Source organism: Micropterus salmoides, unplaced genomic scaffold (assembly GCF_014851395.1).
Source record: "Micropterus salmoides isolate LMB-PRFRI ecotype aquatic unplaced genomic scaffold, ASM1485139v1 Ms_hic_scaffold_16, whole genome shotgun sequence".
NCBI lineage: Eukaryota > Metazoa > Chordata > Actinopteri > Centrarchiformes > Centrarchidae > Micropterus > Micropterus salmoides.
In genome coordinates this window covers 10,686,810-10,830,988 of record NW_024040707.1, presented here as the reverse complement: position 1 = coordinate 10,830,988, position 144,179 = coordinate 10,686,810, and the positions used below count along the sequence as shown (strand labels likewise).

General features: G+C 39.3%; 7 protein-coding genes and 1 long non-coding RNA gene across 14 annotated transcripts in view; 5 read left to right on the top strand and 3 right to left on the bottom strand.

The window, feature by feature from the left end:
• Window positions 1–22,362, bottom strand: part of LOC119906062 (microphthalmia-associated transcription factor-like) — a 53,628-nt gene extending 31,266 nt beyond the window's left edge. For 2 of the 3 annotated variants that reach the window (XM_038723561.1, XM_038723562.1), the window contains exon 1: window positions 21,271–21,508. In XM_038723561.1, the coding sequence (XP_038579489.1) occupies window positions 21,271–21,374 (104 nt within the window). In that variant the 5' untranslated portion in view covers window positions 21,375–21,508. Of the gene's footprint in view, window positions 1–21,270; window positions 21,509–22,298 lie in introns of those variants that run through there. The other variant, XM_038723563.1, reaches the window with a different exon arrangement.
• A 5,628-nt stretch (window positions 22,363–27,990) lies between these two features.
• Window positions 27,991–52,157, top strand: frmd4bb (FERM domain containing 4Bb). Of its 2 annotated transcripts, XM_038723625.1 has the most exons (24): window positions 27,991–28,167; window positions 36,099–36,164; window positions 37,053–37,147; window positions 37,271–37,363; window positions 37,575–37,659; window positions 37,993–38,049; window positions 38,149–38,171; window positions 39,785–39,868; window positions 42,852–42,917; window positions 43,226–43,283; window positions 43,370–43,456; window positions 45,045–45,121; window positions 45,292–45,430; window positions 45,523–45,664; window positions 45,933–46,066; window positions 46,272–46,388; window positions 47,199–47,427; window positions 47,515–47,568; window positions 47,688–47,835; window positions 48,031–48,198; window positions 48,373–49,157; window positions 49,860–49,998; window positions 50,386–50,505; window positions 51,238–52,157. In XM_038723625.1, the coding sequence occupies exons 2-23, from the start codon at window positions 36,099–36,101 to the stop codon at window positions 50,501–50,503; spliced, it is 2,964 nt and encodes a 987-aa protein (XP_038579553.1). In that variant the 5' UTR covers window positions 27,991–28,167; the 3' UTR covers window positions 50,504–50,505; window positions 51,238–52,157. The 2 variants fall into 2 exon arrangements, with proteins under 2 accessions (XP_038579553.1, XP_038579554.1); XM_038723626.1 differs by lacking the exon at window positions 50,386–50,505.
• A 1,225-nt stretch (window positions 52,158–53,382) lies between these two features.
• On the top strand, window positions 53,383–56,429 carry lmod3 (leiomodin 3 (fetal)). The gene is made up of 3 exons (XM_038723215.1): window positions 53,383–53,962; window positions 54,130–55,743; window positions 55,961–56,429. Exons 1-3 carry the CDS (start codon window positions 53,675–53,677, stop codon window positions 56,006–56,008), a joined length of 1,950 nt encoding a protein of 649 aa, XP_038579143.1. The 5' UTR covers window positions 53,383–53,674; the 3' UTR covers window positions 56,009–56,429.
• Window positions 56,430–56,882: 453 nt separating this feature from the next.
• LOC119905862 (PRA1 family protein 3-like) lies at window positions 56,883–61,567 on the bottom strand. The gene is made up of 3 exons (XM_038723216.1): window positions 61,316–61,567; window positions 60,194–60,411; window positions 56,883–58,344 (listed from the first exon to the last, which is right to left on the bottom strand). The coding sequence occupies exons 1-3, from the start codon at window positions 61,495–61,497 to the stop codon at window positions 58,169–58,171; spliced, it is 576 nt and encodes a 191-aa protein (XP_038579144.1). The 5' UTR covers window positions 61,498–61,567; the 3' UTR covers window positions 56,883–58,168.
• A 659-nt stretch (window positions 61,568–62,226) lies between these two features.
• LOC119906123 (NEDD8-activating enzyme E1 catalytic subunit-like) lies at window positions 62,227–68,222 on the top strand. Of its 2 annotated transcripts, XM_038723648.1 has the most exons (18): window positions 62,227–62,299; window positions 62,402–62,440; window positions 63,522–63,645; window positions 63,789–63,869; window positions 63,994–64,076; window positions 64,352–64,432; window positions 64,536–64,579; window positions 64,662–64,726; window positions 64,856–65,011; window positions 65,477–65,579; window positions 65,691–65,801; window positions 65,945–65,998; window positions 67,023–67,059; window positions 67,154–67,235; window positions 67,314–67,414; window positions 67,492–67,555; window positions 67,641–67,695; window positions 67,807–68,222. In XM_038723648.1, exons 1-18 carry the CDS (start codon window positions 62,280–62,282, stop codon window positions 67,893–67,895), a joined length of 1,389 nt encoding a protein of 462 aa, XP_038579576.1. In that variant the 5' UTR covers window positions 62,227–62,279; the 3' UTR covers window positions 67,896–68,222. The 2 variants fall into 2 exon arrangements, with proteins under 2 accessions (XP_038579576.1, XP_038579577.1); XM_038723649.1 differs by lacking the exons at window positions 62,227–62,299; window positions 62,402–62,440 and adding an exon at window positions 62,446–62,464.
• A 3,763-nt stretch (window positions 68,223–71,985) lies between these two features.
• Window positions 71,986–83,699, top strand: LOC119905100 (chemokine-like protein TAFA-4). The gene is made up of 6 exons (XM_038721827.1): window positions 71,986–72,097; window positions 73,657–73,812; window positions 74,048–74,172; window positions 81,935–81,991; window positions 83,346–83,460; window positions 83,632–83,699. Exons 1-6 carry the CDS (start codon window positions 71,986–71,988, stop codon window positions 83,697–83,699), a joined length of 633 nt encoding a protein of 210 aa, XP_038577755.1.
• Window positions 83,700–86,165: 2,466 nt separating this feature from the next.
• LOC119906212 (chemokine-like protein TAFA-1) lies at window positions 86,166–124,417 on the bottom strand. Of its 3 annotated transcripts, none has more exons than XR_005444943.1 (6): window positions 123,978–124,408; window positions 122,598–122,739; window positions 91,641–91,781; window positions 87,487–87,611; window positions 87,207–87,293; window positions 86,166–87,049 (listed from the first exon to the last, which is right to left on the bottom strand). XR_005444943.1 is itself a non-coding variant. In XM_038723771.1 (6 exons), the coding sequence occupies exons 2-6, from the start codon at window positions 122,737–122,739 to the stop codon at window positions 86,998–87,000; spliced, it is 570 nt and encodes a 189-aa protein (XP_038579699.1). In that variant the 5' UTR covers window positions 122,740–122,742; window positions 123,978–124,417; the 3' UTR covers window positions 86,166–86,997. The 3 variants fall into 3 exon arrangements, 2 of the variants coding, with proteins under 2 accessions (XP_038579699.1, XP_038579698.1); XM_038723771.1 differs by having other exon boundaries at window positions 87,207–87,316; window positions 122,598–122,742; window positions 123,978–124,417; XM_038723770.1 differs by having other exon boundaries at window positions 87,207–87,316; window positions 123,978–124,415.
• LOC119906214 lies at window positions 93,644–94,961 on the top strand. The gene is made up of 3 exons (XR_005444944.1): window positions 93,644–93,731; window positions 94,021–94,203; window positions 94,574–94,961. It is a non-coding gene; the product is annotated as an uncharacterized LOC119906214 (long non-coding RNA).
• Window positions 124,418–144,179: the final 19,762 nt, after the last annotated feature.

The following is a 144,179-nucleotide window of genomic DNA, read 5'->3' as shown; positions in this document are numbered from 1 at the left end:
GTTTAACTTAAAAAAAGAGAAAGCTTTGTGGATCGCTGGTGTGTGTGTGTGTCTCTGGGTACTATCTGCAATGGAAAACGGAGCAGGGCCGAGTAGAGTAGAGTTGCCGATATGAGTTTGCGCTATGGTAGCAATTTTTCATAAGAACACCGGCAACAGTTCAACATTTAGTCCTAAAAGACGATGCTACTACGACTCTGTTTGGGCCTGGAAATTCACAATCACAACCTGTAAGTATGCTTTATTGGTTGTGAATTAAATTTAAAATAAACACGGCAATGTAACTTCACAGACAAGTGCGGAGTTGTTGTAAACGTTGGCTAACACAGCTAAAGTTATAACTATATTGCTACACCCGGTGTGAAAGCTACTGAGCAAATGTTCAAATTGTTTGGCCAATTTTTATCTAAAATTGAGTTGAAATATGGTGATTTTTGTAGTGGTTTATGGTAAGATGTGGAACAATGATGTTGTGTGGTTGTGGACTTGTGAGTAACTTATACCATCTGCTAGGTTACGCTCGCAGTCTGATGCGGCTTTGATTTGGATCACACTACCTTGTTTCTTACGACCCGCGTCTCTGCTTCTGATTGACTAGTAAAACCTTACCTGGGAACTGCTCATGTGCAACTCCCAACAAAGATTTTGTACAAGCAAGATGCTTCACTCTGTAGCTCAAGAGCGGAGCGAACAACACACAGGGTGAAAAGAGGAGCTGCAGCAATGTGCAGTATGAGAAAAATATGGTGTTTTTTGAAAATTAAACCATGTAAAATTGTTCTGGTACAACCCCTAATTAAGAATACTCCGTTTTGCATATATGTTAATAGAAAGTAAAAAAATGAAAGGTTGATGTTATATAATGTTTTATTTTAACACTTCTTTAAGAGACAAATGTGACATTGACTGAGAAGTTACTCTGTTGTGAAAAACAAAGAATTATCTGCACACTGAATAGTTTTGAAGCCCTGTACGAGGTGTCATTTATTGCGACCTCTTAGAAGGTCTTATGTTGTTTACATTGTATAGATGCACATATTTACTACATGTGCATTCAATCAGCTCTGAGACCTCAGAGTTTGCAACGTCACAATTAATACCACCTAGTGTGATTCATAATTAATCTGTGCAGATCATTCTTTGTTTCAGCACTTACCCACAGGATGGTTTGGATGTGCACACATTATTCTGTGTTTAAACTAGTACATCAGAGCAGCAAACAAGGCACAGGAACTTCAGGCTCTGTTACTGGGTGTATGGCTCCTTACAGAAATACACTGCATAATTACTTTTTTTAACATTTCATGTGAAAAATGTTCTGGAGTATTTTCATTTTTCAACTTTATTATGTGTCAATATATGTCAAATTGAACAAGGGAGACAGTTTAAATGTTTTTGTGTTGTCCTTTTAAGACAATTTGGTGTCAAATGTCCAGTAGCCAAGACTAGTAACATTATTTTAGACTCAAAGTTTAAGCTTTGAGTAGCAGACATGGAGGCATCAGAACCTCAACAAGAATCTTGTGACAAAAAAGTACCTTTCTCCCTCATGTGTCCTATTCCAGACAATAATCCCACACAGCCCTGCCGACAGCAGCAACATTACTCAAAATAGCGTGTGGGAAATTAATTAACATTAATGTGATAACAGCCATGGCTAATGTTTTACAAGTTATAACGTTATAGCTTCCATCATGTAACTACGGACTCTACCGCTAGCTTAACTGTTATGTTTATTACAAGTAACATACTGAGGTGACGTCCAAATAAACGACTCGTAACTACCATTATGTAAAAGGGTTAATTGATTTGCTTCAAATTGTTTGTTTGAGATGTAACGTTAAATAAACGTTAACATAATTAATAAATGATTCATAGTTAACTGTTAACAGTGGATTCATCAAAATCTAACATTAGTGTTGCAAAACACATTACCACATTTATATATTACAAAGTGTTTAAAACCATGTTAAGTATAATGTCAATAACAGATATGCGACTTATTTTAATATTTTCCGGTGTCTTACCTTGACTGTGAGCTAGTAACGACCATAAACTGGTAACAACATGGCCACAGGTTCCAACCTCCACCATACAGCGCCGGGGGTGAAGAAGCTACCTCTGCTAACGCAGAGTAGCATGTAGCATTAGCTCCTTAGCCTGAGCTAACTCGATCACGTCGAGCTAGGCGGGAGTGGTTTCAGCAACACGTCACCTCAGCTCCACCCATGACCCGCCTCTTTGCCCATTTTTGGTTATCCGGGAGTGATGCGCATTGACACGCTGCCAAGATAGCGCTGGCCAGCTCCGCCAATTTTGAGCTTCAAAACGGCTTTTCAGAAACCAACGGGTGACGTCACGGATGCTACATCCATTTTTATATAAACTCTATGTTCTTTCCCTAAAAATGAATAATAAAATAAAAATTACGTATATGTACCATGTATACATGGTGATATCAAAGTATAAAGTTACTGCTATAAAAACAACCTGAACACAATGTGTGGACACTGTTATTGATTCAAATATCTTCAAATTAAGTTAAGAAACAACCACTCAATCCATACATAAAACGTCATTTAAGTCTCCAACCAGGGGCTGCTCTTTAATCTCTATGCTCTCTATGCTGCAGTTTCTCTGACTTATAATTCTACCATTGCTTATTTGGAAAAAAAAGGGAGAAAATCACAATGAGCATATTGCATAGCAATAAAGGAAGCGCAGTGCAAGAAAAGGGAGAAGGGATAATATGTATGATACCATCTCCTTTTGTTTGTCTCTACCAGACTATAGCCTGACCGATAAATCGTCATGCAGATATCACTGGCTACTTGCAGATAAATCCGTATCGGTATTTATAACATTTGAAAAAAATGGCAGTTAACAAAGAAACGGAGAGACGGATCCTACAATCATGTTATGAATGTTGTTGTAGCATAGTTGTCCACCAAAGGGCAATCTGCATCTCCCCTGCTGGCTATCCACCACAAAGCAATCGGCTGACATAATCAGCTGTACTATTCAAAGTACTATTTATAATATGTTTATTTATAATGTTATCTTGGTAAAGTCTCATAATTACACATAACAAATGTTAGGGATAAAATTATGTGTTTCTGAGAAGAAGAAGGAAAAAAGAATATGGTTAAATATTGTTTTTTAAAATCCTCAAATATCAAAATCCGTATCGGTCTGACTCTATACCAGATTGCAGGTGCCTCATTCACAGAGTAGAACAGGCCCTTATGGCAAACTACACGACCTCTCAGCTGGAATACAGCTCCGTGATTATGACTCCACATGACAGTACATTGATCCACTCGGACCCCCCTGCTGATCACAACACCCCAGTGTGCTGCAGCTGGCACCAGACCCAAGAGACAGTTAATAGCAAGCAAATCAGTGATAATGGAAAGCATCTGAATGCAAGTCTAGACCATTCATTATGTAGGCTTTTCACCCGTGTTTCAAACACATTGTGAAACAGATTTTATTTTAAAAGAGGCAAGAAAGAGAGGTAGAGAGAGAAAAAAACAACTTCCACTTGGTAAATAATTGAACTGAGTAAAGTACTCTGGGTAGAAACTCTGTATTTTATTTGGTGTGACTAGTTAAATACACAGCTTCTGCACATTACATCCTAGACAGGGGTGTCAAACTCAATTTCATCCCAGGCCACATCAGCATTATGGTTGCCTTCAAAGGACCAGTTGTAAATGCAAGACTATACAAATGTATCTACTTGTTATCATGTCAAATAACTGCCTCTGCATTTAATTTGTTTTAATAATAACTTGATAATTAAAAACTACCTCTAGGGAAAATTATATTAATATATTATTACATATTTTTAATGTAACATAGACCTATATTGTGTTTTTGTTGTTTTTATTCCTCTTTCTTTAGTTTTATTAATTTAATTTCATTGTTTATTAATTATAATTTTTTTATTGTTTATATGTGAATTTGTGCTCTGGCAACATTGCAACCTTAACAACCTAAACATTCATGGCAACAGGCCTGAGAGAAAGAGAGAGAGAGAAATCTCATCTCATGGAAACAAGTTTCTGCCACTACATATCAAAGTTTCCTCCTCACTAGAGGAAGAGGTGGTCATGCCGGACCTTGATGCTTCTCACAAGAGGTGTGTGGACGGTACAGCGCTACTCGGACAATAAAAGAGCTTCGCTACTGAAAAGCTATTTGATCCAGAAAACAGCGACGCTACCACCACGCTACTAAGAAATGTAGTTAAAGGTTCAGTGTGTAATATTTCTGAGGATTCATTGACAGAAATGCAATATAATATCTATAACTATGTTTTCAGTGGTGTGTAAAGACCTTACATAATGAACCATTATGTTTTATTACCTTAGAATGAGCCATTTTTATCTACATAACCGCGGGCACCCCTTCCTATGGATGTCGCAGTATTTTCTCGTCATGTTTCTACAATAGCTACAGAGCGCATTTCGTTGTCACTGTGTTCTTCTCTGCTTGTATAATTCCGGCAGTGTAGACGCGGTCACTAGATTAAATGCGTCCATAGAAGAAGAAGAGGAAATAATAATAATAATAATAAACAGTCTCTGAGTAGTCCTCTGGTTTATTATAAGTAAGAAGAGAAGTGACTTTTGGACAAATGAAGAGCACACACGTGTTATTTAGCACAAGAGCCAACAGACTGTGGATCTTTATACCATGAAGCCAGAGGAGTCGGGACAGATGCAGACAGCTGACGGCAAAAAATCACAGACATAATCGGTGTAAATTTTCCCAGATGGAAGGCTTTGATGTGAGACAGATGTTTTCAAAGCGGAGCTGAAGTTGTCTGTTTTCTGCTGGACAGGTAATTAAGTTAGTCCGACTTTAGCAATGCAAATGAAAGCTGTTGTTTGATAGCTTTCACTAGAAGCTGGCCATAATCACGAGAGCCGTTGTGTGTTTCTCCTGTCAGTGTCTTATCTTGTTGGATTAATTTCATGTGGCCTTGTTGTTCGCCAGCGCTGTGGTCTCTCAGATCTGGCCACTAAATTTTTACTGTCCTGGCAGAAAAAACATGTTGCTGGATCGTAATTTAATGTAGTTATTCTACAGCGCTCTGTTATGGCTTTGCTACGTGGACAGAAATGTGCCCTTACCTTCCTGAGACAAATCGCTGATGAATATTATTGGCAATGAAACGGTAACAGCAGGGAAGCTCAGATCAGCAGCTAAACTGAATACTGCCCTGGTGGAAAACATGTATTTATTTTACTGCTAATAGTGACACATAACAAGACGTCTGTCAAGTGACCAATAATGAATACATAAAAAAAACGTTTTTTTTGCTTCGCCACTGTGCACACAATTATGTAATTTGTACTTTCACATGCTAAATGCCCATTAAAAACGTTGCACCGTTTTACCACAAGCTTAAATTATGGCTGTAAGTTCTGCTTTGTGTTTCTGTTGTATTTTAAAAAATTTAAAGGGGCTATATGTAAGTTTTTGATTTTAATAAATCAAATTTTCATTTCCTTATTGTCAATGGGCTCAAAACTCACTTAGAAATGAAGCACACGCCTGTTTTCTCCGTTGCTTGCATCAGCCACTATTCTGCTTTTAATGTGAGGACTCCGGTTCGGATTCCGCCCTGTGCGCGCTCCCGAGCCTCTCTCAAGACTACAGTGACGACACGGCAGCTAACGACATGCAGTCCACTGCAACACCATAAACAGGGCTCTACGGTGCGACCATTTCACTCGCATATGCCCCTAAAAATCAATACGTGCAAACCAGAAAAATTATTTATGAGCACAATGTGCGAGTAACTACAACCTATCATATACCCCCCACACCACCGCACCGCTAATCATTGAAAACACCCTGCACCAAGTAGCGAGCAGGATTTGTCGCAAAGCTTGTGTCAGTCATTTGAGAGTTGTTGAAACTCCAGCAAAAAAAGCCGCACGAGCAGCTTGTTACAAAAACAAAGACAGAGATGTCAGCAGCTGGAGCAGTGAGACAGAAGACAGCAGGGAGAAGATAAGGAGGTTGTTGGTTTAGCTAGCTGGCTATTTAGCTATATTTGTGTTGAAACATGTTCAACAACATAAAATCGATGTGCAATCAATTTCACTATTCGTCAACTGGCCAATCACAGCCTGGATGGGGCGGGACATAAAAATGGTTTGACGTGCTACAGTAAACTTTCAAATGTTAAACCCCTCCTGAATGAATGGTTCTGATCATTAATGAGATAGTATCATTAACAAATTAAGTAGGCCAATGTAATTGAAAACAACTCACAAACATGAAACTGCTGTTTTGTACAATTAGAGTTAATATTATACTAGTGGTGGGCTGTACAGTAAACTATTACATAAAATGACAATAGTCTACATATAGCAAAATTAAATAATTTATATATTAACATACCAACAGTAAACTATTAGATTAAAATATAACTTTTTATCTAATGTTAAATTACACTAATACGCTCATTAAAACTAGTTTCTCCTCCATGTTGTAGAAAGAGCCTCTGCAGTGGAAAGATGCAGATTTCCACTGCCTGTGTGCTCCTTTTAGCCTCCTCCTGAGAGCAACACATTCCCCTGGTTCTGTTTTACTGAAGTTACTGTAATACTGTTCAGTAATCTTGTTTACATTAGGTGTGGGTTGTGTGGGTGCTGCTGGTAAACAGTAAAGTTGTGATGAGTGAAAGCAAATTTTCAAAACATCTGTTTCAATATTTTAAAAAGCTCTGACACATTTGTAGTGTGTGTAGTGTAGAGTGTACCTATCCAAGGGTCTTCACTTCCATAGTCCTCTAATGGTTTCACAGTTATAAATATATATAAATATAAATATCCATCCATCCATTGTCAACCGATTATCCTGTGTACAGGGTCGCGGCATCGGGTGAAAGGCGGAGCACACCCTGCACAGGTCGCCGGTCCATCGCAGGACCACACGTAGACAAACAACCAGTCACACTCACATCCACACTGAATGACAATCTTGGAGACACCAATTAACCTGTCTTTGGATGGTGGAAGGAGAGGTGCAAACTCCGAACAGAAAGGCCGGGGCAACCGTGGTTTGAACCCACGACCTTGCTGTGAGGCGACAGTGCTAACCACCGCGCCGCCCTAGTATAAATATGTGTATAATAAATAGTATTTTTCACTATGCTAATTTTTTTCATTTAGGAGCACATGTGCTCATTGGGAAAAAGGTTAGCGTAGAGCCCTGCATAAAACAACCGGCTCGCTTTCCACATTGCTTCACCAACTAACGAGACCCATGTTACTATCCTGTGTACCACCGATATTATGTCGAAGTGTCAAAGCCTTCAAGAAATGATGTAACTGTAAAAAGAAAATGTGGAGCGATTTGTTTACTATTTTATAGTGATGCAGCAAGGAGCAGCCAGCTAACTCTACATTAGAGGAAGAGCCATCCACTAACACTACAGTAAATTTACTTACTGCAGTATAACTGTTATAGTTAGACACAATCGCGTTATAATATTAAGTCCAGCTCACTACCCGTTTCGTTATCATCCAATACATTTAGCTGTGCTGACATTGCTGAGCCTCCGGTGAAAGATACAGAGATAGTAAAGTTAGTTACTGAAAGCAGCAGAGCTAACGTTAACGCTGTAGCACGTTGGCTAAATGCAGTAAATGTACCATGATCATGTAACGAGCATGGATTAGTTCAACCTGCAGCTGATAAACTCTCACCACTAGATGCCACTAAAAGCGACACTACTGCCCAACAACGCTCGTATGGTGGGCATGTTGAAGCAGGCTCGGTGGCAGTAGGGCGCTGAGACGATGACTGCACCGGCTCTGTCTTCTTGCAGTCGAAGACGGAGCAACATTCTGCTCTTAAGTTTATTCCATGCACAGTCAAGGGCTTCACCAGGTTTGTCGTGTTTTGCCGGTCTTTTATCTTACTTACTGCATACTGCATCAAGCCTGGTGCAATGTAGCCATACTTTTGATCTTCTCCAGGTCTTTTACATCGACGAGCCACGTCTCTGTGCATAACTGGCGTGAACTAGTGTTTACATCACCGTAGCAAATTACAATCACTTTTAGATTTGGGCACATCAAGCTTGCTGCATGCTTATTGGTTCATTGACGTTAACAAGAACCTTTAGCTATCGAAATTTGGTACTGAAAGACAAGACATTTTTTGATATTCGATGGTATTGAGGCAATTTAGTCGGTGCCTAAAAAGTATTGAACTCGATACCCAGCCCTAATCTTAAATGTAAACATTTTCTGGTTTCATTACTCTTTTATGACAAAAGTGAATACTGAACTGTTTTATTCCGTTTGAGGATGTCTTCTTGTGAAAGCACATGCTGGAGAGTGTGTGTCCATGGCGACTGGTCCACATCCATCAACCTATGGATGCTTATTTTGATTTCCCCAGCAATTGCCCAGAAATTCACGCGCTTCTCATTCAGGGGAATTCAATCTCACGTTTCCTGACAGCTATTTCAGAGGTGTGTTAAGCATGTCACAGACTCTTTTGAATGTCTTCCAGAACTTAGTAAGTAAAAGCTCTTAATTCAACTCTAAATAAAGCATTGCTGCAAAAAACTTTTATTTTGTAGGCACAATCACTGATGAAAGTGATTATGTGACTAACTGTACCGCTATCAAAGTATATATTTATAACAATATTTCTGGCGACCTGTGCAGGGTGGGTGAAACCAATGTGAGACACACATTTTGAACAAAATGGAGTACATTGCCTGTGTGAACTAGTTTTATACAAACAATTAAGAATATAATCTGCAGATTAATCAATGACATTCCGTGAAATAATGAAATTGTAAGTTGCAGCCATACTTGCATAACACGGTCCTGTGCAATGTACTGTACAGTACATGTGGTATCAAAATCATATATGAACATATCTATATTTAGAGCTGATAACACACTCTATGTATGAAGTGTGCAAAGGATACAGATACACAGATATAATACAAGTGAGAAACGCACAACAAACTTCATTGGTTAACACATCTAAATGTAGATATGTGTTGTGAACAGTGTGGATTTGTGTATTTTATATCAAATAAATTTGGACTACCCCGAATTCTTTCTCTCTCCCTGGAAGAAAGAAAAGGAGGGGGTAAGATATCAACCCTCAACAGACAGCTGAAGCGACCCAAAGGAAGAGGTGAAAGGTTGCTTTTCCTAAGTGCTGTTTCTGAGCAGTTCGATCATAAAACTTGCCACCTCTGATGCCGCAGCCAGATAACGCTTGGTGGCTGACTGTTAAAATGACAAAGAAACACTAAACAGAGATTAGCTTCTCCTGAACAGCCCCTCTTCTTAAGAGAGAGCAGGAAACCCTAAACTGCCCACCCACTCACATAACCATGGCAACTGACCTCCCTCTTTGTTTAATTACCTCACATCAAAAGATATTCTCCTTTCACAGCCAGATGTAAATTTGTGAGGAACTCCAGGACACCAGAAGACACTGCCCTGAACTCTTTGTGTAAACAAAGAGTACTGTCTCCACAAAACTCAAAGCATTACCTTGTTTAATTAAATAATCTTTAAGTTACTTAATTAGGTCTCTCCACTCCATTTGAGTAGTTATGTTACCATGTTGGTGTTATTTTTTGTTGAAAAGAATCTAAACAAGTTAATTTTGCAGTGTTTAATTATCAGCAAGGATCCCTGACTTTATTCATTTTATGTTATCAATGCTTTGTTCCCAACACTTTCTGACATTTCCTTTAGAAAGGATATGATAAAGAAATGTCATCCTATACTCTATTAATTTTCCAGCTTGAATTTAAGGTTAAAGAGCTAAATTCCCCCGCTCCTGAGCAAAGATTGTTTTAGGGTTAATCAAAGCTATCCCCATGTAATCCGAGCTCCCCCAAGTGGACAAAATAAGTATTACATGTTCCTGTTCTCTGCAACTGCACTTCGGCACGCGCCCAGCGTGCTCCCTCTCCAGGCAATGCCCTAAGAAGTTCGACCCGGCACAGCGAAGGCGCTTTGTTCGTTTTCAAGCCACACACGCGAAGTGCCGCAACCTCGATTTTTCCCTCTTTTCCAGCAACTTTACTTGCGTTTTATTTTCTTTGGTTTCGTTTTGTTAGTAGTTATCAGCCCGTTAAGTTACACTAGTTTAATTGAAGAACGACCAAGTTCTTTTTAAGCTTTGTTCGTCGAGCTAATCCCACCGACGGCGGACCCAGCCACGTGGCCCGCCAGCAGTAACCCAAGCACATCCAAACAGAACAGCCTCATTGTGAGGACCGAGGACGGTCAACACTTGAGGGTTGTTCATCATTCAAGACACGGAGAAAATTCCCTAGCAGAAAGCCAGGAATCGGGCAGCTAGCGTGGGGACCCGTGCAACCGGCCAAGGCAGGCCGCCGACCCACAGTAAGGCAAAACAAGGCATTCTGTGATCAGTGATGTCCCACAGTTGTTAATAGATTATCTTTAACTCTTAATACTCATAGCTTGCGTTCATTAGCTTCCTGTATGAGTGAAATGCTCCCCACAATAGAACCCCACATTCTCATTGTTTAGCCATTGTTTATTTCTTTGATGTATATGTAACCGCATTTATAGTCACTTTAGTTCACTGTAATCAAAGGAATTGTGTGTGTGTTGCCTAACTCCAAATCCCTGTCATGAGAATTTACCCCTTCAATATGAGACTGACTGATTGATTTAAGATAATTGAGCGATTATTAACTAACTGATCACTAGTGAATAATTGTATAATTATTAACCATACCTAGGGAATCCCGAGACCCTGGGCGAACGGAATCTCCGGTGGTGCCCCGTGAGAGATTTATGAATTAATATTAATATTTAATAATTTGGTATTAATTCTCATAAGTTTATTAAAACACAAGTAGTCATGCTACATATGTCTCTATCTGTCTGATAGCATGTCTACTGTTGTACATCACACTACACCAAAGTGTGTGAATTCTAAATGGTGTAAATGATATTTCTGTAAAAACAAAACAGGGTAAGCTGTTAAAGCATCCAGAGGAGATCAGGTTCATTGCATGGTATTTCCAGGAAGCCGGGACCGGTTGGGATAACTTGAACTTGCCGGGTCTTATTGCTGTAATTAGGTTCTGTGCCCTTCATAATTCCCTTCACTTTTCTTTCAGCAGGAAGGCCTGCTCTAGCTCCTGCTCTCTCTCCTCCCTCTGTGCTTACACAAGGAGAAAACCAGACCATCCAAGGGCAGTCAGGAGAAGAATTTCCTACACTTTCCAACAGCATGAGTCCTTAAGGTTTCCAAGTTCATGTAAACAAGGATGTTGTACAAACACAACAAAGCAGATTTTTCTTTTTCAATGGAGTTTTCTTACATTGTAAGCCTTAGTACTGATTCATAGCTGACTCAAGCCTATTTTTTTTTACAGACAATAGCCATGAACAAGACTATGTAACTGAGTATACACCTGAAAGGGTTTTATAGAGTTGCTGGCCAATATCTTTATTTTTCAAATGCTGAACAGTGGAGCATGCGCAATGTGTCTTTTCACACAGAAAGTAATGATCCATTTGCTCATGCAGCCACAATATTTTAGAGCTGAAACAATTAGTTCAGTCATTTCTCAAGCAAAAATGACAAAAATCTACTGGTCTCAGCTTCTCAAATGTGAGGATTTGCTGCTTTTGTCCGTCTTATGTAAAAGTAAAGAGTGTTTTGAAGGTTCAAAACAAAGCAATATGAAGAGGTCATATTGGGCTCTAGTATATTTTGCTGGTCATTTTTCACTATTTCACAGTAGCGACACTGTCCGCTTGGAGTTAAGTGAAAAGTAGCAGCGCCTTCAAGACCTAAAACCTCATCCAAAAGTTTGTGAACTGCAACATTTGCAAAGCTGACCCTTCCTGGCAGTAATGATCTGCATCTGAAGAGGAGGCACATTCGCTCCCTGTATGATGACAACTTATCTAGGTAAGCTAGCTTAATGTTAAAGCCATGTTTCTTCAGGTAATGAGCTATAATGTTTTCAATACATTTTCTCTTGATCAGTGTAGCAAATAATTATTATACACAATGATAATGTTCACATTCAGAATGTGCCCTGACTTTACATTGATAAATGCGGCATTGTTCACAACAGAGCCCACATTTATAGCTGGAGAATGTGTTGCTGCAGAGTGCACAAGTTTAGAGAACAACAATTTCATACTTTCTAAATTGCAAACAATTCTCCTGTCTATGCGTGTGTGCCCAGTTTGGGTTGCTTTAAGTTGAAAATGACAAGCCCCATCACCATTTATTGTGAAACTGCGTATTAAAATGTGATCTGTAAGCAGATACATTACCCAGATATTCACGATCCGATCTTGCCTTTGTGTTTACACCCTTACACCTGTTATTTTTAATGTGTTCTTGTTATCCTCTAACTCTTAACGATTAATCAATTAGTTGTCAACAATTAAATTAATCACCAACTATTTGGATAATCGATTCATCGGTTTGAGTCAGTTTTTAAGAAAAATTATTTGATTCCAGCTTCTTAAATGTGAAGTTCTAGTTTCTTTACTCCTCCATGACAGTAAACTGAAAATCTTTGGGTTATCAAAAACACAAGACATCTTAGGACGTCATCTTAGGCTATGGGCAACATGATCAACATTTTCCACTATTTTCTGACATTTTATAAACCAAACAACTAATTGAGAAAATAATTGACAGATAATCGTTAGTTGTAGCCCTGTTATCGACACTGAGATCGGATCTAATGATGACTTTTCTTACTTGTCCTTTACCTCTGGCTCATTTAAATCTAATAAAATCATGCCTTTTCATGTGTTTCATGCTATAGGTGATCTAAAGCACAACAGTGCTGGTTCTGATGGGCTTGAGGCTAGGTTTATTAAACTTGCTGCTCATGTAATTGATATTTCCACTTGCCGACCTATTTAATCTGTCTTTGACTACTTGCACTTTTCTTGCTACATGGAAATGCGCGAAAGTTACCCCTTTCTTCAAAGCAGGTGATGCCTCTAATATGAATAACTATCGGCCTATTTTATCTGCACCACTGCCAAAATATTAAATAATTATTATAAACTATAACAATTCATTATTCGGACATCTTATCCCAATATCAATCTGGCTTTAGGCCACATTTTCCTACCACCACAGCTTTATTGAAGTTCACCAATAATGTTCGATAAGGGACAGCTAACTGGTGCTATTTTTATCGACCTTTCCAAAGCTTTTGATATGGTGGATCGTTATATTCTACTTGATAAGATTTTTGCAATTGTTTTGAATCAAAGTGCACTGTTATGGTTTAATTCGTATCTTCACAATAGACGGCAGTGTGTTGCTCTTCAAGGTTCACTGTCTGATTATTTATTGGTTGATAAGGGGGTTCCTCAAGGTTCCACTCTAGGACCCTTTTTGTTCCCAATGTTCATTAATGATTTATCACGCATTTGTTTCATCTCTAAGGTTCATCTTTAAGGTTCATGCTGATGACTGTCATTTACACTGCTGACTCTGACATTCACTGTATCCAGAACAGATTATAAGCCGACTTTATTATGATGCAAAAATGGCTTCACAATAACAAATTATTGTTGAATATGAAAAAGTCCTGTTGTATGTTGTTTGGGACGAGGCACAGACGACCTTGCGCTCTTAATTTGAATCTTTATTTTGAAGATGGGTCTTCCATGGTGAAATTGGATACATTTAATACCTTGGACTGTGGATTGAGCCTAAGCTTACCTTTAAACCAAACATTGATTACATCACAAAAAGAACATATCGCTGTCTCAGTTCACTCTATAGATCTGTTGATTGTTTCACATTTGAAGTCAGGAAAAGGTTAATGTGTTATTGCCTATTATTGACTATGCTGATATCATCTACATGAACACTGTTCTTAAGCCACTTAATGTGGTGTTTAACTCTCTATGTAGATTTGTTCTGAGGTCTCCTTTTTTTACTCATCATTGTGTAAAGTATGACTCACTAAATTGGTATCAGCTTAATTCAAGAAGAGGCTTCCATTGGTTTCAGTTTATTTTCAAATGTATCTATTTCGATTGTCCTCTATATCTGAAAGAACTCTTGGTTTCTTGTAGTTCTGCATATCCACTTAGAGATATGCAATATCTTGTCTTTACTGTACCAAGAATCTTCTCAGCTGCTGGACTTAAAGCTTTTCATTACAAGGCTACTTGTGATTGGAACAATCTCCCTCCTTCCTTGAGATCCATCTCATCTTTTCGCAGATTTAGGTTATCTACATTTCACTGTCTTAACAGCGTCTGGACTCAACAGTATTGTTGTAATTTGTTTTCATGTAATCTACTAATTGATTTGACATCTACCTTTCTTTTTGTGGTACTTTTTTGCACTAAATCTCAAATGTTTTACATGTCCTGATTGTGTAATGAAGTGTTTTGACTTGTGTATCTCAACTAAATGTGATGTACTTGTTTGAACCATGATGTGTCTTTTGTTTTTGTATTTTGCTTCTACAAGTTCATTGAAAATGTTATCCAATGAAGGTTGAGGTCAAAGGCAACTGGACTTTGTAGTAGAAAAACTAGAAGACCTTTCGTCCCTCATCCAAGAGACTTCTTCAGTTCTGACTGGTAGGGAAACTCAGCTATTTAGCCTCTGTGGGATCGTTAGCTAGGATTGTCGATACCGCTGGTTCATTAGTGCTCCTGGCTGTGGTAACGGCAGTCATCGTGGTCATTAGAGCCTCCCGTGGCCAAGTCTGAACGACCATCGTTGGTATCTTCACCTGAGGCCAAGTGGAAATGCTTCTTCAGTTTCCTGGGAAGTGATTAAAGGACAGCATTATAAGTGGGGGATAAGTGGTGGTGTAGACCCCCTCCTCTGTTCAGCAACAGCTTCTCAACCAGTGTAAATGGCTTCCTTGACACCTCATTCAAACCATCCATCTTCTCTGTCTAAAATGTGCACCTGGTGATCCTCAAACGAGTGTCCTCTGTCCTTCAGATGTAAGTAAACTGCTGAGTTTTGACCTGAGGAGTTGGCCCTTCTGTGTTGAGCCATGCGTTTGTGTAGTGGTTGTTTAGTTTCCCCAATGTACAGGTCTGTGCATTCCTCACTGCATTGGATCGCATACATTAGATTGCTTTTCTTGTGTTTGGGTGTGCGGTCTTTGGGGTGTACCAGTATCTATCTTAAAAAACACAGGGATGTGGTGTTTGTTGAAAATCCTCCGGAGTTTCTCTGATACTCCAGACACGTATGGAATCACAATGTTGTTGCGTTTGATCTTCTTTTCCTCATCCCCTGTAGTGTTAGTCTTCTTCCTGGATTTTGTGGCTGTTTTCAAAAAGGTCCATTTAGGGTATCCACAGGCTGTAAGTGCCCCCTTCAGGTGGTTCTGTTCCTTCTCTCTGGCTTCTGCACTTGTTGGTATGTTTTCCGCTCTGTGATGCAGGGTTCTGATGACCCCTAGCTTGTGTTCCAGTGGGTGGTGGGAATCAAAAATTAAGTATTGGTCCGGTGTGTGGGTTTCCTGTAAACCCCAATTTGCAGGCTCCTGTCATCTTCAATGTGTACAGCAGTCTAGACGCCAAACTGTTGTAGTGGACATCTTCTTGTGTGAACTTGATGTTACTGCCCACGGAGTTGATATTTTCTGTGAAGGCTTGCACTTCTTGGGTTTTTATTTTGACCCAAGTGTCATCCACATACCTGTACCAGTTGAGTTGAGGGCTTTTTCCTCCACTTCTTCCATGTAGATGTTAGCCACAATGGGTGACACAGGTGAGCCCATGGCACGGCCATGCTTTTGTCTGTACAATACTCCGTTGTACTGGAAATAGGTAGTGTTTACACAGAGGTCAAATAATTTACAGATCTGGTCAGGGCTGAGGCTAGTTCTGTTGTCCAGGGTGTTGTCTTGTAGTAGCGTTTTCCTTACGGATTTTACTGCCTCCATAGTGGGGATGCAGGTGAACAAAGAGGTCACATCATAGGACGCCATGGTTTCATCTGGGTCCAGTTTCAGTCTGTGAACTTTGTTTACAAAGTCAATGGAGTTTTGGATGTGGGGTGTGTTACCAACCAAAGGGGCTAAGATAGTAGATATGTATTTGGCAATGTTGTAGGTGACAGAGTTGATGCTGCTGATAATAGGCCTAAGTGGCTCCTTCTTTGTGTATTTTGGGGAGTCCGTATATGCAAGGAATGGCTTCTTCAGGATACAAACGGTACTACTGGTCCTGGGTGATGGAGTTATCTTTCTGAAGTTGTTGTAGACATTCTATGGCCTTCTTCTTGTACCCGCTGGTTGGGTCCTGCTTCAGTGTCTCATATGTGTTAGTGTCCATTAGTAGCGTGTTGACTTTGTCCTGGTAGTCCACTGTGTTAAGGACTACCGTGCATCTTCCTTTGTCCGCCGGTAGGATGGTGATGTTTTGATCCTTGCTCAGTGATGTCACAGCTCTCCTTTCTTGGATGATGAGGTTGGAAGGGGGTGCCTTCACATTAGAAAGGGCTGCTGATACCTTTAGCTTTAGCTGTTCTGCTTCTGTTAAATTTGCTTTTCCTAATTGCTGATTCTGTAGCTGTGAGGTCCACTATGGGTAGCTGCTGTGGTGTGATGGCAAAGTTTAGTCCTTTGGCCAAAAAGTCTTGTTCTGGTTGGGTGAGTTCCCTATCTGACAGATTTTTCACCCGTCTGTTTCCCGTGTTGTGGGATTGTCGTCCTTACTCCTCCAAGACAATTCTCCTGTTTTGGTTGCGTTGCTGGCTCTTGTCTGTAGGTTTTGGAATTTTCGGGTCTGTCTTTCTTTGCTCTTGTTGTGTTGGGATCGCCGTGCTTTCTTGGTGAAATCCATGACCTTTTCCAGTACTGTACTGTGCAGATGTGTTTCCAGTTTTTGGTGTAAGTTGTCCGATTCCTTATTCAGAGCTTCAGTGGTGAACTGGATCTATCTCACTCTCTCATTTAGTAGCTGGTGTTGTGCTTTCTCAAATATTATACCGGCTCTGTGTCCTTTCACTTTGGAGTGTAAGTGTAGGCTGGTGGGTATGATTTTGTGTTGTCGGCATCTCAGGTGAAATCTTAGCTGGTTTCTGTAGTTTTTCCTGGCTATCCTTTCATACTCCTGTACCAGTCTGAGGGTGTTCATCCCAAAATGATTAGCAAGATATCCTATGATGTCCTATGACCTGTTTTGTCTATGACAGGATTTCCTGTTGCTACAGCAGAAAAGTTCATTAAAACAAGTATTTTTGAATGCAGTATTCATTTTATTGTCCTTATTGTTAATGCCTAAAACAACCTAAAGCTACATTTAAAAGCTGGGAGCTATATGGGAGGCATTGAGTAATTTTGCTATTCATAATCTGAATAGTCAATTATTCGTTTGCGGCCCTAATCAAGTCAATCTCAGACAACACTATACATCTGAGGATGTGACCTGTAGGAAGTGCTGTTTTCAGCGTTGTTGTAGTTCCTTCTGGTCGCCAACAGAGGCTGACAAAGATCACATATTACTATTAATAATACTCATGAAGCAAAACAAATATAAACTAAATTTGTGAGGATTTTCCAATGTAGAAATTAAAAGCACACATGCTTAAAAAAGCCACAGAAGAGGTCACAATGCAGCAAAACGATCATGAAGGCAGAACTAGTCGTCCTGTCTCTTACTCAGCAGCCACAACACCTGTCTCTGTCATTGAGCTGTCCGGTCTGTCTTAACATCATTCTATGGCCTCTCAGGCATCTCTGTCTGGGACTCCCCATGGGAACAAGCTGTTCCCAACACCAACTTTCATAACCCTCAACCTCTGACTCAGCTTTCTGTCACATGTAGATTGTGTTGCCTTTCTTTTGATATATTAAACACTCTTTTGTATTTGTATTTGTATTTATATTCCATTCCCATTTCATAAACACAAATCTTGACACAAGTTTATAGCAAGGAAACAATCGGTACAATTGCAGTACATTGTAATATGTTCAAAAAAAGTCTGATACCAATACCAAGATGACTTCCTGACTTATATCAGAATTTGATCATTTCAAACTTTGGGTTTATACGGTTATTGTACATAGAGAAGTTTATATTCAGCAAAGTAAAAAGTGTCATTTTGATGCGCATACAAAATCCATACACATCCATTCATACCTAAGAAATATATGGATTTATATGAAGAGTTTTGAAAAATATCTAGCTTTTGTCAAATTGTTCCCTCTTGCATTAGAAAGCCCAACTTAGATTTCAAAGACTTTCAGCCTCACTTTGACTGCTGCATAAATATTTGCAGTTGATTTGCATACCAAGTCCGCCAGCAAAAGTTTCAGATATAACACATCCCCTGCTAAATTTATACAGCTTATTTACACTGCATAGACGACTAGTTTCAACGCCTGTCTCACATCTATATTAGGCACAAAAAGTCTGGCACGTTGTCTGCAGCCGTCTGAGCACTCTGTCAAACTGATACAGAGACAGCAAAAAAGATCTGAGAAAGCTAAACTGACATTGACATTGACAACTGACAGAAACAGTAGGGATAGCCATGGAAAGACATAAGTCAAAAATCAATAACAACAAATTATGTCCACTTTGCGCAACAATGTCTCACAACACAGTCAGCGTGACTATTATTATGCTGGATCATCCTCATGTGATGGGAAGAGGAAGTGGGATACCTTCAATCGAAACAACTGTTCAGACAACTTCACATATTCCAAAGGAAATTACATGATATGAAATAATCTGTGATTCTTCAGAAGTAGCACTGCTACTTCACTTAAATACTGAGACTGACTGCCACTCCTGCCCAGCCAGCAACAACACAACACAGCTCAGATTCAGCCCATGTATGTGTAATAGTGTAATGTCATTTCACTAATGAAGAAATTAGTTTAAAACATGCAGAAGTGGGTTAAAGGTGAGGACTGTGCATGATGACAGTTTTTCTCCCCAAAATGGTGGTTTTAGCTGAATTTGGAGAAAAGGAGATAACCTACAAAATGTGCAAGAAAATGTCAAGAGCTGGAGGGGGAAGAAAATAACAGGAGTCTACTAAACGTCTGCAATAAGAGCTCTGTCTGAACACAGTGGTGTACTGTCCTCTGTATGTCTCACCCTGACAATGAAGCCATGTATTACTACCGCTTAACAGAGACTTGTAGACACAAAATAGAAAACACGGATAATCAGACAACATTCTGTTAATAGATGTATTATCGTCATCATCGTCGTCACCAGCATCACAGAGGCAAAGTGGTGAGTTTCACAACTTCTCAGTTGTATCACAGATGAAAAGTGTTTCATAATGTATTAAAAATCACCCAGGTGGTTATATTTTGTTAGTCAATAGAGAGACCAAAAAATTCTGTTTTTATCTACGGTTAGCATGTATTTTGTAACTGAAGTCAAAACACATCCATTAAGTTTTGAGATTGTTTAATACAGGTCGCTGTGTTTCTTTTCCTTAAAGGAATACTTTGACAGTTTGGGAAATATTTTACTTCACTTTCTTGCCAAGAGTTAGCTGAGATGATCGATACTACTCCTATGTTTGTCCATTGAATATGAAGCTACAGCGAACAGATGGTTAGTTTATCTTAGCATTAAGACTGGAACATTGAAACATCTAGCCTGGCTCTGTCCAAAGGTAAAAAAGACCCAACCTTGCTAAATTCGTACAAAAACTCAAATGTGAAAATGACAAGTTGTGGTTTCTATGGGAGTCTTGTCATCACTGTGAGGTGCTGGAAGGTGGATTTTGTTACCTGTGAACAGAGCCAGACCAGGTGTTGTGCTAAGCTAAGCTAATTGATCCTTCGCAAAGCCACACCCCCCTTAGTTACATGCTGAGACTTGTAGGACTCAGCATGGCGCTGTCACTGTCCATAACTGCACTCCCTGGAGAAATATTGTCTAATTTTGGGAAATACGAAAATGCGATCTCAGGGAAGGAGACAGAAAGGTTTGCATTATGCATTTGAAGGTTGTATTCAGGCTATCAAACTGAAAAAGCAAAAGCAGTTGGGTTATGTAACAATCCACAGCCTACATTTTTTTGGATTTGTTTAAAGTTTTGGAAAGGGAATAAATCGTATTTCTGCTTTCAATCTGTCTGGGTAGCGATTGTAATTATTACAAGTGCCCCAGGAACAGTGTTTGACCATATCTTGGAAAAATACATGACGCCTTTTGCATACGAGTCAATGGAGCGCAGCCATGAAAGTGTCGGACCTCAGTTAGAGCGTGTCCTATACTGCGCTGTGATTGGCCAGCTTGCGTATTTAGGATGTGGCTTAGCGAAGAATTAATTGTCTCTTGGTTCCAATGTCATATTTAACAGGCAGACATGAGAGTGGTATTGATCTTCTCATGTAACTCTCAGCAACAAAGCAAATAAGCATACTTCAATGAATTCCTCAGCTCCCTGAACGGATAATTAGTAATTTGACAGCACTAATAACATCTGAATATGACATTATAAACAGACTCCTCAGACAGCACACTTAATGTAGTGTGCAGCACTTCCAAAGAAAAGGTGAAAGGTCAAATCAGACCACATAGACCTGACTCAACTCAATATTGATTATTTGGAGAGGCCTCAATGTGCCAAAGCTGATAAGCCACAAGTGCAGAGTGTTTCTGTTTATGTCCTGAGATGCCATAGGAACTTTTAATTTTTGCAACATTTGTTCTCTGAACAAGGTTTGCTTTATCAGGATTTAGAACATTTTCGCCAACAATTACATGCAGACTTTATTTGCCAGATTTTTGTCTGTTTACACTACTAGAGCTCAAGACAGCTTTTAAGTAATTAATATTACATAAACATATATATATATATATATATATGTGTGTGTATATATATGAAAAACCGGTCATTGTTATCGTGTAAAAATAAATATCTGGAGTTTTTTTTTAGGAAAATCCATAATTATCAGCTTTAGCAGAGCATCAACCCAAGTAAAGCTGAGCAGCATCTCGTCAAAGTGACCTATCTGCTCTTCTACGAGCTAATATTTGAAGTTGATGTTGACAAGACAACACCCAAGTGTTGCATAACTTCATGCCAGCAGGATAACCATAAGGAATGAGAGGCAAGTTGAATCCCAGTCCAGAGCTCGGCGCCGGGAACCATCTCCAGCCACATCACTGGTGAAGCTTCATAAATGAACAACACTCACAAAGTCTGCAGTCCAATTATCACCTAAACACAAAAACCGCTGCAGCGTGGGAAATAACTGTCCCCAGCTAAAGAACTGACCTGTTTTTCAAGGGTTGACTCTTCAATTCGTAATACGTTTTAGGTTCCTCTTGAAACTCCTCTCCAACCTCGAAGTCGGGAACTATTCCCGATTCGGACTGCATACTTGCAGATGTCAACTTTTGAAAACCCTAAACCCTTAAAAAACAGACCGACGATATTTATGCCGCCGTACTTCGCACAGTAACAACCGCTGTCAATGCAAGCCGCCTCTGTCCAGGATCCAACGCGCTGTAGTCCTCCACAGCAGCGAACACAGCGCCGCTGACAGGCTGCAAGCGACCAAGGAACTGCAGCTACCAACATGCACCTCGGCTGTCAATGTCAGCATGGTTTTCATTGGCTACAACATCCGAAGGGATTTCACACAGCCTTATTTGCTCACACAGTGAAAGTCAAATGTCATAAAGGTTAATTTCCTTCAATAATAATTATTAATCAGTGTAAACAGCTGTTTATCGTTACACTATTTCTTTAAGTGTAAACGCTGAGTTACAAAAAGGCTAATAATCTGCGACCTGCAGTATTCTAATGCTTTACCTTTAGAGACAATAACCACACATGATTGTAGCACAATACTGACTCTGATAGAATCTGTTTCAGTTTGGGAAAGCACAGTTGTAGTTGAATGAAAGGGCCAAAATGAATAAATGGTCAATTATTTTCTATTATGCTCAGGGGAGAAACTGTTTACAGCGACCTTGAAAAAAAAAAAAACATGCTGAAGTATGAATCAGCCACTGTCAGATTCAATCACTAAATGATTTCCATTAAAATATGTTGCATCTCTTTTAAGGATTTTGCTTCATCATCTAGATGATCGTGTCACCACTGCATCTACTCTTTGATCAAAAAAGCAACAAGAAATGTCCACTTATGCACCACAATCAGTCACAAAATCACACCTGTGCAGCACTCACTACATTGTTAATAATTCATAGCCTAAATCTGTATTTCTCTTATGGTCTCAGCAGTTCAATCTGTAATTTGTGAAATCATACAGGTATTGCACCCAAATTATAACAAACCTGGAGACTGTGTCGACCCTCATGTCTCCGTTTCCCTCCGTTTCCTGTGCAGAGAGACTGAGCTGACTTTGCTGCTTGTCTCCTCCTCTCCTCCTTAGCCCCACACACACCAAATTTGGTCACCTCAGTGACTATCCACCACTTGGGGGCACTACATAACTAGGGAAACCAGTGTTGTTAGACCACCGCTGGCAATTTCTATTGCAAAATGGAAATTCAAGTTCAATATTTGCATTAGCCTCATCCTGCTGAACTGGATTAACTCTGCATTTTACCAATGCAAATACCATGCAAATGTGTTTATCCTGGAAAGCACAGACTTAAAAACTAAAACTAAAAACCTTAAATGACATGAGTGAAGACAGACACAACAAGAAAACAGAATCAGGATGTTCCTAGAAGTTGTACAAGACATTTTATTTGACACAAAAGAGAATTACGTAAACCCAGTTAGTCAGAATAGGAGACATGATGTGGGACGTGCAGGGTTTTACATTAGGTCAAAGAGGACAGAGCCAGACACACAATAGACTAGACAACACATATTATTCTGGGTGTTGTTGTGAGGTGAATAGCGGCACTGATTACCCAGGGCCTCCAGCTAAGTGGGGCCCCCAGAATTTGTAGACTACAATGCCCTTTGTAATTCCTCAAGTGAGTGTAGTATATATATTTAATAGGCCTACTTCAGTTCAAATTGTTCTGTCTTTGAAACATGAATTGGCTGAAACCTAGAAGAACATCATCCTGACTCTACAAACTGTAACAGCATAAACAAGCTAATATGTTGTTATTTTGTGAAACAAAATGAAACAACTGGAAATAGATTTGGATACACACAAAATCAGTGAGTCAGTATAACACACACCCAATACATGATTTAACTAAAACCATTGGGCAGCTTTTCAAACCCAAGACATTGTTTTTTGATCCAATGTTATTCTATACAGATATTTAGCCAAACTTAAATATGGCATGGTTGCGACCTGTTATTATCTACTCTAGCTTTTTTAAGCTTACATGTCACTTTTTTTTGCTGCAGATTCTTAATAGAAAATGTGTTTCCTTTGCAGTTTCGAGTATGATATGTATCATTGTTTTGCAAAACTAACAATAGATTTATGACAGTTGTAACGTAAAATTTGAGCTCATTGTGTCTAATACTGGGTCAAAAATAACCATATTGTAATTTTGGTAAATAACAAAACAGTACTATAACAAAAAAAATTGCATCAACACTAACACTGGATCAAAACAACCTATTTTCTTGGGTTTGATTGGTGACCCTGTGGATTTTTGTCCATGAGTAAAGTTAACCCAGCATTGTGTCAGTCCTACATTAACCCATTTGGTTCAATTTTGACCCAATTTGGGTCAAAGTTTTTGTGACCTTCTTGTGCAAGTCATAGATTATTGCATTACAAACCTTCCCAATAGACATATTATGAACAGATTACAGACTACTTATTTAAACATGCACCTGTGACAGCCAAAACATGCAACCAGGGCAATGTCAAACTCCAAAAATTCATCAGGTTATACATGTGATAACTGATCAGTCCCCTGATACGCACAGGGCCAATCATTAACTCCCCCCCCCCCCCCCCCCCAGCTGCTTACATATCCAGCATTCTGCCATCACAAAGGCTGTAGCACACAAATGCACTGATGACAGCCGTGTGCCATGAGATAACACGTGGACATAATTACAAAGGCTGATACATCATCGTTTACACAGTGTTGGGCACATTTAATAAGCAGTGACAGCCAATGCAAAGATTACTGGTTAATAACACAGAGTGTGGGTAACAGCGGCAGATGAATATTTCTGCTTAGGTGTGAATAGATAGTCGCCTTTTTTTTCTCTTATGGCTCTTTCAAGAGAGATAACCGTCAGCCAATCATCAGGGACTTGCAGCCGTTTGCCACACTGTACTTCCTGTATGCTGGAGTCAAAACAAGATCCTGAAACATGAGCCAAAGGTGTCCAGGTGTTTTTACATTAGTGAAGTTTCATGTTGACTGTCATCTACTGAAAGTGGTCAATAAGCATAACCAGTGGTCAAGACTTGTAACAAATTATGAATTATCATAATATAAAATGAATTGTTCCATACTGCTTGAAGTGACCTGCTGTGTAAGTTAAAGTAATGATGCTTTTGTGTATTGTTAGGGGAAATGTGTTAAACCAGAAATTCTAAATAAAGTCCTTACATTTGCAACATTTCCAACATTTCCAAAACCACACACAGTCGTGAGTCATTTCTTTGTTTCTATTTCATAATGTTATGTACAAGTGGAGTTTTTGACCCTGTGACACTGTGTTTGCTTTTAGGGACTTGCCCATGTTTCCAAAACTTTCTGATCAGGCACATGAGATAGTTTTTCCATTTATTGCTCAAAGATGTTTTGGGAATCTGTGTACACATTTGCAGCACTCTTTTTTAATATATTTCTGTATGAGACCAAAGATAAAGCTATTGCTAGTTTACGTTGTTTAATTTCTTCAGCTTCTATTGTTGTGTGGTATGGGTGGAGTGGGTTTGTTTGCTCAGAGCATCTGCCAAGCAACATTTCACTATGCTTAAATGGAGACTGAAAAGTACACAGTCAGTCAAGCGTAAAAATGCATCCTTGCATGCTATAGTAATTAAGTGGATATTGCTTTTTATTATGTTTAAAACAAGGATGACTTGGAGAGGACTTTCTGTGTTTTCATTTTCCTCTGTAACGACTGTGGATCTATTAGTTGCAAAATTGTTTATAACAGTATTCTTCTGATACAAAATACAATTCCATTCAAAAGGAAATCAAACATACAACGTTACATTTACATGCATTCTACACTTTAAGCTTCTATTATAAAAAGGTACAGTGCGTGTTTAAATTGCTGGATCTATGGTAAGAGTTTTACAGGGCAGTAATTACAAAACAAAGCACTGTCTTAGATGTATCCCAGTTCCCTGGATGTATTAAACCACTTGCCATTGAAGATAGAATTCAATTCCTAATGAGGGTAACGAGGATAATGAGGGAATCCTACTCTTTTGTTTACTAGAGCATCTTCATATAAAGAGGAGACTCACTGGACAGATGGTTTTGGGGGATATTAATGAGATCCTTATTCATGTCTGATGTCAGAAATCCAAGAGCAATGGGGTGGGGAAGCCTCGCTCCACTGACAGGCTACAGCATTTACTGTAGACTGTGAGGACATACAGCAGAAGCACTGGCGTTCCTTAATTTATCAGTCATCTTAATTGCAAAATGCAGTTTGTCAGTCCATGATTATCTCAACATTTATTTGTGTGACAGAATTGAATGTTGTTTTGAGGGCTTTAACAATGCTGCTGTGTCGGTTTCTTTGGAAAATTACCAGCTGAGTAAGAGTAAAGACAGTGATGAATATTTCAGAGGGTCCGTCACTGCTGAGCTGAGATGAATATCACGTGTGAAACACACACTAATAACCTGGTTCGACAGCATTGTGACACAATTGCACACATCAAAGATGTTAACTGATATGTAAAGTGACATAAACTTAGTAATTGGCTTGGTCACGTAATAGCAGCCACCAAACTGGTATTTATATCTGCTCAGCATATATCTTATGCACAACATGAGGCCAATGGGGACATTTAAAAACGAACAACTCATAGAGTCAGTTTTTGCTAACTTTTTTCTGTGAATAGTGCTGAATGCTGACTTTGACCCACATAATCAACTACAGGTTAAGCTGTAGCCTTTTAAATACAGTGATGGTTTTTTGGCTATTAATGTGCTAAAAACAAACATTAGAGTCCAAGTGTCAGTGTTCTTCAGTAAATAGTCATTTGTTGCAGCTGGTCATTGTGATAAAATGAATGCTTACCATTTCTGGTGTTTTCTCAGTTGCCCCACATGCTAAATAAGTTCTCCTCAGCAGCCCATGTTTTTCATCAGTTAGATCTTGTTTATTGCCACAGGTCAATATACGTGAGAAAAAGATCCTTTGTGCAAATACAGTGCATCCAAGCAGACTAAAGCATACACCAAAAACCTGGATTGTTAACTGGATTGTCAGGAATCCACATCAGTCCTACTGACCTGACAGCAATGTCATGATAAATATTTAAAAGAATGGTGATAAAATACTGCAGGGATACAGTCAAACATACTAGGTGTATTATTTTCTGGAAGTACCAACAATTATTGCACAAGGCAGGTGAGAAGAGGTCACATTATGCCACCACAACCAAGACTAATGCAATGAAAAACATGATATGTAGACAGTCATATAGTGTGCAATACTTTATATTTAAACTAAAATTGGTTATTGTTGAAGACATGTTTACAACATATATAAGCAAAAAGTATTATGTAACTGACTATGTAAATATTTTGTACATCAGGGCACCTAGTAAATACTTGCTTTGTACCTGTTGGTACAAGTGAATAAATGCAGAAAACACAGTGGTACATTTGTGTTTAGGGGGGGCTAGAACAAAATTACACTGTGCAGGCCTAAGTTTTTTTTTATTACAGGGTACCAGCAGGCTTAACGTAGATGTCATTTCACAACATGACAAACAAATATGTCCTGACAAGCAGCCAAACTACATGTGGCAATTTAACACCATAATTACAGTGAAAATAGGATGAACAAGGGTAAACTTTATTTTACAGTATTAAATCATCTTCAAAACACAAACATAATCTAAAAAAAATGAAATTTTACATGCAATTTTCCAAAGTCCAAAGTATACAAAGTATATTGTAAATATATCATTATTTTGAAAAGAAATTCCATGAATAATTTTATTTCAGTACCAACACTGTGACCACATTTTTCCTGCCCTGTACTGCTGTGCCCTGAAATTATAAAATTACTCAGATATTACAGTCTAATTTATGTATAGGTTCCTCTTAAACACATCATAGCCCCTCATTCCCTATCTTTCATCTGCTTTTCTTGTACTTACAGCACTACAGGTACCCAATAAGTAGCCTACTTGATTAGACAAAGTAATTACACTATGACTTGTGGGCTGTTATCTAAAGCATTAGGTTACCTGATTTATTGTTAATGCTACATGTTTTTATTTGTTTGCATGTCATATGTTTGATTATGGTGCTGTTATATTGGTTGGGTTTAATGGAGATATTTTTACACTGTAAAAAATATTTTAGTGTAAACATTTGTTGTATATTTTTAAAATGGACACCTGGAAGAGGAGCTGTTGTCATGGTAACAACTAACAGGCAACACACTAGTAGCCTAATAAACGAATGTCAGCCTAGATGATAAAATAAGGGCTCAGTGAACCTACAATATTGAGCACAATGGCCATAGTGCGCACATAATGTCAGTATTATTAAAAACACAATTTTCGTGATAACACAGAAAGAAAAGCCACTTAGCGTGATGAGGTCACTATTGATCAGAAGAACATATTCTTCTTTAAGGTAGGCTATCTCATATGACACATAGGAATTGTTATATGAAATAGGTTAATGTTTAGCCTATAATATTAGCCTATACCTAAAGGGATGCAGCACACACACAGTCTTCAGGCTAACACATTTCATTTAATGGGGATTCAGTGTGAGGCAGGCCGGCCGGCAGCTGCTGGATGAGAGGGAGGGAGCGAGGGAGGGAGGGGATGCGGGGCTTGTTCACATAATAGCCGGCGGGTGAAGGCGTGGTGAGTGTGTCTCAATGCGAGGCGAGTGTGCGCTACAGTAGTACCGTAGGATGAACATGGACAGCGGCTGCACGGCGGCTCCCCAACCCGGCAAAAGCAGCCGGGGAGAAAGCTGAACAGGGTGATCAACATGCAGGATAAGCTCTACCTTTTCAATACCTAAGCGGGATATAAGGGATGCAAAGGTAAGGCACGTATATGATGTGATGGAGCAGATTCAACCCGCCCTCAGTGAGCTGTGAGGGAACAAAGTAGACCGAGCCGTGGGCGCGTGCGATCCGGGGAGAGGGCATCAATGAAAATTACAACTGCATGGGTTTGGCTCTCTGCAGGGGCTGGTATGTTTCCTCAGTCCAACAAGGAGGAGTGTTGTTTTATTTGACACATCTGTCTTGTCATGGGGCTCAGGTGGAAACCACCCATGTACAGTAGCTAACAGTAGCTCATTCATTGTTCTCACTGCACAGTGGAAACTGGCCCTGAGGTGGGCTAGGAGACTGTGAGCAATACTGCTGATTATGAGATGGTATTACTAGATGTGTTTAAGTTAAAAAAAGGTAGTTTATAAGCAGTTTGATTGGACCAATTGAATCTGATATGAAGAAGCCGGTTGTTTAATAGCCTACATTGATGTAGGGAGTGTGACTTGGTAAATATTTAAAATGCTGAATGAATAATAATTTAACCTGTTTTCAGCGCTGTTAATCATACCTGTGCAAAACATTATTTTATTAATGGACATTTTTTATGTTTTATGTGCATAATTAGCATTTTCTATTTTGAAGTGTATGTGATAGGTATGTGACTATGGCAACAATTAGTGACCCAAACCAAGCGTTTTTAGTTTCATGTTCAGTTGTAATAGTTTTGGCGCAGGTAGGCCAAGCTTTCCCTTTTGTCAGCTCATGATGTTCTTTTCTTCTTTTAAATGTATTGTTCTGGCAGGTGCTGGATCTCTATTTTTACTCCACTGGTAAAAACAAGGATGAGCGCTGCAAAGGTTGACAGTGACCTGCTGAAGATGTTATCTTAGACTTCAAGGAAGAGAGGCATGTCTGGGTATATTTAAAGCGTGTAAACAGGAATCGTTGTGGGATGGTTGTGACACACGTGTCCAGCGTGAAACTTTGTCACTCTTCCTATTTGTTGGAGAGGATGTCCTGTGTCATTTATCATACCAGTCACTTTTATGGGAGCATTTCTGACAAACTCTTTTAAAGGGCAAAAGGTCACTAAAGGCATATTCTGGAGGACTGTTTCAATACATGAGTTAAAACTCAGCACACAATTCTATATTTTTTTTCATGAACATCCTCACTTGTTTGTGAGTTTAAGCGCCTGAAGAGGCAGAGATGCTCCTCTGTCTGTTTGATGCTGCTGAGAAATGTCTCAGCACTCAGTTGGCAACCTTCCATTTAGGAATCAAAGCCTCTGGAGACTTCCTGAGAAATATGCTAAAGACAGAGAGGGAGAAATCTATTTTAGGATAGGCAAGTAATCTTGTATTCATACACTTACCACAGAGGGAATAAATCTGATATATATAATAAGGTGAAAGTCGAGAAGCATCACTGATGCGAAACAGTTTGGCAGGTGAGGATGTAGGGTTAGAACTTAGTTTGAACTCATGTGCAGCTGTCTTGAATCCAGTTTCAACATATCAGCTGATCCTTGACACATGCTTTGTGTTTAAGATAGAGACAATAAATATAACTTGATTACATCCCAATCAAAATCAATATTGCTATGATATGATAATTTTACTGGGCTGCAGACACTGTGGTTCTTTGTCCAGATAATGTAATTTGGTCATGTTCCATTTTCTCCACCCATTCACGTCTGTACCTCGGTGCCTCGTCCCTGAGCTCTGCAGAAAGCCACTGCAGTTCTCTGTAATGGAACTCTGCAGTTTGTGATATCAGGGCTGCCAATGGGGACAGCTGTGAATGAGGGCAATTGGTGCAAGCTGTCGTAATTGCAAGAGCTCAATGCTTTCAGACTAGTCTGTGTGTTTCGAATCAATCCTATGTCCTAATGTGTGCTTTTAAGGTGTTGACATTCTGCACTGAGAAGCTGCATTAATACTTTTTGGGGCTTTTGAAATATCCGTAACCTGAGTTGATCTGTAAGAAAAATTTACCTCAGGATCAATCTGTCCATGTGGATAGATCCAAAAACAAATGTATCTTGTACAAGATGGTGAGATCTGATTGTCTGTACATCCAACACTTTGGTGAGAAAGACATCTCAACAAATACTGTCCAGATTGCCATGAAACACTGTATACATATTCAGTCATGATTCCAAATTATTTTATCTTCTGACCTGTATTCTAGTATAGCTATGAGGTCAAAATCCCACTTCTTAACTACACTACTTTCTACTTATTTAGTTACACATGAAATATAAAACTATAAAAGGTGTGTGGGTAAGAAATGTATTGAGTGAGCTCATTCATGTACCCCAGATGATGAACCCATTGAACTCCTGAGCGCTTTAGCACCACTCTCAGACAAGTGTTAGATTTTGAATACTGTAAGTACTGTAAGTTGCTTTGGACAAACATGTCTGCCAAAATATAGATGTAACATAATGTATACATGTAATGTGAAGCCTTTCCTCTAAGGACAGACGTTTACAGTTGTAGCCCCACTAAAGCTCTAACAGTTGCCAAATCATCAGTATTGTGTTCATCATTGCATTATTGGGAGCAAATGGTAACATAATATCTAGGTGTCTTAATGAAATTTGCTTTTGTAACTTGGGTGATTAATTAACTTTTACTCTTATAGCAGTATAATCTTGTCAAATTTTTAGCTGTACTATGTGTTTAATGCTAACTAGCAGATGTTGACATGCTAACTTGCTAAACTAAGGTGGTCAACACAGAACATATTATACCTGCTAAACAAGAGTATGTTAGCATTGTCACTGTGAGCATGTTAGCATTCTGACATTAGCATTTAGTTTAACGCACTGCTGAGTACACTGCTGTAGCCAGCCTCACAGACCATTAGCATGGCTGTAGACTCTTAGTCTTGTGTATTAGAGAACCTCTAAAAAACCCTTTGTTTTAGTGTTTGATCTGGGTCAAATGATCATTTTGCTTTTCTCTGCAAACACTATTTTGTTTGCAACACAGGTTTGTTGGCATCTGACAGACACTGAGCATTGTTTAATATATTCATATGATAGCCTTACAGCACAAATGAAAATGCAAACACTATCTCTTTCTTCGATCATGTAGCTTTTCTGTATTATAACACAGTCACAATCACTCAAGGTCAGTTCTTACGACAGTAGCTGAATTCAAGCACTATGCAGCTCTGGAGAAATCACATGATAATGGAACCTTAAGTTGAAGTAATATGAAATTGATGATATAACTAATTATCACAAATGCTCACTTGAATATGTGTACCTATTTTGCGTTTCTACTGATAACATTACAATCCTACAGAGACTGGTGGAAACAGATCTGACCACTACTATCACTGTGGCTGCTAATAATAATTGTGGTCCTTGCTGCTACTCACAGTTGTAGGACAGCCATGAGAAAGTACATCACAATGTCATGTTGCCTCTGTAGAAATCCTTTTCGCTATGGGAATAGAAACTTATACTGCATGATGACATCATTCACATGAATCAGTCCTTGCTGGCACCTCGCTCTTGTTGTATCATGGAAGTATTGTGTTATAAAAACAAATTTAATATTTTCTCTGGGTTAATTTATAACATAATGCTAATTTCTGCATACTATTCTGGGCCTCATTGTGTTCACAAATTTCCCTGATATTGCAAAAAGCCAGACTGGTTCTCTTTGGGAGATGATGCGAGACTGATACCTTTTGACCGCTGACAACATGAGTCATGATGAGATTTCAGATGAGGTTTGAGATAATTCTGTGCTGTATTCTTTAACCCACAGTCTCTGTAACCAGGGCCTCTTGCTGTGTAATTCACGCTGTTCTGAGTAGTTTTGCCTTTGGTGTTTTATTTATTATTTTTAGCAGTGCCAAAGCACACAGGCCGATTAATTAAGAATCCTGCCAGTGGGATTTCTTTAGGAGAGCTAAGACCAAAAACATATTATTGATGATATATGATTATTACAAAAAAACCCCGACCTATTTGAATCCATGATATGAAGTCATCATTAATCAGGCGTCTTTGTCATTACCAGTCAGGGTCAGAGGTCAGTCACATCAGCGACAGTTACAGGAAAGCCTCTGTTCATTGCACAATGTCATAACGTTACAGAGGAACTGTAAAATCTCATGTATTCAAAGCAAAGAACTTAGTGTGTTTCCATTTACCACCAGTGTATTGCATGTCACATCATGTTAGAGAGTCTATTGGTAGCCATCACAGAAAGATTTTATTTTTATTTCCTTGGGCTTCATCTATATGGTGCAAATCCAATCACTAGAATGCTAAGTTTATCATTTGGTCTTATTGATTTTAAATGTTTTCTCACAAACTAAAATAGTTTGGGAATGTATAAATTATGATAATTTCCGGCTGTGTCTGATTGCCGTGGGTGTCTTCAGAAGAAGATGTAAGCACCGAGAGCAGACGCTGTCTTGTGTGTGATACCGGCCTTCATCAATAATGCATGAAAACGGGAAACTGAGATAAGACAGGCTGCAGTCTGGACATGACATTTAACCAGCGTGATGTATTAAACACTGACAGCCAGTTTACTCAGGAGACAGAGACATTCTCTTGTTAGCTTATTGTACAACTTTCAAGCTTGATATGGTGTTACATTTCGCTGTTAACATTTTAAAATGAAAATTAAGATACATTTTTCATCCTTTTTCGTTTACCTCTACATCTCTTTGTTTCTTTGTATAGGAGGCCACATCTGCAAGTCTCCACTGGGATATGTCACTGTAGCACACTATAACAAGCTGTCTATATGCCAACCTCAGGCTCCACACTAGAGTCAAGCCCGCACCCTGGGGCGCAGTACTCAACCAGCGCCTGTCCAGTCTCTGGAGAGACAAACACAAAAACTGATGGTTCTTTTTTTTACTTGAAGGTTCAGTACTTGTCTTAACCCCACAGGGTCCAAGGCCGGCCTTTTATTGAGGTTGAATAGGTTGTGTTTGGTTGACTAAGCAGCGCTGTCTGCTGCACTGAGATGAATAGAAGTACATCATCGGATGACAAATGGAGGTTTAAATTATTAGCAGTTGTTGGTAGAGCTGCAAAAATATGTCAATTCGTCTATCAATAGAAAATAAATCTGCAACTATTTTGATAATCAGTTAATTGTTTAGGTCACTTTTCAAGCACAAATATAAAATATTTGTTGGTTTCAGCTTTTAAAATGTGAGGATTAGACTTTTTTTGGTCTTATGTCAGTGTAAACCAGATGTCTTTGGGTTGTGAACTGGTGGACGGACAAAACAAGCTATTTGAGGATGTCAAGTTCAGTTTCAAGCATGTTGTGATGAGCATTTTTCACTATATTTTGACATTTAATTTATGATGAAAATAAGTTGCAATTCCTAGTTGTTAGTGTACACTGGTAATTGCACAGCATTTACTGACCTGTGTTCACGTGGAAAATGTAATATTTCCCCTTTTGTCTATTGTGCGTGATAGTGTATCTTCTTTGTGTTGTGACACAGAAATTGATGGGTTCGTCAGGGTTGCTGGGCTGCTTTATCAGATATTAAAAGCTGTTCGTGTAGTCATTGTAGCTCTCATATGATCAATGGTGTAGATTCCTAAAAATCACAGCGCCTCCTCCCACTCACGTCATCTATATTGCATAAGTACGAGTTGCCAAGCTGAATTGGACTCTCGTCTGCTGCGCTAATAACTGCTTATGAAAATTCCTTAGTGGTGAATGCTTGTTTAAGAGGCCATTTTCTAGCATATAAACTTCTTTACGTAGAAAAATTATAATCCCTGCACCATCTAGTGGCCAGTGCCTTTATTGTACATGCCAGTCTGGAGTAATTTCATGCTTATGACTGAGAGAAATTGTGTGACCCCACCATGATGCAGTCATGACTAATCAAGCTCATATCAGTGTAATAATAATACTAGTGATCGTCATGAGCAGCCACACTCCAAATGAATTGGATTTATTGAATGTGCACTTTTAATTTACAGCAGGAAAGAGAATTTATGGCTTTGACGATAAGAAAGATACATTATTCAGAGGTTGTAATTGACAAAGTGCTCATTAAAACAATACAGATGGTGTCCACACACACATACACACACACACACACACACACACACACACACACACACACACACACACACACACACACACACACACACACACACACACACACACACACACACACACACACACACACACACTCAGGAATCAGGGCAATTTGTTTAATAACAAATTAGTGCAAGGTGAGACATAAGATATAAAGTTGTATGTGTTTTGTGAAGCCTCTTTGAGTTATTTCAGCCACTTTAGTGGGAATCTCTTCTGCCTCAATTATCAAATATCACTGAAAATGTACAGGAAAAGGAAGTAAGTGAAATCTGATATCCATATTCAAACCCATTCAGCCACAGAACAGCACACAAGTGGAATAAGTATCTAAAATGTCAGACAATATAGACAAGCTTAACCACCTTTTATTGACCACTAATGTTTCTTGTCTGACCCCTATTGTTCCTACTAAGAAGCAGTAAACCCCAAAGGGTGGTCAGAAGTCTGACCCAGCCTGCCTTCATTCAGTCAGCTGTTGATTTCTCGTAAACTGGCTACACTGTATAAGTCGCCACTGCACACAACTCAGTCAGTAACCTGGATAGAACAAGTTGCTGGTTAATCCTGATCGTCTGTTGCTGCTCAGTCAGAGTTACCAAATTCATGGTCTGGATCCAAGAGGGGACTCTTACATTAAAGGATGAGGTCTGGTCAGGGATGCATCCACACCTGCACTGTCCCTGGAGAGGTTTACCAGGTACAGCAGCTGCTCGGTTAACTACAAGTGTTAGAAATTGTGATCAGCCTCATTCTGTCAGAAGAGGAGGCCCTGAGAAGTGTGTTTTCTTTAAGTTTGTAAGCTGGTTTTGTTGTGAAACTGGTCAACCTCAATCTGTCATTTTTACCAGCTATATGATTTATCGAGCATACAGTGCTTTCAGTGTCTCTTAGTAGGTCAACCTGATTCTGGGATGAGAAGCATTGTTTAAAGGCTGTTGTGGTCAGAATGATCTTGCACAACCAAACATGATTTCCTTCTTATCGTGTGGGTACAAGTACGAGAGAAGGGGATTTAATGGATGCAGAGTTTATACAGAAAATGTTTAGAGTGATGACGATATTGTCATCACTCTAAACTCTTGTCAGTGGTGGAAGACATATTCAGAGGTTTTTCTTAAAAAAGTAGCAATGTAACAGTGTAAAATACTCCATTAGACGCATAGGTCCTGTTTTTAATATCTTACTATATAAAAGTGATTAAGTATTGGTATAATATAATTAAAGTATTTAAAGTAAAATGTCCTCATTATGTTGAAAATTGTGAATGTTATATTACTACATATTATATTATTTAATTACTATTATGGTTGAGTTCATGTCTGAAAAGCATTTTAATGTTTTTAATTAATAATTTTAACTAAATTATATTGTTGGGTAGTTCGATCTATAGAAATTCATCAAATTTTATAACCTGATAATTAATGGTAAAATATAAGTACCTTTTTTGGTCTTTTAGTAAATGTATTTAGTTACATTCCACCACCAGCTATTTCTTTACTCAAATGCTGCAAAGGCTGAGCGACTGAAAGAGTAAAAGTTAAATGTGAAAGTTTCAAAATGGAACTTCAAATCCTTCTTTTGGCTGCTATGGAAACAAATCCTTGACACAATGGGTTTGTTGTCATTAACAACGTCAGCGTTTTTTTTCCTGTGTTTACCACCAAGGCCTTTGGCTGAAAGTAAATATAGTAACTTTGTCTCAAATCTGTAGATATTTTATCTAGCCTTATGTATACTGTACTGCCATAGTTGTAAAAAGATTACCAACACACAAGACCTGATGTCACTGTGCCTTGTGATGTTGAATGGCTTGCAATCTGTGTCACAAGCCTTGAACTTCCTATTTTCTTTTCCCTGCAGATGACTGAGGGCAGACTGTGCCAAGTGCAGCTGCTGGATGACAGGAAGCTAGAGCTGCTGGTTCAGGTATGAATGCACCTGACTTAAAGGCAATAATCAATATTTTTTTTATAATAACAATAGATCAACTGACTATTTGTAATGCGAAAGGGATGGCTGGTAAAAAATAATAAACACACAAAGAATTATCACTTGACTCTGCATGTCCCCTCAACTTGAATGAGGGGACATGCTACTTTCAGTTGGCGACTAGCTGGTGAACATAGTGGAGCATTTGGCAGCTAAAGAGAGAGATATTTCCCTCAAAAGTTGGTGGTACCCAAGCTAGAAATAAAAGGAGAGAATTGAACTTTATTCATCAGGTGGCCAGAAACCACGACTACAAATACACGCTTATGTTGCTCCGTATATGCTGGGCATGCAAATAAGTATCTGTTTTGATTATGTCAGTGTTCACATCCTGTTTCCTCTTCCCTTAAGTACCAGAAAAAAGGTTGTTGCAGGTTTAAAAACAATAGTTTCATAGAGATGTTTCTAATGTAATGTATGTGGCATGTTTTCAGTGGGAAAGTATTACATCATTTGTAAAAAGGGTTGAAAGGGAGGTATGTTTCCTCCATCACATTACCCTAAAATATATGTTTAATGACAGCAGGTTAACACAGTGAGTAGGATGCCCACCCTTCAGCAGCATGACCTGAATGAAATCCCTGAGTATTTGCACTGTTGTGTCCTGAGCGCACTAAAACACAAAACCTTCACGCCAATAGTCTTTTCTCTAGTTGACCTCTCAGTCTTACAAGTCTTACTAGGGAAGCAACAGAAAAAAACATTTCCTCAAGTATCTATGACACATTTATCAAGGAAATAGTTATTTTATTTTAGTAGGGATGTTTGGTTACCTATCAATATTTTGAAGTAGGTTTCCTTCTCAATCAAAATCTTCTTCTGCAGCCTAAGCTGCTGTCGTACGAACTCCTTGACTTGGTTTCCTCCCACTTCAACCTCAAAGAGAAGGAATTCTTTGGACTCGCATTTTTTGATGACAAGTATGTAAATTGTTAAGTTATTTTTCTTCAGTGGTCTTAATATTTACAGATACCATACAATTGTGTGTGTGTGTGTGCATGTGTATACTGCTTTCTGATGCGTCACTCTGTTTGCTTTTGCAGTGGTCAGCGTAAGTGGTTACAGATGGATCGCAGAGTTCTTGAACATGACTTTTCGAAGAAGCCCGGGCCCATTGCCCTCAACTTCCTGGTCAGGTAATAATTCATTTTTCTCATGCAAATCACAAGTTCTCCAGCAGGGAGCACTACTTTGTTGACACAAAGTGTAACTGTCAACAAAAGGTCCAGGGTAGTTAGTTCTGTGACAGAACATACCTATCCTGATTGTTGCAACAATAACACTGTGACAAGATGCCTCAGTCTAATGCCTAATTGCTGTGTATGCATCTGCTTTTGTCCTTCGTAGGTTTTATGTAGAAAACATAACACAGCTTAAGGACATCATAACGGTGGAGTTATTCTTCCTAAATGCAAAATCTGCTGTCTACAATGTAAGTGTTTTTCTGTTTTTGTTGAAACAATGAAAAATGATTCTGCTAGTTGTCTTTTTTTTCTTAGCAGCTCCCTGATGATTCACTGTCTCTAGGCCCTTGCAGCACCTCAGCTAAACAGACAGTGGCTGCAGGGCACATTTTTCTCACTCTGCTGGCTGGAATGTAAAGTAGACAGCCTAAGAAAGTAGAAAAACACAAGGGTTCATTTTGAGAAGAAGCTGAGGTTATTGTAGGGCAGATTTTTATGTTTGGATCAGGAAAGCTTTCTCCACATGGACCACATGTTCTGGATCCTATTTATTTTTCCTGTTGATCTTTTATGTCTTTCAGGAGATTATTGAAGTGGAAAGTGAGAATGTCTTCAAATTGGCTGCAAATGCTTTGCAGGTTAGTGCTTTTAATAGCCTCACATACATACATTAATCGCTGCATCTAAAATGTTTTTAAAGCATGTGATCTGATAAGATGTAATTTTGTAATCTCTAGGAGGCAAAGGGGGACTACACAAGGTAAGTGCATATAATCAGTTGGGTAAGAAGTATTTAATAGCAGCAGGACAAGTTAATAGTGTGTTTTTAGTGAAGACATTCAATAGGTCACTTGTTTCCCTGTAGTGCAGACAACAAAAATCAATAGCAGTGTTATGTGAGGCTTACCACAGTGTGTTGAGAAGCTTGCACCAGGCAGCTAATGAATCTCATAGTGCTGGTAGAAGCCATGTATTGCAAAGCAGAGACACTTTTACATAGCAGAGAGCAACTGTCATCTGTGTAGTGTTAACAGGGTACTGCACGTCTTGATGCAGGTCGCCACCTGGCTTTGACCAGCTGATGAAGTAAGATGGTTTAGGAATACAGACATCTTTGTTAATTTGAGCAAATGCAGGGCTGTAACTATCATTGAGGACACTGACCTTTGAATTTTTCTGGATTTCTGTGTGGATTTAAGCTACATTGGGGGAGTTTATAATCTATTAATAAAACCTTACCTCGGCATAGTTGAATAAGAAGAGTTCAATAAATGGAATTGAGATACCGTGAGCCTCTATCACCATTGCTTCCTCCTTCATATGTAAATCTTGCTCATGTAAAAGAATGCTTACAAGTGCAAGGAGTGATGTAACATCTGGGCTCATTAATATTTACGGCCGCAAAATGTATTTACACCAGCCCACGTTCCAGAGAATCTTTCATTCCATAGAGCCAGAGCAGGAGATTGTTCAGTATGTCTCACAGAAAGTGCTTTTATGGTTATGAAGGAAAGGTAAATATTTTCTGGTTTTCCCTCTGATGTCATCTGGCTGCTCTGCCTCAACTCTGTGATTTATGAAGTTTCCTGATGCACAGATAGCTTTACTTGTTTCTAACGCTACAGTAAATGCTAGTTTCTGCAAAACAGTAGCTAAAATTTCACTACTTGTGTGCCAAGAAAAAAAAGGATTCTGTATTTACCATAGGTATTTCCCCACTAGAATTTTACTCCTGGTAGAAGGCTTTGAAACAGCATTGACATACTCATGCTGCAAAATAAAATTTACACACAATGTAATTGACAGTGCTGGGGGAATTATTCAGCTCCTTTACTTAAATAAAAGTGGTAATATTGCAGTGTAAAAATACAAGTAAAGGTCTTACTTAAGTAAGGCATTTAAGTATTATCATCAAAATCTACTTAAAGTGTCAAAAAGCAAGTACTCCTTATGCAGAGTGGGCCCTTTAGTGTTATATTTTATTACACATTTTGTTATTAGATTAATTTCACGCCTACTAATTTATCGTATCTTATAAACTATTCATATGTTTTGCTTCTAAAATCTTGATCTTCAGATTAACTACAGCTGTCAGATAAATGCACTGAAATCAAAAGTCCAAAATGTGCTTTTGAAATGTAGTGGAGTAGACGTATAAAGTACAAGTACCTCAAGGTAGGGCAATTTGGATTCATGACTTCAGTATTTGTAAAATTCTGACCATGAACCTGGTGGTTTTTGCACCTTTGCCTCTGGCCAAACTGAAGATGTGATGATTTACACATATGTATAATCAGAACTGTAATACTTGAAGACAAGAAGCTCGGAGATAAATTATTACATTCGTTTTAATATTTTTCTTTTCTGTTTCAGTGATGAAAACACTAGAGCTGACTTGAAGAAACTACCAACTCTTCCCACCAAAGTACTCAAGGAACACCCATCACTTGCTTACTGGTACGCTCACAAGAAATGCTAATTTCAAAACTTGATTACACTGATAACTGTAATGCAGGCCTTTAGACCCGACCTATTTATTTTATGGTTTTTTTCAACATGCAGCAGCACTACAAAACTGACAAAATGTATTAAAATGTTATCAGAGAAGTCAACAATATGACTGGATGCAACAACAAATAATACTGTTAAAAACAAAAAAGGTGCGTAAAAAGAAACTGTAAAGCTGTATAGTTATCCTTTACCACCAATCAGTTGATAAAATTCACTAAAAGTTTACGTTGGGGATGGCACCATTGGAGAAACAGTAAAAGACTAGATTTTGAACTATAAAAATCCCACTCCCTCCCTTCAGAACTCCCTCCAAAACACATTTTCATAATTTTTTTGCACAATGAGTGCACTAGCAGAGTACACGCAGGTAGAGAATGAAATCATTGTCCGTGCTATTAGTGCTTATGACAGTCCTGTGAAAGCCAAAGACGGATTTTTTTCATTTTTGAATCAGAGCATTTGATTTATTTATTGCTGTTGGGATGTAAAGACAGTTACAACACTTTAGCTTTAAACAATTTCACTCTTTTGTATATCAAATTTTATTTTTCAACTCCTTTATTTTATTATTTTTTTGGGCTAGGCACACATTTAATAATTTATCTTTTCCTTTTTTTCCGAAGCAACATTACCCTTTGTTCTCATGCTTGTATATTAATGAGATGGGTGTGTCTATGCACCATGAATAGCCAGGGTGTCTGTCTGAGTGTTAGATGGCTAAATTATTTTAAAGATTTTGATTTTGACATTATGACAATAGAGAAATTAAATCACACACATCTACTAAATGTCAAGGATGACAAAATAAAGTCCAGATAGTTTAAATTGTTTGCCTTTATGAAGACAACAGAGACAGGCTTGAAGATGAATGTTATAGAAGCGTAGTGTCTGTGAATGTTATAGTAGTATTAGTTTTCTGGCTAAATGCTTAAGCTACTGTTTATTGAGTTTGTAGTGATGCTAAAGCAAGATACTGTGGAAGATTAACTTTGCACATGCAGTGGCTAAGAAAGTTAGCTTCAACTAGGTAGCTAGCTGAAAACACTGGTGCTCAGTATGTTTAGTGACCAGCGTTTTCAGTTAAGCTAGCTAGCTGAACAGTCCTCTCTTACTCCAGTTATGTTGACTTTACGCACACAATTAGTGTGTGCAAAGACCAAAAAATAAGAAAATGAAGGAGTTTAAAAATAAGCAAGTGAAAGATAAATAGAAGAGTAAAATAAATGTTTTAGGTTTTAATTTATTTTTTCAACTGATTGCCAGTGAAGAAAAACATTAAAGAGTTGCTATTATGCTAATTTTCAGGTTCAAAATCTTAATTAGGGGTTGTACCAGAACAGGTTTACATGGTTTAATTTTCTTAAAATTTAACACCATATTTTTCTCATACTGCACATTGCTGCAGCTCCTCTTTTCACCCTATGTGTTGTACGGTCTGCTCTTGAGCTACAGAGTGATGCATCTTATTTGTACAAAATCTTTGTTGGGAGTTGCACGTGCGCAGTTCCCAGGTAAGTACTTGCCAATCAGAAGCAGAGAAGGGTGGGTCGTAAGAAACAAGGTAGTGTAATCTGGTGTGATCTGGTGTGATCCAAACCAAAGTCGCTTCAGGCTGCGACCGTAATCTAGCAGATGGTATAAGTTACTCTTAAGTCCACAACATCAATGTTCCACATCTTACCATCAGGACTAAATACTGAACTGTTGCCAGTGTTCTGACGATCTATGCTGCCTTGCCGAAAAATGCTACCATAGCGCAAATCAATAGACTCGACTCTACTCGGCCCTGCTCGGTTTTCCGTCGCAGATAGTACCCAGAGATAGTATGTAGCAGGTCGTCATAGCGACGCTACACACAACTGCCGCGATGTAATGTTCAATGCGACACACACACCAGCGATCCACACAGCTTTCTCTTTTTTAAGTTAAAACGTTTCAACATTCCTCAGAATGTAAAGACAGATAAGCGGTATGAAAACCTTCCAGCTGTGTTTTCCTCTGCCGTTGTTGCTGCAGCGGTCTGTGTGACGGCGGGAGCAGAGGGCTCTGTGAGCGGGCGGCTGGCCGGCCTCACACGCTCCTCCCAGGCACAGGCTTCCCCCGCAGCCACTTGCGGAGCTCCTCAACTCCAAAAATATTCAAGCACATTTTTGTTCCGCCATCACTTCTCGTAAAACTGTCAATATTCGAAATCTACACAGCTGATTTCTCACTTCAAATCTTCTCAGAAGTGGATTTAGTGATGAAATTCCATATGAAAACTGTCTCTGTCTGGTGCAGCAATGATGATGCAGTGAATAGTGAATATTCTCTCTGACCAATCAGCAGTCTGTCATGTTTTCATGTTACATTTTAGTATCCCTCAGCTCGCTTAGAACCTGGAAGCAGGTACAGGTACAACATTTCTACAATGGAAACCCAAACAAAGGCGAGTCGAACCAAAGGGTCTCCACTCAGACTAGCTTGGTTTGAGGGCGTGCCTGACCTGCGCAAGCTGCTTGGCAAGCTTTATGACGCGTTTTCATTGTGACAGAAGTAAAGGAAGTGAAGGGCTGGACTACAAACGAGCTGTTTTCAAGCGGTTCAGAGCAGTGCTTTCTGTGGGAGATGGGAACTCCTTTTGGGCTGGACTTTTTCACTTTGCAAACCTGTTACATGCACAAAAAAGATATATAACTCAATAAAGGAGAGGGAAAAAGCCAAAAAGCATAATACCACCTCATTTTTATAACAAACTGGAGGTTAAAGACAGAAGTGCAATGCTTTTTTCTTTTTACACTCCATTTTCTTTAACTACCAACATAATTTGAACATAGCCAGTTATATTTCTGATAACCCTTTACAACCTTTTGTCTGTTTTTTTGTCACCATACAGAATGGCTTGATAATAGAAAAGTAACAAGGCCGTGTTATTTATTTGCTATTGCAGTGAGGATCGAGTGATTGAATATTATAAACAGCTGAAAGGAGTCTCCCGAGGACAGGCCATTGTGCAGTAAGTATTGGGGGAAAAAAATTCTGCCAGTGGTTCAACACTAGTAATTAGACAATTAATGTTAGTCAGCTTTAAGTTCATTAATCTTCCTCTCACCTCTATTAGCCCTCCCTTCTCTCTGTCTCGCTCGGGCACTCCTTTTCTCATCATCTGATTGAAATCAATAGCTCCTATTCAGTTGCAGTCCAGTGAATCACGCTGACAGAGATCAGTTTCACAGTTCTGTCTTTTCACATTTCCAAAGGTAAACCACATGCAGATGTTAAAAAAACAGCTGGTGGTTTCAATAAAAATTGTTTTATTTCTAGGTATCTGACGTTAGTGGAATCGTTGCCCACATATGGCGTCCATTATTATGAAGTTAAGGTAGGTCTTCTGCTGTGATTAATGGGAAATGACGGGTGTTGCACCTGAAACTGAGTCAACCATCACGCTGTGTTCTTGCCTCACAGGATAAACAAGGGATCCCTTGGTGGCTCGGAATCAGCTATAAGGGCATTGGCCAGTATGACCTGCAGGATAAATTAAAACCTCGGAAGGTAAACATTTCTTGCGTCTCTGTCTCAGAAATGGCTGCTGCTATTGCTCTACTTCACAAATCTGCATGTGGACATGATAGCACAGGGCATGGGTAAGGATTGCTGCTGTTGCACATAGCGTGGTGATTCACCAGCCTTAATTCATGCATCATCAGTTTGACTCCAAGAAAAGCTGGTTTTCAGCTGCAGCAGACGAGAGCAGACTTGAAAAAAATGTGATCTCAGTGTAGAGAGCTCTGGCAGTTTGCTTTAATGAGGCTAGTGAGTTTTGTATAAAGTTGTTGAGAATGCAGTATGAAGCTGCTTTTCTTGTTCCATTGGTGGTGTTTGTGCTTGTGAGATGATAGAAGTAACACCCATGTGAGTGATCTGTTAGGTATGTTGTCCAGTCTGTGACTCCAGTATGTGTCTATGCAGCTGGATGCAGACTGTGCGTTGCAGTGCTGTGATAGAAGTGGTGGATAGTTTGAAACAATGCACATCATCATTTTCTGGCACTGTCTCCCTGTTCAAGCCTGAATTGCTCGACATGGTGCAATCCATCTTTGTCTGCTGCTGTCCAAAATTGTGCAAGAGGCCGGCTGTGTGCACACAGCAGGCAGCGGTGTGTTTTGGATATGAGAAGAGGGAGTGAGCTGGTGATGTCAAAGGAAAAGGGGCTGGATTTGGGCGCAATTAAGCATGTTCTGAGAATACCTGAGGAGGCAAGTCAAGAGCTGACAGGAGAAGGAAAAATGTATGTGTTTGTGTTGAGTGAAAATCCTGGGAGGACTTAATAACTTAAGAGGACTTGTGAACATCCATTATACTGGTAAGACTGGATACTATGCTTCTTTGTCTGGTCAACATTAGTAGTGGCTTTGCTTCTTCAAACAACATTTACTGATTTGTATGTTGATTTAAAATATTGAACAAACTATCGATCTTTTCATTTATATTTTTTATAGTAAAACTGGATGGATGTTTCCCTCTCCATACTTGTTACTGAATGTTAACCATGTCGCAGCGTTGTGATACAAAATACTCCCCAAAGCATCAATGTGGAATATAATTTTCTGTGCTGTCTGTTTGAGATTGTGTCCTCAGATCTTGTCCAGACATACAGTGAGTCACTGACCAAAATAGATTGTTCATATCTGGCTGTTGTCAGTGAGCACCTGGGTGATATGGGAATAGACGTGATGAGCCACGGAAAGTGTGGTATACTGCGATGAGTCTTTTTGGCATTTTTTTGCTCTGCAAACACCTGCATTATTGCACACTTGGCATGCCAGGCGGCCCAGACTGTAATGACAGTTCACGTTACAGACTGGCTTTTTTATAATGACTGTGGTTGAAACAGGCTAGCTAAAGTACCTGAACTTCTATTATTTCTACTTCAATTATGTTTCCTAACAGTTTAAGAGATGTTAGTCATAGTGATCATGGCCATCATACTGTAAATACATGAAGATTCACCTGTGTTCAAGACACAAATGGACAAAAAAAAGCAATTATTCCTGGCCTTACACTCATCTCTCTACATTTTCAGCTGTAAACATACAGAGCATAATATCCTTTTCCTTAATCAGATTCTGTTTTGTTTTAGCTTTACCAGTGGAAGCAGCTGGAAAACTTGTACTTTCGGGAGAAGAAATTTGCTGTAGAAGTTAATGATCCACACAGGTGAGCAGGTCCTTTGTTCTTAGGCTAACAGTTGCTTAACCGCTAGCTGAGTCTTTCTCTACAGCATTTATCAAAAGAGATAATTTAAATCACTGTAGCTTTTATGTGAATTGTGATGAAAAATGTTATCTCAACATCTGATTTCTTTTGTGGTGTGTTTCTTGTTTCAGGAGAGCAGTAACTAAGCGCACATTTGGGCAGACGGGCCTACTCATCCACACGTGGTATGCCGCCCATTCTTTGATTAAAACCATTTGGGTCATGGCTATTAGCCAGCACCAGTTCTACTTGGACAGAAAACAAAGCAAAGTAAGTGTCAGTTATCAGTCACTACACATTACTTTTAATATGGAGTTATCCTCCCACTAATTTTTATTATTCATTCTCTTCTTAATTTTAAGGCTAAATTAGGAACAGCAAGAAGTTTGGAGGAAATTGCCATGGATCTTACAGAGCACGGAGGAGCAAAAATAAACAGACTGGGAGACGCAAGTCTGAAGAATAACTTAATTACAGCCAGCAATGGGAGCCTGGTGTCTACAGGTTGGTTATAATTATTTGAGTTCATGAAGCAAGCGTCTATTAAGTTCATGTTTTTATAACAAAAGATTATATTTGCACTCCATGGTGTCTCTGACTAAGCTATGAAGGATAAACACTGAGCTCTTTGTGAATTAAAACGTAAAGATGACAAGTTGAAGAGTCAGCGCATGATGATATTGCATACAGTCTCATAACACGGATGTAATTTTTAGTTATAAGGGTATTGTATGCTGTGTTGGCAAGAATAGTAAGAATATTGTTTTCACAGGTTCAGCAGACTCTGAAATGAGTGAAGAACTGAAGAAAGAGAAACTCACTGAGCTGCGAAAAAAAGAGCAGGAGATCAAAGATATTTTGGCCAAGAAAACTAAAGAACTGAAGAAGATTTGCTTGAGAGAGGCGGTGAGAAGTCATTTTGTATTACACTTTTTCTGCACTGGAACTATATCTTGCAAGGCACATACAAAAATTTTGTCTAAACAGCCAAATTCAGTCAGCTGAACTCCCAGCATTAATCTGTACTGCTGTGCGGCAAGTATATTGATATTTCTTTCTGTTAGGTTCAGTTCATCACTTGTTTAGGGGCCTTGTTGTTTTGTGTTTTCAGGAGCTTACGGGCAAGCTGCCAAAAGAGTATCCCCTCTCTTCAGGTGAAAGACCGCCACACGTCAGAAGGCGAGTTGGCACTGCTTTCAAGTTAGATGACCTTTTCCCTTACAATGAGGTCTGTATTAAACTGGTGTGCTTTAATCAAATGCAGCAGTAATTAATGTTTTAAATTTTAGCGTGTACCACAGTTTGTCTGTATCATGTATGCTTAAGTCCATAAATGTCACTTATTTAATTTAAAGGACACGGCTGGTGGTATTTTATTTTAATTTGTTTGTGAACAAATTCCATAGAAAGATCACAGCCAACAATGAACTGATCCTACTCACAAGTAGTGCCTGTATTGACAAAGCCTGATATTCCTCGGTGCCATGGAGCTCCACTGATGTCCAGAAACTATTAAAACTGCATCAATAAGCTACACTGTTGCACTGGGTGAAATGTTCCTTCATTACAATGAACATGGACACTAGTTTATTTTGTGTCAATCCCACGTGCATTGTTCTAAAGCTGCAAATACTCCCCAATAAAGGCAGTTGTTACTCCTGTTTGAGTTACATTTGCTAAAAAGTACAGTGGCCAGCTGTTTTAGGAAATTATCTACCCTTTAAAAAAAAAAAAAATTAACTATATATTCTTGATTAAGATTCTCAAAAGATTTACGACTTTAGTAGAAACCAACTGGCTTAAGGCTGAATGCCACAGAGTAGGGAAGTTGGAAAGTAGTGGGAGAGGAACTTTCATTGCAGATTTTGATCTTTTCATGGAATCAACAACCTTGTACTTCACAGTAAATGCTCTAAGCTACTTATTTGCAGGACATGACAGCATTGCATCTGCAGCATATGTAAAAATATTATTGTGTGTAGCAGAATTCTTCCTACATATTGTTATCTCTGGGGTGTGGGGCTTGTATTTTGTGTAGGATCCCTTCCTCAGGAACCTGGAGAGCAGATTTGCCCTGCAGCAAAAGATTGTGGAGGCAGCCAAGAAGCTCGCAAATGAGCCAGAACTGTGCAAAACAGTCAAGAAGAAGAGGAGGAGAAACTGTCTGGATGCCATGCACAAACTCCAACAGATAGAGGATGAGATGAACCAGTACAGAATCAAGAAGGGAAAAAAGCCCACTCAGCGGGCCTCAGTTATCATTGCAGGTAAGATGCAGATTGACTGGATTGTGTGACTGGATTGTCATTTAGCAATATTTACAGTAAACATGGAGTACTTTCCTCTTTCTCCAGATGAACTCATCCGTTCAGACTGCAGCTCTCTGTCTAGTCTCCCACTGGATGAAGGTGAGTGAGACAACACATATTCTGGTGCATTAAAATCATTTGACCTAAAATTCATTATTATGACTATTTTAAAAAGGGGGAGTGTCAGTATTGATAGTGTGGGTTACCTTTGTATTCAGATGACTCAGACAGTGTCAGTCAGAGGCCACGGTCACGGTCGGTCCAAGGTTCCCCTCAGCTCAGTCCGATGCGATCGCTAGGAGCAGAATACGATGTGGAAAGACAGGGATGTCCAAGGGAAAATCACCATAACAAGAACCACAGCAGGTGGGGAAACTTGTTTAACAACTTAAAAAAAAAGAAAGCTGAATTGTTCTTCGAATGAAACAATGATATGTTTTTGTTTTGAGTCCATAATACTTACTGTGTCATGTTTGCAGCCTCATTCCTTTCTGCACATCTCATCCCTATTTTCCCACTCACCCTTTTTTTTGATCCTCTCCTAATACCACACCCTTTTAGACTAGCTTTTGAAGGCCAGGAGGCTTCCCCCTACTACCAGAATCCAAGAGATGTCTCCTCCACCCACAGTAGTCCCTATAAAACAGTTCCCAGACCACCTAGAGATCAACGCAGCATGCCTCCCACCCCAGTGATGACCCGCAATGCCTACAGCAGTAGCCAGCTCAGGTGTGATCTCTGCTCCCCTGCACTGAAACCCCAAATCTTTTTTCTACTTAACAATAATTTCAACCAAATACCCTTTTCTCTCCAACACCCTAACCTCAAACCAAATCCATAACATTTATTTTAAGTACTAAATCCAGAAATAATATCCCGTTAAACATTGTGTCCCATCCCCAGGTCAGAGGGGTCTCCTCATTGCTTCAGGCATCGCAGCGGAAGTCTGGAGTCACAGTCCCGGCTGCAAAAAGACACAGACTCAGAGAAGCCCGTCTTTATCTTGTCACCAGCCCACCGCAGCAACAGCACGGAGGTGTTAGAGGACTGTTCGTCTTACACCAGCCAATCCAGTCTGGACTACTGCGGGGCGGCCAACTCCCACTACAGTACGCTGGACTCCCGAACCTCAACCATGCATCGTCTCCACAGGAAGGTGGAAGTGTATGGAAATACTGGGAGTATGCCAAACTTGGTCCAGCACCATTCTGGTTGTGGTTATTCATGTGAGACCTCAACACACTATGCACCCAGTGCCTACTATGTCGCCGGCTATCCCTGCCCAGACATGGAGCCTTACGCTAACGGTGCCTATGTGTACGAGAATGAAGTAGAAGGTCACTACAACGTCAATCCTTCTTACCAAATAAATGGGTATCATGGACATGACAGATTCAGGCATTACAGCAGTGACCGAGCAGATGGTCTTTCCCAGAATCCCTACGCAACGGTGAGGCCACCACGGAGCAGAGAGGGGCCCAGAAATGAGCTGTTGGCTAAGAACATGCAGAAGGCCCTAGTGGCGGAGCATCTGAAAGGCTGGTACCATCGAAGCAGGACTCCCAGGGACGGAGGGAGGGGGATGCTGGCTGGATATGACTTCGACAGCGGCTCTCAGCTCAGCCTTGGCTACCAGACCATGCCAGCGGCCTTCAGCCACTCGAGCAGAACCACCTCCTTTTCATCAGGTGAGATGATATCCTTGAGCAATTTGAAAAAGTCAAATTTAATGGTATAGGAAGCAAAAAAATCTCCCAAGAAAATATGATTTATTAAAATCTATTTTTGTCTTATTCTGAATTAGGGATAGATGTATTTACATACATATCTGCTCTTGGTTGTTTATTACATAGTAGATAGATCAGCCAGGGGTCATCCTGCAAGGGATGCGATTTTATTTCCATATCTAATTCTCCCTCACTCTGAATTCCGTCACTTTAAAGAGCTGCTAACTCACCCAAGACTATTTTGTTTATGTGGGTTTCAGTGTTGAGTTTCACTTGCTGTGTTCAAAGATTTCTAAGAGGACATTAGCCCCAGTTTGTGCCTCTAATGTACAAACTATTACATTCACACAGTCACAGAGCAAAACATTTTTGTTTTCTGAAAGATGAGTACTTGGCATTCTTAAAAAACAGTCAACTGGCAATTTATTAAAATGGCATTCAATTTATAATTACATTTAAGAAATCGGTCCAAAACAAAAATTATGAAGTGGCCGTAATGGTACAGTAATAACATATAACATATTGCCATATCATGTGAAGGGTAATTGTTTGTTTCACAATAGTGACATTATGCTGGACTTAAGCGTGTTTTCAATAACAACAATTACTAGTGAGTTACACACCAACATTAGCTGAGTGTTTTTGCTTTTGTCTTGTTTGCAGTGTCCTCAGTGGAAAGCACAGGTAACTGGCGCAACCAGTTGGCAGTCGGCCTGACAGAGTATGATACACCCGACACACCTCAGTACCCACACCCTGGTGCTCCTGCCTCTCCGTACAACCGCAGTCCCACACACAGCAGGTGAGTGCTACAGTTCACCACACTTGTGGATTTAAGAGGAAGTGAGTCAACCACAGACAGTTGGGGGTTGTTCTTTCAGCTGTATTATTAGTGTAATTTTAGATAAAATGCTGGTTTTGTACAATAATTAACCTGCTAATGTCAGTAATGCCTCTCCTGTTTCCTTTTATCCATGTCTGTTGCAGTTTAAAGAATTTGCTTTGTGTGCTACTCTGCCTCTTGATAAAACATCACATTGTATTTCTTTGCATTTGTAAGAAAGAGGTTCTGTCTTGTATTCCACTTGTGTGACCTGAAACTAACAAATTTAACCACAAGGACCTTCTCTCTTTCTTCCTGCCTTTCCTCCTTCCTTTCTTGACTTACGATTAATGCCCATGTGTGCAGATGTTCTCCAGAAAACAAAGTATCTGACACAATGCCTAAAAAATCTGAGTCAGTTGAGGTGGTTGGCTCTGAGGCCACTAGTACAGATGAACCATCAGACAACCATTCTAGCACTTAAGGGTGAGACCAAACACAGCGGGCTGCTTTCTGTCGTGTTGCCAGTCATCTCCATTTTGACATCCCATCTTCATTTGTGTTACTCTTGTACAGCTTATTTAATGATATTGTGGTCTAGTGATTTTTTCTTTAGGCATAGTATTGCTTTTGTGTTTGCTCAAAAATGTTTCACTTATGATTTTGATGATCTTGCACCTGACATCCATCAAGGCAAGGAGGGACGTACCGAGAATTGTTTATCACATGATAATAAAGTAACTACAGTCTACAGCCGTGCTAGTGGCTCTGTGAGGCTGTACAGTGAGGTAAATGCTTAAGCATCAGCATGCTAACACATTTTTACAATGATAATGTAACATGCTGATGCTTAGCGGATATACACTTTACTGTGGTCTCTATCCTTGGTTAGCATTTTAGCATGCTAACATTTGTTAATTAACACAGTACAGCTGAGGCTGATGGGACTGTCATTAGTTTTGCAAGTATAAGAAAAAATAATAATTCAACCTTAGGGGAACAGGAATGTCCACATTTTATGGCAATTCATCCAATATTTTAAAACTGACATTTTGAACCTCATTAGGAAAACTCAGGGGCTCACCAAATTCCGAAAGCCTTACACTTATTTGTATTGCATTTCCATTTCCATTACCCATTTTTTTCACAAGGTCCAACCATGTGTTCCTTGTTCTCAAGCAGTAGATTTGACATATTCTTGTGTCACTGCCTGTACAGATTTCACCTGGATGGAAGCTACATGAGCATCCGCTGAAGAGGACCAAAGCAAACTTTGGCACAAATAAAGCCATGGCCAGCAGCACATGAAGGGGATGCAGTTGAAACATGGGCTGTATACAAACGTTTTTTGCTGCCATAACTGTGTCTTTGGAGATGTTCAATCTGTTTTTGGTTTTGGCAGAGTCTATGTGTACACTGTCCTCATGTTAAAGTAACCTCTGAACACAGTGTTGACACTTGAATGACTTTCCCATGTGCCTTGGATTGGATGAATTGTACAGGCAGATGAGAATGTGTCAAGGAACGTGTTGTTGATGTTGCACAACCACACTGGATTCAAACCCTACTGTGTTTTAAAGATGAAAAATGAGGCAACGTGTTTTTACCGAAATCCAACTTCATGTATTTTAACAGGAACTAACTACTGCCTTATACAAAACAGTAGGTTATAGAATAAAAATTATTTTAACCACAATAATTTTAGTTAAGTATGATAAAATAGTCTCAAAAATAACATTCAAATTGAAAAAAAAAAGCTTGAACATGTTCACAATGTGTCATGACACGAACTGAATTGATCATTCATTAGAGCAGACTGTGTATTCAATTAATTTCCATTTCTATCTTTCTTGAAACTTTGGATCAGAATGTATTATGTCAATATTGTTTATAGAACCATTTGTCTTTGTTGGTGGCGTAATGTGTTTAAAAATGCATGGTAAGAATATTGATTTTTTGATAAGAACTTCTTTTTATATTAACAGAAGACCACTGCCGTAAAAAACATATTCATGTCTTGTTGTTTGTTTTCTCACACATTTGTACAGTCAGTGTGTAGTTATCTGTTGCTAGATGTTGTCATAAAATATTTTCCACTGGGAACAAGTATGTGAATAAATACATGTGTGACACATAAACGGCTGTTGTCACTTTCTTTGAGAGGTCCATGTGGCTTGTAAACAAGCAGTTCAGGTTCTGTTATGGAGTAATTGAGTAAATCTTAAAGGAATAGTTTGACATTTTTGGAAATATTCTCACAGGTATTTGCTTTCTTGCTTAAAGTTAGATGAGAAGGTTATATCGGTCCATTAAATAGCCATAGCCAGCAGTCGTTAGCTTAGCTTAGCATAAAGACAGGAAAAGGGGATCGCTTATAGGTTTTGTCTCTGTCCAAAGGTAAAAATATGCCTACTAACACCTCTAAAGTGCTGTTATTAACATATAAAATCTTGTTGTTTTAAAAATGTATTTACAAGAGGTTATGTGCCAGACTGTTTCTTGGCCAAGCATTATGGCTTCCTGCTGGTTGCCTACCAACCTCACAGCATCAACAAGACTTAAGGAAGTTACTGCACTTTGCCAAGAAATAGTCCCACTCATAACCCCTTGAAAAAAAAAAAAAATCAATTTTACACTTTTTTGTACTGATTAAACAGATGAGATATAATGTGTTAATTAAACTTTGAAGGTGCTGTTCGGCCGAGGTTGGATAGAGCCCCGTTTCCAGTCTTTATACTAAGCTAAGCTAACTGGCTGCACCTTAATATATGATAGACAATTAGAAGTGTGGTATCAATCTTCTTATCTAACTCTTAGCAAAAAAGCAAATATAAATATTTCTCAAAATGGCTATTCAGGTCAGATCAATTTTATTTACAGTATATAGACTAAAATCTCAAATCATAGTTTGCCTCACGGGGCTTTACAATCTTTACAGCATACAAAACCCTCTGTCCTTAGACCCTAGATTCGAATGAGGAAAAACACCCCCAAAAAACACTTAACAGAGGGAAAAAATGTAGAAACCTCAAGATTAGATTCCTGTAAAGTTATTTTTTTCTTATATAAATAAAATGTGAATTTTCTGGGCGTCCAGGAAATCCTGCTAGCTATGTATCGGACTGTGCTTTGAGTAACGAAAAACACTCAGACAAAAGAAATGTCTCCTCTTCAAATGTTGGTATCTATTCCTCTAATGACCTCTTCTGGCTCGATCTCATGTTTTTGTTGTTGTGCAGCACTTCAGAGGTTATGTCTTCTGGAAAGCTCTGGGAGACTGGGAGGAGCTCTGTGTGCAGCAGAGACTTTACCACCACCCCCCACCCTTCAACAGCCCTGTGAAAATGGTCCACCTGCTGCTGTCAGTCCTACACTTTCCTTGCCTGAAGCAACTGTCATCCCAAAAGATCCTGATAGCCAGGCCAGCTGGAAGCAGGGACTAAAAGAAGAATGTTAGCATGTCTTTCCCCCGCTTGTACCTTAAATATCTTCCATGCAGTTCACAGGGTGTAATTTTAGACTCCACATGAGGCAGGAGCAAACAGTTTGTAGCTGAAGTCAAAGTCAGAAGCAGTTGGCTCTGTCCTGAGTCATAGATTAGACAGACTTACCCTTCCTTTTGATATTAGTAGAAAGAAGCTCACCAGGCCAAAACATGTCAAACAGTAGAGACGTGGAAGACCTCAATGAAGAAGACATTGATGAGGATGAAATCCTTGCTATGCTTTCACCCGAGGAGCTTAAGGAGCTCCAGAGTGAGATGGATGTAATTATTGCCCCCGATGAGAGTGTACCGGTTGGGCAGAGACAGAAGGACCAGACGGAGAAGCCCCCGACAGGCACGTTCGACCACAGATCCCTGGTTGATTACCTCTACTGGGAGAAAGAGTCCAAACGTATGCTTGAGGAAGAAAGAGTGCCTGCTACTCTGCTGCCCAGTGAGGTAAGAGGTGAAACTCTCAAAAGTTAATTTACAGATTAATTTAGTTAAATTTATTTTATTTTATTTAAATAATAGCATTCAATTAGAAACTAGAAACCTTGTGAAATGGCAGAATAAAAAAGATAATGTTTGGAAAATAACTTGGTCTGATGTGCTGTTTTCATCAGAAAACTTTGAGGGAGGAAGCTGAAAAGAAAGAAAAAGAAGAAAACACAGAAAATGGGAAATATGAAGTCTATGAAGTGATAGAGGAAGTAATTGAGGAGCACACTGTAGATGGTATTGATGGAGAGGAAATTATAGAGGAGATCATTGAGGAAATCGTGGAAGAGGTTGATGAGATGGATGAAAAAGACGTGGAGGTGGATATAAAAGGTGAGAAAGAGGTGAAGTCACCTGTGAACACAGACAGACATGAAACTATAGACAATCATGTAGAGCCTCAAGACAACAACACAGAAAAAGTACCAGAAAACAACACAGATGACAATAGGCCTTTTTCAGACACAAAGGAGAAGAGTGAGAGCGCAGCCCCAGAGCACAGCATGTCACAAGTTGAAGAGAAAGAGGAAATTACTACAGACTCTTTGCTCCCCAAAGAGGCACCAGAGGAGCCACAGATAAATGAAACCAATGATAAGCTCCCACAGAAAGAAGAGAGAAAAATTAACAAATTAAAAATTCCAAAGCTGGCACTCAATAATGTAAAAATGACATCAAGACCTTCAGGAAATGAGACAAATTTGGATTCAACACTTGACAAAATACGCAAAAATAACCCCTCTGTCACTGAGGTAAACCTCAACAACATAGAAAACATTCCCAAAGAGATGCTCTTGGACTATGTCAATGCCTTGAAGAAGAACAAATATGTGAAAACCTTCAGCATAGCCAATACCGGTGTGGATGAAAACATAGCTTTCAACCTGGCCAACATGTTACGAGAGAATCGCAGCATTACAACTTTAAATATCGAGTCCAACTTCATAACCGGAAAGGGCATCGTTGCCATCATCCGCTGCCTCCAATTCAATGAGACTCTCTCAGAGCTGCGTTTTCATAACCAGAGGCATATGCTGGGTCACCACGCGGAGATGGAGATCTCACGCCTGCTCAAAGCCAACAACACCCTCCTGAAGATGGGCTACCATTTTGAGCTGCCAGGGCCCAGGATGGTGGTCACCAACATTTTGACCAGGAATCTCGACCGCCAGAGGCAGCTGAGGAAGGAGGACCAAAGGCAGCAGCAAATGAAGGAGCAAAAGGAGCTGATGCAGATGTATGAGAGCAGTCTGAACCTGCCTCCTGGTTTACTTGAGATGCTAGGGTACATACCGCCTCTAGAACTCCTGCGGGAGCATGGGCTTATCCCACCCATGTCAGAAGTGAGCGCTGTATCTCAAACACACCAACAAGCAGAACAACCACAGCCTCAGAAGCAGCCCAAGCACAACAGCGCTCTCAAACAACCCAGTGCCGAACCAGCAAACCCACTAAGGGACGTCCAGCTGAAGAGGACTCCCAAGAAACGTGATCCTTTCCTGGATCTAAACCCAAGGGATGACAGGAGACCCGAGAGGGCAACCTTCCAGCTGAGGAAAACTCCCAAAGTAAAGGATGTAGGCAGCGAAGGGATGATAGATGAAAGAGCAAACCTGACTGATGTGATTAAGACTTTGAAGCCCGTCCCTCGCAGACGAGTCCCACCAAAGGTTGAGCTCACACCCCGTGATCAACTACTAAGTGAGATCAAACAGAGCAACGTGGCCTATCTTAAATCTGTGAGTATCCAAGAATTAGTACTGTGATATCATATAGTTGGGATCCTGTGTTCAGGGGCATGCATAACATCTGACATGTTAGGGTTTTTTAATCGATAAACAGGGTTACTGCTTTCATATTCATATGTGAATGTGTTCTAGTATTATCTATAATGATTTTCTGCTGTCCAAGAAATTCAAGTCATCTTTTTATTCTTTCCTTTGTCACTGCTTACAGGTGCCACTCCCAAAAGTCCTGGAATCAAGTGAAACAAGTCTCCTCTGAGGCTGCATTTTCAGCTGTTTTTCTTCACCATACTGTTTATCTTACACATATTTGGTATTAGTCACTCTAAAACTACTCAAATGAACTGGGAAAAATAAGAGTGAACTATACTTTCATTACACATAAAAAATATTGTCTGGTTGTTGTTCCACTCTTGTGTTGCTCACTGAATGCTGTTGAAAGTCATGCCAATGAAAGTACAAGAATTTCAAAGAAAGTTCATCGCCAAAACATCTCCTATTCAATTGTAATTCAAATGTTCCACCTCTTTCATGATTTGCTATCTCTAAAACACAGAACATGGTGAACATATTGTTTGTTGACATAAGACTTTCGTATATTGTCCAAATATATGACAAATTTAGCTACAAAAATATTTTTAGTGTAGGTTTGTTTGATTAAATGTTAGAGGATCCAATTGGGAGCAAAGCTCTTGCATTTTGCTTCCAACTTTTTATTTTTTATTAAAATTGGATATCACTGTTGCAGTGCTTTCTATGTCAAATTAAATGGATCCCCAGTGAATCATTGCACTTGCTCCCCAGTAGCTTTTTGCTATTGCTTACAGGCGCAGATATGAAAAAAGACAAATTACTCCCTTGTTTTTTTAAAGGCGAGGTATTTGCGGAAAGGGTGGTGAGTCAGAATCCTGAAAAGCTGGTGCCATGTAGATAATTATTTAAACTGAATCGAGTGACAAGGTGTACAATCCTGGAAGGGATATTCATTAGTTCACTATTCAGTAGTGTTATAAATAGGCTTTCATTTTGTTTCAGTACTAGCCTGCAATTCACCACTTCGATTTATCCCAAATAACAAGGACTTAAGTTTGTGATTAATAAATGCATCCATATACTCACAAACTGAGACTCAGTTGGGAAAAGACTGCAACACAAATCCTGTTATCTTTATTTTAATAGATGCCATGTTAACTTCAAGTTCAGTGATTTTATCATCACTTTTCAAGAATGAAAAAGTCACATAAAACAAAGATAACATATAATATAGCATCCACATAACAAAGAATCTCTCTGAACTTACACTTGTGAAGGTAGGATCCACAAACTGCAGTCAATGTGCATGTGTGAAACAACTGCCAGGAGTGTAAGTATAAAATGAACGCTTAACATCACAGATGATTAATTTAGTTCTTCTTTTTTACAAGAAAAAGGGATTTGATCCCAACAGAGAATAGGAATGTAGCATGGGATGTCTCTTCATCTCTAGTCCAGTATTTACTAATTAAGAGAGAACAGTGATAAATTAAAGTTCATTCATTTAAACTCTGTTTTCTTGCAGCCGTTTTATACATTTCTGCATGCTATATTGTGAATGTAAAGACACATTAGAAATAACAACAAACTTATACATACCATGACATAATATTCAAACAATAAAGCTGCACTTGCCATTCATTTTTCAATATTGCATAGCTGTGATCAAAAGGGATACAGTCAGGCCAGCCTGTATGGTCAGAAACTGTAAGCACAAATCTTTTGATAAAAGGAATATTTAAACTCCATGATTATCAGTCAGGCCATACAACCATGTCTCCACCAGAAGCACACTGGTCTCAGATCAGTATTCCTACATTGGCAAGATGGGAGTTATTGCTGTTTAATAAGCAGTTAATCCACTGGGTGTTGGGTCTGTATCTTGGTAATGCGGGTTTACTCAGTGAGAAGAAAATTAAACATGCTTGTTTTGAGGTAGCAAACTGAAAGGATCCATATTGTTGTTGTTTTTTAAAGAACAAATATAATTGGTTATGAATGTCTGCATTAGATATTCAGTTCAGACTGCTTTATTTGGATGAAATACTCGTCGTCGTGTCAAACAAAGTGCGTTGTCAACAGGGGAAAATTAGTTGTTATTGGGTATATTTTTGACACAGGAGTGCTCAAACTTTGGTAACCTTAAGTGCCCATTACCTTTCAACATCCAATACACGCTGTGATTGTGCAAATCATGTTATAATGTTATTATCCATCTATGCACTTTAGACAGGGTAAACAAACAAACATATAAGAGAAAAAAGTCAAACAAAAACAGAAAAACAGTATGGGAATGCAAACATCAGTAACTTTACATGTATAAAGGGGATAAATGCTATCGAAGTTTTAATCCGGGCTGCATGACTTCCCTTGGCACACTTTTGCCTTATTCCTTCAGTTTGCTTTCAATGAAATCCTGAATCTTGTTAATTTTCTCCTCCTGCTGATCCAGGAGGTCCATGATGATACCCATGGGGGTCTTCTTTAGCCCAACACCCTCAATCTTGTTCTCCAGTCTGTTTTTCATGTTGCGCAGTCTCAGAGAGGCATGGATCAGTATTACTGCAGGAAAGGCAACAGCAAGTCATTTCTACTTTTTTTCCAATTTGAAAATAAGAAACATAAATTACAGTCTCTCAGACTTAATAGATGATATTATATGGAATCTTGGAAAACAAGAAAACAAAATGTGATACTGTTGCAACTCCGACTATAAGCAGGTGTAAGGATTGGCGTGCCTTTTATTCCCCTGTCAGGCAGATACTGAATGCATGACATCAGCCAGTAAATGCAGTTCTGTCCAAATCAACAACCCATAGCAACCCGTCAACACAGCCAGCCGTGGGCAGGGCTCCTGGGATCAAACTGTCTCATCTATCCGCCATGATGTTAGAGCTGCTACATTTGGGTCCAACCCATCAATTATCTAAACCACTCTGCCGACCGTCTGACTCTAAATGTATTTAGAGAGCTGTAGCAGAATCCAAAACTATACCTCTAAAGTACATTATAGCTTGCTCTGATGTACTGCTACTTTATTTTCCAATCTGCGTCATGAATGAATGCATGTCAGTAATGCAGCACACACTGTTCATCCCTACAGTGAGTCAGAATGAGAGAGTGTTTGGAAAAGCTTGTTCACCCCCAGGAAAACCTCAGCTATGCATCCCTGCGTGACTCAACATCCCCCAATAACAGTTTTCATGGTGTTACATTAGACAACAAGTTTTTGGCATATAAGTTAAGTTGAAATTAAAAATAGAGTAGGCCAAGCACTAAAAGAGACTAAATATCTTCATCACATCTGTTAAAATAAGATTTGAGAGGCTAATTACCAGGGAACTGGTTAGATGCCTCAAAGTTAGTTTTTTGTGTCAAACTCACAGTGTTGCAGAAAATACAGAATGAGAGAGAGGAATGTGTGTGATTCCTCATAACTAACTAACCATCAAATTTTACAAGGCTCATGCCCTTAAATTGCAAGTGGGAGAGTTGTTGCAATCAAGAAGAAACTATTAAAAATGACATAAAGCTCAATTTTTCCATTTTCTATATGCGTTTTTAGGGCAACACTGGCAAATCTTTTTAAATATTTAAAAAATTAAGCTTGAATGTTCATTATTGATCTTGGGCACAGCAGTTTAACTAAATAAAATTCTTGTCATCACGTGACCAAAATTCAATATTCATGTGCTAATACCATTTCCGTGACAACTGAGCACACTCCACCCTCTAATAGCTCTAGCTTAAAAAGCTCTGGAAATTTTGCACTACATGAGTGGACCTTCAGTTAAGAATTCTTTTGTCAAAAATAATAAAAGTCAGATTACTGAGTAAAGTCAATAATTCTGGATTTTAAATCTCAGAATTCCCACAAGATTAATCTCAGTGTATTTCTGTGTTGCTCAATTAAATCTCTCACATAGCCCTAATCCTCTTCAGTAACAGAACCTGATCATACCTTGCCTAAATCAAGGATGTGTCTGAAAACACTCCCTTGTACACTGATTTACTACTCCCTATCTAATTAGACACTTAATAGTTAACTCTTTTGTGTGCAGTAAATTGAGATTTTGGACCCTTATAAATCATCATTTTGCATCATCGCTGATAGCTGTAAGTCGCAAGACTGTGAATTTTCTTATCTATAAACTGTGATACACTGCACTGAGATTGTTAGCAGAAAGTGGCACACATGCCACGGACACTGCTTTAGGACACTATATAGTGAATATACATTTCACACTTAAAAATTCAGACAGTGAAGTAAAAAGGGGGACAGTAAATGTAATGCATTATATGGTATGTAGGGAGTGATTTCTGACAGCCTGAATATAATTTTATAACTGAATTCTCCATTCCCTTGTTTTAAAAGTAAACAGAAAACAGTGTGGAATCCGCTGAAACTTACACAGCAAAGGGAAAGTGATTCCAAAGATGAAGACCATGACACCACCGCACAACGACAGCACAAAGTAACTGGTGGCCATGACCCCGATGACAAACAGCGTGGGGTTCTTCTTTTTGAAGTTCTTGACGATGGCCTTGTTTTCTCCTGCCCACACTGAACCAATGAAGACCAGAGTCACCACAGCTCCGCCCAGAAACATGCCCAATGGGTTCAGGAACCTGAATATTGGAACATGATGAAATGACATACAGATGGGGGACAAATGAATGGAAAAACCAACATGAAGTGTCTCAGTCAGGCCAACACGAGCCTCCAGAACTGCTTCAGTGCTCCTTGCCAAGTCTGTGTTTTGTAGGGATGAACACGGTGTTCCTCCACAAGATATTCCCTCATTTATAGATAAACAACGTTTATTTAATCAGGTAATGTCATTGAAATCAAGATGATCAAGAAATGAGATCTGGGGACTGTAAAGGCTTTAGCATATTATTCACGTCATTTTCAAACTCACCAAACCATTTGTGAGCCCTGGTGCATGGAACCATCTGCATTTGATATGTATGTTTTTCCTTTAATGCCCCGGTCTGTCAGTTGGTGTAACCCACAAGAGGGCAGATGCCTGCAGTAAGGCCACTGTCTATGAGTAAGGCCTACATCCTCATGAATTCCACTTATCCTTTATTCAAAGGACTGAACCAGCTTCATATTATGCTAAATCACGGCATTGATATGTGGTGGAATGTAGCATCATTGAATGTCATAAACACTCAACATCCCAATACGTAGCTTTAATTTTAAAATAAAGAGGATTAAGTTATGGTGGACCGCTTATGAAGCACTTTTAAGCTAGCTAACGTAGCAGTATTCTTAGTGAAAGTTCCTGTTACTGAATACACATATATTTAGAAAGAAAATGTGTAACTGCTACAGGCCAAGCAAGGTAACTGTCGAAAACGCAGAGGCGACAAACAAGTTACGGCGCTTCAAATGTTGGCACAATAGTAGCAAATGTTACATGAATAGCCTGCGTTGTCACGATGGGTGTGTATAGATAGGACTGCTGGGTGTGCAGGCTAATTAAACACAGAGCTAGAGATGCGTTAGGATGCTACCAGGACTTACCCTACAATGAGGAAAACCACCAGAGCCACGGCGAAATAATTCGTCTGGTAGTACAGTAAATTACTGATCACTCGGTTGTTCCACTTTGTTAAATCTCCGAACTCAGGTTTGGCGAACCGGTCCGCTCCGGGGAAGAAATCATCCCACGGTCTGAGCGGGGCAAGCTCCATCTTGGCTGCCATGTCTTCGACTTGTAGTTGAGCAACACACAAACACAAACAAACCCACACACGCTGCGTAATATTTTGACAGGTCAGCTGATCACAGCGTGGAAGAGGGTCGTCGCAAGTGGCCGCACTCTGGTTCAAAATATCGCGAGATTCACATTCTGGAAGGTGTTTGGAGTTTAAGACTTGCGTCCTAGATTGCGCAGCAGCAACGCAGAAGATTTAAATGATTAGAAAAAAGTAAAAACAACCATTTAAAAACATCTAAAAAAGTTACAGTTATTTGAACTTGCAATATAATTGGTGTTTGACAAATTTTTCAATATTTGCAAGGTAAAATTGTTTATCTTTAACTGTGTGTAAATAAGTAAATCTAAACAGCCCATTATTGGTAATACAGACCATATTTTGAATTACTACCAATACAACAATATCTTACCAAAATTGTCTTGTGAGAAAAAAAACTATAAAAATAAATGTAGCAGTGTTTCAGTAAACTTTCTGTCATTTAAAGCTTAACAGGGTAACATATAATCTAACATGGCACTTCTATTTCATTCATGGTCAATTTTCTTTGGGGGAGCGGGGGACGTATTATTCTACAGTATAACTATTCTATAAAGATATTATAATATACAGTACGGTTTGGTGAGGGAACAACATCTCTGATGGGTCTGTAATTATTTCTGAAGCAGGAGAAAATGTATTTCCCCTGTATGGGTACTTGGAGCTGCTGTGTGCAGCTTTGACACTCGGAAACACAACAGTCACAATCGAGGACATGGGACCGTGAAAGTATGGCGGATGCCGAGGAGCCGTAAGTGTCAATGGACTGAAAATATAATTATATCGCTATTAATCTTTCGCCTTTTGTCGTTAACCCGGCATGCTTGAACCCTGTTTTACTTTTTTCTTTTAGGGAGAAGAAAAGAAGGCGAATAGAGGACCTTACTGAGAAGTTAGTGACGAATGCTAAATAAAGGTCTCTGCCTGGCAGCAGGTTTGCGTTGCACTCTGAGCAGCGACTGCTGAGCCGGGAGACATGAAAATAAACATTTTTAGCAAGGAACAGCTTTAAAACCCCACTTATCTGTTTGTACAATTCATCCATTTGCACAATGTATCCATGCACAGTGTCAAACACAATGCAATGCTCTGCACCAGTTCTGCATCCTCCTTGCAAGACAAATCCGGAATGATCAGAACATTATAGCTGTGTACCAACTCCATAGCACATCCTAATCCTGGGAAGGTTTTGACTATGTGATGTGTTCATTGACTGTAAATGTGACAACCAAGTGAACAAGAAACAAATCAGTAATCCATTCAAAGGAACACTTGACTTATGAGTGTGCTGTACACTTATGTGCCACAATGCAATGCACAAAGTAAAAATGGAGGAGCTACATACAGCTGAAAAAAACAATGGCGGTGAAAAATTTGCAGTTTGATGTATGACGGGGCATGTATTGTATAATTGCCTGTTGTATGTAATTGTAAATTGATTTCTTGTATTCTAACAGCAAAAACAGTATACTGTAAAGCTTAGTATACTGTATACAATTATTATGGGATTGGGACACAGTCTATTTATGGATATTCTTCTGCCGTGTTTGTTATAAATCTGGTTTCCTGATTCCAGGACTCCAAGATCTATCCATTTCAAGAGATAGAGATGCAACATTTTTAACTAAATAAATAAGACTTCACTGCAAGTCTAGTTGATGGTAACTCATATGACTAACTTAGAGTGTTTTTTCAGATTACTGGGTATTCATAAATCAGTGATTGAAAGCAATTTAAGTGTAGCTTGTTTTTTCTCAGTACATTCCTTTCATCTATTTTTATGTATTTATTAATCCCCATGACTGTTATTAATACTGCAATTAGCACTGCTTTCTTTCACTGCCTTTTTCACACAACTCTCAGGAAACGTCGCCCTTGGAAAAATAAAAATGCATGTAATAAATATTACATGGAGAAATGTACTAATTTAAGGTATAATACCATATCAGTATATCTTGGTGTTGTGTGTCCAGAATGGCTGTAGATGGGGGACACAGGGACGGTGGTTGTGACTGGGATGGCCGGTGGAATCATGTGAGGAAGTTTTTGGAGAGACCTGGCCCGTTCACCCACCCTGACTTTGAGCCAAGCACTGAGGTGACATAGAAATGGAATCGGAAATCATTCAGTTCATATGAATCAGTCTAGTGTTATAACGCTTCACACTGTCCAGTGACAGTGATATTTTAAATCACAGTACATTTTTATTCTTTAAAATGGTGGTGTTTCTTTCATCTCAGTCTCTACAGTTCTTGTTGGAGACATGCAAGATTTTGGTCATTGGTGCAGGAGGACTTGGATGTGAACTCCTCAAAAATCTGGTAGGAAATAGCATTCATTTATGTAATATTAATGTACTTACCTAAGTGTAAGCTGAGCAAACACAAACTGCATTTACTGGTTGCATCTTTATATAAGTTCTTACAAAGTCTTGTTGTGCTTTAGGCCCTGTCTGGGTTTCGCATTATTCATGTGGTTGACATGGACACAATTGATGTTTCCAACCTCAACAGGCAGTTTCTTTTCAGGTAAGTTTCACCATATATATATATATATAGTGAGAGAGAGAGAGAGAGATACTCATCTTCATTTTTATAATATTTCTTTTAATTATTTGCACAATGCATAGTATGATGTAATAGTCTTATAGCCCTCAGTTGAAAATAGGAATAGCATGTAACTGTAACTGACTGACATGAATGTTCCTCTAGATGACTATAGTACCGTAACAGTTCTTGTGTGATCAGATCTTCTTACATTCAGCATGTCATATGTCCTATGATTAACTGTTAATATACATTAGGCCCAAAGATGTTGGAAGGCCAAAGGCAGAAGTGGCTGCCGACTTTATCAACAGTCGTATCCCTGGATGTAAAGTTGTCCCGTATCCTTTTCAGAAACAATTTTTACAGTTGAAAAACAATGCAGGTTTTGTTCACATTGCATAAAACAACATGATTTTTTTATTCCTTATTAATAACACACAGTCACTTTAAAAAGATCCAAGACTTTGATGACTCGTTCTACAGGCGTAAGTGTTTTTCTGTGCATTAGCAGAGCTTACCAAGGAAGCACCTCAGAGGTTTTAAACGCTTTTTTAAATCTTTTTGCAGAGTTCCACATCATCGTCTGTGGACTGGACTCCATCATTGCCAGACGCTGGATGAACGGGATGCTGGTAGGAAAGAGGAATGATTGATTTTCTTTATTGCATTTCAATGTTATTGTCTCCTCATATGACTTCGCATTTCAGAAGCATATATATGTGTAATCTATGGTGACGTATGATTGACATTGCCTTCTCTAGATATCCCTCCTGAGCTATGAAGATGGAGTCCTGGACCCCAGCTCCATCATTCCCCTCATTGATGGAGGAACGGAGGGCTTTAAAGGAAACGCTCGTGTCATTCTCCCTGGCATGACTGCATGCATCGACTGCACTTTGGAGCTGTACCCGCCACAGGTCACTTTTCTTGTAGTTTCAGTTTAAAGATTCATAAATACACTAAAGGATAGCAATATATTACCTTTTTACAAACGCTTTCAGCTTGTCTTTTGGTTGGGAGAAAGCATCTGTGATGTACTGGAGGTGATGTTTCACATCGACATCTAACAGACTGAACAGAAAAAGAAATAGCGCCTCAAGATTACAGAAAAAGTGTGTGAAGTGCAAAAGCAGCACAGCAGTGACAATTTTGTACCAAAGTTCTTGCTAAAACACACAGAAGAGAAAGTATAAAAAAAGAATACAGTTTGATGAGTTTGATGATTTAACTTTTTCATTAACAGTTTCAAGGAGTTATTTTATACTTTTGATATTATAGCTGTCAGAGTCTTTTTCCAATTTCACTATGCTGAACAGAAAAAAATAACGGCCTGTACTGCTCTTTTAATGCATTTATGCTTGAACTTAATTTAATATCCACAGATTAATTTCCCCATGTGCACCATTGCGTCAATGCCGAGGCTACCGGAACATTGCATTGAATATGCCAGAATCTTACAGTGGCCCAAAGAAAATCCATTTGGAGGTAAGCTACAATATTTACATTTTCCTTTTGTTTTATATTAACAATATTTAACCTGCTGCCTTCTACATTATATCAATAAAGGCTAACAACAGTGGTTTCCTTTTCAACTAGATACCAGTTTAGATGGAGACAATCCAGACCACATCCAATGGGTGTTTGAAAGAGCCCGAGAAAGAGCTGCAGAGTTTAACATTACAGGAGTGACGTACAGACTCACTCAAGGTGAACCTATGAATGAAAACTGTATTCAGCTCTGATGTCATACATTAGCCAGACTTAGTTTGGTGGAACTGATAGATTTCTCATTGAATGCTGTCTCGTAATAATGTGCTGGAATTAAATTCATGACTGTTTTTCTGCAACAGGAGTTGTGAAGAGGATCATTCCTGCAGTGGCATCAACTAATGCTGTTATTGCTGGTATGAAACTCAAAAGATTTTGAGGCAGTAGCTTTTGCTGTTAATAAATGTTGACAGACACTTAAAACAATTGGTGCGATATTTTTGTAATGTATTTGGTGAAATATCCAAAGAAATAGACACTTGGCTAATCCCCTGTAGTTGCTGTTGCTACGTCTATCAAGTTAACAATGATAACTGTGGCAGACTTACCCCTCAAAAATGTAATGTCATTTTTTTGTTATAGGTCTTTGATGGGTTTGTTTATTTCATGCAGAAGCAAATAAAGCAGGCTACTTATTTCTGTCAGCTAAACTGACTGGCTTCAGCAGACTTTATCAGCTACAGCGTGCTAGCTACTTAATGCTAATTCCTTAAAACCGGTGGAAACCTCCAGTTGAGATCTCTTTTGAAAACAATAACCATTTAAACAAGTCTTATTTTTGCACACGATGGCTTCATACATGATAGAATGCTAACACAGTGAGGCTAAAGCTACATGTCCTTACCCAAATCCAATACAGCACAGCACAGCACAGAGGCACTATTGTCACTCTAAACTCTGATATGGTAGCATCTTGGCTCTTATGTAGTTGATGTGTTTGTCCTAAGTGGTAATTTTTCCAACACAAACGGTAATCCATAAATATAGCTAGCTCATTTCTCTAGTTAGCTAATGATATGCTCCTTGGTCTTGGAAGATAGCTTGATTGCTACTGTAGGTAGGATGTAAGTTTGTTAGCTGGGGATGCTAATGTTTGTGCTTATGTTAGAGCAGACAGATACACTGTTTTATCTATGCCTTACTGTTTTGTTCTTGTGTTCTAACCCTTGTGTTTGGAAAGGCAAAAACAAACAAAAAGAAAAATCACTCGTCTATTCAGACCGACTTGGCATGTGGAGAAATCCAAAGCTTGACCAAAGTTGTGATTGGACAATTGCTGTTTGGAGGAGGAGTTTAGTGAACCATTAATTATGAGTTTTTGTACTTAAATAAATGTACAATTCACATAACTATACTTAATTTTGTCTTTGTTCTCCATAGCTGCCTGTGCCACGGAGGTTTTTAAAATTGCTACAAGGTTAGGTGCAGAAAAAAAACATCTTTACTCCTCATCCAAGTTATTTGCTGATTTGTCAAATGAACATTACTTAACATTAGATTTTGTTTTGCAGTGCATATATTCCTTTAAATAATTACCTGGTCTTTAATGACGTGGATGGACTGTACACCTACACTTTTGAAGCTGAACGAAAGGTTTGTTGTGCCCTAATTGTCAGTGTAATGTAAATTTCTTTGTACAGAGTATAATCACTTGACTCTGGTTATCTGCAGGAAAATTGTTCGGCCTGCAGCCAGGTACCTCAGGATCTCCAATTCTCTCCTTCTGCCAAATTACAGGAGGTTTTAGAGTACCTAACAGAGAACTCCTCTCTGTGAGTATTCACAAAAAAAAACATTTAGTGATGCTTCTTTAACAATTAGGTTAAAATTTTGTATAAATGTTTTCCAGACAAATGAAATCCCCGGCTATCACCACAACTCTTGAAGGGAAGAATAAGACACTGTATTTGCAGGTAATATACAGTATACATTTTTGAGAATGCTGCATGCTTTTTCATTATAAACGATGATTAAACTATGATTACAATTTTATTCCAGTCTGTGAAATCCATCGAGGAACGAACCAGACCAAACCTCTGCAAGACTTTGAAAGGTAATAAGAAGCAGCACTCCCCCTCATTATTCCCAGTCTGTCCAAAGTGACCTGTAGCTGACATTCATGATAACATCCGTGTAATACTACATGATTTTTCCTCTGATGCAGAGCTGGGCCTGTCGGATGGACAGGAACTAGCTGTGGCCGACGTCACCACGCCCCAGACGGTTCTCTTCAAGCTCAATTTCACCACCTGAACATTCATTACAGCACTTATGTCAGATTGACTGCATCTGAATGGGAACTGGGTCTTGTATCACAAGGTTACTGTGATGTTACAGCAGCACATTTGATGTAATAATGTAAATAAGATGAGTAAGGTCCCACTTTTGGGATAAAATTGGTTGTCATATGAATATAGAATCATTTAACAGCATTGTTTTTTTTCTAATAATAACATTGTGTACTTCTTTGTGTGTTTGTCCTGTGCTGACTTATCTTGTAGCTATTTCCCTGTCAATCAAATGAGAATAATGATGTGCACTATGCTCTAATAAAGCTTTATTATCATGGTTGTGGAGGAATCTTTTCCCCCATGTCATCTTTCTTCACTTGGAAGCAATAGGGCAGCTGCGCTGATCATCTCGAAGAACTTTAAAATCCCCGATATACTTGCTTTTTAACAATGCGTAGGTATAAACAGGTGTCAGCGTCGCAAACGGCATTGTTCACATGCTTTCTTGCGTACTTTGCGTGTACCTAGACGATTAAACGTGAATCCACTAGGGGCAGATCAGGGCTTGATCATCCCTCGCTGACACCGGATTATCTTGACAACCTCCGAATATGCACATCGTTAACAAAGCAAACAGCGACACTCGAGGAGGGTATGATTTTAATGAGACATCATAACGATCTTGGTAATTGCAGACTAGCTCCAAGTGTTTTATTGTAAACATCCCGCAATAAATGTCCTTTTTTAAGTCTGCTGATGACCACCTTCTTTTACGTTTAATGGCTGTTGGGTAACCAACTGCCCCATGTTCATGTGCTGAATTGCATCTTGCGGACAAGTAACGTTAATTTCTGGAGACATGCACAACCTACACTTCAAAGGAACGCAGGGTACGCGTGGCAGCCATCTTGCCGATGCGAATGCGTAGTTAAAAGCAAGTGTGTCCAGGGCTTAAGTGTGTTAAATTAAACATTAAACATATTTAAATAGGAAGTCATATACATATATTGCTTTTGTTTTTATTAAAATAACAAATGATTTATGTGACAATTTTAAAGGAATAGTGCCAACATTTTTAAATATTAAGCCACTGCCAGCCCAGCCTGCAGCTGGTTAGCTTAGCTTAGCATAAAGACTAGAAGCAGCTAGCTTGATGCTGTCCAAAAATAATCTGCTGCTTAGCACCCCTGAAGCTTGCTAGTGTGGTACATAACCACGTTATTTGAACACATTGCTTTTTTGTACAGATTAATCAATTAAAATCATTAACCAGTGAAATTTTAGAGTACTATTAGGCACATTTTGTTTCCTTTAGAGTCCAGTCTTTATGCTAAGCTAAGCTAACTGGCAGCTAATTAGTAATGGTCTCAGTCTTCGCATCTATAGCAAACTTTTTGGTTAATGAGCATATTTCCCAATTATTTCTTGAATAAGAATCCCTGAGCAATTATAAATATTTTATTGATTTTGGGAAATAATATTGCACTTTTCTGGTGAGGCCTAATTGAATATTTAAATCTCAGTTTTACATGTTACTTTGAGTAATGTTACGTACTTAATTAATGCATTGCAAATTCTATTTTTAATTTCAGGAACTTATGGAGCAAACTATCAGGTGTGAAATCTCACCTTTGCTGCTTGGCAGAGTGCAGCATAAATAAGTAAATAGGATGTTTTTAGATATGACCTTAAAGAAAACTTGAGAAATAAAATATTACGTGAGAACAGAATAAACCACATGACTAGACTTTTAGATGCAGATGTGTGTGACAGGCAGTGGTGGAAGAATTCTTCAGATCTTTTACTTTTATGTAGCAATACTACAGTGTCAAAACACTCATAAGTAAAATCCATGCATTCAAAATCTTACAGTAAGTAAAAGTAGCATCAAAATATACTGAGTTGCAGAATGACCCATTTTACTGGATTATAATTGCTGATGCACTAATGTGAACATCACTTTAATGGTGCACCTACATGTCATGCACTCAACATTTTACTTGAGTAAGATGAACAAAACAAATCTGAAATGTAATGGAGAACGTAAAGTAACACAAAATTTAAATCATAAAGGAAAGCACAAGTAGGCCTACCTCAGCACTCTAATTTACTTTTGGTGCAGTAGGCTACTGGAGTAAACATACTTAGTTTCCACAACTGTCAGACTATTGACTTTAGTAAAAGCACCAATACCTCAAAGTAAAAGTACCCAGTTAAGTAAAAATCCTACATTTAAGGGTACATTTGCTGATGATAGCCTCAGCAGTGCACCTGCAAAATACTTTATTTCTGTATATTATTTTATATACTTTTTTGTATAAATTGTTTGCTTACTACAAACTGCATCTCATTGTACGACCCTGTTGTAATATGACAAATAAATGTACCTTGTAAAAGTAACTATTATCAGCAAGATGTACTAATAAATAATAATTAATTAATAATAATTTCTAAGGGGTATTTTGTACCTGATGTAGGCTAAATGGAGTTAGGCCTAAATGTAATGTAGTTTAGTGGAAAGTAGCTTAGTTGAGTAGTATGAAGTAGCATAAAACGGAAAGAAAAATACAAGTAGCTCCAAGTTCAATACTTGAATAAATGTAGCCTACTTAGTTCCGTTCCACAACTGGTGACAGGATGTCAGCAGTCTCTATAAGCTTCTTATGGCGCTAATGAAAGTGGCCGCATAGGCCTATCGTCCGGGAGACAGATGGTTTCTGTCTTGATTAAGTTTTAATTTTCCTGACGCGAAAAGCTGGCAGGCTTTGCTCGCCGGAGTGATCCAACAGACAGTCACAGACCAACACGTCTCTCAGATGACATCCTGCCGGAAAGGTAGGCTACAAAAACTCCAGGGAGAAGAGCTGATGTGTGAATCTGCAGCTTTTTATTGAGCAGCTGGGTCGTTATTCACCAGAAGACGGGCCGATTGTTTTTCTCGCTCACACTAATTGAGGCAGAAAATTTGAGAAACTGGAGGATTACAACTAACTTTTGCATCCTTATCATTATATGGTACACATGATGTTAATCCAGACACTGATGGGGATTTCAGCGGTGGCTTATCATGTATATCAGTAACCTGAGCAGAGGTAAAAATGTTAATTTCAGTCACTGTCAAAAGTCTGTTTTTAACTGTGGCTAACTCATTATTGAGCAAACTTATATGTATTTTATTTTTATATAGTCTCTTGTGTATTCTGTAAATAAATTTATTTATTTATTTATTTATTTATTATCATGGTATACAACATGGTACAGTATGTGTGTATGTCATACAGTAGCTTTACTGGCATATGGCAGACATATTCTGAGACTGATTAATGACAAATTATGTCTTTATCATTGAATATTAATGTGCAATACTTGTAAAAACATTTTTTTTAAATGATGAATTGATCGCGTACTAATTTGCTGATGATTAATCATAATTTTTCAGATGAAAATTACCAGACATTTGCTGGCTCCAGCTACTTAAATGTAAGGATTTGCTTTTTTCCCCTCTGTTTTATGTGATTTTAAGTTAAATATCTTAAAGTTGTGGACTCAAAACAAAGCAATTTGAAGCTTAGACTTTGGGAAATTGTGAAGGATTCGTAATTGTTTAAATAATCTGCAGATTAATTAATACTGGAAATGATAAACATAAATGAGCTGTGAGTGGAAGAAAACGGCTCAAGAAAACTAGTGAATTAAGTGATGTTTTGCTTTATGTCATCTTTGTTTTGCAGTAGTTATTGCTGTGGTATGACTTAAAAGTCCATGTCCCAGTTTTTCTGTGACTCATGGAATATAACTTGTTGTGGAGGAAGAGTTGAGCTTTGAATGCAGAGATGTTTACAGCCGAAAGGATAATAAGAGTCGGAAAAGAGTGCAAGGACCCACTCTTATCTGCCTCAAAGTTGCCTCTGGCTTTTATTGGCATTTCTTTGATTTGCCTTGGCTTAGCTTAGTGATGTGAAAGTCATAAACAAGCAAATATCAGATGCAGAAATTATAAACCACATATCACAAGTCAGGGGGTATCAGAAACTTTATGGTCTTACGCAAACATATAGGCTACACATATTTCTGTTCAAATGTGCATGAACCTCTTTGTCTGCACAGGCAAGATGAAGCTGAACATAATGGCTCGACCATTACACTGGGGCCTCCTGCTTCTTTGTGTAGGCTTCTGTAGCCAGCTAGTGTCCACTGGCAACCAAAGCTCCCGAGGACAGACAGGTAGGTTCAGACTCAACCAGACCAGTCTCACACCCCTAAGGGACTCATTATGGCTCCTGGTCAACAGCCTGGTCGCTCGTTAGAGAGTTAATTTTAAGCAACAAGGACCTGAAACTCACAGTGCTTCTCATTATAAACAGAAATGATTATGGAGGTGTACTCAAAACCTTGTGGTAAAACAATTAATCCACAGACTAGAATATTAATGTTAAGATGCTGTGAAAGGGATTTGATTAGCCATGCACTGATTGACTGTTGCCAATCAATTAACTGAATGTAATTATATCTAGTATAATGTTATTGTATATGACATATGGCATACACACTACAACATTTCAAAAATAAATACTTTTAATATTTTCTATCAGTACCTTCCTTCCTTTAATAAAAATACCAATAAAAATAATTTGAAAGTACTCCATTACAAATTAAAATAATTTAATTTCCTTTATCAGTAAGTGTTCAAAGTATCATTATCAAAATTGACTTAAAGAATCACAAGTAAAAGTACTGGTTCCACAAAAAAATGTCTCCTGTGACTGATATATTATTATACATTACATTAAATTGTTTATCTTGATGAATCAATGCATGCACAACATTTTGAGCCCTTTATATAGCTTTAGATTGTTTAATTCAGTGGTTCCCAGCCTAGAGATCAGCCCCGCCTCATAGGAGCGATTGAAGAAAAAACTGCTACCAAATTCATATTCAAAACATACAATATTTCCAACTGAAATGTATTAGAGTAGAAGTATAAAATAGCATTAAATGGAAACATACAAGTAGTTCCTCGGAGAAAAATCAAGCCGTTTAAAATACATTTTCCCTTACACTTCTTAGTTACCTCGTATGGATAACTAATTAATAAAATTGAATCTGAGATTTGTCTTTGTTTTGAATAATTACGTTTCATTTTAGAGTTCTGCTTTGACTGATTTAAAACCCTACTTTAACTATGAATTCATCAACATCAAAGTCCTGCAGGTGTTCATGCAGGCAGACAGACACCTCAGTTCTAAATTAGCAATATCCATACACATGTTTGTCTCTTATGTTCTTACTTCTGCTTTCTTACACCCGTTCAACTGGAAGTTTAGTTTAAGCTTATCTGTATGAATCATTAATGGTGTAATAACAACCAAAAAGTAACATCCAATTCCTTTTATTTGTGTTTCTGTGAAATGATACTGATGCAAATGTGGAAAATAAATTTCTGCTCCTGCTGTTTATTCTGATCATTTTGGATAATACACAATCTGAAACATTAAATTAGGTGGCTGAACATGCCGATTGATTTGACATTCTAATGTTTTTTTCCTCGACAATGACAGATGTGCTGATGCTTTCGATCCACTTGGTGGTGCTGTAGCTTCAAAAACATCAAAATCAGGGCTGAAGTATTGCATTGCAGTGCTTACATGCCTGGTCAATTGAAAGAGTGTAATACAAAGACAACGGGATTTATTTAATTTAAAGTTAAGAAATCATTGCCATTTTACTATAATACTTCCATATGTAAATGCTGAATGCCTTTTCCTCTAAATTCCTTTCCTCAGGGTCATCGCAGGAGAGGACAGGGACTTGTGAAGTGGTTGCTGCTCATCGTTGCTGCAATAAGAACAAAATTGAAGAACGCTCTCAAACAGTCAAGTGCTCCTGCTTCCCAGGACAGGTGGCGGGGACAACAAGGGCTCTACCCTCTTGTGTTGAAGGTAATTTTACTAGGACCCTCTTCTACTTCTCTAAACTGGAAATATTCTGATATTACATGAATATATTACTCAAAGTAGAGTCAGATTAGTCAGTTTCACCAGAATCTACTGATACACAGGCATTCAAGAACCAGAGAGTGTGACTTCTGATTGAGTTTTTTTCCCAAACAAGTCTTTTTTGAAGTCCTCGTTTCTAAATAGTGACCTTCTGCTGTGGTGTGTTTTTTCTCTCCAGCTTCCATTGTGCGACAGAAGTGGTGGTGTAAAATGAAGCCGTGTCTGGAGGGGGAGGAGTGCCGAGTTCTCCCTGACCTCACTGGCTGGTCGTGCATCTCTGGGAACAAAGTAAAGACCACAAAGGTGAGGAGAAGGCCTGCATTAGTCTGAGTCACAGCGGCACCAACACTGTGCAAAAGACCTAACACAAAATGGCTGTAATTTAAGACATGGTATTTATAAACACTTAAATGCAGAGATATGGTAAATCTGCTCCTGTTTTATTGCGTTACTTTTATGAAAATCAGTGGCTGACAGACTTGTGAGCGCTCATCACAAAGCTTTATTTTTATAAGCTCTCCTTTGATGCTGAAGGATTCCAAAATCAAGCATAATCACTGCTCCCATTGGCCATATCAACCCTCTTGCTCTCCACCAGGCACAGTGGGCTTAGAAAAACTAATTCTATAATCTGGTCAATGATGGGGCCAAGAGGACAAACATGAAATAAGCTGTAAACTACTGAACACTAAAACCCATGTAATTAAATCTGACGGCCAAAGGAAACCGCACTGCATTTAGAAATGCACTTTCTCATCAGTTGCTGTTTTATTCAGTATGTATGATTCCTGGGGGAAACATTTTACAGTGAAACAGGGCCAAGTTAGCACTGCCAGCACACAGCCACTGATCAAAAGATATCCGGTAGTCATGTGGTCCATCAGATTATACTACTGAACAATAGAATAAAACAGAAGAGAGCAGTGGAGGAATAAGTACTTAAGCAAAAGTAGCAATACCACAGTGTAGAAAAACACGTAAAATTGATCAAATAAAAGTACTGGAGTAGAAGTATAATGTCTCCATCTGACTTTATAATGTTTCTAGCTGACTTGTTTTAAAGGAACTCTGTAAAAAGGTTCTTAATGTACATGATAGCTACATACAGTACATAACATAATGCTAAAAAGCTGAGGCTTAAACTAATGTTACATTTCCCATTCAAATAGTCAGTATGTAGAACATGAAAATCAAGGAGCAGCATTGTTAATCTACTGAAGGAAACAGCTAGCTTTTGCTTTTTTTGTCTCAAAAATAAAATGTTTCATTCTGTAATAACCTTTGGATAGTCAATTTGAAAACTTACTATAGAAAAACATACTTGGACGAGCAACACAGCGGTAAGATTTATGCTTTAATGTTTGAATTTATAAACTGTATGCTTCACTTTTGCAGTTAGTTTGGAAAATCTAACACAATCAAATGGCCTATTTTCTCTCTCACTAAGAGTCCTACACATTGATAACACTGTGATAGAGACCTCCTCTGTGTGCGCTGTATGAGTAAGGCTTTCCTTGTTCTATTTCCATAGCAGTCATGTCAGTCGTCCTTATGTCTTCAACCGCAACCTCCTACAGCCAATTAAAGTCATCACACGCTTATAGTAAAAAAAAAAGACGTATATTTAGTGCATGTAAACCTCTTACAGCTTATTGAGCTATGAAAGGCCCTCAGATGTGAAATGGAGATATATTGATTGGAAACACATTGAAAATAAGTTTTAAAGTATTATGCTGCAAGTTAAAGAGATCTTTTTGATCCGTGGCTCTGCAGAAGCTTCTCAAGATGTGATTTTTTTTCACTTATCAACATGTCAGTCAGATAAACCTTCAGACAGTCTTATCACATAACTGTTCATAGGCAAACAAACAAACAAAAAAACTCAATGTCCAGACTGTATCCACTTGTTTGGAAGCTCCACACTCTGGCAGCAGGTGAAGAGGCTGAATTCCAAAGGTTCAGTCTGGTTCCTCTGACCTCTATTGGCCAGATGTTCCCATCTCTCTGAAGACACAAGATTTGAGGTGATACCAGGACAGAAAATGCACTGACAACTGAAATTATTAACTGATACAAATCTCTTTCTCACCCCACATCACAGAGAGGTTTGGAGTGTGTTTATTCACCACATTACCACGGATCTGAGGGCTGGACTTGCTTGCTGATATATACCACATAAAAAGTTTAACACTCAGATCATCTGTTGATTACACATTTGAATGCATTGTGAAATGGTGTTTGGTCTTAAGGACAGCCTGACAGATGAGGAAGTGTTGTAGTACAAAGATGCAGAACCTCGCCTGTGTCTTCAGTCTGTGACTGCGCATCTACTCACTTCCAGTGTCTGAAGGTTTAGTTCAAGAGATGTCTGTTCATTAGGGAGACTGCTGAGTTACACACATCACTGATGCAACACAAACAAGTTGTGGCCTTACAGGGAGTTACTGTATGTACTGTAACAATATCTTGACCTGTTGCATTGACTCCCTGGAATCTTGTCATCAGCTAACAGCTAACATTACTCTAAACACTGAAGTAGCATCCTGGCTTACATACCAGATCTTCCAGTGCTGAACAGATCTTTTTGAAACCTCACAATAATGCATTTAGTTACTACTGTAGGTTGTTAGCTAGGCATGCTAACAATCATATCTTACGTAAAAGCAGATGATCACACACATTTATTCATACACTTTTGTAATTGTGTTTTTAATTTTGTAAAGACTCAATCCCCCTAAACTCTTGAGATGCAGAGTATTGGTTTTAGCCCCATGCACACTGTTTTGCCATGTGGGGAAATCCAAAGCTTACCTATGGTTGTTAGTCGCTAAGCTATATGATTGGACAATTGTTATTCAAGGACTGGGCTTAGCAAGTGGTCGGACTGAAAACGAGCAAAATACGATAAAATGTTAGCCCTCAGCTTATTGAATGTAAATTATGTTGAAACAAATTAACAAAATCCAGAGTTGTGAAATGTTGTACCTTCATATGTTTCTGTTTTCAGGTGGCACGGTAGCAAGTCAGAAGCTCCATCTCATCAGTACAAGCCCGTCCTGGCCTGCAGCAGTAACCTTAACTAACACTGCACTCTGAGGACAGTGACCACCCCATCAGATAGAGCAAAGAACAAAATAGATTTAATTAGATATCTCCTGCCTGAGCTTTAAACTGCAGGAACTCATTATTTTAATTTTGTTTGGCTTGAACACAGTTATATGGGTTAATCCCATGGACTGGACAATTTAATAGCAATTAACTTAAGATAAAATGACGTAGCACCTTTTCCCAGTCCAAAGAGGCAGCTACTGCAAGTGATCATTGTTTCAGTGCTTGATATGCTGAGCACATTGTGATGCACTCAATCAAAGTTTGGATGAGCTTGCTGGCAGACACTTAAAAAGAGATTTTGTGGATTTTCAGGAGGCAGAATGTGAATCCAGTCAGTGGCTTGTGACTCTCTCCGCCGATCAAAGCAGAAGACCACAAATACTGAGAAATTTATGATTGTGTAGCATTTGTAGAAAATGCTGTCCCATAGACTTAACTCTGAGCTTTGTAAAGAGGTCAGATCCCTTTGGACTTCTCCTTACCATGAAGAGGCACTCTGACAAACACACACAGACCCCCCCCCCCCCCCCCCCCCCCCCAATCACACACACACAAAGGCTGCTTTTCAACTTCACTGGTTGGACAGACCACCACCTGCAAGGCTGTGATGGCATGCACGCAAGCATGACGCTCTGATGCAAAACAAGGACTGTTTGAAATGCTAATCATGGGGAGAAGGGGGAGACAGAAGAGAAGAGCAGCTTTTTCACTGTTGAGAGTATTTACATCATGCTTTTGTTTGTCTCTCTAAACTGAGTGCTCCTGTGGAGGGAACTGTGCTTATAGTAATGATGGGAAACATTGGAGAGTCTCTGCCTTGAAGGAATTCATAGCCACAAAACACAATGTTAATTACCACTTCATCAGTTTTCCTTTTTATATGAATAATATTCCTTCTGAACACCTTTTTATAATAACACAAATACAGTGACTGCAAATCATCCCATCTGAGGCATCAGACTTGTATGAATGCCACATGCTGTGCTATTTGCAAGCAGCTGAATTGTAAGCAGCTTGCTCAACATTTACTTAACACAATTATGCATTATGATTGTTTTGGTAGTGACTTGATTTGACTCTGAGGGCAATTTATGCATCGCTTTACAAAGATTCAAGTCTTAATTATTATTTAATGTTAGCAGTGTTATGAATGTCGTCAGCATGATAAAATTTAATTTTAAGATTCACTTAATGATAATAATGATAAGGATATTAGTATTTATTGTTTTGAAAATTTTTAGAAAATCAGTGATACCGTCCACTTGTAATATGCTTTTGGTTATGAATGAAACCTCTTTTGTAGATTCACTGAAAGGTTGTCACATTACAAATTGTGAGTCTCTTGATGGGCTTTGTACACAGCAGCGTCTCATAATGAATGTGTCATATGGTAGCTACTTTTATAAATCCACCAGCAGCTTGTGAAACAGCTGACTACAGTATTATAAACATGATCTGACACAGTTCAACTGTTTACAGAAGACCTCAGGGGTACAGTGCTACGATAACTTGCACTTAAACAGTTATTCAGTATTATTTCAGAACATTCTTAATAGATGAATAACATAACTCCACCTTTTAACTATTTAAACATTGTAAGCAAAAATGCAATAGATAATATTTCTCTGTTGATCTTTAGACCAAACAATTAATCAAGATAATCAATAATGAGAATAATTGTTACATGCAACCCTAATGTTTTTAGTAACATGTCACTTTTGATTTTGTTCAGTTTTGGCAACTTAAGCTTTGCTTGAATACAGGAAATATTTTGTTAATGACGTATACCAAGTGGATTTAGATACTTTTCAGTCACTGATTTAAATTCTCAGGCTTGGATTGAAAATTAAGTTTGATTAGTTAGGTTCAACATATTATTGCATATTAAATTCGGGAGTCGGTTAGGCTTCTCTAGATGTCCAACAGTAGTTTTATCCCCGAGTCTTGCTCGCTGAACCACTCCCCAACTTAAATTTATGTATTCATATTATACCGAAATGCAAAGCTCATTGAAAATAAAGTTCCCAAGATTCCCTGACTGTTCTTAAAATCTGAGTAGACCTGGACAAGAAAGCTTTGGGAAGATCAGGAACTGATGGAGCTACATTTTCTCACAGACTCTACAGAAGCTGCAAATAAAATCCACTGGGGATTGAGCTGAATAAGTTGATGTGTGACTTCCGTATTATCACCATTCTTAAACTCTCTGTTAACTTTTTCACAGAAATATTTTGATTTAAACTTTTTATTCCTGTGTACTGTACACAATATTGTACTGTCATAGTTGTATATTGTCTGTAACATAATGTGCTGCCACCTTTATGGCCATACTTTGTCAAGTAAGAGATTTTGTTTTTCAAATTCTGAACAAGAACTAACTTTTTGGAATAAAAGTTTGAAATAAGGTAAAATCTATAACACCCCAGTGTGGTTTATGTCAGCAATGACAGCACACATCCTCAAATGTGTGCCTGTATTCCTAAAATACCAGCTGCACTCACAACTTTCTTTCTTCGATTAATTTTCAAAGGAGCTGCTGTGACATTCATTAGGTGACTTTCAGATGTGTCGCTGTGATTTATACGCACTCACGCAGGTTCTTAGAAAAATTTAAGAAAGCTGTGCAGTGATGCTTGATTACCTTTTATCTGCAAAATAACCTTAAAGCCTGTGAAAAGAGCTTTATCTCTGTTCTTCAGTACAAATTGAGAAGAAACCCTCTGAGAACCTGTCATAATACATGGCAAAAACAAAAATCATATCCTAAACTCAAAATTAAAGTAGCCAAAACAAGGTAATTAAGACGAGAGTTAAAAGATCCTTATTCTTAGCTGGAACATGTAGAACACAAGAAAGGGGCAGAAATATGGCGCACCACAACAGATGAATAAATTTACAATTTTCTACATTTGATCTACAAAATGAGACAGAAATAACCTCATTTAGAGCTATTCTTTACAAAGGTTGGAACATGTCTTTAGACTCGATTCTCATAAGTCAAACCAGTCACAAATAACACATTTCTGGCAGCTTATTTGATATCAGTTTGCAGGTGATATGTGTCAGGGAACCTTTCCTCTCTTGTGACTGTCTACTGGGGACAGTAGTTCATGTTCACTAATAGAAAATAAACTATCCTGGGGCACATGAAAAACATAATGGAAATGCTGTTCTATTCCCTTTTAACAACTTTTTCCTCATCTGGAGTTGACACTTGTAATAAAAAATGTAAACACAATTCTCCCTATCGCTCTCTCTTTGTGTATATACTGTGTGTGTGTGTGTGTGTGTGTGTGTGTGTTTGTGTGTCTGAACTAAATTAGCCTTCTTTTACTGCCATATAGGCGACTCAGAGAAATACACTGAAAGTAGTTTGGTTATAGCTGAGAGGTTTCATCTGTTTGCTTGACATTATGCATACATGCTATCTGGAATTGAGATTACTTGTTTGCTTAATTAAAACAGAACTGAACAATTACACTTTAATGAACAAACATTAATTGGACAATATTAATGTTCTCTGCTGTGATGTATTCATATGTAATTCATACCTCATGGCTGCATTGTACATTAATGAAACTTACATGGTTATGTACCCTGAGTGAGACACTGCCTATTTATACACAATTTGTGGTTTTATGGGGGTTAAAGTGCAGGACTATTTCTATTTCTATTGATGTTTTATGGTTGCTGTGAGGTTTCCAGGCAACCAGCAAAGACTCCAGGAAGTCACTGCACCTGGCCAAGAAATTAGCTGTTTCTCAATCTGCGTTCTTGTCTGTACTTGTGTTCTTGTGGACTTGTGGACCAAAATACTGTTCCAATTCAAAAGTCCGCATCTAGCTGAGTTCAGTCAAATACCCATATGTGTTCTAAGCTCCGCCCACTGAGCATGCATTGGGTGGTGACTTGTGTGGACTTAGCCGTGTATCCCAGAATGCATTTCGCACCAACAACCAGCAATGGTGGAGGAGAAGAACCACAACTGTAAGTTATAATACTGCTGTTGTGGTGTCACGGAATGCAGGTTTTTATGTGAGAATATACTGTAGTTGTTTAAACTTAAAATCTGTGGTTGATTTCTCAAGACAGAGCTAATTTGAAAATTTGCTACAACATTTTTGGAGATTTTTGATCCCACCCACTAACTGGAGCAACATATTTTTCCTGCTTAAAATGCCTTGAAAACTCATACTTCTCTGCCGAATGTTTCACATGTTTTAGGGACAAATAAAATAAGGACAAAGGTGTAAATGCATGACTAGAGCCCTATTCTCTTAAGGGTTTCAACTTTCATATGATGTGCCCTCATAGGACGTTGTACAACGCGGGCCATGTGTTCATGTTTGCAGCCTTCAGATTAAGGCAGCCTAATTTCCTAAACTATTTTTAAAGTGTCTTGTATGGGTAATTGTGATTTACTGTCAGTCTCCATTAGAGTCATGCATAAGGGTGAGGCCAGAGTGGTGAGGAAGAAAATAACCTACAGCAAGACACCACAGTGAGGGAGATGGATTGGACACGAGTCGGCCGCTGCTCATTTCACGTCCTTCGCCTCAACAGATGACGCTCCCATTATGTCATTGTCTGCCATGAAACAAACAAAAAAAATACAAATATCAGACAGACAGTTTCTTGGTGATAAACACAAGAGTATCCCTATCTAAAAATGTGTAAGGACAGACATGGTGAATGGGTGGATCTTACTCATTTCTGTGTTAACATTGACAAGTTGTATTAGTCCTTGAGTTAAAGTCACAAATCTTTTTATTTTCATACATCAGAAACAAAACTACCAGCCTGGATAAAGTTGTTAGGATTCATTAGCAGCACAACTTCCACTAATTTTCAGGTTTTTCAGAGACAAGATTTTCAGCCTGCAATTTCAATATACGAATAATAAGAGCACATAGCCCTCTCATGCAGCCTGGAGGCACATCCATGTCATGGTAAGTCTGTTCAGCTTCTCCACAAAGCTGAACTATTATACCAAACCTCTTTTTGCATACCTGTAGTTATTGTGTACTATATGCTGTGTTGTTCACAATAGCTTGACAAAAGGCAGTGGGAGCTCATCTTTAATTCAAGGCAGGCTCACAGAGAGATAAATCCTCTTCCCACTTATGGAGTGCTGGGGGTAGGGTGGGGTGGGGAGTGGTAGCCTCCAAGTATTCATTTCTCTATTCAGAATTTTTTTAGCGTACCTGTATCATCTGCAATTTCAGAAAAGGATTCAATTTCATATTTCAGTTAGGTATTTAGGTACTTACCCAGAGCGACACTGAGTTGCTTCAACTGATCCTTTTCCACATCACCAGAGCTCTAGCCCACAACATATGGCTGACACACACTTGTCACATTCATTTCCAAACAATCATGTCAGGTTCGCTGCAGGTCTCATTCAAATTACCACACCTGGAAACTTAGCATTTTGTTCATGATGCAGCGTGATTCAATTAGAAAACCATTTTTAGCCTTCTGATTTAATTTACTCTTCCACATTTGTCAGCATGAATGTTTGGAAAAACATCCCTGCAAAAACACAAATGTCAGCTGAGTGCCTCAGCATCAGTCTGACATAACTTTATATAACCCAGTGCAACAGACACTGTGCCGGTGTCATTGTAAATCTGTCTATGTTTGCATTGTGTGATCAAGTTGTTATTCCTTTGTGAGGACCTAACGGCATGAAAGGCCTGGTGTTCTCTGCATGAATCATTTAGATGAAAGCTTGAAGAGGAGGGGGAAAGGAGCATGAGGCACCTGATGTCAACTTTAATTAGAATCCAGTTTAGTCCACGTTACCTTGACTTTGAAATCCCAGAATCCTGCAGGGGCAGTGGAGACCGTTCTCTGTACAGGATGTGATTAGACTGGGTAATCTTGGTGATTGCTTGATGCCCCAGAAAATAACTGAAAAAAGGAGTTAGTAACATTCTTTAATATTTTTTTACTGCATATGTGTGCCTTGCAGTTTCTCATATGTGAAGTTTAGCATCCAGCATTAACAGACAAGCAATTAATTTTATAAGCTACTAATAAAAAGGCATCTCAAGCATTGAGCTTCTCTCAAGCATTTAATTATTGGTGTGCAGGGATTTTATCTTGATAGGAGTTCTTTCACACTTAACACCTTATCATCATATCCTGTTGCTTTAAGTTGCACCTTGATATTCATGGAAAAAGAGCAGCGACTTCCAAGTGCAGAGGATGAAGCATGACTAGACTGTCTGAGTGTTTTGAATGAATTGTATCTTCAGAACAAACCCATGGGAGCCTCAATTCCCAGGACGTCCCTGGTGCATCATAAAAAGAAGTCAGGGCACATCATCATCACTTGTGTCTTATTTCTCACTGTTCTGCAGCTTGATGTGAGACATCAGAGCCTACAGCAGCAGCCCAGAGAGCCACTCCGAAGACTGACAGAAAATGAGATGCTTCTTGCTGCCGTCACATATTATGCCCATATAGCAAACCCATGTTGGATAGGAAACATTATTTCAAATGCTAGATCAAATTGCGATTGCCTGAAGCAAATAAACCTAAACATCATTTTCGTGTATTCATCCAGCCATGTATAGACAATTGGTGTAATTTCAGCACAATGGATGATGGAGAGTGTGCTGTAATTTGGCATCTGTGTTTATGCAGCACGATCCTCTGCACAGATGGACCCAACAGACAACCCATGCAAGGGCAGCACAGCAGGGAAATACTGAATACATGCCATTTAGTTTCCTATTAATTCACTATTTATCGCTAATACAACCACATCTGGATTTACAGTACAATGTCCTCCTCATTACAGCTAAACATGGTTGTCTCTCATTAAAGTTCTTGATTGAGTTAAATTCACACTCTGTAATGAATGTGGATGACAGCTGCTGGTAAGACAAGTCAGTTGACTGTAGTCACTATGCAAATTAGATTAGCATGTTTTCCATTGGGAGCCAAGCTTCTGTTTCACCTGCTTTTGCACTATATTTTGTACATTGGTTAATTTTCTCTTTCTAAAAAGCTGAAATTTATCCTGCGTTTGGGGTTTTGATAGCCCCATTTGAGATCGCAGCACACTATACGTCACTTTGATTCTATCACATACAGTAACGTTTCTTATGCAAACTTATGGGAAAAGTCAAATCTTTATTTTTTTCACCTGTTATACAGCAGGTTGGATCTTCAGAGGTATTTTTGTGACCCTGCATATTCCTACTGTGTGCGCAGAAACATAAAATATTTGCCAAGGCAAAAAGAATTTCACAGACTGCCTCAACATGTGCAATGGACTTAGCGCATGTTCTAGAGAAGAAGAATAGTGCAGAGCCACACAGTCTGCGAAATATTGGATTTAAACACTGGTTTAACCACTGGTGACTACTCTATTTCTCTGGTAGGAAAGACATCAGAGACAACAGACATCTGTTAGATCACGAAAGATATTTTAAGAAAGCAACATGCTTTTGGATAACTGATAGGAAATAATGTTTCGGGTAATGTTAGGGATTGCTATGGGAATGAACCATGGAGTAACATAGAGTGCTGAGGTAAAAATGGGACAACCATAGTTGACATTGTTGCTACCGAAAACAATTACTGTTTTATCTTGAAAATGACAAGGTGCTCAAATTTCACTAGCAGGTACAGTGGCAGATACCCAGTATCCCATCATATCAGAGAAACTGATAAAAATAAATGCATGGATAAACTGTGCAAGAGGCAGAATATGGTGCAAATTGGTCAGATGCTGTTTAAAAGCAGATGAAATTAGAGGAAAATAAAATATCAATCGCTCATATTTTTATCTTGTGAATAGGAGAACTGGTGCATTTTCATGAACAGACAACAATGCTTTTAAACAAAGCTGAATATACTTGGAAAGTGGAAAATAATGAAGCGTGGAAGGTCCAGGAAAAGCTTTCATTTTTCCAGAAGATGGATGACACCTTGCACAGCACCAACAGTCACCCCGATTTTCTCCTGGAATAACTCCCTAGGGGTAGATGTTATGAAAGCAATGGCCAGTATCACACTGTGATACTGTATCGAAGTGTTGTAAATACAGAGAGAGTCCTGTTACCCATTCATCTATCTGTGTAATCGTTCTTAGCTTTATATACCTGTGTATACAGAGAGCAAGTATACCTTCAGTTAATAACCTGGGTCAGGCTTATAGATTAGCTACAAGTTTGAAGGGGGTGATTCAGATGTTTTCGTTTGAGATGATTATGATTAAAGGACATGCACGTAATTGCATGGAGGAATACGTAAAAACTAAAAAATTAATACATAAATTTATTTATTTATATAAATTTAGCTACTCAGTGCTGCACGAATTGTATACTTCTGACAAGAAAACATTTATAAAAGGAAGTAGGCCTAACATGCTCCAATACTGCACACAAGGCCCAATACTTCTGGTCAACTGATGTTCATGATGTTCATGGAAAATCCTTTGCAAAAGTCTTTCCAATCGAATTGTATCAAATCATTTCTTTTTGCCTGTTTATAGTTAATAAGTTATGGAGATGCTGATTTAATAACTTCATAAAATACAGTTCACATCCTATTTTTGTGGTCTCATTGTCACACATTGTTGGCCTATGTCTATTATTGTCATAGCTGTGTATTCAGCTCATAGGCCATTTCATTTCTTCCTCTCTCGTCCCCGGTACTTTTGCATCCACTTTCGTTTCAGAGAGGACATGGGGGTTTTCTTGAGCTGCCGCCGCCATTGTTTCAGCTCCACTCCCTGCCAAGAGACCTGCCCTTATCTGACTCCGATTGGCCCTGGACCTGACGGTATTAATCAAACCAACAATGACAGCATTTTGTTGCATTAACCAAATGAGACATAACATGTTAATTAGTGAGCTTTAGATGTGCTGGTTGACAGATTTTGTTACATTTGGAAAGAGTCAGGCTAGCTGTTTCCCTCTGTTTACAGTCTTTATGCTAAGTTAAGCTACCGTTACCTTCAACTTCATATTTACTGTACAGACATGAGAGTGGTGTGAATTTTCTAGTGTAGCTCTTGGAAAAAGAGCAAACAAGCACATTTTCCAAAATGTCAGGTGCCGTGGGTAGGCTACTTTAGCATCAAATTGTTGTCAGATTTGTGATTACTATCCTTGAACACTGGTAACTAACACCTGTGAGGGCAGTAGCAAGGATGCGCTCACATTAGGTACAGGAACAATTACTTTAATGAAATTTCAGCACATTTCAATAGATGGCTTTGTATGTACAATATCATTATTTAAACGATTTGACACAAATAAGGCATTTCAAGTATCGAAAACAACCTATTGTTATCACATTTTTGGTGAATCAATCAGTTTCAGGGTAGCTGACACGTTACCAAATTCGACTGGTAAAGCCATTTAAGAGGTGATCAAAGGCATACATTACCGTACAAACAAATGGTAAAATATACAGAATGAAGACACACAAGCTGTATTTGTAAAACATCTCCCTCACAATGCATCTAGTTCATCTTAAAATCACACCCTTGAACTCGTCAAACTTTGGCTGTGTTGGGTTTTATGGGCGACAAGAGGGAAGATCATGACTGCGTTCAGAGACTCGAATGATCGTTTTTCATCACCACCATAAATAAATTTTATGTACACAAGAAAGGACAAACAATTTGTACAATATTTTTCCTCTTACAATGTTTCCACAAAAAAAGAAAAACCTGAGGGCTGTCAACTACTGTTCTTGCTCATCCCATGTCCTTTGATGTATTCCTGTCCTGTCTGGTGCAACGTAGCGAACATCACTTTTATTGATGTCTGCGGAGGGACGCCAGATGCTCTTCAGATATTAATCCAAATGCCCAGATATTCACGTTCCATCTCAATGTTGGAAAGAAAATGATGAAAATATATTCATTACAAGGTTATGATGAAGTTCCCCGCAGGCAGCTTGGAGCGTCAATATTTTCAGTAGCCTTGAGCAGGATGTGCGTTATGTATTCTACATCTTTTTACACTTTAATCTGAGAAGTGTTCACATTTCTTAAAGCAACAATAGGTTCATTGTCTTTGTGCTAATTGGGCCCGTGACAGTGCTGAAATAAGAAGGAAAGAAGTATTTAGGATGATGTAAACATCAGAAATGAATATCACTTGTATGCTTTGCCCTTTAGAAAGCTTAATTAATTAAAGTAATTAAATCAGTTGTGAGAAAATAGTAAGCAGTGTCCCAATATAAATGAAGAGGCTGACCTGCAGATTAACCTTTGCACCAGAGGCATTCCCTCGCATCCTTTCCACAAAGTGTTAATATGTTGATGTTGTGTATGGCTGAGTGTTCTGACAAAAAAGGAAGGGGGAAACTGAGGAGTTAAACAGAGATGGTAATAAATCAATTTGCAACTAATTCAATCTAAATAACTATGCTATGTTGCTGATGCCACTGCGAGTGTCACAGCGCTGTACAATTCTCTCCTACTGTTCTGCTACTGTATAACGCCTTGTTTCCCGCGGTCAAAAGAGGTTATCTTACCCTTGTGGTTTTGATCTTGTTGCCGGCGTAGCACATCCAGCCTGAGTTGTCAGGGAGTGTCTTACATTCCTCCCCCTCCAGGCAAGGCTCCATCTCACACCACCACTTCCCAATTACTATGGATGCTACCGGGCAACAAAGACAAGAGAGATGGTGATGCAGGTAATTTCCCCTCTAACAGAATACAAAACCAGATAACACACCCAAGCAGTTTTTATATGCAGGATAATTAGGCGGGGATGTCTAATCCTAATTATCAAATGTGTCATGTCGCAGGTGGCTGTTGGCTGTATGTGCCATGTGTTTCAGACAACTTGTGCAAAACTGCTGCTTTGTAGTTTCAGGAACAGGACCACACCTTAATCATGCCACTCCTAGCATTTCCATAAACAACCACCAAACCCATCTCCTCTTCTTCACTCCAATATCTCGCAACATCACCTCAAGCAAGCTAAGCTACTATTCAGTAGCTCATGTGAATTACTACAAGCATCTTCATCTTCCACTTCTTTCCATCATCTCGAGAATGGACTCCATCTCACTATTCCAATCGGACAAGGAATTATTTGGACAGAATCATAATGATCACTTTTAAAGTTTCCATCAACCCACACCAGCAGACCCAGCATAAAGGTCTTTTCAGAAAGGGAGCGACTGACATGCCTAGTAATTGATTTTCAATGAATGGCAGGTAAGGAGGCGTTGGCAATATGCACACACGTCCGCCCGCTGCCAAAGTTGAATTGTCTTTAACTTTTTTCTACGTGACGCGCAGTGCAAATCAATGGATGAGAGGCTGATCCTTTAACTGTTATCTAAATGGTGATGGGAACATAAACAAGAGGGCTTTTGTATTGGAAGAGAATTGGCACAAGACTGGATGTATCTGGTACATATAGTTGTAATTTAGGGAAGGTTTAAAGAAAATACAATTATATCAGCAGGGACACAGTAGTGCACATAAGCTGTTTCCATGGTTACCACGAACGCCTGGCATTTACTCAGGGAGTGCTTGTCTGCCTGACTATTAGCATGTGGAGTGCAGTGCAACCCCGCAAATCCAAGCGAGTATGCAGGTTACTCTCTGGCCCTAGGAAGCCAAAACTTCTAGGCCACCTACATGCCTGAGACCCCACTTTCCACGATCCTGAAACGGTCCAGGTAGCAGGTGAGTCCAGAAGTGCAATCGGATTCTCTGAGGCGGTTGTCTTTTCCCAAGTCCTTATAAATTCTCCTTTACATCTTTCCTTGACCTCATGAAATTTTCCATCAAGATCAACCTTTCCATCGTTCGATCCCGTCACTATGTCCTGTTTTGTTAACTATACCCATTTTTTGATGGCTATAAAAAGGCACACCAAAGTTTACCATAGATTTTTCTCCAAACTCCAAACTGGCAGCCCCAGCTTTGCCTCTAACCATCCACAGATAACCTTACTACTCAGAGGATGTCTATGCCAAGACCCAGCTAAAAATGCTCACTGTCTTCCTCTTACAACTGACTTGCTATCAGTCTGCATCCAACCCTCTCCAGACCCTTGCAAACTACTTGCAGTTACGGAAATCCCAGACCAAAACCATGAAAGATCCTCTTTCCCTGCGCCCGCAAACATTGTGACATGCAGTGGAAAAAAAAGGACACAAATGTTTGGGCTATCCTAAACATGCAGAATAACCGACATAAATCATTGCATTCATTTTTGTCAATAACATCTCAGAAGTTTTGTAATGTATAAGCGCGTGTGACGGACATCAGCGAGGCTGTGCAGTGAGTAAACTTCACTCCTTAAGAGACACCAATGGGGTTTAGCCTCCTCATTCTCGGGAGCAGCCGCATGCACTCACTTTAATCTTCTTTTCAATTTCGTTTGTTGAGTCCATCTTATTAGCGCTACTGCGGGATCCACAGTATATTTTTCAACCGCCCGCTCAGTAGTGTTAAAACCCGTGGGTTCCCAATCCCAATGCAGCTCTCTAGTGTGGTCCGTTCTAGAGGAGCAGGACCACACCTCAATCATGTCACTCCAGGCATTTCCATAAATACTCACCTAACCCATCTTCTTTTCTTTGCTCTTGTATTCTGCAGCTCTCCCCCCAACCCCTTTCTCTATCTTGTTTCCTCATCTTCTTCTTCCTCCCCATAGGGTTATGAGGATTCCATCATCCAGGGTGCTATGGCGGATTTCCCACCAAACCTTCCCCACAATTAATTAATTAACTAACGTCAACAATTATTTTATTGCACGTTTATGCAGTTTTTATTATTAGACCTATTATTTTGAAAGTCTGTTGCTCACTGACTCTGAAGACACATATATACACATACATGGGTCACACACAGGAGGGTGGGATGTTGATCAGTCTACAAATCACCCACCCAAACAAGAGTTGGAGGGAGGCTTCGGCAAACTACGCTGCAGCTTGTGGGAGAAGTAGATAAACAAAAGTGATTTAATGCCATAATGGATAGCTACTCACTGCATGCTGATTAGTATTGAGGAATATGTTGATCTTAGGAACCTTCTTAAAATCACGTAGTTGCTTGGCTCCATGGGGTTGATAAGTTAAATTAAGTTAAAATTAAAGTCTACATAACTGTATCTGATAGGCCTTCATCTAGTTTTGTGGGGATGCTCTGCCATGCGAATTCCCTCAAGTTGATGTCCTATTTAGTAAAACAGTATAGATTCTGGAAACTCACAAACAGCGAGGATCAGTCTCTCTTCCAATGATTTGTGCTGCACGTCGTGTACAGAACGTTCAAGACAAGACAACTTCGGCAGCTTCACCTCACTCTAACAGGGACACTTGCTACTGAACATAGACTGTTTATGCTGCTCCCTGATAAAAGAAAAAAGAGCCTACCTGCTCAGAAACCCCCCCCCCCAAGAAAACAGATTTATATATAACCTGTTGCTCAGAAGGTGCCTGTTATGATGTTATGATCGTGGCTCTGGACTCTAACTTGTCTTAACAAGCTATAAAAATGCCCTGGCAGAGGCAAATAGCTTTGGTTTTATATTTGATTTGATTACATTAATGAGATTTACAAGAAATATTTTATTGCTACTGTGTAAAGGGAATACTGCTGGTAAAAAGTGTTTGCAAACCACATGTTATTGCACTTTTGTGTATATAGCAGTACATAAAAATATGTACTGTAAAATAAAAGTGCACAACACATTACTTTAGAATTCATTATTCAATTTTGCACATAAATATGCTATTTAATCGTGATTCATCGCAGAAAATCATGCGATGAATCACGATTAAAAATTGTAATCATTGCCCAGCACTAGTTTTTAATCAATAAATCATTCAAACACATCTGTTGATGGTGTGGTCCTAGCTAATGCAGAGAGTTCAATGGAGCTTTTCATTGAGTGACTGAATCTGTAGGTGTGAATGTGACTTGACTTTAATGCATGCCACATTTCTGCTGTCAAGAGAGAAAATTGCCTTAAATACAGGTTAAGTAGACAGTAAATGGTTTGTAATGTGTGACGGAGGAAAAGAATCTGTCAGAGCTGACATCGAGAGACCTCAAACTCCCCCAGTCTGCCCAGAGATTGCAGTAATATTTGCAAAAGGATTTAGGATGAAAGCTGAGGGTGAGAGGTTTTACTAAAGCCAATATGTGTCTAAGTTGTGTCGGACCTGAGCACCAAATCCTTTTCTTACAAGGGATTGGGCCTGTGCAACAAACATTTATCAAATGATATATAAAACCATCATGAAATATCTATGAGTTAACTATGTAATCAACAGTTGTTTCCCTTTCTTTACTCTTCCCTACGATGTGCTACATTCAGCTGTTGTGTTTGACTGTCTGCTGCTGGAGTAAAGTCTGTCAGCAACCGAATTTGAATGTGACATTATCCCAGGTAATGTTAATCTTATCTGAGGCAAGGCATTGCATGGGTGACTTATTTGAACAAATCTCTGTATCTTTACAAAACATAGCAGTTTTGTCTGGCAGGATTTGTCTTTTTTATATAATAGAGAGTGTGTTTAGTTGAACTGAATATAAAAATGGAAATCATTCTTTTCCTGCATTGCAAGGACATTGAAACAAATATTTTTTCCCCATGCAGCTTTAGGGCAGAATTGTAGTAAAACCTGATGTCTTGGACTTTTTATGCTAAAATACTCACCGTCGACACATGAAGGTCTGTTTCTGGTGGTTCCAGCCACCTTCCCCGGCAGACAAGAACACTTGACTGTCTGTGACCGCTCCTCAATACGATTCTTATTACAGCATCTGTGAGCAGCAATTACTTCACATGTGCCCCCTTCTGATAAGAAAGAAAAAAAACAGACAACAAGCTACATTAAGTCAGCATCTCAGGGGTGATCAAACAGACAAATTCTGCTTTCTGAGAACATCTGAATACCTCGCTGTGTGGACATTTGTGGCTAAATATAGACTGTCATCAGTGGTGAAAAGTACATTTACACAAGTACTGTATTTAAGCACAGTTTTGAGTTACTTTGAGTATTTATATTTTATGCTACTTTATACTTCTGATGTCTGTGTCCCCTCTAAACATTTTTGATGGTTTCATAAATAGCTGCTTATAATCAGTGGTGGACAACTACGTAACTAAGTACATTTACTTCACTACTGTACTTAAGTACAAATATGAGGTTACTAGAGTACTTTCTTTTAATAACACTTTCTACTTCTACTTCACTACATCATAGAGGGAAATACTGTCATTTTCTTTTATCTACATTTATTTGATAGCTTATTTGATTTGATTAAGTTGAATAAAGGACTTTTACTTTACAGATTATTTTTACATTGTATTACTGACACTTAAATGATCTGAATTCTTCCTCTACCACTGGCATGTGTCATATCCACATTTTGGCTCATAATTTTGAATATTTTGAATGTATTTTAAGGCACTTTAATGGCATAGAAGTTTGCTATAAACAAGAATAATATTGCTTTACACTCTTTGAGCAAGTGAGGCACCTGCAGCTCACTGAATGTAAAAGATGATGAAGAGATGTGAGTGCGGCTGGGAAAAAAAGACATCTATTTGCAGGAGGAGAGACCTGCTTCAGGGTTACCATGAATATGAACACTGGCTCCACCATGCAATTATCACCAAACTACTGGCTGTGCCCTGAAGGATGAGAGGACTGGGGCCAAGCGGACTTGACCCACGTCAACCCCTGGCCTCTCCCACCCACTACGCTCAGACTCTCCGCATATGAGAGTTGTGCAGCAAAGGACCATCTGACAATTACACCCGTCAGCATGACACAAGATCAAGGAGGTTGTCGAGAGAAAGAGCAGAGAGAGGGGAAAAAGTATCCAGTATTTTGCCAGCAAAGTGATTTGAAGTAATGTTTGACAATGAGCTGTGGGTTTGTGAAATGTGTCGTGGTTGGATTTGCAGATATCGCTTTGCTACATTTGAATATTGTGTTTTGTGAAGCCATCCTAATGCAGAGCAGTTCATAGAGGCAAAAATGTAGCCGTGGAAACTATCTTAAGAGAAAACATACTGTAGTTAGAGCACCAACACCACTCAATCACTGCAGGTCAGGTAATCACAATTCATTCAATTTTAAATCCAATAGATTAGTCCTTAGTTCAACATTCGCATTTATAAGCAGGATGTAAACAAATAATAACACACAACAACATAGTTGTAAGCAGGTATAAATACATTTGTATTGTCCACAACTCCTTTATTATTCGTTCTATAAAACATCCATATCTGGTATGTTTACGTTTACCTTGTGGGGAATCCCTCACCTAACACAGCCCAGGCTTTTCTCCTTCTTGATTAGTGCATCTGAAATCACAACAAACTTCCAGCATTTCCAGCAACTCAAAGTAACAGTGTATCACTTGCTTATTGGTTGGCAGGCAGTGGAAAATAATAATTTAATAATTTCTTCATGTATGTTATATAACGTTATCCAAAACTTTTATAAACATTTTGACTGGAGTGATTTGCACATAAAAGTTTTAGAACATGTGTAAGATTTGATAATAAGCTATATGATTACAGACACCTATGTTGTTTTGTTGTCAGGCATTCATTAAAGGCAGGGTAGGTAAGTTTGAGAAACAAATTTTGAAAGTATCCAACAGAGAAACTCCCACCCCCTCCCTTCTGGGCTCCTTCCAAAGCCACGCCCCCCAAACACGTGAACGCGCGTTGCCGACACTGCAGGTGGACGAGGACAGTGTGACGAGCGGAGAGCAGCGGCTCAAATCAGGGGTAAGAAAACATCTAACTTTATCATTATGAAAATAAACAACTAACCCGGCTGTTAGTACTCACTATCAAGCTAACATGTTATTATTGGATAGGTTTAAAAAGACCGAGATTTAATCAGTAACGAGCTGGCTAGCTAACTGTTAGCAACAGGTAGCTGTGCCAGCAGCTGCGGTAACATTGGGCAAAGCTAAAAACAGGCTGATACAAATTTTCCTGTTTCTATCAGTTACACTACACGAACGTGGATTTCGTGTCAGACTCATAACATGTATGTTGTTTTGCATGTTAGAGCTTCCATGGTGACAGCATTATTGTCTCTGATGAGGACTGCACCCCAGAGCCAAGCACAGACCGGGACAGGACCAGGGTCGAGGCGAGGCAGAGGAAGGACGGGGAGGACGAGGTGCAAGCCAAGGAGCACATCTTCAAGGACCTGCGTCGAACTTCACCTCCAACAACAGCATATGAACAGGTATATCTATACATATATATATTAATATTAGTCTATTATCTCCCAGTGTTCTTGTCTCAAAGTTTCTCTGGTGTTTCCCCCTAAGTCCTTCGACTGTTAAAAATAAAGTGCTTTATAAATGTAATCACTATTTTTATTACTTTTTTATTATCGTTTACTGATTACAACAACTGACTACAGCTCTGCTTCAGCCATCGGCTCATCTGTGTCATGGTACATTGACCTGGTGTGTAATGTGGACACAGAAGTCCTGTTAGAGAACAACAAACCCCTTTTCAATAAAAATATCTGATCATGTTGATGAATGTTCTGTCCTATTAACACAGATCTTTCCAATTTGGGATTCTAACAACTATAATCTCCTTTATAGGCCAGAATCTGACGACTGTGGACAACATCCAGACTACAGTGTTTCCATGCACCACACATGGTTGATCTTCCAGACCCAGGACAGAGTAACAGACAGTTCAGTCAGGCAGCATACAGACAGTTTGTAGTGTGGCAGCGTGGAGCACTTAGTTACAGAGTCGTGATACTAAGTTGCTGTTTCTGGAAGATATGCAACTGTTCTCCTGATCCACCAGAACAATACAGAGATTTAATCCTAGCAGGGTGTAAGATGTAATGTCACTAACTGCTACACGAATAATTCCCTCCACTGTGTGAATGAATACCTGTACATTGTTTTCTTTTTATGCCCAGGAGGGTAGAGAAAATACAAAGATATTTTTCCCTGTTCTGGATAATATTTTCATTCTTTTTTAAATAAAACATTGAAAATGATAAATGTCTTTTCTTTACACTTGCAGCATAAACAATCAAGCAACTACATTTATGACTTATGTCTGAAATAATGACATCCAAATGTGGTATAACACTGGTTTATTGTTATTATATACTACTAAAACTACAACCTATATCACAAATAGATCATTTTTAAAACATCAATAAAAATAAGTATATACAGGAAGAGACAAGGTGTGTCCAGATGTATCGACTGATTATGAAGACAGTTCAGATTTTACTCGTAGCATCGTATCGCTGCTGTAGAGATGATTAAATACACTGCTCAAAAAAATAAAGGGAACACTTAAACAACACAATGTAACTCCAAGTCAATCACACTCCTGTGAAATCAAACTGTCCACTTAGGAAGCAACACTGATTGACAATGAATTTCACATGCTGTTGTGCAAATGGAATAGACAACAGGTGGAAATTATAGGCAATTAGCAAGACACCCCCAATAAAGGAGTGGTTCTACAGGTGGTGACCACAGACCACTTCTCAGTTCCTATGCTTCCTGGCGGATGTTTTGGTCACTTTTGAATGCTGGCGGTGCTTTCACTCTAGTGGTAGCATGAGACGGAGTCTACAACCCACACAAGTGGCTCAGGTAGTGCAGCTCATCCAGGATGGCACATCAATGCGAGCTGTGGCAAGAAGGTTTGCTGTGTCTGTCAACGTAGTGTCCAGAGCATGGAGGCGCTACCAGGAGACAGGCCAGTACATCAGGAGACGTGGAGGAGGCCGTAGGAGGGCAACAACCCAGCAGCAGGACTGCTACCTCCGCCTTTGTGCAAGGAGGAGCACTGCCAGAGCCCTGCAAAATGACCTCCAGCAGGCCACAAATGTGCATGTGCAGGACGTTTGGCATTTGCCAGAGAACACCAAGATTGGCAAATTCGCCACTGGCGCCCTGTGCTCTTCACAGATGAAAGCAGGTTCGCACTGAGCACATGTGACAGACGTGACAGAGTCTGGAGACGCTGTGAAGAACGTTCTGCTGCCTGCAACATCCTCCAGAATGTTTGGCGGTGGGTCACTAATGGTGTGGGGTGGCATTTCTTTGGGGGGCCGCACAGCCCTCCATGTGCTCGCCAGAGGTAGCCTGACTGCCATTTGGTACCGAGATGAGATCCTCAGACCCCTTGTGAGACCATATGCTGGTGCGGTGGTCCTCTTAATGCAACACAATGCTAGACCTCATGTGGCTGGAGTGTGTCAGCAGTTCCTGCAAGAGGAAGGCATTGATGCTATGGACTGGCTCGCCCGTTCCCCAGACCTGAATCCAATTGAGCACATCTGGGACCTCATGTCTCGCTCCATCCACCAACGGCACGTTGCACCACAGACTGTCCAGGAGTTGGCGGATGCTTTAGTCCAGGTCTGGGAGGAGATCCCTCAGGAGACCATCTGCCACCTCATCAGGAGCATGCCCAGGCGTTGTAGGGAGGTCATACAGGCACGTGGGGGCCACACACACTACTGAGCCTCATTTTGACTTGTTTTAAGGACATTACATCAAAGTTGGATTGGCCTGTAGTGTGGTTTTCCACTTTGATTTTGAGTGTGAATCCAAATCCAGACCTCCATGGGTTGATAATTTTTGTGTGATTTTGTTGTCAGCACATTCAACTACGTAAAGAAAGGAGTATTTAATGAGATTATTTCATTCTTTCGGATCTAGGATGTGTTATTTTAGTGTTCCCTTTATTTTTGTGAGCAGTGTATATCACAGTCACCTCTCTGACATGATTACCACATTTCAAAACCAACCATATTACTTTTTGTTTTATATTTTTCTAGCAACAGAGTTGGGGCAGGGACATCTGACTGAACCCCATGTTGACGGGGATCATCAGGTCTCCTGGTTCTGCTTCTGGGCATCTCCTCTGTAGTAGACAACCAGAAGAGAAGGAGGATGGCACTCTGGAGGTCTGCGATGTAACCGTAGTCCTTCTCCACCTTCAATGAGTACAAGCTCCACTTCCTGGACTTTTTGTTGTACACCTTGCTGTACCTGATAATACAGAAAGAAGGATCAGCTTAGTGAAAATTTTCTAACACCTGACATTGTTCTCTTATAGAGTAATTAGTAAACTATTTCCACATAAAATGCAATCAATAACAATAAATCAGCACCATCTATCTGTATTCCTCATACTGTTTAATATTTTTTGACTCATCACTTATAAATGTATTGAGTAAAATGCACAAGAGTACTCATAATGCAACATACTGAATTGTGTCATCAGCTTTTCTCCTGGCTGGTCTGTGGACATGGTGGTTGTAATCCAGGCCAACCAGCATGGTCCAATCAGCGTATACCGGTGAGAAGCACAGGGTGTTGGAAGACTGCAGGTGACCTGAGGGCGCAGTAGAAATAAAACATACAGGATTTTTTTTACTTCTGGTAAAATAAGTAATGGCATAACACCAGTTACAGTAAAAGGTTTTTACACAGTAGGTTTAGCTACGAACAATGTCAAACTATATTATAGGTAGCTTATATACCAGAAACACAGATACTTGGGGACCTTTAGCCATCATTGTTTATGTACACTAACGTTGAAATGCTTTCTCATAACTACAAACACACAGCTACATCATTTGTAAAAGAGTAACATACTGTCAAACAACGCCTGCAGACACAAGATAATTACACAAACAGATTAGATACAAGGTGTAAAGACAGGTGTAAACATAGTATAATAAACCTAGATGGTGAATAACTAAACCGACGCAGTCTACACCTATACTGTCTTACCTAATATTAGCATTAGAAAACACAGCTCGCGCTGCAGTTTTCCAGCTCACCTACAGCTAGATATAATTCACCGTCTCTACTCTGGCTCCTACACCAGCCTGCACTCATAGCAACCGTTAGCTGTATGCTAAGTAAACGGTTGCTACGTTTGCAAGCGATGAAAGTAACAAATTACTATCAAAATGATAAAAGCCAGATTACCTGTCCAGCAGAAATAAAGCCACCACGATGTAACTTTTCAGCCCCTTGGTGTTCCTCAGTTGTCAGTCACTATCGTTGAAAAGCCACGCAGATATAACCTCCGGTCTGACCGCTTCGCTCGCCAGGTCTGAGAGAGCTGACCGGGTGCGCGCACTGGGGCAGCACAGCTGGTAGCCATGACAGCGAGGTAGAGTGACAGTCAGCCAGCCAATCATTGCATTCGGTCCGAATGGAACGCGTGGCTGTTTACTGCAGCGCTGAGAGGAATATAGACAGCCGACTTTTGTACTCTCTTTTCCAGAGCACCTAACTTTTTAATATGCGTTGGTGTATAAAGACAGTTTCAACAAATATGACAAAAAGTGTTTCAGAAGCAACTTGCCTACCCTGCCTTTAATCTCTATAGAATCTCTATGAACACAATTCTGCATTGAATGAAAGATTTTGGTATTGGAAGCATGGTTGCATGCAGGTAAATAGTCTGTGTGGAGAGCAAGAGGCTGAACGCATTGGCCGAAATGTAATCTCAGAACCCATCTATTACCTGACAACGACTGGGGCACAGAAGAAGTCTTGGCCAGCCGGATATCTGTCATCCGGGTATCTGGATATCCACTGGCTATACCTGACACCCCAAAACATTGGCCATTGGCCCTAGAGGCTAAATCGTCGTCAGTTGATAGCAGATGGGTTCTGAGATTGAGCATTTATTAGCTGTTTGAACACCAGTTATGGATGTTTCATAGGAGGAGTTAAAATTGTGTAAAATGGCAATTAACATATTTTCATTATAGATTAACTGGCAGATTATTTTCTCGATTAATCGTTTTTTCTAAAAAATGTCAGAAAATACTTCTCATAATTGCCCCAAGTAAATGCACAGTATTTAGACTGTTTTTGCTTGTTAATGCAAAGGATATTCACATCACTGTCATATACATATGAGAAAAGCAATGACTAAAGCAATGAATTCATTATCAAAGTTGTTGCCAAATAATTTTCTACCCATCGACTAATCAATGAATCCACAAATCGTTGCAGCTCTAAAATTTCAATAATTTATTACTGCCTATAAATGCTAAATGGGAGGAGCTAAAATGATTTAATTAAGCTTTGAATTCGAAATCTCAACAGGTCATTAGGGATTACGCAGCAGTTTTCAAATTTGCGAAAAAACTGTTTGCCTTTACTGACTTTGTTGTGTTACATATAGCCACAAAGAAGCTTACATTTAAAAAGGCCAGAGAGAGAGAGAGAGAGTTGTGAGCTTCTGGGGGATTGACCAACACCTGATCTGCTGGAGTGAAGTAGATCAGTGGACTTGTCTCACACATTGCACTATAAAAAAAGACTATAATCTTCTCTTATGTGCATAAAATCTCAACAGTAGTCAGAATTAGATTGTGATAAACTGTGATTGCAGTCCATCAAGGATTCTCCCAAGTGAATATAAAGTGTATGTGCAGTGCCTGGTTGTACATCTGCTGATGCTGAAGTAAATGACAAGAATTAATAAACAGAACTTCTGTGAAAGTGTTGATTGGTTAAGTGAGTTCACAGACTAAATTAATAGCCAAATTTAGAAACAGGAACGAACGGATTGAGAAATGTCTTTTTTTCTGCTCCTTGCCAATTCTGTTGAGTTTCTTGGGGTTATCATGACTCCTGGCTCTGTATTTCAGAAAACATCAACAGCCTTTGGTTTAACTGAAAAATATCCAGATCTTGTAGCCGGTCTCTGAGAATGTTGCCTGGCGTCTGATGCACTCAACAAAAGGGCATGTCTGCACAACGTTAATCGTGATGTACCAGTGGAAGCAGTGGGGCATCATTTGAAAACAACAGCCCACAGGGGTTTGTTCTTCTTAATGCATCTCCTTAATTGCATAAGACAGCCCCAGATTTCCTCTTTGATCTATTAAAAAACACACTACTCAACAGAATTAACTTGCACTGCTTGTTACTCTATATTTGGAAATCATCACCTCAGAAGAATACATTAAAACAAAATAAAAATGTAAATCAGTGTGGTATTTCCAGCTTGCAGGTGTAACTGGGTACCTTTAAACAAAAGCTATGCAATACTGATGAGCACTCTTCAAGTTCATCCATGGTTTCAGCCTGCGAGAACAACACGCTGCGTGCTCCGAGACCCCATCTATGCATTATAAATATTTCAGAGGGAGACGGAAAATAACATGGCTGGAGATCAACGCTCTCATCAGATGAGGGCTGGAGTCATGCAAGGGTATAATTGTTTTCTGTGTTTCCATTTTCCCCCATTACAAGTAGCTATGAACAAAGTCATTCTCCCAAATGACAAACGGCTTCAAGGTGTGTGTGTGTGTGTGCTTGTGTTGTCTCCACAGCAACATACTGATTGACAGGGAACAAGGGTCACAGAGAAATTGTCATTCGTCGGGTCAGGGATCACACAGAAGCAGAGGGTCGTAGCTGGAACTGGCCTGCTTTTGTTGCTCGGTGCTCCTGCCGTTTCATTACTCTGAGCTGGGAAACAGAGGCTGTCAGGAAACGAGGTGACCACCTACAACCTGCACCCAACAGGGTCACAGCTCATTTTTAGGTTTGAAAGAGCTGAAAGAGTCTTACTCTGTGCTATATGAGGTGAAGGTTCTGTCATGTTTTCTGAGATGATTTGTTCCTGGTGTTGTTTGGTTTCTTATGTTGATTTATGTCCTGTGCTGAGATTTCTTTTGTTGGTCTGCTCTGGCTGCAGAAAAAAAACCCTCCCTGAGAACAATGAACAATTGCTATATTTGGTGTTGCAGTCCATGGTCCAAATTTTCTGTTCTCTGCCTTGTCTGCAACTGTCCTTGGACTCAGATTAAAGTGACATGTTCATGGCCTTTTCATGAATTCTACAGTTACAGATATCACGTCCCATTTTTATGAATTATATCAGCAGCATCTTAATATTTAGCCAAATTATAGCATTTTAATCAGAATGCACTTCACTGCAATTGGTTGTTCATTCAAGAAATAATGAGAATGAGAAATACTTTATTGATTTCTTTGGATCGCAACATGATGTCTAGCTTTTGAGGATCTTTTGGTCTACTTCGCTTTGTCAGGCAGGTCCTATTTAAGTGATTTCTTGATTGAGAACAGGTGTGGCAGTAATCAGGCCTGGGTGTGGCTAGAGAAATTGAACTCAGTTTTCCAAAGATGTGATAAACCACAGTTGATTTATGTTTTAACAGGGGGACGGGCAATCACTTTTTCACACAGGGCCATGTAGGTTAGGATTTTTTTCCCTTGATAATAAAAACCTTAATTTAAAAAATGCATTTTGTGTTTACTTGTGTTATCTTTGTCTAATATTTCAATTTGTTTGATGATCTGAAACAAACAAAAAGAAGAAAACAGCAAGGGGGCAAGCACTTTTTCACACCACTGTATACCTAAAGGGCAACTCCACTTCCTAAAAGTTGGAGGACAGTTGGAAGTCAGATCTTTTTTTTAAAGGTCAAAATCCATGCAGGCGGGGCTGAGATATTGTGACTGGGTCAAATTCCAAACCCTACATCTCCCACAATGCAATTTAACAGCAACTTTCATTGGATCCATCGCTGCCTCCTAAATGCCCACTTATTTTAATCTGCACTCCAGTTGGTAACTAGCTTTTCAATAGCTAGTTAGCTGATGCTAAGGAGAGAGAAGTATACATGACATTCCATCAAACTCATTTTTGACAGCTATTTCCGGTCCCGCCCCCCCACCGGATGTCTGTATGTAACTGATAAGAGGGGTGCATCCTGTCCCGCCCAAACGGAAATATGTCTGTGTGTAACTGATAAGAGGGTTGCGTACATCCTTCCATTGTGTGTTTTTCATTGATTTAAAGACTTTATTAAGTAATACAACTTGAATGAATTAACTAGGAGGTGTTTGTGACAATAAATTTATCATTAAAAAAGTATAGCAGTGAGTTATAAGTAAAGGAGGAATCTCCGGGGCCAGCAAAGGATCAGTAGGAGGTTTCTTTGGAATCAAATCAGTCTTTATTATTAAACAAGTGAAGAATAAATTGAAATAATGACAGTAAAGCAGTAAAATGGTATAACGGTGAGTAAAAATTAAACAGCATTATAAATTACCTTCAACAGCATGCAGCAAAATAAGAGTGAGTTCCAAAATTAAACTTTGTAAAATCTTTGCTAAAGCTTTGTGTGACAAACTTACCATCATTAAAGAACTAAAGAATAAGATGAAATAATTACAGTAAAATAGTATAACAGTGAGTTAAAATTAAACAGATTTTTTAATTACCTTCAAAATCTTTGCTAAAGCTTTGTGTGACAAACTTACCATCATTAAAGAATTAAAGAATAAATTGAAATAATGACAGTAAAGCAGTAAAATGGTATAACGGTGAGTAAAAATTAAACAGCATTATAAATTACCTTCAACAGCATGCAGTAAAATAAGAGTGAGCTCCAAAATTAAACTGAAGTTAAACTAAAGTAAAATCTTTGCTAAAGCTTTGTGTGACAAATTTACCATCATTAAAGAACTAAAGAATAAGATGAAATAATTACAGTAAAATAGTATAACAGTGAGTTAAAATTAAACAGATTTTTTAATTACCTTCAAAATCTTTGCTAAAGCTTTGTGTGACAAACTTACCATCATTAAAGAACTAAAGAATAAATTGAAATAATTACATTAAAATAGTATAACAGTGAGTTAAAATTAAACAGCATTTTAAATTACCTTCAACAGCATGCAGCAAAATAAGAGTTAATATAAGAGAGTTCCAAAATTAAACTTTGTAAAATCTTTGCTAGTGCTTTGTCTTACAAACTTGCTATCATTATCACTCAAAGCTGTAGCGTATTAAGTCATCTGGAAAGGGACATCATGAAAGTGATGGCAATTTTTAGTGAAGTTATATGTTATGGGCACTTATCTGACCAAATACCAGTCTAAAGTGAAAAGGGCAAATGCTTGAGTGACAAAAACAATGCAAAGCAGGAGAGCAAGAGTCAGAGAGACCAAACTGACATAGGTTTATATGGGGACAAGCAGCTGTACTGTCCAACAAAATACTAATGAAGACACTAATTTTAAATTTAAAGTTTGGTGATGTTGACACTGACTTGCATTAAAATAGCTTTAAAAGCGGCTTGCTAGTTAAACATTTCTATTGGGGCATACCTGTAGAGATGTGCCTTCCAGAGCGGTTTTAATATATTGGGGTGGAAAATAAAAACATGTATTAAGAATATATTTAACATAATAATTTAATAGAAATACGGTAGCTTTGCTTAGCCTACATGCAATTAATCAATCGCCTGACTCTCTCCATCCCTGCAGAATGTACAGACTAGTATACCACCATATAGTTGATCATGTGTTATACGCTAATTCCAACGTTTCTTTTCTTGATTCCCATGTGGAGAGACAAAACTTTTTAAATGACGTGTACATTTTGACTGGTTTTCCACAAATGTAGCAGTAGGTTATATTACTTACTAAAGGGGATGTCTTTAAAGACTGTATGTACTGATCGTCACCAGTTTCAGCACTATCCTTAACAGACGTGTCTTCAGTATTTCCATTAAGAGCTTTAGCCCAAACTCCTGGTACTTGTACTTGCTTCATTTCCCTACAAGTGTTTTCACTGTGTTGTGTTGACTGCAGTCTTAGGGTTGGACATTTTAATATTAAGTTCTTCTGAGGGTTGCAAATATTTTGAACGTCCTGCTGTGCTTTCCCATGAACTAGTCTGATTGACTGTAAGAATCAGGTACATATTCCTCCTCTGATAAATTCTATTCACTTGGACTTGGTTCTTAAAAAAAGCTTAAAAAGGTCTTAGTGAGTACATAACTTTGAGAATAATTCCGCAATGACACTTACGAGCCTACCTAACTATTAACATGTTTAAGCTTAAATATAGATTTTTGCTGTTGAAAGTAAATAACAAAACTCATTGTATCACGCATAATCTATACTGATAATCATTTAGATGCTTAATTTGGTTGTTTGTTTTGAAGCATGTGCAATTCATCGGTTGGGTTGATTTTTTCACTTCACTTTAATTGAGGTGCAAATTGATGTTTGTATGTCTCTTTGTTATTTATCAAGAAAATTAGTACTAAAACTTTGTAAAGAGGTACAAACATAAGATTCTAAAATGGGAGACTGTATAGTTTTTACATGGAAGCCAATTTGACTTTTTATATGATGTATGTGTTTAAAGTAATTCAGATTGTTTGTGAAGAAAATGGTTGCTGCAAACTTGTTGGATTGCAACCTGCAAGACTTAAGATAGTTGAATAGACTCCTGAAAGTGTTAAATATTTGTCTAGATACCGTTTGGTCCTCACTGTCTTTGGTGTGCATTTTGGTGCCATCCATGTTGAGTTCAATGCTCATGTGCACTAGAGTAGCTCTAAGTTCTTCACCAAATTAGAAGTGTAATTTGCTAATGAAAATGTAATTTCATAATCAATACTGTTGTCAGCACAACGGTCAACTTGAGGAGGGCTCCTCAGCAGTACCAGCCTTGGAAAATGTGCCAGATGAAGTGAACCCTTTTCCCCTCTTATGTGGCGTGGTGTGAGATGTAAAGGTGAGTATTTTAATAAATAAATGTTGCATTCATGAATGCTTAACTTTAAACATAATAAGTAATAGTCTTTTATCTTCTGTTAGAATGCTATTTCAGTGAAGGTGGTAGTTAAGTGTTTTAATTTGGTTCACCAATATACAGTCTATTGGAACTTGATACGTGCAAAGCAGCAAATATTATATTTACAGAGGGTAAAAACTTCCTTGTGGTGTTAATTAATTGTGATTCTTCATATGCATCACTTTACAAATTTCTACAATAATCCTCAAGGGTGGGTTCACACCTAAAGGTCTTAGAATAAACCATTTTGTGGAAATGTCATCTGATTATTGGTTGTTCAGTGGGTAAAAAACAAACCCCTCCATATTTCTACCTGGATATCGTACATCATGGAGTTAGCCCCTGCAAATGGCTAAAAGGATAAAAGCAGGCAATGTTTACATAATACATATGTATTTATGTATGTCCTTGATTGAATTCATGAATTTTGGACCCAACATGCTTGAAAGTTCAATATATCAAAGGTGCTAGGCTTTTCATCAAGAATATTTTTTGTTGTTTTATTATTTATTTTTGTATCTTTTAATTTCTTTTGGTGTAAGTTTTATGTTCGATATTTATAATCTAGACTGTTGCAATGCATTCAATTGTTTTCATTTCTCTTTTAGTGGTTTGATTCAGGAACCGGACCTTTAGGTGTGAACCCACCCTTGAGGATTATTGTAGAAATTTGTAAAGTGATGCATATGAAGAATCACAATTAATTAACACCACAAGGAAGTTTTTACCCTCTGTAAATATAATATTTGCTGCTTTGCACGTATCAAGTTCCAATAGACTGTATATTGGTGAACCAAATTAAAACACTTAACTACCACCTTCACTGAAATAGCATTCTAACAGAAGATAAAAGACTATTACTTATTATGTTTAAAGTTAAGCATTCATGAATGCAACATTTATTTATTAAAATACTCACCTTTACATCTCACACCACGCCACATAAGAGGGGAAAAGGGTTCACTTCATCTGGCACATTTTCCAAGGCTGGTACTGCTGAGGAGCCCTCCTCAAGTTGACCGTTGTGCTGACAACAGTATTGATTATGAAATTACATTTTCATTAGCAAATTACACTTCTAATTTGGTGAAGAACTTAGAGCTACTCTAGTGCACATGAGCATTGAACTCAACATGGATGGCACCAAAATGCACACCAAAGACAGTGAGGACCAAACGGTATCTAGACAAATATTTAACACTTTCAGGAGTCTATTCAACTATCTTAAGTCTTGCAGGTTGCAATCCAACAAGTTTGCAGCAACCATTTTCTTCACAAACAATCTGAATTACTTTAAACACATACATCATATAAAAAGTCAAATTGGCTTCCATGTAAAAACTATACAGTCTCCCATTTTAGAATCTTATGTTTGTACCTCTTTACAAAGTTTTAGTACTAATTTTCTTGATAAATAACAAAGAGACATACAAACATCAATTTGCACCTCAATTAAAGTGAAGTGAAAAAATCAACCCAACCGATGAATTGCACATGCTTCAAAACAAACAACCAAATTAAGCATCTAAATGATTATCAGTATAGATTATGCGTGATACAATGAGTTTTGTTATTTACTTTCAACAGCAAAAATCTATATTTAAGCTTAAACATGTTAATAGTTAGGTAGGCTCGTAAGTGTCATTGCGGAATTATTCTCAAAGTTATGTACTCACTAAGACCTTTTTAAGCTTTTTTTAAGAACCAAGTCCAAGTGAATAGAATTTATCAGAGGAGGAATATGTACCTGATTCTTACAGTCAATCAGACTAGTTCATGGGAAAGCACAGCAGGACGTTCAAAATATTTGCAACCCTCAGAAGAACTTAATATTAAAATGTCCAACCCTAAGACTGCAGTCAACACAACACAGTGAAAACACTTGTAGGGAAATGAAGCAAGTACAAGTACCAGGAGTTTGGGCTAAAGCTCTTAATGGAAATACTGAAGACACGTCTGTTAAGGATAGTGCTGAAACTGGTGACGATCAGTACATACAGTCTTTAAAGACATCCCCTTTAGTAAGTAATATAACCTACTGCTACATTTGTGGAAAACCAGTCAAAATGTACACGTCATTTAAAAAGTTTTGTCTCTCCACATGGGAATCAAGAAAAGAAACGTTGGAATTAGCGTATAACACATGATCAACTATATGGTGGTATACTAGTCTGTACATTCTGCAGGGATGGAGAGAGTCAGGCGATTGATTAATTGCATGTAGGCTAAGCAAAGCTACCGTATTTCTATTAAATTATTATGTTAAATATATTCTTAATACATGTTTTTATTTTCCACCCCAATATATTAAAACCGCTCTGGAAGGCACATCTCTACAGGTATGCCCCAATAGAAATGTTTAACTAGCAAGCCGCTTTTAAAGCTATTTTAATGCAAGTCAGTGTCAACATCACCAAACTTTAAATTTAAAATTAGTGTCTTCATTAGTATTTTGTTGGACAGTACAGCTGCTTGTCCCCATATAAACCTATGTCAGTTTGGTCTCTCTGACTCTTGCTCTCCTGCTTTGCATTGTTTTTGTCACTCAAGCATTTGCCCTTTTCACTTTAGACTGGTATTTGGTCAGATAAGTGCCCATAACATATAACTTCACTAAAAATTGCCATCACTTTCATGATGTCCCTTTCCAGATGACTTAATACGCTACAGCTTTGAGTGATAATGATAGCAAGTTTGTAAGACAAAGCACTAGCAAAGATTTTACAAAGTTTAATTTTGGAACTCTCTTATATTAACTCTTATTTTGCTGCATGCTGTTGAAGGTAATTTAAAATGCTGTTTAATTTTAACTCACTGTTATACTATTTTAATGTAATTATTTCAATTTATTCTTTAGTTCTTTAATGATGGTAAGTTTGTCACACAAAGCTTTAGCAAAGATTTTGAAGGTAATTAAAAAATCTGTTTAATTTTAACTCACTGTTATACTATTTTACTGTAATTATTTCATCTTATTCTTTAGTTCTTTAATGATGGTAAATTTGTCACACAAAGCTTTAGCAAAGATTTTACTTTAGTTTAACTTCAGTTTAATTTTGGAGCTCACTCTTATTTTACTGCATGCTGTTGAAGGTAATTTATAATGCTGTTTAATTTTTACTCACCGTTATACCATTTTACTGCTTTACTGTCATTATTTCAATTTATTCTTTAATTCTTTAATGATGGTAAGTTTGTCACACAAAGCTTTAGCAAAGATTTTGAAGGTAATTAAAAAATCTGTTTAATTTTAACTCACTGTTATACTATTTTACTGTAATTATTTCATCTTATTCTTTAGTTCTTTAATGATGGTAAGTTTGTCACACAAAGCTTTAGCAAAGATTTTACAAAGTTTAATTTTGGAACTCACTCTTATTTTGCTGCATGCTGTTGAAGGTAATTTATAATGCTGTTTAATTTTTACTCACCGTTATACCATTTTACTGCTTTACTGTCATTATTTCAATTTATTCTTCACTTGTTTAATAATAAAGACTGATTTGATTCCAAAGAAACCTCCTACTGATCCTTTGCTGGCCCCGGAGATTCCTCCTTTACTTATAACTCACTGCTATACTTTTTTAATGATAAATTTATTGTCACAAACACCTCCTAGTTAATTCATTCAAGTTGTATTACTTAATAAAGTCTTTAAATCAATGAAAAACACACAATGGAAGGATGTACGCAACCCTCTTATCAGTTACACACAGACATATTTCCGTTTGGGCGGGACAGGATGCACCCCTCTTATCAGTTACATACAGACATCCGGTGGGGGGGCGGGACCGGAAATAGCTGTCAAAAATGAGTTTGATGGAATGTCATGTATACTTCTCTCTCTAAGGCTAGCGTCTCCCATCTGACACCCAGATGAGATGCAAGACGGCGTGCTGACGTCACACGTTGCCGTAAGTGCTACCCTAGAAGGCTTTTCGAAATCATTGTTAACAGAGATGGTTTCACTTGAAAGTCATGCCTTTTGAGGCGCCTGTCTATTATGGTATCGAGGCAGCGAGGCAACTGCGTTTCGAACACAGCCATGGTTTCCACAGTGTTTGAATGTAACTGAGTACATTTGCTCAAAGTTAATGATTGTAAGACACCAGAAAACTAACGGCAATGTTGTTTTCCTCTGTTGTTTCCTGTTGTCCCCACCCTCTGTGTCTGTTTGTGTGGTGTTTGTGCGCCCCTTCCTCGTTTCTGCCGCCCTGTCTGGCCTGGTAAGAAAAAGAATTTAAAAAACACAGGTAAACGTAATATTAGCCACCTTTTAATTTGGCTGTGTTAATTTGTTTTATAAAAACATGTTTTTTAAGACCCAATTATGGCCAGATGGCACTATTTGATTGAACTGCCCCACAGTATATAACATAGATAAAAAAAAAACAGTTGCAACGGTAATATCCTACTTGCTGAAATAGTAATAATAATCCAATAATAAAATCTATTAAATTTGCCACTTTACATTACTATTACTTAAATTTTGCAATTTGAAGGCGGACTTTTATTTTTACATAGTTGTATTATTACTTTTGCTTAGTAAAGGATCCTAATATGTCTTCTATTATGTCTACTGTGACAACAGTACAGTTTCAAATTAAAGGATTGATTCCATCTTTGAAGAGTAACATGGGGTTGTATGTCTACTATTGTTTTCCAAAAAGTGTAAATTATTTTGTCTCTTAAATAATTACTTAATTACACAAATTATACTATTTGAGCCCAAACTATAATCTTACACAAAAAAAAATATGCAAAACAGATTAAGATTAGTTCTGGACTCACTTCTATTCTATTCTATTCTATTCTATTAAGTGTCTTCTTTTATGACTGCAAATCAAGATGTAACAGTGTTTCGACAGTTACTGCTAAATACATTTAACAGCGAAAGTAAAATGGCTTTTGTGAAACCTAACAAACCCTCTGGCTCCCTACACAAGTTCTCACAAAGGGATCTGTTTAGTTCAAGTTCATCACATGGAAATTTGTCAGAGCACTTAACTGTAATGCTATTATCTACACAAATGACAACACCTGGCATCAGCAGTGTCTCAGCTGCTGGATGGACAGCGAGCGCCAATGTGCTGATGGTCTCTGGCACAATGAGTCACGCTGGATGCCAACAACACTGCATCAAAATCTAATGAGTTATGGACAGCAAGCCTGGATGACAGCAAATGCTGTCAAATCGTGCGTGACGTGTACTGCCAATTCTGAATATCTGTGGATCTGCAGTTCTGCCTGACTAATAAATGTGAGGAGAGTTCATTTGGGACCACTAAATGGTTCTTCAAACATGATGAAACAGCCACTGCGCAGAGGGAAATGGTCAGTATATCTCAATAGAAATGTCAGTATGCAATAAGTATGCAATGACTCGCTGTCTACTGTAATGAGCCCAGACTGTGTGGTTGACTCTGGAGATGTTGATAGCAAGTATACCATGTGAATGGCAACACTCCGCTGCCATCTGTTCCAGGTGTTGGACAAACTGTGTACATGAAAAATACTATGATTGGCAGCCAGTGGCATTATATGTGCACGCTCACACACACACACACACACACACACACATACACACACACCTGCCCTGTGACGATATATCTTGTGTGATATCTGAATAACTGTCAGACTCTCAGTCCATGTCACATACAAGTCCCTGCAAACTTACTAGTACGTATTACCTGTGGTTAATTATTTTGCAACTTAAAAGTCATTTACAAGAGACAGCAGGCCCTGATCTCCAAACCACAGCAGTCCGTGTTTTAGAACACCATGCCTGTCACCTTTTAATGGGAAATGCATCCAAGGTGAATCATAATAGACTCCACTTTCTCTGTGCATGCTCTCTGCAGACATCCAAGCCAGCAGGCTACAGCAGTTCTGTCGCTGGCAGGAAATGGGAGCGGCAGATTAGAGAATGTCAAATTAATGCAGATTGAAGACAGTGAGAGGCACAAAACATGTGACTGCATAGTGTCAAATTGAGTGACTATTTTTTCCCTGCCTTCTATGAAAACATCTGAAGTCCCTGTAGTACTGTTATTCTAGACATAAATGCTGGGGTGAAAGTGAGTGACATATTGCTCGATAAACTGCGAGACAAATGCATTGCGAGGTGGAAAAAAGACAGAGGACTGGTGTGTTGGTGTAAACAATTTAAAAAAGCTTGCATAAACTTGAGAATTTGAAATGTTTTGAGAATTAACAGTGTTGGGGAAAAGCTTCAGCTACTAAAAGTGTGAACACATGAGGATATTTTTTTTCTAACCTAGATTTCTTTTTTAATGCGTTCTAAGTTTACACTTGTTTGTGCATGTGTGTTTGTAAAAGAGAGTGTATGTGCACTGTCCATGACAAACAAAACCATAGAAATTCATGAAATATGGCTGGTGGTTTTTGACAGCATGTCACACAAGGAGGCTGTAAGATTGGTCCTGTGCAGTGGGCCAAAGATACTTTATTGAAATGCAAAATGACTACACACAGAGCAGAGCTGGTGTTGTTTTAAGATGCATGAAAACTGCATGGAACAGAGGAAGCAGCAAGTGGTAGGGAATGGGTTTTGCATTTACATGTTAGCCTCAAAGCCTGTTGTCTCTTATGTCACACACAACACAGGCCCAGTACACTGCAAGACTGGCCCTGATCAAGGGCATTAAATGCTATTGTGACTCTCAGCAAGTAGGTCCCGCACATGAAAACCCCCCATGGTTATTTGATTTTTATGGTGGAGATGTGTGGCTTGTTAAGCATGAAAGCAATGTGCTCTACAACAGCAATCACACAGCGGCTTTCATGTCCATTAAACACATATAAACAAAGGCACAATCTATGTTATCCTCTTGTAGCACACACTCACTGCAGAGTTCTTTGAAAATGGGCAAACAGAAAAATTGTAATGTAAAAATATGTCTTCTGTCAGTGAGATGTCATTCATTTTTGTCAAACTGCTCCTGTCCCTCATTCTAGCCCTTTCCCCAACTGGCAAATGTCCAGAACTGGTGGTTCATATTTTTAGACCGCCTGCTCTGATGAAAGAGTTACATTCAGCAAGAAGAAAAGGAAACAGAGATAGAGTCGAGTCAGACAGCCTTTAGAGAACAGCTGCTTGCCTCTGATGTGACTACTGGCCGTCTCACTGCCAGCAAGATAATTTACGCAGTGTGCCAATGTGCCCACAAAATGTAAACTGTGTAATAATGCATAATACAAAGGCTAAATGGACCTTTCAAGCTGTATGACACGTTTTTGAAGGATAGGTGGTGATGATTATGCAACACCTGGAAGCTGAAATTGGCGGGGATGGTTCTTTACTTATTCAGTATGATACAACAGAGCAGATTGTGTCACATGAGCAGCATGTTTATCACATCTTACTGCAGTTAAGGAAGGTATAGAACTTGTGTTGCTGTATAGCAAAATATTTTCAGCACCTAAAAAACATCTTTAAAATCAGACATTGCAGATGTGTTAATTTTACTGACTGCCTCATTAAAAAAATTCAATTACAGGATCAGATCAGATTATGATAGGAACCTATGAAAAAGCATGACTTACTGCTTTTTGTTGTAATTTAATGTCATCAAGTGAGGCAGGACATGAAATGTTTCAGTCAATCCTTCCATCATGTTGTTCATATTTGACAAAATGTATTTTCCCACTTTTGTCCCTAATTTTCATATATGAATACTTCAGTCTCTCCAGGAAAGGTAATTGGATCTGTAGTGTAAATATGCCAGAAGACTTGTGGCACACTAAGGAGATATTAGAGCAGGAAAAAATGAAATCTGCAATAGAGTGATAAACCCAATATTAATTACTTTGCTTATTTCTCATACTACCCTCCCCCTTGGAACCAATTAGTAAGTTGAGATGCTTCTTTTCAGTTTAATGAGGTCTAAGTAATGATAATGAATTTCATATTCCTGCCGAGCATTTAAAATAGGCTAGTGGAACCACAAAGGCAAAAATGAAATGATCTCTCAACCATTCTGCAAGAAATATTTCTTCCAGTGAGAAAATCAAAAATGAGGAAATGAGATCACATTTTCGCCACTACAAATACAGAAGATGAATTAATATGTCGTTTTTCTTCATGCTGTTGCCGGTCGGGGATGGGGGTGTCAGTCACATGATATATAGTTATAACTATAAACGATGTGTCTCACAACTGGGTCACCAAATCTTTAAAATCACATCCAAATTCCACCACGAATGGCCAAGAGTGAAGTGACAAAAGCCCTGTTCATCATCTAAAGAGCAGGGAGAGCCTGAGGGCTGCCACACCTTGAAAATTCTCCACAAAAAAAAAATAAAGCAAAAAAAGCCGGAGAGTGACAAAAACACCCTGTGACAAACTTGTTACATCTCTACATTTCCATAGAATGTTAACAACAAAACTAAGTATTGGGTGGCCTTTTCCCTTGGCAGGGAGTTTATGTGTTGGAACAATCCTCATTCAGTACACACAGGACAAGAAGGTCTAAATCCCTGATATAATGTTTACAAATAGTGGGGACACAAAGCTATCATTAGTTTAACAGTAGTTTTTGTTTCATGGGGAAAATGTTGAATTGAAGTGGAACAGTGCTCACACAAGAACCCACACAGGCTTGTGCAACCACTGACATCAGCAATTACTGTGAAGTATGGTGATGGTGGGATCCTTTCCATTGTGAGGGCTTGTTTTGATTCTCTGTCATGAGAACAAAAGATAAAAGGTTGGATTGATTTTTTCCCATGTTATTAATAAAGTGAAATTTGAAGTGCTGTCACTGTGTCGGGCTGTCATTTACTGCAGTCTGTTATTCTGCATCTCAGTTGGTTTAAAGCTGCAGTCGGTAACAAGTGAACATACAATGCAAAACCTTCTGCATGCTGCTCACATCACTCTGCTAAACCCCTCCCGCTAAACCGACAAGCAGGAGCTACCCAATGAAGCCTCAGCCCCCATAAGGGTAGCTCATCCCAGCGAGAGCCTTGGACCCCAGTCCATCTCGCCGCAACTCTCTCAAAGATGTTCCTCCGATGCCCCAGACTTCAGAGGCAGCTGAGATTTCTAACAATAGGATGAGAGGCTAGTACACCATTGTTCCCCCTAAGTTGCATGCCTCGAACGTAATGAGCCCAAAGCTACGTGTGGAGCTGGGATATGCTCTCACTCGTGTTTTCTACTGTACGCTGTTGTTGGAAAAGGAGGTATGGGCAATAGGGCTGCACACATACAGCACACTGTTTCGCAAGGAAATTTATTACTGTTGCACATCATGCTTAGCTGTGAACACAAGGTGATTATGATGGCGCTGTTTACAAAGTGGAGGAAGAGAGAAAATAGCAAGGGATAAAGTGTGGGATTATTTCAAGCTAAAGAAAACAACTCTGTAATGTTACCGTTCGTCCACCGTTCGTCAAACCGTTGCCTCTGCAATAGCACAATGGCATCTGATCATAAAGCACCACAGAGGATTACAGACAGGGTAACAGTAACAGCAACTTTAACATTTAACTGAAATCATGATTGATTGTTGAGTTGAAGGCTAGCCAAAGTAAGCCGCAGACCTCAGCTGAAAATGACACGTGTGCGTTTGTTGTTCTTTTTGGGCCGTGAGTTGTAACCTCACAGTCATTCGTTAACTGGGTATCGGGGATCTGCACCTTTTAAGGGGAGCTGCACCTTTTAAGGCAGCTCTCTCTGTAGGTCAGACAATCCTTGCTACCTGTGTGTACTAATCCATCCTTTCACCCATATTCTTTGTCTTTATAATTGCCATCTTTATAATAACAACAGCTGTTTCGTGCGCAGGATCGCTCATTTCGCGTTTCACATTTCACATATGTTTTCTAGACCTGCGTCAGGTGACAGAGTCGCTGTCAGCTCATGTAGTGTGTGACGCCCTGTCACGGATCAGTCACGTAGTGTGAATGCCACAACGACTTCAAGACTCCCGTCACATGATGGCAAGTTGTGTAGCCTGAATGGCACGGCCATCCGCCGTCGCTGAAAGTTGTATAGTCTGCACAAGCTTTTAGTATATAGCACTCGGGGGATGTTTGTGTTTGTAAAGCAGCGGTCTGATTGTTGGTCTGATTTGTTGTATGACAAACTATGAAAATCCGACAGGACCGATAATTATCTATCACCTATGAATGTGCACAGCTGATCCCGTTACTGGAGGGTGGGGGCCGCCACCGCCGCCAATCAAAAGTACTTCTTAAACGACGTTGTTGAAATAATCTATAGAAGCTTCGAATACTAAAATCATCGTTAGCTGCAGCCCTAATGGGCAGTTATTTCATTGCTGGTGGTTGTTTGCTTGTTGCTAGCTGATGATATTGAGCTTGACTAAGTGAGAGCATGCGCAAGGAGGGGGGCTGTGCATGAGCAGCAATTGACACTGTGTTAGAGACTCTACCTGGCTCTGACTGGTTGTTTTGTTCAAAGAGTGGTGGATTTTACAGATTATCTGTTTCATGCTTTACAGTCAGGACATAGTGACAGTCCAAATAAGTTAGTCTAAATAGGGCATCCTCTAAGAATGAACAGAGTCCAATTAAGGTGCTGTATAGTGATTCAGATGGTGTTCACTTTCCTATCATTGTCTTAAGATAGGTTGATAGGTCCATCATTCTATGTGCCTCCGTGAACTGATTTTATGCTGCACATGTCACGAAGTCTGTGAACAGCAGAGCACAGTAAAAGGAGTTACCTTGTTGTTCATCTAACAGCTCAATGTGGCTGTTCCTTCTTATTCCATTACTCCCTGCAATATTTCAAACTGATCTATAGTGATTCATTGTGACAGACATTTGTTTAAATGAAAATCTTAAAGAAATGTGAGTAACATTTAAAGTTTGACGCATTTCATAAATGTGCCCCCCTTCTTTCTCATTGTGCCCCTGTCTGCCCCCTCACCCCCCGCCCTACTTAAATGTTTCTAAACCCGCCCTTGGTCTAACGCAGATGCATTATTCACAGTAATGAAAATTTAATACTAATTACACTTAACATCATCATTACAGATTAATTAATATGAAAAATTAATGTAATCCATAAACTCTGTTAGAAAGCCACTAATTCATTTTCAGCTACAGATAGTTCTAAACGTTCAGCAGACTCCATAACTTTCCAGAGCATTGTTTAATGTGAGCAAAATCACTTATTTGGTTTGCTGTTTGCACACAACAAAAATAATATCTGTAATAGCTGAGCTTTGTATTGGACTATTTCTGGATTAAAGCAAACTAAATGCTTTCATCAAGACTCTAGGTTTCATAGTAATCTATCCTTCAGCTATGTCAGCTGTCACAACAATATATTTAGAAAACTGCTGCTTACTACTGAACAAAACAAGGGTCCCCAAGAGGATGCTCTGCTTCTTATACCCAACGGAGGCAAATTATGTTCCAGCAGTTATTAAACTGTTTTTTTTAGAGAAACAATTTGGCCAGGGGCTGCAAGTCATTGTAGCATTGCTCTAACATAAATGTGCTTTGGGTTCATTTGGGTGGTAACAGTACATACATGCTTCATGAGTTGCTTGGTAGGACATTTGGTTTAGTACTCAAATTTATTTTGTGCATTTCATCCTATGATCCAAATAATTACAGACTTATTAATACTATTAACACTAGTTGCAAATGGATATGTTCAGTTACTGTTCACCATAAACATGAATACTGCATACAGGTAAGGTTAATTGACAACTACGTTGTCTCTCGCCCAATGCCAGCTGGTATTGGCTCCAGCCTCCACAAAGTAAATGGATCGATGGAAGTAATAACATTCATAAGTCAGCCTCAGCTGTACTTTGTGTTAGTGTTAATTGGCAAATATTAGCACGGTGACATGCTATACTAGGATGGTGAACATGGTCAACATAAACCTCAGCTTGTTAGCATTTAGCTCATCTCAGCATCACTGTAGACTCTCTAAGTCTTGTTATATTTTGCTTTAATATATTGTAAGAGTGTTTTTGCCAATGGCAGTGTTTTTCTTCCTTCAAGATTTGCAGATAGCTGGTTATAGCAGGTAATGTTGTGTTTTATTGTTTGGCCCTTGGTAACTGATACTATGAATTAATGAAGGCATAAGAATGAAGTAGTTTGTTTATATTACTTGTCACAGTAACATGTTGTCAGGAATCAAGCCCTTTTTGATATTGTATGATTTTGATGACAGTAAATCTAAATAGGAAGATGTGCCTGATGATGAGGATTATATATTTTTGCCAAATAAATCAGTTGGATAGATTATGAGTACACAAATGCTCGCTCGGAGGTCATTGGTTTAACAGCAAATTGCAGATTTGCAGACTAGCAGTGTACACAACCATGTTGACCACAAAACAGAGACTGAGATTTGTTGTTACTGTACTGTCTAGTTCGGTATATGTCAATCAGTTACAAAACCTGTGTAACTGTGGGCTGTATGTATGTATGTATGTATGTATCTATCTATCTATCTAGCTATCTATCTAACTATGTCTCTCTCTCTCTCTCTCTCTCTCTCTCAATACACATACAGTCAAACCATGGGTCACAGGAGGGTGGTATGTTAATCAGCTTGCAAATCACCCACCGAAACAAGCATTGGAGGGAGGCTTTGCCAGACTAGGCCTACGTTGGATGCAGCGTGTGGGAGAAGTAGATAAACAAAAGCAAAACAAGCAATCAAATGCCATAGCGAAATAGATAGCTACACACTGCATACTGATTAGTATTGGGGAAGATGTCGGTCTTAGGAATGTTCTTAAAATCACAACATAGTTGCTTGGCCCCGCGGTGTCGCTCTGTGGTCCGGTTATCAGACAGGGAGACAGCACTCCGCATGTAAACGGCAGGTGCCATGGCAACTGCTTCTATGCGCTACACAACTGTAGCCTATTTAACTTATGTTAAAATCATACATAACTTGACCTGATAGGCCTACATCTACTTTTTGTCTGGAATGCTCTGCTATGCGAATGCCCTCCTGCTGATGGTGAACAGTAATAGATTCTGGAAACTCACAAACAGAGAGGATCAGTCTCTCTTCCAATGATATGTGCTGCGCGTCACGTACAAAAAGTTCAAGACAATTCAACTTCAGCAGCGGGTGGGTGTGTGCGTGAGGCGACCACTTCACCTCACTCTATCAGGGACACTTGCTACTGAACATAGACTGTTTATGCTGCTCCCTGATAAAAGACAAATGTTTCTGCTGATACCTGTAAAAAACAAGAAACCTGTTTCTCAGAAGGTGCCTGTTATGATGTTATGATCGTTGTTCTGGACTCTAAATTGTTTTAACAAACTAGATAAAAGGTAATGCCCTGGCAGTGTTAAATAGCTTTGGTTTAATATTTGATTTGATTACATTAATATTTAAGTTGAGATTTGAAAGAAAGATTTTATTGCTACTGTGTAAAGGGAATACTGCTGGTAAAAAGCACCTTATAAGTTTAAAGTGCAGTACATTTAGATTAAAAGTGCGCAATACAGTAGTTTAGAATTCATTATTCACATAACAATGTGATTAATTGCGATTAATTGCAGAAAATCATGCAATTAATCGCAATTAAGGGACTTTCAAGCCCATACTCATGGCTGATATTCTTGTGCTGCCATGATTAGTGCTTCTGTGCTGTCCTTTAGTCCAGCCTTTTCTAGCCACTGGTAGGATTTCTTGATATCAGCCACTTCTTCTATCTGTCGGTGGTATATACCGTGCAGCGGCTTGTCTCTCCATAAAGGTTCTTCCTCCTTGTCCTCACCCTCGGGTTTCTGCTGCCTGAGGTATTCACTTAGCCCTTCATCCTTGGGGGCCATCTTCCTGATGTACTCCTGGATTTTTGTTGTTTCATGCTGGACAGTGGTCTTGACCCTCACTAGCCCTCGGCCTCCCTTGCTCCGCTTAATGTACAGTCTCAGGGTTCTGGATTTGGGTGAAACCCTCCATGCATTGTGAGGAGATTTCTTGTCTTGATATCAGTAGCCTCTATCTCCTCCTTTGGGCAGTTTATTATCTCTGTTATCTGATGACTGGCATGGTGTATGTGGTGATGGCTTGGATCTTGTTCGTCCCATTCAGCTGACTTTTCATGACCTGCCTTACTCTGTGTAGGTGTGTCAGTGAGTGGATGTCTTGCTCATTCCTGGCATACAGCTTGATATATATATATATATGAAAAACACAACACTCGTGCAGGTAAGGGTTAAAATAAATGGAAAGAAAGTTAGTTTTTCATTTCTCCCGCAGTACCAGAATCAACCCTGACCTCAACACTGCGATGCTTATTGAGCCGTGAACTTTGTATGCCATTAACACCCTTTTTATTAGCGCTTGGGGAGTCAGGCTAAGACAACAAACAGCTGGTGAGTGAGAAAGCTGGCTAATTAATTAAGCTGTGGGCCACCGAAATTCATTTTGCATATGTAAGCGTTGTGACCACAAACCATAGCCCCTTGCACAGAATTGGCTGAAAGACTTCAATTAAACATGCTGTTTAAACAAATATCCACAAGCTTAGAGGAGCTCTCTCTTATGAATTATTCATAGCCTGGAAGAGGAAATAAATGGGAAATACCGAAATATGTTAAACCTATTTGTAGCTGTGAACACACAGTAATAATTAGGGCACTGATTGTCCTTAGATTCATTTACTTAAGAATATATTTTTCTTTCAGGGCTAACCAAGAAAATGACATGAATACTTTATTTCTGGTAAGATATATAATATAGCACCGTCTGCACAAAGAGACAATAAAGCCAAGAAATCCACTTTGAAGGCAATAGAGGAAGTTTCTGGTGTTTTACAGAGTGGTCAGAGTCACAGTGGCACTTGTAACAACATCAAGACAATGTGAGTTTGCTGAGCTCCAGATGTGGAATTGCCTCTGGCTGAGGCAGTACGCCACTTCCCATTGGCATTGCAGTGGAGCACAGTGACACTAGTGAGAGCATGGTTGAGAGGAGGTCTAGGGGAGGGGTGAAGGAAGATGTATGTCAAAATAATGTGCCTCCCGGATGCATTATATAAGGCTATTAAATTGTCAGTGTCTAAAACAGTACATAGAGGGTCCAACCTTTGTTTGTGACAGCTGAAAATCCATTTTCCATGTTTGTTTCATTGTGAGCTTTACCAGCGAGTGGTTTCTTTTGTTGGAGCGCATAGGGAAAAAAAGCCTTGATCCGCTACTCCTCACTAAAGCTCCTGAAAGGGAGACATGAGGGATTTTAATGGCATTTTCAGTCCGGAAAGAAATTAAACTATAAGCGTACTCCATGTATTGGAAGAAAACTGATATTAAAGTCGCTTAACACAGAACGTACATCCATGTTGAAAAATTATATCCCCAAGACGGACTGACTGGGCTGAGGAGGGAAACTCTAGAAGACTATTATATTAGCTAACAGTGTGAGGTGAGAAAAAGACGGTGATATGGATATCACACAGAATGAAGTATTTATGTCTTAAGTCTGAATAAATTACAATATGCAGTGGATACTTACAAGTGAGTTCCTTCTGCTTGTATCCCTAGTTCTGCTGCTCTGCATATCTTATTGCATTATGCATGTTCACTCCCAGCTACACATTTTACAGCAACCACAGGTAAGACACTATCCACATGGTGTTGAGAATCAATGACCTTTCCGTTATGAACAGTTTGACCCTGCAAAGCCGACTGTTGGTGGGAGTGAGTTCACACGGGAGCAAGGCCACCTCAGGCAGCCACTATCTACTCTTCTCAGCAACTCTGCCGTACTCTTTGCTAACACCTCCACATGATGCACTGCATCACCAGTGGCACTCTTTCTTCCACTGGAAATAGACTGCTCCTCAACACATTCAACACACCTTTGTTCTTTCCGCAGTGAGCATATATTTTAGTCTTGAGATGTTACTCCTGAAAAAAGTGTAATGTCACACCTGCAAAAGCATATTTTTTATGTTTTAGTAGCTGGATTTCAATGCAAGTTGGAGGTTATTATTTTTTTAGAAAGTCCTTGTTTTAGACAAAGAATAGTCTCCTTCTGCTGTTACCTCCGGACATGTTAAAGGGTCTAGAAATGCATGACCCCAAAAGCAGCATCTCTGCCTGGCACTTTACGGATGCACGACAAACACAATCTGTTCTGTTTTGTGCACAGTTCACGCTCTTTGCACCAAATAAATACAGCACCTTATGAATCATACCGCAGAGAGCGACACTGCCTGTACCAGGAAGGCAGAGAACAGCCCTAAGCATGTCTGAGAGAGTGGCAGGCAGCAATCTGTAAGTAGAGCTCTAGGGTGGAAAGCAGGCTGCCTTGTCCGAATCACTGAGCATACACAAGCACCTACTCAAGGGTCATCCAGCTAATGGACTTCTGGACGCACATTCTTTGCAATAAGGCTGCCAATATCTCAGTGTGGAACATTTACTTATATGCTGTCAAAATAAATGATTACTTAGAACACATTTGGAGTGAGCATCACAATGCTGCTGATAAATCTGTAATCTTCCTGTCTCGTATACTTTTTCACGCTACAGGTGTTTTTATTTACAACCAGTAATTTATCTAGAGTTTGTGTGTTTTGATGGAGGATGGGAAGATCAGGTCACAATTTAGCTGTTCCCAAAGTCACTACACGTGATTGACTTGATTTTCTACATCTACACAACAACATCTTCCCATAGATCTAAATTTCTATTGGCAAAACAGAACTGATCTCCCGCCCTCTGTAATCTCGATTTCCTCTTGTAATACCAGTCACCATGAACTTGTGGCATTTCGCTGCCTTTAATGATTGGCCCAGTGGTCTGAAACCAATGGCCTTCTTGCCACCAATTCATGACCCGTCAACCCCAATCCTCCCACCAATCCAACAGGCACACAACACACAGCACAGAACAAATGTCCCAGTGTCAGAATCAATCCAGACAGGCATCCCATCCTCCTCTCATAAAACTGGCATCTCATTTATCCAGGAGTGAGGACAAACCATACTATGGTAAATAGAATGACAGGGCATTTACACTTTTAGAGGCAGAGGGTCCTGAAGGACTCAAATTGTTCGCTTTGAACTCGTTTTCTCCAAAAAGGTACCTGAATGTAAGTTTGAAACATTAATTCCATTTCCCTTTGTTGACATGAAACCACTTTCTAGAAGATATCCTATTTGTGAATGTCTTATTTCTTTTTGTAACATTTTTTTCCTCCTCCAATACACATGTGCAGACATGAGTAATGAAATGAAGGTTTTAGAACAGGAAGTCTTCTGACTCACAATATTGAGAGTATTGAAAAGACCCCTTGCTGATATGCTTGAGGTGCACTGGCACATAGAGGAAATAACAGACACCAAGGACCTGCACGCTCATGCAGCTGCTTCTCCCTTTGAAGTTCTGACAGCATTCGGCTTCCTCTCCTCTGTTAAATCCTGAGATCATAATTATTTACCATAACCACGGCTCACATCCGCCTGACGAAAAACAAAAGTTCGACCGCAATGTTACGGTCATATTCTATTCAGTGCAATTTCACAGGGACCACAATCGCACAGATCAAATTGAGAAGGAGCAGTGTAGCATGAATATCAACTGTAATAGCTCAAGACGGAAAGTGCAATGGCATTCATTGTCTATCTGTGTGATCTTCAGTACAGAAAAATCAAAGCCAAATCTTAATGGAAAAACACCCATTGTACGAAATGCTAAATAACTGGTTCTTAGTCCAAGCGTAACTGCTAATATATCAATAGATGTAATGACTTAATAGAAGTAAGATGCAGATATAAACCCAAAGCAAAATAAAGTGTATATTCTCCAAGGTTGTGACAATCTAATTAAACACATGATCAACCAAACCCAGCCAGCATGCTACAGTAACAGTTCTCAAGGGACGATGGCACCAACTGAAAAAATGATGCTCAAAGAAAACATTTGCGTCACATTTTGATGCTTGTAAGAGATCTGTGGTACCCAGAGCAGTAGAGAAAGCTCTGAAGGACTCACCGATCATGTGGATGGTGGTTCGTCCAGGCCTCGTCCCATGATGCTGTTGAATGGTGTCGTAGAAAGTGGCCTGACAGAGCTGAATGGTAGTCACACTGACCCAGAGGCACAGGCAGAGCAGCCAGGACATGACAGGACACATCTGCTAAGAACCGACATTGGTGTGGTCAAAAAAAAGGATCACGTTCTCAACCTATGATCTCGACTCCCCAAAACACACACACTTCTGGAGTCATGCGTAAAATATATTAATAAATACATTTCAAGATTTTGTACAAGCACTGTGGTTTATAATTGGCCTTAATGCACCTCAGTGGAGTCTTTTAGTCATCGGAATTTATCATTAGCATGATTATATAAGTATGACTTCTTCACTGTTTCGTCTTCCTAGTTTGCCCTGTCTTGTCCCTGAGCCACAATGCTGCAAATGTGGAGTGATCCCTGGGGAGTTTTTTTCCCATGCAGCAGAAATTTCCCCTGACAGGCTGACTCCCTTCAACTCCTGAGCTGTGCTCCTGCCTCAAACCCAAAATCAAACTTAAAGAAAGATAAGATTTTGGAAGAAGCTGGCTGCCGAGGCTTTTCTGTATCTGTCAGAATAATGTGACAGTGACACAGCAGTAATAGGAATCAACAGCCTTGTAATGTTTCACCATGCTGTTTAGATAAGAAAAGAGAAAAAAGACAGAAACAGAACAACTGTGAGGAATGCTTCAATGGTATTAGGAGAAGGGTGGCTGTGAAGGAAATCTATAAAGAAGAAAATACAAAATGTTTCAGCCCTGAAATTGTTTTACAGCAGTTTTATTTGCAGTAGCAAACTGCCAACAGGGATGAGATTATTAACCTTTTTAAATACATTATCACGTATCATAGGCTATTTATAACATTTAGGGCATATCTTTAAATTTAACTTCTTTATGATGTAATTTTAACATTACAACTTTTATCAAACCTTAGGAAGGAAAAATGAGTATTGCATCACTTTGTCCTATTAAGGTTATAAATGAAGTACATTCTCCAGATTTTACTCATGATATCTAGATTGTAGAGTACTTTTCAGTCCTTCCACATGTTCATTGTGCTTTTAAGCATCAAAAGTACTAATACAATAGTTCAGAAAATAGCTGAATGGCTAAATAAACATCTTAAGTGAAATTGCAATTCTCCATATACTAACAATTTAACCCTATCATGGAATAATTTTCTATCTCAACAATATTCCACAGAGTACAATTATATGTGCAGATTTCACATTTAAATCCAAACTACCCATTTTTATTTTAAATGTCTGATTTGCCAGTTTTTGGCAAAAAGCTAAATCTCTTGACAATGACATAATTTATTTTTTTTCCCAGAGTAGGAAACAGAAAATCTTACCTGAGCAACCCAATAAAGACTATATAAATATCTCAACAGAATGACATAAATCCATCCATAATGCTTCTCATGTTGATCCCATCCAATAACTGAATTTGGCTCGAGGAGAGAACTCCACTGACTCTGCTTTCCCGCTCCACACTTTGATAGCAACAGTCCAGTGATTCAGAAATGACGGTCAAGCCGGTGTCAGGAAATAGATTTACAGCTCTTTCAATTCCACCTTTGAAATATCACTGCTTCCCCTTGAAGAGTTGCTCCCACTGACACTGAATTCATTTGCCCCTTCGCATTTATAGGCACGTGTGGAGTGCTCCTTAATTAACTGTAGTAGAATCTCCTCTTTCACCGTCTGCATCCTTCCAGTGAGAGGCAGCCTCTGAGCAGCAGCTCTAGCTGAGTCCCCTCTCAGCGAGCACTAAGAAACAAATGTGCCCGTACAGCCTGTCTGAGTGTAAAGACTGTATCACATGTCTTAAAGCCAGACTGCCTCTGGATTAGATGGCATGGTGGGACTCCACCTGATCATATGCTTCTGACAAATGCAAATCAGGGAAACTGGCACCACTCACATCGCTGTGAACACATGATTAACAATTATTTACATTTAGAATGAATTTCTTTTTCTCCTGAGGGAACAGTTCCTTTTATTCCTTTCCCTTTCTGTTGTCACTACTCTGCCCTACATAAAGGGAATTAAGAACATGCTTAGTCTTTTTAAGTTATTCCATGAAACTTAACAATAAAAGTCAGGATGTTTATTACCAGATACAGATGTGAGGATGGAAAACACGTAAACCCTTAGCCCTTAGCTTACCTCGGTGTTGTTAGAGGAAGGTGCATAAAAGAAGATTAGAAAAGACCATGTTTTCTCAAGGTGGACAGGAAAGAAAATTGAAAGTGGATTGTGTTGAGAAGTAATAATGTCATTCAGCTGAAGGTAATCTTCATCTACAGTGGGGGAGTTCTTCAGTCTACTATGGAGACGTAATGGTGATCGTAGTAAAGAAGGGGAGGTGAAGTGAGTGCTGTTATTTGGTGTAAATCAGCAGCGATCTGTATGTGTGGGAGACAGCTCGATCCTCCCCGTTCCCCGCCACTTTCGCTACATGGTGAGCTCTACTTTTGTATTGTGTCTGGATGCTTTATCACTGGCATGCAGAACATGCCCAAGGCCTGCAGCTCACACTGCCATCTCTATGGCATAAAGACTTCACATTTTATTTTGATGCTTGCTCAGGAAGACAGGGTGCATTCCCAGTTCAGGAAGGAGTGAAGAATACCCAGAGTGAGAGGAACAGCAAGAAACTGCTTGAGATGTAGGCACATTACAACACAGCATTAATGTCTGAGGCTTTGGCAAAGTCAACTCTGTGCAGAGGGGATTTGGGACATATATGAGGAAGCCAAATAGCATAAATTGCTGAGTTGTTCTGAGCAGAACAATAGTTTCCGAAGATGGGGCAGTCATTAATAACACTGTGGTTTGACACACAAGGACCTTTATTCGAGCTCTCTGTTTCACAGAGAATTGGCTCAGAAATATGTAAAATTCTTGGTGCATACAGGAAGCCATGTTTCCGAAACTCCGAGCACTGAAATCAATAATACCATTGATCTTTATTCCTATGTGACATTCACGGACAATTATCCAGAACACAACAAAGAAGCATTCACACAGACAGACTAAAATATAAGGAACAGAGGTGTGTAGTATCACAAAATATGGCTACGATTCATTACCACGTAACACCAGGACCAGAGTCACTGATATTGATAATGATACCGTCACTGTTTTTATTATTAAAAAACGGGCGGCATGTAGGGGAAAGCCATGTGTCGTGATTTCGAGGTGAATGCATTGTTGTGTAAGCATTTCTTTTTACTTTTCTCTGTTAATTAAATGAAGCATGGTAACACTAAATAGCACATATCTATTGTTTTAATTCATTGAACTAACAGGCAGTTGCTGCCTTCAAGGGCAGCACAGAAGCAGAATTCATGTATCCAGAGATTTTTTTTTTGGCATTGATCCCATTGAAGCCAGTGCTAAAACTCAAAACAAGACTTAGTATCACTAGTGTAACATCATACACATATAAAACATCGTAAAGGTCTGTGATAAAGTTGGACACAAACATGGCCATTCTTTCAGTAACTGGAAAGTGGTTGGAGACAAGTGAAGTGCAGTCAAGAGGTTATTCGCTGCTAGTTCAGAAATAATAAGTCTTGTTCTGGACATTATGAATGTTGTGGGCCTGATGTGACAATGTCATCCAAGAATTCATAAAGCTTGTCATATATACATATTATTTCCATCTCAAATTAGTGGGGAACTTAGAAAATGGTCAAATCCATTTTCTTGGTCTGTATATATTCTTGTATATTTTTATTATTGTAAACAAATCCCATAAAAAGACCAAAACCAACAATGTGTTGCTCTCAGTCTCTCAACACTTTCTGATTTCTTTACCCTGCCTAAAGCGCTCAGCCCCAAGCACAGTGATTCCTAATGAAGACATACAGTAAATCTTAGGCTCAGTATTTTTTTTTTTACAGCAGATGGGCACTGTAATTTTTTAGCAATAATTACTCACTATCCTTAACTTTTAACTTAAGTGTCTTGATATATATTAGTATAATGAATGCCAATCAATCATTCCCTGCTTGTTTTGTTTGATGTTTGTTGAAGCTAAAATATTTCTCTACAGACAAATGTTTTTCACTCATTGAAGGAGCAGCACAAGTAGGCTTTACAAAACTGACTGTGCCCTTGCAAATATAATATATAAGTGTGTTGATCATAGTGGGCTTTCCTGTCTAAACAGAATTTTTTCACAGACGCAAGTTTCAGTGACACACAATCACTTTAGTGATGAAATGATTCCAGTTCTTTAAAAAAAAAAAAAAGCCCCTAATCCATATCTATCATCTTTGTAGTGCAACAAAACAATCAAAAATAATTTTATCCTGACCTGCAGACCACCAGTTTCTGTCTGAAGAAGGTTCATGCACTGCTGATTCAATGGACTCCTCCCTGAAAGGTTCTGACGGCTGCTCTCTGAAAAGTAACTCTGAAAAGAGGACGATTTTTGTAAGAATGTTCACAAGAGTTGTCTCCTAAATCTAAAATGGTCAGTACAGATAAGGCCAGGAAGTAGACAGCCCATAAGCTCCCACAGGCTTTTGGCCTGAATGTTACATACCTACAGTGATGAGATTCTCAGGGACATATCCTAAGCATCGTGCTTCTTCTTACATGTACAGAAAGACAACATAAAGTCATGTACTTTTTTTATTTTGAAAATGGCAGCAATATGGGTCTACTCTTAACGCCTGTCTGATTCCATGTCAAATGTCCTTTCCAAATGGCATGCCTACAAGATAAGGTGTTGGTTGCTACTTTATGCCGAGGGTGGCTAAGCAGAGTAAAAATGTCAATAAATCGTTGTGTTTTGCTCAGGGTGGGAGAGCTGGAGATGTCTCAGGAAGACCTATGGAGCAGTTTTCTATTTAGCTTCCCCCTCAGCTGTGCTTTCTCTTGTCATAAGAGGAATCACTAAAGGTTTAGCTGCCCCACAAAACATATGACATTTTAAGATGATATTACTGTTGATTACAATGACACTAATGCCAGGAGGCTGATTTCTGGTAGACATAGTGAACATGTCATACTGTAGATCATGTCATGCATCACCACGCAATGCCTTTTGAACAATAAATGAGGAGTGGTAGGGTCCTGGTAGATAAAAGTCATATATTTCTACAGGCATTCCTGTTATAATTTCACAAAAATCTTCACACACACATTTCATTCACACAAGGTGTTTGGCTGCATAGTGGTGTGAAAACAGTTTCAAAAATCCAATAAAAGAAGAAGATATTATCTTGCTATTGGTTTAACAACTCAAATATCTTTTCTCTGAGATCAATAAATCACTGCCAGTAAATTACTTACAGTGAAATAGTGAGAGATGCCTTTCAAGTGATTCATTTGCATTCTCATTGATTGTTTTTGTTTTCTGAAGCATTCTCTGCTCCTTTCTGGAAAGGTCAATGGGAAACGGTTGGTGTCTACTTTATCTGCATGAGCCAACTCTCAAGTTCAGCCAAGTAAGAAATAAGATTATCTTTAGAGAAGGCAGTGTGAGAATCTGGCCTTTGAATCTTATTCAGTAGAGTATTAGCGTCTTACTGGGTAGAATGAGCCCAAACTACTATTAAAATAACTGAAATCTTGAGTGGTGTGTTTTTCAATTCGCTGAACCCCTCATGTTTAATGGAAATTGAGTGTCTCACCTTTTACATCAGTTAATCTTAACACTTAATAGATTCTTTTAAGGATATTAATCTTTTCCATTATATCTTTGTAGTGGATAAGAGTGAGGCATATTTCTCTCAGGCGAAACAACTCATTAACTTCCCAGACACAAACCTTTCTACACCTGAGGTGTGACATGAGAAAGCTAAGGTGAAAAGCAGAATATAAAGCCAACAGTTTGCAAATGTAATGCATGCCTAGCTCTGTTATTTTTTGCAGTATATAATTAAAAACAGGAAAGGCCTTTTTCCTCCTTTATTTCCAGAGTCCGATTGACATTTACTGAGAGCTACACTATTTGATCCCACCATTAAGTCAAATGTCATTGCATGCGCATTATGAATTTTTCAAATTAACAAAGAGAACTACAGTATTGTGGTGCCAGGCAGAAAAAATAGAGCTAGCACATTTCAACATAAGTAGCCATTCTTTTAGCCCATACTGCAGATGACAGTCTCCAGAGAGAACAGATGCTGTTGCCTTCTGGCTCAGGGCTTCACCGTTCCATTCCAGTAACTACCTCTGTGCCTCCTGAGATTTGCTACTGTAAAACCTGCTCTCTCCCATGGCATGCAGGTGAAGAAAAAAAACACTCATACAATAGATTCCTGCCTTTAAAAATGTCACCAGCCGTCAGCAGTTATCTGGGTTAAGTGCACAGGGCTATGTTAATAATTGAGATTAGATGTACAGTAGGTTATTCATCAAGTGTGATGTGTATTTCCAGCATTTTCTGTCTTCAAGATTTTCGATTGAGATATGAAAAACTTTAAACAGGGAGATTGCAGCTTCTTATTGTTATTTTGAAAAGGGAGGCGATTTTGTGAGAAGACATTTCTCCTCAAAGTCACACAATCAATCATTTTCATTGCTTTTACTGTGTACCCCTCAACTCATATGGTTGACATGGCACATTGAAGTCATGTTGGCTCCATCATATCACATGTCAACCCAAAAATTGTGGCTATTCATGTAATTGAACTTGCCAGTCCTCCTCTGATGCCTGTATTCATCTCTTGAGGTGAAACCACATTTTCCCTTCCGATATTTACATTAGCACCTGAATGACATGAATAAAATCATTTGGTCATGTTCATTTATCGGCCATATGTTATACGTCAGGGTGGCACACACCAGATCACACATATAAAGGAGACGTGTGGATTCTGGATGTATAAATACAAACTCTTCTTTTCAGCTGCAGAAAACTGATATAATACAGAGCAATTCCACCCTTTCAAAATTGACATCTATGCAAGGACAGAAAACTATTTTGTTGTTTTTTTGTGATATCAGGTGGCTGTTACAGTAAGTTAAAGATACATAATTCAGGAAGAAATCAGAGAGAGATATGTCAAATCTCTTGCGGTCTTAAAGGGATTCAGCAGAAATCTCATTTTAACTTCCCTGACAAGGTCAGAGTGTCTCGTGCAACCTTTTGTGGAAAGCACTCAGCACAACAAATGGAACCTAAACTGTTTGATACCTGCTGTTTGCACTCTAAAGGCAGCTCGCTAGACTTGATTATGGAGACCCACCCTAGCACTCTCCATCCCAGAGTATTTGTTCTGGGCCACTGCTGACTCAAAATGACTTGAACAGCTAGAGGAACCTCACTGGCAGAGGTCAGCTGAAAACATTTCTATAAGTGATAATGCAATCTCTGTTATCTGATTGTTGGATGGTCAAAAATTATAGATGGAACAGTATTAGACAACTCTGCTACAGATAAGAAGGACATCCTTTCTTTGCTGACTGTGATGACAATATGATGCTTTCTTGCCCAATAAAATCAAAGAAGAGATGTATTTAAACTATATTATTAACGCAAAGAAGAAATTATGTATATAATGTATTTTTCTGAAGTAACAGTATATTAGTAGGTTATTATTATTAGTACTGACTGACAATGTTGGTATTTTAATTGTTTTTTGTACACGTATGTGTGTGGACGGGGACTAACCTCAAATCCAAGGAAACATCATTCAAAATCACATTAACATTTGTAATAATGCAAACAACAACAACAAAAAATCCTACCTTATGTAATATTTGACTTTTTTGTATGCTCACAAATAAATCTCCAGGAACACTTTTGATTTTTTCTCAGAAAGACGATGAGGGAAATGCTCAATAAAGGGATTGATTTGAGCTGCAGAAGCAGGTGGACATTTGCCATTGCCACAACTGGACCCCTCCTTTGTACGACGTGCGGCAAACAAAACACACACATTGTTAGCGAGCTAGGCGAACTAAGACTGACTAGTCCTCCAATATTGAAGCTTTTAAATTGCACAGATGTCTGAAAGGTACAGTTTAACATCATTAATTTGCTTGGCTAGCTGTTTCTCCTTTATGCTAAGCTAAGCTAACAGTCTCCTTACTGCAGCTTAATATATAACAGGATTGGAAGAAGTCTAAATAAAACAATTACCAGGAATGTTTTTGGAATACTTTCCCAAGCTGTTAAAGTGACCTTCATTTCACCATTACAGTGCTCACTATTTTTCCCCACCTCCACAGGAATACTAGGGAAATGGCTAATATAAAAACTGAAATTGTATTCTTTCCTCTGTAAAGAGAGATGATTGCATATCAAGTTGGCTGGTTGAAGTACCTCCTGTGTATGACTCCTGTGTGGTGGGAGAGGAAGCATTTTTCTTCCAACCAATGGAAGAGTGAGTCAGGTTTATGACTATGGGGAGCAGAGGGTGGCCTTTATTTCCCTGAGAAGAGTCATTATTATTGCCCTGCAAATTTATGGCTTGCTTCTGGAGAGAACCTACCAGCAGAGTGCCTGTCATTTCTCTTACTATCTTATGCATTATTGATAAGTCTATGGTCCTATCATCCATTGTACGCTATTGCTATAACTCAACAGCAGAAAATAAGATATAGAGTTTATTGTAGTTGTGTATGTGAGAGTCTCTTCTTTGTTCTCTTTACTGTATTTTACACTACTATTTTATGAGGACTTTAACCTGTTTAACAGACATTATGACAGTGCCAAGCATGATATCAACAACTTTGACCACTCTTACATTACAGAAAATACTGTCGCTTGTCTCATGATAAAAAATATATTTTTAGCATTCAGGACTGGAAACATCTACCGGAGAAAAGATTTAACACACGCAAAGACACAAAGAATGATTCCCCTGCATAATTGTCATTTGCAAAAAATTAATAATTGGCTTATCAGTTAAAATTTTATGTCATTAACCAGTTTACATGGTTTTGACAGAATATACGTGGGTTGTAATAAGCAGAAGGGACGATTGGTTTCTGGTTTTCACAATGCTAGTGAACCTGGTTGTAAAGGGGGGGGGGGGGGGGGGGATTATATTAATTAAAGCAGATAGATCATGAGATATTTAAATTTCATTGCACTGACTATCATGTGGTTACGAATGCGTAAAAGAAAAAAACCTTCCTAATTGGGCTGTTTCAAAGTAAGTACTGTCACATGACAATAGCCAGAACAATTAATTGTGGGAGTCTGCTTCAATTAATACATCATGATAAATGGATGCTATTAGCTATATATTCAACAGTTACTTTGGGAGATAATTAGATCATCATGTTGTTAAAAGATAATAAAGACCGGCCTCTTGCAACAAAGGATGTCCTCCTTTGACTCTGTCCTTCACATGGCCGTGAACGCTGCTGCTGTTCAAAGAGAAGGCAAGAAAAAAGCATCTCGGCTTAGACATCTTTCATTTTCCTTTATCGAAAGGGCCAGTAAATCTGCCATCTTTACACGTGTGGACGCACACAGATTGCAGCTGTATGTATAGGCAAACCACAACCACTCACACTTACACATCAAAATTACTGCACAATACTAAACAAGTTAATCAGTGATGTGGCACCTCCCACATGTGCTACCTCTTTCTCTCTGTCTCTTTCCTCCGAAGCTCCTCTCACTGAAGGACCCTTCAGACCAACAGCAATCATCCTATTTAGACAGCTGAGAGGGCTGCTTTTTGAAACGTGGCATTGTATAACGCTGCCTGTGCTTGCAATCATGCTCTTCACTCTGCGATGATGAGGTTAATTTCAGTCTTTTGTGTATATTTTGCTTATTTGGTTGTTTATATAAGCAGTTAAATTCAACTACAAAACAAGCTCATTTTTAATTTTAGACTATTTGTTTTCAACATGTTTTCTCATATTTCTGAAAAGTATGAACTGGTCACATTGGCCTTATTTCTAATTTAGGTGTTATGCTCTTTTGTTGCCAATACATGCTGTAGAATCCATATTAATTTTTTTTTACCACACACACCAGGTAGGATATTTTATTTGCTTTCTGTCACTCTGTCTGAGTGACATATTTAAAGCTGTACATGTAGTGATGCATCCTGAGCTGCAAGAGTGAAGGAAGATAAAGACTTAACAAATTTGTTTATTAGCTTCCCGCTTTCTGAAGCTCAGCCAATCCATCACCACTGAACGACCTTATGAATACATTACAATACATTAAAGCTGACTGGCTGCACAGGAGTCAGTTTGTGAGTTATGTTGCTTGTCATCCTGTTGCATTGGCTCTTGCATTTAACTCTTCTGCATTACGAAACTGTACTGTTGGTAAAATCTCTGAAAATCTATGTCAAATATGTATATGAGGTGTAATTTTGTACATGGGACAAATAAAGGAAATTGTTTAAAAAGTCACATCTGGCTTCAGTGGAGTCTACACACATATTGCAGAACCAACAAATACGTAATAACCAAATGCACTTGTAAGCATTTTAAGGTTGATCATTGATTGATTTGTCTTGCCTGGCAGGAACATAAATGACTGATTTTATAGAGAAAACAAGACAAAAATAATAGAACTGTTGAAGGGTTGGGGTTTGGGTAATGTGGCATCTGTGTCTGGTTTGAAGGCAGAAAGGTGTTTTAGCAACTTGTCTGCTGGTTGGAAAAGAAAAAGCTTTCTCCCATGGCCAACATTTTGTTGACTCATCCATCTACAACTATCTCCTTCCTATGCTGACTTTTTCGCACTATAATACTGTCACCCCACTTCCTCCTTTGCTCAAATAATAATTACTACGGCTGTTTTGTCACTTGAACATAAACATATGTTATTTTTGGTCATTTGCTGAAATGACAGATGCTGTCATTTTCCTTGGGAGAACAGTCTCGACTTAAAAGTGTAAGGCTGTTCTTATTTCATACTTTACTTATTGTCAACAAATTAGACTGCCGGAAAAATAGCAAACCTTCTAGAGACAAAGCCCTCTAGTGGTCATGGAAATTATGACTGTTGTCTGTCAGGAGAAAGTGAGAATATAGTGTGACGTTGTTACAGAGGTGGGTTAACAAAATGTTGGACTTTAATACAGTTGTCTGCAGTTTGCTTTCCTATAGGCAGTCAATGTTGATTTCTTTTAACTATTACATACAATGTTCCCTTACCTTAACCAAGTAGTAATTTGAAGTTTAAACCTACCGAAATGTTAACCATAGCGGTAAGATCAGAAAACAATTTTATTTTTGTAACAATAATTTCTAAAAGGCTTTGAAAGGCACTGATAAATCTTTCGTCTGACTTGTTACAACAAATTCCTTGGAAGGACCAAAACCAACAATGGATTACGCCATTTCTCGCATTTTTCCCTCTATACCAGAATGATTATGGCTGGACCTTTCTCTAGTGCTGGCATAGTGCTAAAACAAAGTGTGGAGATCTGGCTTTGTGAGACTAGTTGTCTTCTCTGCAACAATGGTGGAATAAGCTATATCAGATATGGTACATGGGCAGTACTTGTAGGATCAGTTATTTGTTTGTTTTCATCTTTCTACAATAACGAAAATTTGGAACATCATCAGCTTTATCCTGAAAGAGTGGTTCCATTTTAGTGGTTTAATATTTGCTAGTCCTTGACAGAGTTGTTGAAAATTAAAAAAAATACTTCTGAAATCTCCAAGCCAGAAAATTAGGTTTTGCATGACTTCCTTTCCATCTGTGTAGCTATTGAAAATTCCTGTAAAACTGTTGATAAACTACATGAAATCTATAAAAGAAAAACACGTAATGTCCATGTGCTGCACACAAAGGCATCCAGTTTCTATTGTCATTTTCTTCTGAGAGAACCAATAGGATCTGCTTCAAAGACATTTTATTGACTTGTCCATATGGTTTATAGGTTTCTAAATGGCTCCACTTCACTTTACGAAAAGAATGGGAATTTAATCACACACCTTTGGTGGGCTTAGTGAGGCAGCTGTGACAGTCAGCAACCTCGTCATGTCAGCTCGAGACTCAGGAGAGACTGTCCTTGAAACACAAAGAACCCCTCATGACATTGATTCAGTTCAGCCGCTGTAGCACTCATTCGCAGTTACAAAGGCCAGCGTACTCAAAAACCTTTCCAGCACAGACAAGCAACAATAAAACATTACAGTGCTCTAGGTATCAAAATAAGTTAGTCATTAATGCCTCCCATATATCCAGAGAAAGCTACCATCATCCGTGCTGCCTGCTCATCAACAATTTCCAATTTCGGTTCAGTTTAATGATAAACTTAATTATTTTGGGTCCCTTACAGAAATTTCCAGATGACACAATTTGGTGACAGAATCCCAGTATTACAAGGTTCTTGATGCGTAATTACACAGATGTTATGAGGGAATCAGGTACTGTATATAGGCTTTCTGTTGATTTGTGTCATCATGTTTCATCCTGCTTTTCATTTTGAGGCAAGGACAAACTGATACACTTCACTTACTCTTATAATTATTTCTGCTCCTCTCCCTCTTCCATGCCCAGTCTATCTGTCATCTCATCCCAGGCCTGGGTGTCGATCCCTGAGGACATGACGCCTATTTCAGGTGTCTGCAGATGGGGATTGGGAACTATCTTAGATTCACTACAATTTTCCAAATTAAGACTAAGGAATTAAATGAATACTTAGAATGTTATCTCTCACGTCGAATTGGTCACTCAAGTGTGCTGCTCTGATGGACTGATGTTACAGCCCACTTACTTTCTATCATCCACATGCCACAGATCACATCTGGCTGCATGTGTGCACAATGTATAGATGCTAAAGTGCTTGTGGGTATTTCATCCAGTCCTTTAGCTCTTCAATCAAAATTGTTTATGTAGCAGTGTAATTCAGTGTGGTATTCAAAGGATAGATTATAATCCACAGGACAATCCTTGTATTCTTCCTATAATATGCACACAACAGCACTGTCGTCCTCAGACATGCAAGCTTCACTGGTTGTCTGTGTTCACCAGATAAAGAGGAACAATGGTTCTAATAGGCAGCAGAGAGTCTCCACAACCAGTGTTTCAGCGGCTCACATTTGTTCTCACAAAGGCTAAATGTATTTTGAGTGGCAGATTAAGGATATTGGTCAGGGGCTCTGCATTGTCAACTCTGAAAAGTGGGGTAAATGTGTGTTTGGATGATAATTCATTCATTCTTAGGCTTGACGGCGAACAAAAAAGCAGTACTGTTCTCAGTTTTGCAAAATGTGTTTCACAGATTGTTAATTATGGGTAACATAATCTCATTAAGTCCTTTTGCTTTGCTACTCAATTTCTTTTACAAGCATTAGTCATGATTGAGTAGTTTAGGGGTTTAAGTTCTTCTTTTGTCTGAGTTCATAAAATGGCTTCATACGGGCTCTGCTCTGTCCCATTTGTATTCCACAAGGAAGCCTGATGTCCAGCAGGAGAAACAGCACAGTTTGCTTGGTCGAGTGACTGTTCTACCAAACTGTCTTGCCCTGGTAAATACAAAAATATTCAAAAATAATTGACATTTACTAAAAGCCTCTTCTCAGTAGGCCTATTCAGATCCTTTACTTAAAGCTTTATTCGATATTTTATAATAATAACGTATGAAATGACAAAGTGAAAACTTTGTGATAATGTGAAAGGGGTTGCTCCTATTGATGAACCTACAGAGAATTATCACCTGAATTTGCAGCTCCCATCAGCTATAGTGTGTTTCAGCTCAGCAACTTTACTGTTTTCATTCACTCCCACCGCTCTCATAGTGTTATTTTTGGCAGCAGCAGGCAGATTTTTTAATTGAAAAAGCTATAAAAACCAAGTACATTGGGACAGCACAACTGAAAAACTGCTTTGGGAAACCCCAGCAGAAACAGCTACAGTATGCTGGAATGACCCAGACGCAAGGAAATGCCAGCAGATCTCTGCTTCCAGCCAGAGGGAACAATCATCGACAGTTCGCACCGTGCCCGGTCGCTCTGTGATCTCCTGTCCCTGTACACCCCGACACCCCATTCCCTCTCTGATACCTATAATGGGTTGTGTCGCTCTCACACTGTGAACAGTTGGTGATCATTCCCTGTGGCTGGATGAATTTTACGTGTGATCCATGCACAACTGCGGCTGGGGGCTCTCCGCAGCACCACGCAACTTTCTCAATTCTTCAGTCTCACGGAGAAAAGAAGGAAGTCAGGTCGAAATGAAATTTGCTTTATTGGCATGAATGTTTATGCAACAGTATTGACAAAGCTAAAGGAAAATACTACAAAACAATTCAATTCATAAAGTTCATTAAATAAATAAAATAAAATAATTTCATTACTATATATTGGATATAGAATAATATTATCTAATATTGTTAATTTCTCTATGTCTTCTTTCATTATGGCTGTGTCTCCTGGCAATGATAACAGCAGCAATCTCTGCGCAACACTTGGCGGTCCTTTCAAACGTATTAAATACAGATGCTCATACTCACATGAAATTGCTTTTAGGCTTCTTAGATCACATTGCGTGTAGTAAATAAATGTATTTGCATATATTTTTACACACAAAACAGTTTTTGCACATTTGCGGATCATTTCCTGTCAATTTGCAAGTCATGTTACATTTGTGACTTCCTTTTTACGCATTTGTGGAATTTTGTCCTCTCTGTACCACAGAGATCTGTAAACAGAGTTCCCCTTTGAGGGAACTCGAACTGCGTCGGTGACGATACTATGGGAACGCCTCTGGGCGTGGCAGGGCTGAATTATGAATGAAACTACTCCAATTCTATTGGTGTTGCTAGAACGGTAGCGTGTGACGGCGTAACCGGAGGCGTATATAAGCATGCCGGCACACAGGACACATTAGCTTCTTTCTATTCAGCAGGCACTCTGAGTATGTTTGGAAGCTCCGCTATCGAGAAAGTTGTTGTCTTACCTGGAAGTCCTGACGAAGCAGTAGAGACCATGTCTGGTAATCAGTTCCGACAATGTGTTTTTCCATGCATAACGGCTGGGGAGACTCATGAGTGTGTTTCCTGTCTGGGGATGTCGCATGTCTCGTGCGGCTCTCTTTTCGGAAGACGGCGTTGGGACGGCTGAGGCCTTTTTCCGGTCCTTGTCTGTTGACTCCGCCTCCTCTCTTCCCCGCTCGGGAGCCCGTTTCTCGGCTTCTCCCGCCCGAGGTATGAGTCTGGAGAGGCTTGCACAGTCTGATTCTGAGGAGCTAGACGTGCTTACCGTGCCGACGTCATCAGTCCACGCCCAGCTATGAGAGGCGGGGCAGGAGCCGCGGGCCGGCAGTAACCTCAATGAGCTTTTCTGCAGCCCGAGCGCCACCCCCGCGTCGATCCTTGCCATTCTTTCCTGATTTCCATGGAACAGACCAAGAGAAAAAAAAAAAAAGCTGCTCTGCACGGCTGACTGCGTCCCCTCTGCTGGACTACAGCAGCGTGACAGAAACTAAGCAGCACGGCTTTAGAACGATGCCTCGGGTGGAGGAAGCGCTCGCGAGCTATCTTTCTCCCACCCTCACTTCATTCCTTCAGACGCCGTCGCTCCCCACCAAGCTTTGTCACGATAGATCTGCAAGACGCTTATTTCCACATCTCCATCAGTCCCTCTCACAGGAAGTTCCTGAGGTTCGCCTTCGGGGGCGCGGCGTACCAATATCGGGTTCTTCCGTTCGGCCTAGCACTCTCTCCCTGCATGTTCACCAAATGCATGGATGCAGCCCTGGCCCCGCTGAGGCTCCAGGGCATCCGCATTTTAAACTATATCGACGACTGGCTCATCCTGGCCCAGTCTCGGGAGTTAGCGGTTCAGCATCGAGATGTCGTCCTCGCCCACCTTCAGCGTTTGGGGCTGCGGCTCAAAGCGAAGAAGAGCGTGCTGACGCCCGCCCAACGGACTACGTTCCTAGGGGTGGTGTGGGACTCAACGACGATGCGGGCCCACCTGTCTCCCGCACGCGTCGAGTCCATTTTGTCCTCAGTGACCAGAGTCCAGTTAGGCCGCGCCATCACTGTGAAACACTTTCAGAGGGTGTTGGGTCTCCTGGCAGCAGCGTCCAGTATAATACCTACTGGACTTCTGCACATGAGAGCCCTGCAGTGGTGGCTAAAATCCAAGGGATTCTCCTTGAGGGGAAATCCACTCCGTCTGATATGGGTTACGAGCAGGTGCCTTCGTTCCCTGTCTGTATGGAGGAAATCTTGGTTCCTGTCCCAAGGGCCCGTGTTGGGAGCAATCTGTCGCTGAACAATTATTTCAACAGACGCCTCACTCACGGGATGGGGTGCGGTCATGGATGGCCGCTTTGCGAGAGGCTCCTGGCAGGAGCATAATTTCTCCTGGCGCATAAATTGCCTGGAAATGTTGGCGGTATTCAGAGCTCTGAGGAGTTTCCTGCCCGCCCTCCGCGGTCGCCACGTCCTTGTCAGAACCGACAATACGGCAGTGGTGGCCTATTTGAATCACCAGAGGGGTCTGTGCTCGCGCCCGTTATGCAAACTGGCACATCAGATCCTCCTGTGGTCCCAGCAGAGACTGCTGTCCCTCAGAGCGATGTACGTCCCTGGGACCCAGAATCAGGGAGCAGACCTGCTGTCGAGACAGGGGCTGAGGCCCAGGGAATGGAGACTCCACCTCGAGGTGGTGGGGTGGTTGTGCGAAGGTTCGGCCCAGTAGCCGTGGACCTGTTTGCGTCTTGAGAGACTACGCACTGTCCGCTCTGGTTCTTCCTCTCGCCCCCAGCCCGCTAGTGCTGGATGCCATGGTGCAGACGCGGCCAAGGCTGCGTCTGTATGCTCTTCCCCCAGTTGCTCTGCCCCCGGGGGTTCTGGAGCCTACTGTTATTAGCCCCGTGTTTGGCCGGCCCGAGTGTGGTTCTCGGACATAATATCGCTCCTAGAGGGCCCGCCCTGGCAGGTCCCTCTGAGGAGAGACCTGCTGTTCCCCGTCCTGTGGCAGCTATGGGTCTGGCCCCTGAGGGGGCGCAGTTCCTAGAGGCGGGCCTGACGACAGGAGCAGTCGAGACGCTGCTCAGCTCCAGAGCCCCGTCCACGAGAAGGATGTATGGCCTGAAGTGGAATGTGTTAAAATGCCACCTGGTGTAGAGAACGGGCGGTGGACCCAGTTACCTGCTCGGTGATTATGGTACTGGAGTTCCTCCAGGACCATTTCTCTGCTGGCCTTTCCCCGTCCATGCTCAAGGTGTACGTGGCTGCCATTGCAGAGCTCCACACCCCTCTGAGGGAGGGGCCCTTGGGAAGGCTTCCACTGGTCGTGCGCTTCCTCCGTGGAGCCCGAAGGATGAGACCCGTGACTCGTTCCAGGGTTCCCACTGGGACCTGGCAGTGGTTCTCGAAGCGCTGGCTGGGGCCCCCTTCGAACTCCTGGAGTCGGCTGAGGCCAAGCACCTGACCCTTAAAATGGCCTTTCTCCTCGCTATCACCTCTCTGAGGAGGGTGGGGGATCTCCAGGCACTTTCGGTTTCTCCCCGATGCCTGGAGTTTGCCCCGGGGAGGGTCAGGGCCATCCTGCACCCTTGTCCAGGCTATGTCCCTAAGGTTCCGTCCAGTTTGGCAGGGTCCACGGTGCTGCAGGCGTTTCATCCCCCACCTCATGTGACCGCGGAGGACGGGAGACTTCATCTGCTCTGCCCTGTCAGAGCACTGAGTATTTACACTCTGAGGTCTTCCCAGTGGAGGAAAGCAGACCAGTTGCTGGTGTGTTTCGGGTCCCCCAAGGCTGGGCTCCCCGCTTCTAAACACGGCATCAGCAACTGGATCGTTCAGACTATTTCCCTGGCCTATCAGGTGCGCGGTTTGCCTTCAGCTATGGCCGTCAGGGCGCACTCTACTCGAGGCATGGCGGCCTCTAGGACCCTCCTCGCAGAGGTGTCGCTCCAGGATTTGTGTGATGCGGCTGGCTGGCCACCCCTCACACTTCATCCGGTTTACAGTCTGGACCTTCCTTCTGCACCCGGCACCTGTGCGCTCTCCTCTTAGTCGTGCCTGCAGGTTGCACACTGGGGGCAGGCGGGGTTTCGGCGCGGCCTAAGTGGGTATCTCGTTCCCATATTGTCTTCACCGACGCAGTGTCTCATTCCCTTGAAGGGGAACGTCTGTGGTTATGTATGTAACCCTTGTTCCGAACGAGACACTGCGTCGGTCCGCCACACCTCACCCCGCCTGGAGTGCCTTGCTTCATAGAAAAGGGCTAATGTGTCCTGTGTGCCGGCGTGCTTATATACGCCTCCGGTTATGCCGTCACACACTACCGTTCTAGCAACGGTTCTAGCAACACCAATAGAATTGGAGTAGTTGCAACACCAATAGAATTGGAGTAGTTTCATTCATAATTCAGCCCTGCCACGCCCAGAGGCGTTCCCATAGTATCGTCACCGACGCAGTGTCTCGTTCCCCTTCTCGGGGAACAAGGGTTACATACGTAACCCGAGACGATTTGTAAATGTGAGAGCAGTTTATTAGCTACACCAGCAGGTGGCGGTAGTGACATTGCCTCTCATGAGTTATAAGAATATCCATTGCAGTACCCAGGGTTATCTGTAGGAGACAACAACTTCTGCTTCTGCTGGACCACTGGACTCTACTCAGTCTAAATTTTTCTGTACAAGTATATATAGTTTACTATTGAATACTTTATCACTGTATTTGTTTTACATTTATATTATATCCATTATAATATATCCACAAATGCGTAAATAACACTTTGTATGTGAAATTAAAATATGTGTGTACAAAGCAAATTGTACATATTTGCAAATTGCACTGTATTTTTGTGGATATGGTTTTACAGAACACAAATGTAAAAATACATGTTTTGGGTAGTGAGATATTTGTGTATATTCTTTTAACAGATCTCCACAGTACACATTGGACAAAATTCCACAAATGTGTAAAAAGGAAGTTACAAATATAACATGACCCACAAATTGACAGAAAGCAATCTGCAAATATGCAAAAACTGTTTTGTGTGTAGAAGTCACTCTGTAAAGTGTTTGTACTGTCTTCTCATGCCACTTTCTACTTCTACTCCACTTCATCTCAGAGGGAGACATTGCACTTTTTACTTCACTACATTTCTCTGACAGCTTCTCTTACTAGTTACTTTACAAAGTCAGCTTTTTAAACACAAAACACATGAAGAGTTTAAATATGATGTTTTGTTGTAAATTAAACTACCCAATAGTTTAAAACCATTTCATAGTTCCAGCTTCATTTGCTGCTTTTCCTTTTGGTTATTTTAATGCATTTGTATCATTTTGAGGTTTGGACTGACAAATCAAGCATTGTGAAGGTGTCACTTTGGGCTCTGGGCAATTGTGACACCATTTCTCACTATTTTGAGTATTTTTAGAATTGATTTGATTTTCGACACCCGAAAAATAATCAGCTGATAAATAAATAATGATAAAAGTCATTAATTGCAGTCTGATACAAAACCTCAACCTACTACAACAGTATAATACTGCTTTTACATGAATGAATATTATACTTACATATTTCCATCCATCCATCCATCGTCAGCCGCTTATCCTGCGTACAGGATTGTTTACATAAACAATAAAGGTTTATGTGCTGAAAGCCATCAGACCAAACAGATTCAGATGATGTCGAGTAAGAACAAAGTGAGCATTAGTAAAGTTGGAGAAACAGAGAAAATCACGTTAGCTCACCGGCTAACGCTGAGCAGTTACTAATGTTATATCGCTTTCCACATACTTCACCAACTAACACGACCTATGTTACTATCCTGTGTACCACTGTTCTACTGTGTACCGCTGATTTAGCCAGCAAGAAAGGATGTAACGGTAAAAAGCAAATGTGGAGCAATTTGTTTACTAACATTAGCCTGTTTTTATTTTCCATTTAACTCTTTTGACCCTAATTGTACACTGCACTGTAACTTTATTCTTTTATTTATTTATTTTTTAAATTATTTTTTAATTGTATTTTTTCAATTTCCCTATGTTGCTTTTAAACTTTTTTATATTTCCCTGTTGCTTTTATGTTTTGTGTAAAGAATTACCTTGTTGTTGAAATGTGCTATACAAATAAACTTAACTTGCCTTGCCTTGCCTATTGATGCAGCCAGGAGCAGCCAGCTAACGCTCCAGTAGCTCGGACCTGCCGCTGTTTGCTTAGTAACGTTCAGTTTAGGTTTATTGTGGTTTTACCTATACTCTGGTATACAGCTTCTCCACCTCTCCGTCGCTGTAACTAACGTGACCCACATAATATACAATACTGTAACTTCACAGTGACAACAACCCAGAGGAAGAGCCATGCACTAACACTACAGTAAAGTTACTTCCTGCGGTCTAACTGTTATAAAGTGTGACACAGTCTCGTTATAATAGTCAGTCCAGCTCACTACGCTTTTCCTTATCATCCAATACATTTAGCTGTAACATTGCTGAGCCGCCGGTGAAAGATACACAGATAGTAAAGATAGTTACTGAAAGCAGCAGACAAGCTAACGCTGTAGCACGTCGGCTAAATGCAGTAAATGTACCATGATCATGTAACTAACATAGATTAGTTCAACCTGCAGCTGATAAACTATTACTGTAACAGTGCAGTAGGGGTTTACCTGAGTTTCCAGTATATTGTGTGAAGATCTCCCTGCCTGCCTATAGCCGCTGTCACTCTGCCTTTCATTTGGAAGGATTGTGCCAATATGTGGCTCGCTGCATTTTGTGTTTCCCTTTATATTAATAAAAGTAAGTAACACCCACAAGTTCCCCCGTAACAGCCTGAAGAAAACTGACCTACAGTAAACAATAGTCAGCACTGCACATCACAAGTCATAGGAGACAGCTGCAAATATAATTACAATATAATAAGCTATACATGTGGTAAACCTCTGTTTATATTATTATGATCATCATTTCAGCTGACACAGCCATATACTCATACAGTATTTCAGTTTTCTACATAATTTGACCAATACGTTGATTAATGTAGTCCTCAAAATTGAATTTGATAAAATGTTTATTTGTTCACTTATCATTAAATTGTATGCTTTACACTTTGCAGTAATTTCTTCAATGTTTGATTTTACTGTTCTCTATTCAGCAAATCATTGAAGGGCATTTTTTTCTCTCCTTGGAGGAACATAACTGTCAATAAAAAAAACTGTAATGTCATTTTGGGCTTTATAATCATATTGAGTAATTGAATATATATGTGAGCATGGCTTGGATGAGTCTATAACACTGAATTTGGAAACGATTGTTAGGGATTCCATCTGTGTCACTATAAGGAGCTTATTTGAAATTGCCCGTGTTTGTATTAGAACTAAGAAGTTGGTCAAGGTGGTGCTGGACTGGGTGTCGATGAGGGGCCCAGTTTGGAAAATGTTGTCCCCCTGTCCAAAATTCCTAACGGCGGGCCTGCCACTGAGTAGGCTACTTGAGCAAATCCACCACTGCAATACACATACTTACTGTACGCTTATCTCTTCACATATTTCCCTTCGAGATGAACGAGTATAATCAGTGCGTGTTGTAGAACAGATAGCTTTCATCTGATCCAGGTTGCCCTCCAGGGACTGGGACAGTGAAACAAAATCTAGACTTCCTCTGTTTTTCCCTCTACACATTCAAATGT

Coding starts and splice junctions, on each gene's coding strand:
- lmod3 (XM_038723215.1), top strand. CDS start 53,675: ATGTCAAACAGTAGAGACGTGGAAGACCTCAATGAAGAAGACATTGAT. Junction 53,963..54,129: donor CTACTCTGCTGCCCAGTGAG/GTAAGAGGTGAA, acceptor TGTTTTCATCAG/AAAACTTTGAGGGAGGAAGC. Junction 55,744..55,960: donor ACGTGGCCTATCTTAAATCT/GTGAGTATCCAA, acceptor CACTGCTTACAG/GTGCCACTCCCAAAAGTCCT.
- LOC119906123 (XM_038723648.1), top strand. CDS start 62,280: ATGGCGGATGCCGAGGAGCC. Junction 64,727..64,855: donor GCTGGATGAACGGGATGCTG/GTAGGAAAGAGG, acceptor TGCCTTCTCTAG/ATATCCCTCCTGAGCTATGA. Junction 67,556..67,640: donor ATAAGACACTGTATTTGCAG/GTAATATACAGT, acceptor ATTTTATTCCAG/TCTGTGAAATCCATCGAGGA.
- LOC119905100 (XM_038721827.1), top strand. CDS start 71,986: ATGAAGCTGAACATAATGGCTCGACCATTACACTGGGGCCTCCTGCTT. Junction 73,813..74,047: donor TCTACCCTCTTGTGTTGAAG/GTAATTTTACTA, acceptor TTTTCTCTCCAG/CTTCCATTGTGCGACAGAAG. Junction 81,992..83,345: donor AAACCTCTTTTTGCATACCT/GTAGTTATTGTG, acceptor ACTGTTCTGCAG/CTTGATGTGAGACATCAGAG.
- frmd4bb (XM_038723625.1), top strand. CDS start 36,099: ATGACTGAGGGCAGACTGTGCCAAGTGCAGCTGCTGGATGACAGGAAG. Junction 39,869..42,851: donor CACCCATCACTTGCTTACTG/GTACGCTCACAA, acceptor TTGCTATTGCAG/TGAGGATCGAGTGATTGAAT. Junction 47,836..48,030: donor CATAACAAGAACCACAGCAG/GTGGGGAAACTT, acceptor ACACCCTTTTAG/ACTAGCTTTTGAAGGCCAGG.
- LOC119905862 (XM_038723216.1), bottom strand. CDS start 61,497: ATGGCAGCCAAGATGGAGCTTGCCCCGCTCAGACCGTGGGATGATTTC. Junction 60,412..61,315: donor GTGGTTTTCCTCATTGTAGG/GTAAGTCCTGGT, acceptor TCCAATATTCAG/GTTCCTGAACCCATTGGGCA. Junction 58,345..60,193: donor AATCACTTTCCCTTTGCTGT/GTAAGTTTCAGC, acceptor CCTTTCCTGCAG/TAATACTGATCCATGCCTCT.
- LOC119906212 (XM_038723771.1), bottom strand. CDS start 122,739: ATGTGTCCTGTCATGTCCTGGCTGCTCTGCCTGTGCCTCTGGGTCAGT. Junction 91,782..122,597: donor AACCACCATCCACATGATCG/GTGAGTCCTTCA, acceptor CTTTCTTATCAG/AAGGGGGCACATGTGAAGTA. Junction 87,050..87,206: donor GTGCAAAGGTTAATCTGCAG/GTCAGCCTCTTC, acceptor TTCTTATTTCAG/CACTGTCACGGGCCCAATTA.